At 45.7% G+C, this 144,179-nt stretch overlaps 3 non-coding genes and 1 gene segment (V, D, J or C); 2 read left to right on the top strand and 2 right to left on the bottom strand.

Moving 5' to 3' along the window:
* Positions 1 to 90,727: 90,727 nt before the first annotated feature.
* LOC144480732 (Ig heavy chain C region-like) lies at positions 90,728 to 93,726 on the bottom strand. The segment is given in 4 exon segments: positions 90,728 to 90,855; positions 92,171 to 92,452; positions 93,087 to 93,398; positions 93,609 to 93,726. Coding segments are annotated over 4 exon segments (840 nt in total).
* A 24,541-nt stretch (positions 93,727 to 118,267) lies between these two features.
* trnan-auu (transfer RNA asparagine (anticodon AUU)) lies at positions 118,268 to 118,341 on the top strand. Its single transcript has one exon. It is a non-coding gene; the product is annotated as a tRNA-Asn (tRNA).
* Positions 118,342 to 119,696: 1,355 nt separating this feature from the next.
* On the top strand, positions 119,697 to 119,768 carry trnae-uuc (transfer RNA glutamic acid (anticodon UUC)). The gene has a single exon. It is a non-coding gene; the product is annotated as a tRNA-Glu (tRNA).
* A 6,073-nt stretch (positions 119,769 to 125,841) lies between these two features.
* trnaq-cug (transfer RNA glutamine (anticodon CUG)) lies at positions 125,842 to 125,913 on the bottom strand. The gene has a single exon. It is a non-coding gene; the product is annotated as a tRNA-Gln (tRNA).
* Positions 125,914 to 144,179: the final 18,266 nt, after the last annotated feature.

Here is a 144,179-nt window from a genome sequence, read left to right as displayed (position 1 = left end):
CTCAGAAACTGGTCCACTGGGTGCGTAATATCAAAGGGAAAAAATCTATACACACAGCAAGATAACTGGAGAAGAGTGGGGGGAAGCAACTACAACCATAGCCACGCACCGTTGTAGAAGGATCGTTTGAGGACAGCATAATGGCACAGCAGTTAGTATTGCTGCCCCACAGCTCCAGGCACCCAGGTTTTGATTCCTGGCGTGAGTCACTGTCTGTGTGGAGTCAGCATGTTCTCCCGGTATCTGAGTCGGTTTCCTCCGGGTGCTCCGGTTTCCTCCCACAGTCAGAAGGACGTGCTGGTTAGCTGCATTGGCCATGCTGAATTAACCCTCGCGAGAATCATAGAATCCCTGCAGTGCAGAAGGAGGACATTCGGCTCACGGAGCCTGCATCGACAACAATCCCACCCAGGCCCTATTCCTATAACCCCACATATTTACCTTGTCAATCCCGTGACTCTAGAGGCAATTTAGCACGGCCAATCCCCCCGAACCTGAACATCTTTGGACTGTGGGAGGAAACAGGAGAACCCGGTGGAAGCCCACGCAGACACGGGGAGAACGTGCAGACTCCACAGAGACAGTGACCCAAGGCTGGAATTGAACCCGTGTCCCCGGCGCTGTGAAGCTGTCGTGCTAACCACTGTGCCAGCGTGTAAATTAACTGGCGCTGGAGTGTGGTGACTAGGGGATTTTCACAGTAACTTCATTGCAGTGTGGATATAAGCCTACTTGTGATACTAATAAATAAACTTTAAACTTTAAATCTTTATTTTCCCGTCCCGCCCATGTGCTGATATTTCCCTGTGGATGGTGAAGAACTGAGAGATTGAAGTCAGCTCACAGATATATCCAAATGGATAGAGAGATGGGAAAAATCTATTTGCAGCAAACACATATCTCTGGTGGATGCAGAGGTACTGATAGACTGCAGTCGGAACACAGGACCTGAGGAAGGAAAGATACTGAGCCGGTACAGTCAGTGCACAAATATCTCGCTGTAAATGGAGGAATCAATTGAGAGATTTCAAAAAGTTAGCAACAATCCCTTTGTAAATGGATTTGATTTGATTTATTATTGTCACATGTGTTGGGATACAGGGAAAAGTATTGTTTCTTGTGCACTATACAGAGAAAGCATACTGTTCATAGAGATGGAAAGGAGACAGTGCAGAATGTAGTGTTACAGTCAAAGCTAGAGTACAGAGGAAGATCAACTTAATATATAGCAGGCCCATTCAAAATTCTGACAGCAGAAGGGAAGAAGCTGTTCTTGAGTCGGTTGGTGCGTGACGTCAGACTTTTGTATCTTTTTCCCGACGAAATAAGGTTGAAGCGAGAATCTCCGGGATGCGTGGGGTCCTTGATTATGAAGCTGGAAGAGAGTATGCCTGGAGTGCCTGGTGTCCTTGATTATGCTGGCTGCTTTTACTGAGATAGGATCAATGGATGGGATGCTGGTTTGCCTGATGGACTGGCTTTTGTGCACGAAGGTTTGTAGTTTCTTGCAGTCTTGGGCAGAGTAGGAGTCATACCAAGCTGTGATACAACCAGAAAGAATTATTCCTATGGTGCAACTGTAAAAGTTGGTGAGAGTTGTAGCGGACATGCCAAATTTCCTTCGACTCCTGGGGAAGGAGTCCTGTGGAGGAGTATGATGGATTCCAGTCAATGGACATGTACATCCCTGAGAGACATTGGCTTAAAAATACTGCAACCTGAGTACTGATATCTCTCTGCAGCAATGATCAATATATCTTCCCTTATTATGTGTCTTTGATGTGAAATGTAATTGAAACATGAAGTGTTCAAGGTTTGCAAATTGATTTTCTGGTGAATTTAATTCTCTATTTTGATATTGCATCATTAAATCCTCAGTGCAAACACTGTACTGCGCACTAAGGGACTAAATTGGTTGGGATTATATTCACTGAGTTGAACATAGGGATTGAGATGCTTGGCTGCAATTGTATAAGGCACTGATGAGGCCACACCTGGAGTATTGTGTCCAGTTTTGGTGTCCTTATCTGAGGAAGGATGTTCTTGCTATAGAGTGAGTACAGTGAAAGTTTACCACGCTGAATCCTGGGATGGCAGGTCTGTCACATGAGGAGAGACTAAATCGCTTAGGATTATATTAACTGGAGTTCAGAATAGTGAGAGGGGATCTCATAGAAAATTATAAAATTCAAACAGGTTTGGACAGGGTAGATTCAGAAAGAATGTTCCCGATGGTGGGAGAGTCCTGAACTGGGGGTCATAGTTTGAGGATAAGAGGTAAACCTTTTAGAACTGAGGTGAGGAGTAATTTCTTCACCCAGAGAGTGGTGACATTCACTACCACAGGAAGTAGCTGAGGTCAAAACATTGTCTGATTTTAACCAAGAAATTACATATCGCTTTTGGGGCTGAAGGGATCAAGGGACATGGGGAGAAGGCATATCGGGATATGGAATTTGATGATCAGCCACAATCAAAATGAATTGCAGAGCAGGGTCGAAGGGCTGAATGGCCTACTTCTGCTTCTAGATGCCATGTTTCTAATATGTTTTATGGAACCAATGATCTGGGTGTACAGGTACACAGGTCACTGAAAGAGGCAATATAGATGGAGAAGGTAGTCAAGAAGGCAAACGGCATGCTTACCTTCATCGGCCTGGCATTGAATTTCAAAATTGGCAAGTCATGTTGCAGCTTTGTAGAACCTTAGCGAGGCTGCACTTGGAATATAGTGTTCAATCCTGGTCGCCACACTACCAGAAGGATTTGGAGGCTTTGGAGAGGGTACAGAAAAGATTTACCAGGATGTTGCCTGCTATGGAGGGCATTGGCTACGAGGAGAGGTTGGGGAATCTTGGTTTGCTCTCACTAGAACGACCGTGGTTGAGGGGAGACCTGATAGATGTCTCCAAGATTATGAGGGGCATGGACAGAGTGGATAGTCAGAAGCTTTTTCCCAGGGTGGAAGAGTCAATTACTTGGAGGCACAGGTTTAAGGTGCGAGTGGCAAGGTTTAAAGAAGATGTATGAGGCAAGTTTTTTGCACAGATGGTTGTGGGTGCCTGGAACTCATTGAATCATAGAATCATAGAAACCCGACAGTGCAGAAGGAGGCCATTCGGCCCATCGAGTCTGCACCGACCACAATCCCACCCAGGCCCGACCTCCACATATTTACCCACTAATCCCTCTAACCTACGCATCTTAGGATTCTAAGGGGCAATTTTTAACCTGGCCAATCAACCTAACCCGCACATCTTTGGACTGTGGGAGGAAACCGGAGCACCCGGAGGAAACCCACGCAGACACGAGGAGAATGTGCAAACTCCACACAGACAGTGACCGGAGCCGGGAATCGAACCCGGGACCCTGGAGCTGTGAAGCAGCAGTGCTAACCACTGCGCTACCGTGCCGCCCACATTGCCAGGGGAGGTAGTGGAAGCAGATACGATAGTAACTTTTAAGGGACATCTTGACAAATATGTGAATAGGATGAGAACAAAGGGATATGGTCCCCGGAAGGGTAGGGGTTTTTTGTTCAGACGGGCAGCATGGTCGGTGCAGGCTTGGAGGGCCGAAGGGCCTGTTCCTGTGCTGTAATTTTCTGTGTTCTTTATTCAAAGTTATTGTTGACGAGACAATGCCCCTTGATGAAATTCATTATCTTTCATTACATTACTGCCTAGTGCCGCTCTGTTCAGAATGTACATTCTTGCTGGGTTCAAGTGAAAATGTTTAATTGCTCTAAATATTTGATTTGATTTGATTTATTATTGTCACATGTATTAATACACAGTGGAAAGTATTGCATCTTGCACGCTATGCAGACAAAGCATATTGTTCATAGAGAAGGAAAGGAGAGAGTGCAGAATGTAATCTTACAGTCATAGCGAGGGTGTCGAGGAAGATCAACTTAATGCAAGGTAGGTCCATTCAAAAGTCTGAGTGCAGTGCCAGGGAGATGGCATCTGCTATGGACCTGTTGGGGCGTTAGGCAAACTGTAGTGGATCCAGATAGTCCATGAGGCTGGAATTGATTCGTGCCATGACTAGCCTTTCGAAGCCCTTGATAATGATGGATGTCAAAACCACTGGAACATAGTCATTGAGGCGCGCTGCTTGGTTTCTCTCAGGTACCGGGAAGATTGTCCTGAGCTTCTGCTCCTGAGCTGCTGCATTGACTCGTTAATTTATGCCGGGACCCAAAGTAAATTCAGGAGGAATTGAAGAATGGGGTGACATATCCAGTGACACTATTGCTAAAATTGTTGAAGAATCAACCTCGTGAAATTCATCATGAATTTGTATCTTGTGAATCCAGGATTCTATCTGCCTGTTTTCTCAAATGCCTGGCTGCCTTTTCAACTGCATAGTGTCTCACTGTGGGTTCATCCTGCATTGTGTGGTGCGGTAAAAGGACTGATGTGATTGCTTAATAAGCAAAGGCTGGGGAAGGTACCTGCCCTGTTTGTGGTAATTTAGAGTCCATGGACCATGTCTAAGTTCACTGTATCCAGCTGCACTCCGTTTTTAGTTATCTCACAAGCGTTTTATTAAAGTTTTATTTGTGCTTCAGCCCATGCTCCTGATTTATGGGCACCCGGTGTGGAAGGGGGTGGGGAAGGTGGAGGACCTCCCCGTGAACCTGCTCCTGGGCCTGGCCAAACGAGCACGTCCAGGCAGCAGGAGACCGAGGGGGCCGCCCAGCCCGACTGTCTGCCCCTCCACCGCGGCTGCATTCATTGCTGGGTGTCCCTGGAGAGGGAGCATGCAGTGTCCGAGGGCACCAGCGAGGCATTCCGTGCTCGTTGGGCACCGCAGAGACTGGCGTGGATTATTGATCCCTTTAACCACATGTTTATTTAATGTTTTAAGTTTCCCTTCTGCTTTGTCTTTTGTTTCGCGGGGTTCCCGTCTTTTTCCGGGGGTGCCTTTCTTGCTTTGTCCCTCAGCTTATTTATTTGATTTGCCAAAATGATTGGCTGGGGATGGCCACTTACTTGATCATTTTGGCGCTCGCTGTCACACTGAATAAGTTATGCAGATAGAGCAACAGCCGGATCGTAAACTGATGCCTCTCCGACTCGGTGAAGGTCTCAGTACCACACCCAGGGAGATTAACTGAGAGATCTTAGAATTATACTGCAAATGACAGAACCCATAGGAACATTAACATAGAAAGGGAACTGAGCGCACAGGTCCACAGATCCCTAAACGAGGCAACACAGGTGGGGTATGGATGTTGGGAAGGTGGGTTAGGGATGGGGCTGATGGGTAGGGGTGTCTTTCGGCAATGGTGCTGATGAATGGGAAGGGCGTTGGGAGTGTCCATTTAAGGGTGGGGGTGGGTTCAGGTCCACGCAGTGTTGTAAGGGACAGTTTGAGAGGAGGGGTTTGTATGTCAGGGTTGGTTTATGTTGGGCTCTAGGGGGTTGGGAGAACTCTCTCTATCTGTGGCAGTTGGGGAGGGGTTGGATTCCCACTGTGAGGCTGTTTGCTCAGTGAGTAGTGGGATATTTCCTTTGTTTTGCTTAGATTCTTTCCTTCCCTTCTTCTGTCAACATTCTTGTCTTTGTCTTGTTGGCTTTGGAACGTTGAGAGTGGGATGGATCTGTCCCCAGTCAAGGGTTTATTAGGGGAGGAGATGTGTCCCGCTTTCCTCTTGCTCCACCATCTTTTCCATTTGGAACTCATCCAGTTCCCTCTATCCTTTATGGTCCATTGCCCTCAGTGTCCTGGCCGCCATGCTCTCCTACTGGGCTCATGTCTTTCCCTCTGTTTCTTTATTGTCGTGTCTTACTTGGGGTGAATGGTGAAGATTGTGTTCCGGTCTCCAGGGGTGTGGGAGAGGGGGAAGGGAGGGTGTGGTTTGGGTTTTTTTTATTATTTTGTTGATGGATTTTTATTTTTTTCCTTCGGGGACGGATGTTTGAGCTGAAACTGTTTGAGGAGCTTGAGCTGGGATGGTTGGGTTGGGGAATGGGATGTGTGCGCTAGTTGTTGTCCATCAGACTCTATGTTTCTCAGTATTTTTGTGCCTTTTTGTTGGCTTTGCACTGTCGAGTCCAGGGGTGGCACAGACATTGGATGATTACTATTTGACAAGTGCTCACTAACACCTAGGTCACAAATTATATCAGGTTCACTGCTCAGTATTAGATGCGGTAATGCTTGATCCCTTGTTGCATCCAAGACATGCTGCCATAGGAGGCGATCCCGCACCCACTGCAGAAAATCATTACCTTCCCGGCAGGTACTTGTCTGTCTTTCCCAGTCTATGTTAGGATTAAAATCATCCATTCGTACTCACTCTGCTTTGATTACACAGTTGTCTAATTTCAGCATTTACACCATCTAACACATCTGGCCTACTGCCGCATGGTCTACATGTGACACCTATTGTGGTTTTGGTTCCATTAAGATTCAGGAAGACATTCGGCCCACCTTGTTCATGCTGGCCCAAGGAGACCCAAGTACACTTTCTAATCCCACATGCCTGAACCCAGCCCAGAGAAACATAGAAACGAGAAGCAAGAAGAGGCCATTTGGCCCTTCCAGTCTGCTCCCCCATTCATTCTGATCATGGCTGATCATCCAACTCAATATCCTGATCCTGCCTTCCCATCATAATCTTTGATACTCTCCGCTCCGAGTTCCATATCTAACTGCTTCTTGAAAACATTCAACATTTTGGCCCCAACCACTTTACGTGGTAGAGAATTCCACAGGCTGCCCACTCTCTGGGTGAAAAAATTTCTCCTCATCTCTCTTCCAAACTGTCTACCCCCTATCCTCAGCCTAGTTCTGGACTCCCCCACCATTCTTTCTGAATGTACCTTGCCTGACCCTGTTAGAATTTTATAGGTTTCTATGAGATTCCCCCCTCATTCTTCTGAACTCCAGCAAATACAATCTTAACAGTCTCAATCACACCTCATACATCAGTCCAGCCAGACCAGGAACCAGTCTGGTAAACCTTCTCTGCACTCCCTCGAGAGCAAGGACATCCTTCCTCAGATAAAAAGAACAAAACTGCACACAATACACCAGGTGTGGCCTCACCAATGCCCTGTATAATTGCAGGAAGACATCCGTGTTCCTGTACTCGAAACCTTTCGCTATGAAGGTCAACGTAACATTTGCCTTATTTACTGCCTGCTGCACCTGCAAACTTACCTTTAGTGACTGGTGTACGAGGACACCCAGATCTCATTGCACATTCCCCTCTCCTCGTTTAAAGCCATTCAGATAATAATCTGTCGATCCAAACAAACACTTTTAAAGTAGTTTAGGGTCTCTGCCTCGACCAGCAAATAAGGGAGTGAATTTGGACAACAACGACAACCTTTGCATAAATACGTCATGTCCCCTATGTCCCTTGGTTCTGGACTTCCCCAGCGAGGGAAAGGTTTTTATCCTGTCCATTCTATATCTTACGCTCATAATTTCGTACATCTCTATCAAGTCACTGCCCAGCCTTCTTTGTTCCAAGTCAAATAATCCCAACCTGTCCAATCTCTCCTCATAACTACACTTTTCTGCACCCCTCACAGAGTCATAGAATCCCGACAGTGCAGAAGGAGGCCATTCAGCCCATCGTGCCTGCACCGACCACAATCCCACCCAGACCCTTTGCCGGTAACTCCACATATTTACCCTGCTAACCCCCTTACAGAAGAGTCAATTTAGCATGGCCAATTCACCAAACGAGCACATCTTTGGAGTGTTGGAGGAAACTGGAACACCTGGAGGAGACACACGCAGACATGGGCAGAACGTGCAAACTCCAGACAGATAGTGACCCGAGGCTGGAACTGAACCTGGGTCCCTGGCGCTGTGAGGCAGCAGTGGTAACTATTGTGCCGCCGTGCCGCCCTCAATCTCCCTCAGACGTCTGTAATCATCCCCCATCCGGCCAAGTCAAACTAATCTCCCCTATATGTCAGAGGACTTCAAAGGGGTCTGCTCACACCTGCAGCTTCGGGTCTGCCTGGGCTAGCAAGGGCAGCGCAGCCTTGGCACCCCATCCCTGAGAGAGTGGCAAGATTAACCCCTTACTATCAGCCCATTAACCCCTTGCTATCTACCCAATTCCCACAACCCATGAGGGGCCTTTCCCATGCAGTCTGGCAGCAGCTAAGAGGCAAATGGCCTCCAGACCAACCTCCTCAACTCCACCTGCAGGAGCAACACGTGAAACACAGGTGTCAGTATAAGTGGACAGTGCCATGGACTCTGCCAAGGCTCATGGCCTGAAGGGGTGCTGAGCAACGAGGGGTCTGAAGGGGAGAGGGCTGACAGGAGTGTCTGAGGTGGGAGTGGAAATGAGTGGGCTGTCTAAGTGGTGAGGGGGTTGAGTGGGGTTCTGAGGGTGAGGGCGGGTGTGTGAGGAGTCTGAGGAGGAGATGGCTGAGTGGGGATCTGAGAGGGACAGGGACGGGTTGAGTTTTGAGGATGGGGGCGGGTGAGTGGGCAGTCTGAGGAGGAGGGGGCTGGGTGGGGTTCTGAGGGTGGGCAGGGCTGATTGAGGTGTCTGAGGGTGAAAGAGGGTGAGTGAGTGTCTGAGGGGGAAGGGGACTTCGAGAGGATTATGGGATGGGACCTGGCTGGGACTTTTGTCGGTGCAGGCTCGTTGGGGCGAATAACTTCCTCCTGCACGGTTGGAATTCTATTATTCTATGATATAAGCACGGATTGCTCTTGATTAACACGGGATGCAATTGTCCTATCCCGCCCATTACGAATCCCATGGCAGGCAAGACACAGATCATGCCAAGATCCGTTGACCTCAGGCGGGATTTTCTGGCATTGGAACGAACACGGCCGGAAAATTATAGAGTCATCGAGGTTTACAGCATGGAAACAGGCCCTTCGGCCTACTTGTCTATGCTGCCCTTTTTAGAGACCGCTAAGCTTCTCCCAATTGCCGGCATTTGGCCCATTTTCCACTACCTTACCCATGTAACTGTCTTAATGCTTTTTCAAAGACAAAATTGTACCCACCTGTACTACCTCTGGCAGCTTGTTCCAGACACTCACCACCCTCTGTGTGAAACAATTGCCCCTGTGGACCCTTTTGTATCTCTCCCCTCTCACCTTAAACCTATGCCCTCTAGTTTTAGACTCCCCTACCTGTGGGAAAAGATATTGACTATCTACCTTGTCTATGCCCCTCATTATTTTTTTGACCTCTATAAGGTCACCCCTCAGCCTCACTATGAACACATGGATGGGACATTTTGAAAGGGACATTTCCCTTTGGGAAAACATGTTGACTAACTCACTGATCTATACCCCTCATTATTTTGTAGACCTCTATAAGATCACCCCTAGGCCTCCTTCCTATAACAGGGTGGCCAGAACTGTGCACAATATTCCAACTGTAGCCTTACCAATGTCTTGTACAACTTCAACAATATGTCCCGATTCCTTTATTCACTGTTCTGACCGATGAAACCAAGTATGCCGAATGCCTTCTTCACCACTCTGTACAGCTGTGACGCCACTTTCAAGGAGCTAAGTACCTGTACCCCCCAGATTTCGTTGTTCTCTAACTGTCCCCAATACCTAAGCATTAACTGAGGAAGTGCTGCCCTGATTCGATCTATCAAATACATCACCTCACATTTATCTAAATTAAACTTCATCTGCCATTCATCAGCCCACTGGCCCAATTGATAAAAATCCTGTTACAATCCGAGATAACCTTTTTCACTGTCCACTTTGGTACCAATCTTGGTGTCATCTGCAAACTTACTAACCATGCCTCCTAAATTCTCATCCAAATCATTAATATCAATGACAAATCACAGTGGACCCACCCATGGTGTTAGAAGTCATAAGTTATTTTGTCCAAGATTATGGGTTCCGACTTCCCCCAATTATTTCACTGATACGATGCTGACAGCTCAACAATTTCAGGTTTACAATGTTGTCCCTTTACGGACAGGTTGGGGGAACGTTTGCACAATCTTTTCCTTTTTTTTGTCATAATGCCATCTCCCAGCAGGATTGAAAGATGCTGATCAGCCCTTCCGATATTCCCCAAATTCCTTCCATCAGGAACGCTCACACAGACCCAGACGTTTCTGTGATGCATTTACAGGAATTATTTTGGATGGAAAATATTAACCTGTTTGTTCAGTGACTGTAATTAATGTCGGAATTAATTCCCCCGGCACTCATCGTGTCTTTGGAGCATTTCCATCCGTGCTTCATAAACGACACTGTGTCAGTGGGAGCATCGCAGTGATAAGCGGCTCCAGAGTGAGGGAGTCGAGGGATCAACATTGGGAGAAAGATATTGCAAGCTTTCTGCAACGGACCTGAATCCAGGAAAGGTACATCTGGATGTTCCTACAATGGATCAGCATCTGAGGGGCACAGATCTGAATGTTACAACAATTGAGAGGAGTTTATACTGGATACTTTTACTATCTTTCTCAAGATTGGATATCTTCAGCTGTGCGTGCCAAATATGTAGTGCTCCTGGTTCAACACTTTTACTATCCAATCCTGGCTGTTGTTGGTGTCCCTGGTAAGTCTCTCCACTGATTATTAATGACGTAGCCCATGTTTAACTCTGCCACACTTGCCATCTGCTCTACCCTGTTTGAAACTGTTGCTTCTGGTGTGCGTCCTTGTCGAGTTATCACATCTACAAATCTGCTGATCACTATGTCAATGCTGTCTGTGTTGTGCAGTTGAGTTTGTAAATGTGTAAAAGATACTTAGAAATATATGAAAGAATGGTAAAAATGTTTAGAGTGAAAAAAGTGTGTGGTCCCTTTAAAAAGCTGTTTTTGTTCGACGCTAAGATGTTTAAATTGCAGAGTACACAGAGACTCTAAGTTGCAACATTTGTTTCAAAGGCCAAACGCATCGGAGTTGTTTTGGTCACCGGCTCTGCAGGTTTTGCATTATGGTCAGCACAGTAAGAAGTCTCACAACACCAGGTTAAAATCCAACAGGTTTATTTGGTCGCACGAGCATTCGGAATGTTGTTCCTTCTTGAGGCGAGTGAGGAGCTGTGTTCACAAACAGGGCATATAAAGACACAAACTCAATTTACAAAATAATGATTGGAATGCGAGTCTTTACAGGAAATCAAGTCTTAAAGGTACAGACAATGTGAGTGGAGGGAGGGTTAAGCACAGTTTAAAGAGGTGTATATTCTCTCCAGCCAGGACAGTTAGTGAGATTTCGCAAGCCCAGACAAGTCGTGGGGGTTACAGATAGTGTGATATAAACCCAAGATCCCGGTTGAGGCCGTCCGCATGTGTGCGGAACTTGGCTATCAGTTTCTGCCCAGCGACTCTGCATTGTCACGTGTCGTGAAGGCCGCCTTGGAGAACGGTTACCTGAAGATCAGAGGCTGAATGCCCGTGACTGCTGAAGTGTTCCCCAACAGGAAGAGAACACTCCTGGTGATCGACAATCCTGGGATTGCAAAATCTCACTAACTGTCCTGCCTGGAGACAATAAACACTTCTTCAACCTGTGCTTAACCCTCTCTCCACTCACATTGTCTGTACCTTTAAGACTTGATTACCTCTGAACATTCGCAATCCAACCATTATCTTGTAAACTGCGTTTGTGTGTTTATATGTCCTGTTTGTGAACAGAACTCCCATTCACCTGATGAAGGGGAAGCGCTCCGAAAGCTGGTGCTGCCAAATAAACATGTTAGACTTTAACCTGGTGTTGTGAGACTTCTTACTGTGCTTACCCCAGTCCAACGCTGGCATCTCTACATCATTGTTTTGCATTGTGCCAGCCTATGAATTTAAATAAAACACTCAGCTAAAGGGAAACTATCAGATTTGAAGTTACTGTTGTTGCCAACCTCAAGCCAATCTGAGTACAGGGTTGTTGAAAGGTTATTAGGGGTATACAAAATGAACACAACTGCTTTCAGGGCAGATCTACCAGTGCTTGAGCCAGGAGTACATCAGAAGCAGGGCCCGATCACCCGAAGCAGTTAGATTTAAAACAGACATGGGGAGAAATTACTTCTCTCAATGGGTGGTGAATCTCTGCAATTCATTGCCTCGGAGTGTGGTGGATGCTGCGAATTGGTAAATTTGAGGAGACAGAGTTTTAATTAGTAATGGATTGGAGCATGGGCTGAGGGGGGGGGGGGGAGGGCGGTTCGTGGGAGGGGGTTGCTTGGTAATGGGAAGGGGGCTGGGTAATATCGTACTTCTTGCACCCCTGATAGTTAAGGGATTACCCAGCAATTGTCCAGAAGACGTATTCCAGTGAAGAATTGTGCTGTGCCTGCTACCATCTGACAAACTGATTTCAATCACTGACATCAGATCGTAGTTACACTGAAAACATTAGGAGGGGGAAAATCTCTTGTAACTTTGGATTTTATTTTAAAGGTGCAGACGGTGCCCCGTATGGGACAGCCCCACACGCCCAACCCCACCCCCACCCCAAATAAACACCCCACCCTCCTCGGTATTCCATGTTCATCCAGCAGAAGGGACTCTTCAGTTCTGGGCAATAAAATGAAACACAACTGACTCCAACTTGTAAAGCAAACAAAAAGCTTGAATAATGAAACTTCATTACTCCAATACTCGAGGCCTCATCCTGGGCCATTCCAAGCTCCCACAAACCCCAGCAGCTTCTTACTTATACTGAGTCAGCTCGTCAGCTGACCACCAGGTCATTTTCTTATTGGTTACATAGTTTACTGGGTCAGCTGACACTTACGGCTTGTTCCCATTGGTCACTACAACAGATCCAATGTTGTTCTGTTGGTTGTTACATTGGTTCCATTCTAACATTCCACTCACACCCGCCTCTCCCACGACCTGATCCCCACCAACCCAACCAGCCCGAACCCATCACTTCCCGGCCACTCCATGACCTCAGCAACACTCAGAGAATCATAGAATCACACGGTGCAGAAGAGGCCCTTCAGCCGACACATTAGAAACACCAGACCTGCCCACGCAATCCCACTTGCCAGCACTTGGCCCATAGCCCTGAATGTTATAGCGTGCCAAATGCTCATTCAGATACTTTTTAAAGGATGTGAGGCAACCCGCCGCTACAATCCTCCCAGGCAGCACATTCCAGACCATCACCACCCTCTGGGTAAATTCTTCACATCATAGAATCACAGAATACTACAGTGCAGAAGAGGCCCTTTAGCCCATTGAGTCTGCACTGACGCATGAAATGCCCTGACCTGCGCACCTAATCCCATTTACCAGCACCTGGTCCATAGCCCTGAATGTTATGATGGGCCAAGTGCTTATCCAGTTACTTTTTAAAGGATGTGAGGTAACTCGCCTCGACCACCCTCCCAGGCAGCGCATTCCAGACCATCACCACCCTCTGGGTGAAAGGGATTTTCCTCACATCCCCCCCAAACCTCCTGCCCCTCACCTTGAACCCAAATCCCCTCGTGACTGGCCCTTCAACTAAGGGGAACAGCTGCTCCTTATCCTCTCTGTCCATGTCCCTCATAATCTTGTACACCTCGATCAGGTCGCTCCTCAGTCTTCCCTGTTCCAACGTAAACTGCCCAAGCCTATCCAACCTCTCTTCATAAAACCATAAGATATAGGAATACAATTGGGCCATTCGGCCCACCGAGTCTGCTCCGCCATTCAATCACAGCTGATATGATTCTCATCCCATTCTCCTGCCTTCTCCTCGGAACGCTTGATCCCCTTATTGATCAAGAACCTATCTCTGTCTTAAAGATACTCAATGGCCTGGCCTCCAAAGCCCTCTATGGCAACTAGTTCCACATATTCACCACCCTCTGGCTGAAGAAATTCCTCCTCATCTCAGATTTAAAGGACTGTCCATTTACTCTGAGGTTGTGTCCTCTGACTCATAGCTTAAATGCTGCGTCCCAGGCAGCATCCTGGTGAATCTTTGACTTGGCCGCCACATCCTTGAACCGCACACCCCACCCGCCATGTCATCCGACTCCCCAGTGTGTCCGAAACACCACCCGTCCATCCCATCCCTCAAATGTACCTTCGAAACTTACCTTTTCCCATTCAATGGGACATTCAAAACTCACCTGCTTCCCAGCAGTAAGTTCTGTAAGCAAATATTCCTGTCTATCTTCACGCCTAGAACTGGGGAAAAGCTTTGCTTTTTGAGTTTTGAGTTTTCAGAGCTTCAAGCTTCTCGGTGTCCAGATCATCAACAACCTGTCCTGGTCCCCCATCCAATAATATAGTTAAGGAAATTTGGCATGTCAGCTACGACTCTTCCGAACTCTTACAGATAAGACCATGAGACCATTAGACATAGGAGCTGAATTAGGCCACTCGGCCCATCGAATCTGCTCCGCCATTCAATCATGGCTGGTGGGTTTTTATTCTCATCCGCATTCTCCTGCCTTTTCCCCGCAACCCTTGATCCCCTTATTAATCAAGAACCTATCTATCTCTGTCTTAAAGACACTCAATAACCCGGCCTCCATAGCCTTCTGCGGCAAAGAGTTCCACAGATTTACCACTCTCTGGCTGAAGAAGTTCCTCCTCAACTCTGTTTTAAAGGATCGTCCCTTCAGCCTGAGGTGGTGCCCTCTGGTTCTAGTTTTTCCTACGAGTGGAAACATCCTCTCCACATCCACTCTATCCAGGCCTCGCTGTATCCTGTAAGTTTCAATAACTTCCCCCCTCATCCTTCGAAACTCCAACGAGTACACACCCAGAGTCCTCAACTGTGCCTCTTACGACAAAATCTTTATTCCAGGGATCATTCCTGTGAATCTCCTCTGGACCCTTTAAAGGCCAGCACATCCTTCCTTAGATACTGGGCCCAGAACTGCTCACAATATTCCAAATGCGGCCTTAGACAGCCTCAGAAGTCCATCCCTGCTCTTGTATTCCAGCCCTCTCGACATGAATGCTAACATTGCATTTGTCTTCCTAACTGCCAACTGAAATTGCACATTAACCTTAAGAGAATATTGAACACGGGCTCCCTACTCCCTTTGTGTTTCTGATTTCCTAAGCATTACCCTATTTAGAAAATAGTCTATGCCTCCATTTCTCCTTCCAATGTTCATAATCCCACACTTTTCCACATTGTATTCCATTTGCCACTTCTTTGCCCACTCTTCTAACCAGTCCAAGTCCTGCTGCAGCCCCCCTGCTTCCTCAATGCTATCTCTCCCTCTACATATTATTGTAACATCTGCAAACATAGCAAAAGTGCCTTCAGTTCCTTCTTCCAAATCGTAAATGCATACAGTGAAAAGATCTGGTCCCAGGACTGCCCCCTGACGCACACCACTAGTCACCGGCTGCCAACCTGAAAAAGACCCGTTTATCCCCACTCTCTGCCTTCTGCCAGTCAGCCAATCCTCTATACATGCAAGGGTCTTACCCTTAACACCACGGGCACTTACCTAATTTAACAGTCTCCTATGTGGCACCTTGTCAAAGGCCTTTTGGAAATCTAAATAAATCAAATCCACTGGTTCTCCTTTATCTACCTTCCTTGTTACCTCCTCAAAGAACTCTAACAGATTTGTCAGACATGAGCTCCGCTTGACAAAGCCGTGCTGACTCAGTCCTACTTTATCATGCACTTCCAAGTACTCTGCGATCTCATCTTTAATAATGGGCTCTAAAATCTTTCCAATGACCGAAGTCAGGCTAACCAGCCATAATGTCCCGTCTGATGCCTCCCTCCCTTCTTAAAAGCGATGTTACATGAGCTAATTTCCAGTCATCTGGTACCCTCCCTGCCTCCAATGATTCTTTTGCTTTTATGCTATCCTTGACTTCCTTCGTCAGCCATGGATGCTTCGTCCTCCCTTGAGCATGTTTCCTCCTCCTTGGGATGAATTTCTGTTGTGCCTCCCGAATAACACCCCCCCCCCCAAAAAAAAACTCCATTGTTGTTCCACTGTCTTCCCTGCGAGGCTCCTTTTCCAATTAACTCTGGCCAGCTCCTCCCTCATGTCTTTTTAGTTACCTTTATTTAATTTAATATCGTTGCATCTGATTCCAGTTTCTCCCTCTCAAACTGCAGGGTTGTGGTCACTGCTCCCTCAGGGTTCCTTCACCTTAAATTCCCTAATCAAGTCTGCCTCATTACTGGTATAGACTGGAAATCGCTGAGGGCAGGGACTCTGGATGGGGAGGAATTTGTAAAATGTGTACAGGAGGGTTCGGTGGAACAATATGTAGACAGCCCGACTAGAGAGGGGGCTATACTGGACCTGGTACTGGGGAATGAGCCCGGTCAGGTCTTCAAAGTTTTGGTAGGGGAACATGTGGCAAATAGTGACCACAATTCTGTTAGCTTTAGGATAGTGATGGAAAAGGATGAGTGGTGTCCCAAGGGTAAGGTGTTGGATTGGGGGAAGGCTAACTTTATTGGGATCAGGCAGAAATTGGCAGCTCTTGATTGGGAGAGGCTGTTTGAGGGTAAATCCACATCTGGTATGTGGCAGTCTTTTAAGGAACGGTTGTTAGGGCTACAGGACAAGCATGTGCCTATAAAAAAGAAGGATAGGAAGGGTAGGATTAGAGAACCGTGGATAACCAGGGAAATTGAGGGACTGGTCAAAAAGAAGAGAGAGGCGTATGTTAGGTCCAAGTAGCTAAAAACGGAGGGAGCTCTGGAGGAGTACAAAGAAAGTAGGAAGGTACTCAAACGGGGAATTAGAAGAGCAAAAAGGGGTCACGAAATATTCTTGGCAGACAGGATTAAGGAGAATCCCAAGGCATTTTATTCATACGTTAGGAACAAAAGGGTTGTTAGGGAAAAAATCGGACCTCTCAGGGACAAAAGTGTGGAACTATGCTTGGAGCCCAAAGAAGTAGGGGAGATCCTAAATGAATACTTTGCGTCGGTATTCACAAAGGAGAGAGATGTGTTGACTGGGAGTGTCTCTGAGGGGAGTGTTGAACCGTTGGAGAAAATCTCCATTACAAAGGAGGAAGTGTTAGGTTTGTTAGAGAATATAAAGACTGACAAATCCCCAGGGCCAGATGGAATCTATCCAAGGCTGCTCAGGGAGACGAGAGGTGAAATCGTTGGGCCTCTGACGCAAATCATTGTCTCGTCACTGGACGCAGGTGAGGTCCCAGAGGATTGGAGGATAGCCAATGTGGTCCCGTTATTTAAGAAGTGTAGGAAGGATAACCCGGGTAATTATAGGCCGGTGAGCTTGACGTCCGTGGTGGGGAAGTTGTTGGAGAAGATTCTTAGAGATAGGATGTATGCGCATTTAGAAAGGAATAAACTCATTAACGATAGTCAGCATGGTTTTGTGAGAGGGAGGTCATGCCTCACTAACCTGGCGGTGTTTTTTGAAGAAGTGACCAAAATGGTTGACGAAGGAAGGGCCGTGGATGTTGTCTATATGGACTTTAGTAAAGCGTTTGACAAAGTCCCTCATGGTAGGCTAGTGAAAAAGGTTGGATCTCATGGGATAAAGGGGGAGGTGGCTAGATGGGTGGAGAACTGGCTTGGTCATAGAAGACAGAGGGTGGTAGTGGAAGGGTATTTTTCCGGCTGAAGGCCTGTGACTAGTGGTGTACCGCAGGGCTCTGTATTGGGACCTCTGCTGTTTGTGATTTATATAAATGATCTGGAAGAAGGAGTAACTGGGGTGATCAGTAAGTTTGCGGACGACACAAAACTGGCAGGACTTGCAGATAGTGAGGAACATTGTCAGAGGCTACAGAAGGATATAGATAGGCTGGGAATTTGGTGAAGGAAATGGCAGATGGAGTTCAATCCTGATAAATGCGAAGTGATGCATTTTGGTAGAAATAATGTCGGGAGGAGCTACACGATAAATGGAAGAACCATGAAGGGTGTAGAGACGCAGAGGGACCTGGGTGTGCAAGTCCACAGATCTTTGAAGGTGACGTCACAGGTGGAGAAGGTGGTGAAGAAGGCATATGGCATGCTTGCCTTTGTAGGACGGGGCATAGAGTATAAAAGTTGGGGTCTGATGTTGCAGATGTGTAGAACGTTGGTTCGGCCGCATTTGGAATACTGCATCCAGTTCTGGTCGCCACACTACCAGAAGGACGTGGAGGCTTTGGAGAGAGTACAGAAGAGGTTTACCAAGATGTTGCCTGGTATGGAGGGGCTTGGTTATGAGGAGAGATTGGGGAAACTGGGGTTGTTCTCCTTGGAAAGACGGAGGATGAGGGGAGACTTAATAGAGGTGTATAAAATTATGAAAGGCATAGATAGGGTGAACGGTGGGAAGCTTTTCCCCGGGTCGGTGGTGACGTTCACGAGGGGTCATAGGTTCAAGGTGAAGGGGGGGAGGTTTAACACAGATATCAGAAGGACATATTTTACACAGAGGGTCGTGGGGGCCTGGAATGTGTTGCCGGGCAAGGTGGTGGAGGCGGACACACTGGGAACGTTTAAGACTTATCTAGACAGCTATATGAACGGAGTGGGAATGGAGGGATACAAAAGAGTGGTCTAGTTTGGACCAGGGAGCGGCGCGGGCTAATTGTTCTTTGTTTCTCGTTTCAAGGCTTCATTCTAAGATCATCTTGCTGGTGCCAGTCCAGAGCGAGACTGCGGATAGTTGGGAACCTGTCTCGGGGGCAGGGAATTCAGATGGTGTTCGGAAAGCATAAGTGGAAATGAATCGGGTTGGGAAGCATTTTCTGATCAGGGCCAGTGTGATCTCCTGGACTCGTTTCGATCGCCTCAGGGGGTCGGAGAGGAATTTCCCAGATTTTTTTCCCCCATATTGGCCCTGGGGTTTTCACTCTGGGTTTTCGCCTCTCCCTGGAGATCACACGGTCTGGAATGGGGGGGTGGGGGTGAGTTAATAGGTTGTGATGAACAAAGCATCGTAGCTGTGAGGGACAGCTCGGTGGATAGGATATTAGGATGTAGATTGGCTGGAAAATTGGGCGGGGATCCTGGATTCAGGATTCAATCCTGGACCGGGGAGCGGCGCGGGCTTGGAGGGCCGAAGGGCCTGTTCCTGTGCTGTATTGTTCTTTGTATTACACTTCACCAGCTCCGGAATTCCCGGTTCCCCAGTAGGCTCTGTCACAAGCTGCTCAAAAAAGCATCTCTTCGACATTCCACAAATTCCTTTTCTTGGGATCCACGACCTACCTAATTTTCCCAGTCACCTGCAGATTGAAGTCCCCCATGATTATTGTACTATTGCCTTTTTATGTGCCTTTTCTACCTCCAGATTTATTTTCTGCCCCTCATCCTGATTACTGCTTGGAGGCCTGTACATAACTCCAATCAGGGTCTTTTTACCACTGTTTTTCCCCAACTCTACCCACACAGATTCTATGCCTTCTGATCCTATATCGCTTCTTGCTATTGATTTAACGCCATTCATTGCTAACAATGCAACCCACCCCCTTTGCCCATCTGCCTGTCCTTTCGATAGGACACATATCCTTGGATATTTAGATGCCAGCCCTGATCCCCTTGCAGGCACGTCTCTGTGATGCCCACAACATCGTTCCGGCCAATTTCAATGTGCACAACAAGCTCATTTTCGTTGTTCCGTATACTGCACGCATTTAGGTACAACACACTCAGTCCTGCATTGACCACCTTCCTACTCATTCTTGTCACTTTTTGTGCTCTGCCTGAGTTTAGATTCCTGCCACCTTCTACTCTCTGTTCAATTATGTGGGAGGCCAGGGAGGCCTGGTATCAACAGCTCCTCCACTCATGGAGGAGGTAGGGAACTCGATATTAGTTACTGACGACGGGCGGGACGACGATCAAACGTTGGTGGGTTCATCGAGGCCTCACTCACCAGAAAGGATCTTAAAACTGGCTCCAGTCCCCAGGGCATCAACCCCCAAGGGATTGTCGCTCCCCCGATCAGGTCTATGTAAGATGGACATAAGGATCAGGAATGAACTATGGGCTGTATTATATTGTAAATATGCTGTGGATTCTGCACCAAGCCTGTATGAAGTGAATAGAGAAAAATGTACAATTGTTCATAAATGTTTTCAAATGCTGTTGCTGTACCGGGGGTGTGGGGTTGGGTGGGAGGTGTTATTTACAGGGGAGAGAGTTACATATGTTGGGGCATTCCTTTAAGAGAACGGACCATGTGCTCTCAGGTGTGGGGTGAGCTGTTGGGATCCTGCCAGATTGGGCAGTCAATATTTGGAGTGTTGTGTGAACAGACGGAATAAAGAGTTTTGTCCCTGACACCTGACTGTGGAGTCGATATTGAAGAGAATCCTCAGCACCACAGGACATAAACAAAGGGTCTCGATCCCAGTGCTGCAAAACTCTACCAGTAGCTTCAATCCTCTGTGCCCCCTCTCACAGGCTCCTCAAGGTGCTGACTGTCTGTCCCGGTGTCCGAGTGTCCTCTCCCACACTCTCCTCAAGGTGCTGCTTGTCTGTCCCGGTGTCCAGTGTCCCCCTCTCACACTCTCCTCAAGGTGCTGACTGTCTGCCCCTGTGTCCTCCTCGCGCACTCTCCTCAAGGTGCTGACTGTCTCTCCCGGTGTCCCCCTCTCACACTCTCTTCAAATTGCTGACTGTCTGTCCCGATGTCCCAGTATCCTCCTCTCACACTCTCCTCAAGGTGCTGACTGTCTGTCCCGATGTCCCAGTGTCCCTCTCACACTCTCCTCAAGGTGCTGACTGCCTGTCCCGGTGTCCCAGTGTCCCCCTCTCACACTCTCCTCGAGGTGCTACTTGTCTGCCCAGTGTCCCAGTGACTCCCCCTCTCACACTCTCCTCAAGGTGCTGACTGTCTGTCCTGGTTTCCCAGTATCCCCCTCTCGCATTCTCCTCAAGGTACTGACTGTCTGTCCCGGTGTCCCACTGTCCCCCTCTCACACTCTCCTCAAGGTGCTGCTGACTCTGTTGAGGGGTCCCAGTGTCCCACTGTCCTACTCTCATGCACTCCTCAAGGTGCTCCTAGCTCTGTTTAGGTGTCCTGGTGTCGTCCTCCCACACACTCCTCGACTCACCCTTGCTTCCTTACAACCTCACAATAGAAAATGCTTAGAAAGTTTCATGTGAAGCCTCTTGATCAGGTTCTTCTGTACATAACACTGAGATATAGTTCGATCTGATAACTCTTGTTCAGATTGTACTGGACATCGCACTGAGAGATAGATTGATGTGATGCCTCCAGCGACGATTGTACTGTACGTAACGGTGAGATATTGATCTTTGTGAAGTCCCTTACTAAAGTTGTTCTGTACAGAAGCTGAACATAAGATCGACGACAGCCTGGATTTAGCAGAATATATCAACCCTGATTAACGTTAACCTCATCAAAAAGAACCATAATAACCATAAGACAATAAGATATAGGAGCAGAATTCGGCCATTAGACCCATCGAGCCTACTCCACCATTCAGCTCTGGCTGATAAGTTTCTTAAACCTATTCTCCTGCTCTTTCCCCTTGATCCCTTTCCCAGTCAAGAACCAATCTGTCTCCTTCTGAAATACACTCAATGATCTGGCCTCCACAGCCTTGTGTGGCAATGAATTCCACAGATTCACCACCCTCTGGCTGAAGAAATTCCTCCTCATCTCTGTTCTAAAGTAAGAAGTCTCACAACAGCGGGTTAAAGTCCAGCAGGTTTACTTGGAATCATGAGCTTTCGAAAAGTTGCTCCTTCATCAGATGAGTGGACAACTGGTGTTGTGAGACTTCTCACTGTGCCCACGCCAGTCCAACAATGGCATCTCCACATCACAGTTCTAAAGGGCGGTCCCTTTTTCTGAGGCTGTGCCCTTGGGTCCGAGTTTCTCCTACTATTGGATGCATCTTCCCCATATCCACTCTATCCAGGCCTTTCATTATTCCGTAAGTTTCAATGATATCCCCCGCCTCATCTTTCCCAACTCCATGGAATACAGACCCAAAGTCCTCAGACGCTCCTCATGCATCACGTATTTTATTACCGGATCATTCTTGTGAAACTCCTCTGGACCCTCTCCAAGGCCAGCTCATACTTCCTTGGATGAGGGGCCCAAAATTGCTGACAATATTCTGAATGTGGTCTGACCAGAGTCTTACAAAACCTCAGCAGTACACCCCTGCTTTTGTATTATCGCCCTCTGGAAATGAACGCTAGCAGAGGGACCTCTGTTATGTCGAATGAATATTGAAAGATTTACAGTCTGACCCTCCATTACTATCAACTTTCCTTACCTCCCGGACCCTCAACACCCCATTTAGGCTGTAACTGTTCTACTTTGGGTATAGAAAGTGCTGGATTGGAGGGGGTTAAGTGAAGCTGTTTGTTTAGTGACTGTAATTGATGTGAGTCTCCATGGATCCGATTAGTGTGCCTGGACGGATTCCCTCTTCTATTAATAAGGGATTCCGTTCAATGTGTTGTCCCATTGAGTGAGCGGGAGCGACAACTCCGACACTAACAGAGATCAGCGGCTGTGGAGAGAGAGGGAGGGAGAGGAGAGATCAGAATCTGAGTACAATGGATTGGAATCTTCCTGTTAAGGACAGGAGTTTATTCGATTCGATTTATTGGTTTACTACAGATGGTTGGTGGATAACATCAGCTGTTCGGTTTGAATATCTACTGAAAGTGATTCAACACTTTTACTATCCCCTCCTGGCGATTGTTGGTGTTCCGGGTAAGTCCCTGGCTGGAATTGTACCGGCCCGACCGCCACGGGGATCGGAGCAGGCGAGGGGCGGAGCATAGGAAGGTTTGTTGAACACGAGTGCGATTTTGCAGCTTGGGGAATAGTGAATCAGTAAAGTCCCGTCCCCTGTGTCCAGTTCCTAATTCTAGAAAGGCTTTTTAATCTTATTGATTTTCTTGTCATTTACTGTACTCGATTTGGTGCTCTTGTTGTTTCTGTTGAATCTCTGTATCCAGTTATTAATTCTTTCAGCCACTGATATTGTCTCAGGGCCTATGGGCTAAGATGTCTTCTGTGTGCTGTGACTTTCCATAGACATTTGACCTCAAACGCTATTCCTTCGTGAGTAAAAGATTGAGACAGAACCCTTTTTACCCTCTAAATATAACACCAGTTCACTGTTAATCACACACCCCGTCACCAGAATGCAGAATCCATTTTATTGGTCATATGTGCACAGCAAGATCTCACAGAGAGAGAACAGTTTTGTAAAGTTTGAAGTTTATTCATTCGTGTCACAAGTATGGGAACATTAACATTGCAATGAAGTTACTGTAAAAATCCCCTGGGGAGTGGGAATCAAAATGTGGTGACTGGGAGAGAAGAGGTTAGAGTAAAAATAAGGGGGACTGGTCGGCAGTGTGAGAGGGAGGATAGGCAGGTGAAGGGGAAGGGGAGCTCTCAGACCGAAGGGTTGAGGTGTGTTTATTTTAACACAAGGAGTATAGCGAACAAAATGGATGAGTTTGAAGCGTGGAGCGCTGCTTGGAAGTGTGATGTGGTGGCCATTACAGAGACTTGGTTATCTCAGGGTCAGGACTGGGTACTTCAAGTGGCGGGTTTCAGATGTTTCAGGAGGGACAGGGAAGGAGGCAAAAGAGGTGGGGAAGTGGCACTGTTGATCAGGGATAGTGTCAGTGCTGTAGAAAAGATGGATGCCACGGAAGGATTGTCTGCGGAATCTCTGTGGGTGGAAGTTAGGAACAGGAAGGGGTTGGTAATTTTACTGGGTGGTTTCTATAGGCCGCCCAATAGTATCAGAGATGTGGAGGAGCGGATTGGGAAGCAGAGTTTGGAGAGATGTGATAATAACAGAGTGGCCTTGATGAGAGATTTTAATTTCCCAAATATCGATTGGACTATCCCTAGGGTAAGGGGTTTAGATGGAGAGGAGTTTGTTCGGTGTGTTCAGGAGAGCTTCCTGACACAGCATGTGGATAAGCCTACAAGAGGAGAGGCCGTGCTTGATTTGATATTAGGGAATGAACCTGGGCAGGTGTCAGGTCTATCAGTGGGAGAGCATGTTGGGGATAGTGATCATAACTCTATCTCCGGTACACTTGCATTGGAGAGAGGTAGGATCAACGAGCGAGGAAAGTGTTTATCGAGAGTAAGGGCAACTATGATGCTATTAGGCAGGAAATTAGAGGCATAAATTGGAAGGAGGTTTTTTTTCTGTGAAATGTCCGGAAGAAATGTGGCAAATTTTCAAGGAAAATTTGTCTGGAGCTCTGCACGGCAATGTTCCGGTGCGACAGGGGAGTTATGGTAGGTTACAGGAACCATAGTGCACGAAAGTTGTAACGGATTTAGTCAGGAAGAAAAGAAAAGCCGACAAAAGGTTCAGGGAGCTAGGTAATATTAGAAATCTGGAAGAGTATACGACTAGTAGGAAGGAACTAAAGAGGGAAATTAGAAGAACTAGGAGGGGACATGAGAAGGCGTTGGCAGACAGGATAAAGGAAAACCCCAAGGCATTCTACAAGTATGTGAAGAGCAAGAGGATAAGATGTGAAGGAGTGGGACCTATCAGATGTGACGGTGGGAAAGTCTGTATTGAACCGGTTGAAATAGCAGAGGTACTCAATGAATACTTTGCTTCAGTATTCACAGTGGAAAAGGATCTTGGTAGTTGCAGTTCAGACTTGCAGTGGACTGAGAAGATTGAGCATGTGGGCATTAGGAAAGAGGATGTGTTGGAGCTGTTGAAAAGCATCAAGTTAGATAAATCACCGGGACCGGATGGGATGTACCCCAGGTTACTGTGGGAGGCGAGGGAAGAGATTGCTGATCCTCTGGCGATGATCTTTGCATCGTCAATGGAGACGGGAGAGGTTCCGGAGGATTGGAGAATGGCGGATGTGGTTCCGTTATTCAAGAAAGGGAGAAGAGATAGACCAGGAAATTATAGACCGGTGAGTCTAACCTCAGTGGTAGGTAAGTTGATGGAGAAGATCCTGAGAGGCAGGATTTATGAACATTTGGAAAGGAATAGTATGATCAGAAGGAGCCAGCACGGCTTTGTCCGAGGCAGATCATGCCTTCCGAATCGGATTGAATTTTTTGAAGATGTGACTAGACACTTAGTCGGGGGAAGAGCGGTAGATGTGGTTTATATGGATTTCAGTAAGGCGTTCGATAAGGTGTCCCATGCAAGGCTTTTAGAGAAAGTGAAGGGGCATGGGATACAAGGGGACGTTGCTTTGTGGATTCAGAACTGGCTTGCCCAGAGAAGGCAAAGAGTGGCTGCAGATGGGCCTTTTTCAGAGTGGAGGTCTGTCACCAGTGGGGTGCCCCAGGGATCTGTTCTGGGACCCTTGCTCTTTGTGATTTTTATAAATGACCTGGATGAAGAAGTGGAAGGATAGGTTGGCAAGTTTGCTGATGACACAAAGGTTGGAGGTGTTGTGGATAGTGTAGAGGGATGTCAGCAATTGCAACGAGACACAGATAAGATGCAAGACTGGGCAGAGAAGTGGCAGATGGACTTCAACCCAGATACGTGTGTGGTGGTTCATTTTGGCAGGTCGAATTGGATAGAAGAATATAATATGAAGTGTAAGATGCTTGGCAGTGTGGAAGAACAGAGGGATCTTGGGGTCCAGGTGCATAGGATGCTCAAAGAAGCGTCGCAGGTAGAGGCTGTGGTTAAGAAAGCGTATGGAATACTGGCCTTCATCAAGAGGGGAATTGAGTTTAAAAATCGGGAGATAATCCTGCAGCTGTGTAGGACCCAGGTCAGACCCCACCTGCAATACTGAGCCCAGTTCTGGTCGCCTCATTACTGAAAGGATGTAGAAGCCATCGAACGGGTGCAGAGGAGATTTACGAGGATGTTGCCGGGAATAAGTGGTATGCCTTATGAAGATAGGTTGAGAGAGCTTGGTCTATTCTCCTTGGAGAGGCGAATGATGAGAGGTGACCTGATAGAGGTGTATAAGATGTTGAGAGGTATTGATAGAGTGGATTCTCAGAGGCTTTTACCCAAGAAGTCACAGGTTTAGGGTGCTGGGGAGTAGGTACAGAGGAGATGTTAAGGGTACGTTTTTCACTCAGAGGGTGGTGGGTGTGTCGAATGGGCTGCCGGTGGTGGTGGTGGAAGCGGATTTGATTGAGTCTTTTAAGAGACTTTTGGATAGGTTCATGGAGGTTAGTAAGATAGAGGGTTATAGATGAGCCTGGAAGGTAAGGAAATTGTTCAGCGCAACTTGTGGGCCGAAGGACCTGTTTGTGCTGTCGCTTTTCTATGTTCTATGTTCTGGACAATACTCCAGTGCTTGTTCGGATAAACTGAGGGACAATTTAGCTGGGCCAATGCACCGAAACAGCACAACTTTCAGATAGTGGGAGGAAACCGGAGCACCTGGAGGAAACCCACGCAGACACAGGGACTTTGCACAGACTGTAGCCAAGCCTGGAATTGATCCAGGGCCCCGAGTGCTATGACGCAAAAACGCGATCCTGGAGTCACAGGAACACAAACATACAGACACACCCGAACGCACATATATTAATACACACATTTACTGATAAAAGCAATGAGATTTAGACACTTACTCCCACTCACACACAAATTCAAGAACCAAAATTGGTGTAACACTCCAGAATAACCCACACTTAGGAACACTCGACAGGTGCTCTGTTGCTCACACACAAATCACGCACACACACACATGCATACTGCTACAGGCAATATGGACACACGCAACACACACACGGCAGGGGGGCAGGATAACAACTACTCCCTGCCCATTGATGGCGGGGTGATCAAGTAAAACCGCATGACAGCTTAGAACTCAGGTCCACGCCCCATTTCTCGCCTCTTGCAACCTTCACCGGCAACGGATATGTGGCGGATTGAGTCTCCTGCCTATCTCTGGCAAGACGCTGAATAAATTATTTAAATTGATTTTGACACAAATTTAAATAACATTAGCGAGCCTGGGATGGAATTGTGCGCCACACTTGCCTTTCAGCTTCACCGGGAGAGGTTGGGTCTGGTGAGGAAAACAGCTGGCCACATGTATGAGGACGAGTCGTGATGGCCTCGTCGATAGAACCGAAGGCCATTGAGGGCACTGGGCAAGGTCGAGGGCAAAGATAGGTGCCCCTTGGGCAATGCCCACCGGGCAGTACCAGGGAGTGGGGCATGAGGTGGCGGGGTCTACAGGAGCGGAGCCTGAAGGTAGCCGGGCCTACTCTGAACGTAGTTGCTGGGTGGGAGAGGGTCCCGTTACCACTCTGCACGCTGTCTGTGAGGTGGGGTGGTCCCCGCTGCCACTCTGCACGTGATTGGTGTTGGAAGGGTGGGGGGCATCACTGCCTCTCTGCATGCATAGTGGGGTAGGGAGGGGGCATCACTGCCTCTCTGCATGGACCGTGGGGGAGGCAGGGGGTCTCACTGCCTCTCTGCATGCACAGTGAGGTAGGGAGGGGGGTCTCGCTGCCTCTGTGCTTGCAAAGTGGTGTAGGGAGGGGGGTCTCGCTGCCTCTCTGCATGGACAGTGGGGTAGGGAGGGGGTCTTTATGCCGCTCTGCATGCACAGTGGGGTAGGGAGGGGATCACGCTGCCTCCCTGCATGCACATTGGGGTAGGGAGGGGGGTCTCGCTGCCTCTCTGCATACACAGTGGGGCAGGGAGGGGGGTCTTGCTGCCTGTCTGCATGCACAGTGGGTTAGGGTGAGGTACCCTGCTGACAATCGTCTTGCAATTGGTTTGGGGGAAGGAGGGGGGGGTGTGATTGGTCCAATTGGTGGGGAGGGGGCTGGGTCTATATTGAGTCGGGGGCTGCACAGAAAGAGCTGCGGATCCCCGGACTATCTGGGGGCAGCGGCTGTGTAGAAACGAGCTGCAGCAGCAGAGAGCTGACAGGTGTCTCTCTCAGACCAGGCAGCTCACTGCTGGCTGCAATTGCGCATTTGCAGCCCCATAGGTTTGGGAGGTGGTCGGTGTCCCAGCCAGCGCTGTGAGAGCTGCAAGTGATGGGGCCACTGCTGAGGGTGGTCCAGCAGCCATCGAGTTTTAACCGCACAAAATGAGGCCCTTCGGCCCATTATGTGTGAACTGGTCATCAAACACCGATCCAATCGAATCCCATTTTCCAGCACTCGATCCACAGCCTTGTCATAGAGTTTACAGCATGGAAACAGGCCCTTCGGCCCTTCTTGTCCATGGCGCCCTTTCTTTTTAAACCCCTAATCTAATCCCAATTGCCCACATTTGGCCCATATCCCTCTCTGCCCATCGTCCCCATGCAACTATCTAAACGCTTTAAAAAAAATTGTACCCGCCTCTACTACTGTCCCTGGCAGCTTGTTCCAGACACTCACCACCCTCTGTGTAACAAAATTGCCCCTCTGGACCCTTTTGTAACTCTCCCCTCTCACCTTAAAACTTTGGCCTCGAATTTTAGACTCCCCTACCTTTGGGAAAATATATTGACTGTCTAACTTGTCTATACCCCTCATTATTTTATCAAGCTCTCTAAGGTAACCCCTCAGCCTCCTACGCTCCAGAGAAAAAAGTCCCAGTCTATTCAGCCTCAGCATCCTCGTAAATCTTTTCTGCACTCTTTCTAGTTTAATAATTTTGTGCTCTGGCGTTTGAGTTGCTGATCTAAATGCCTCTTGTGGTTATTCCCGCTTCTACCATCCTTTCAGGCCGTGAGCTGCAGATGCCAGCACCCTGTGGATGGAAACATTTTTCCTTCAATCCAAACAAAAATCTGCCCTTTGCCTTAAATCCACGCCCCTCTGGTTATTGACAGCTCGACTAAAGGGAAAAAGTTTCTTCCTATCACTGTGCCATATAACTTTGTACGCATCACTCAGTCCCCCCCCCCCCCCCGCCAACCTGAAAGCGTTCCCCACCACCACCCACTACACCCGCTCCAACTCCAGCCGTCTCTGCTCTAAGGTAAAAAACCCAGCCTAACCAGCCTCTCCTCATAGCTCGAACTCTCCCGCCCAGGCAGCATCCTGGTGAATCTCCTCTCCACCCTCTCCAGTGCAATTACATCCTTCCTGTAGTGTGATGACCAGAGCTGCACAGAGTACTCTTGCTCTGGTCTAACCAGCATTTTATACACTTCCATCATAACCTCCCAGCTCTTATATCCTATGCTGCGGCTGCTAAAGGCAAGTATCCTACATGTCGTCTTAACCACGTCATCTGCCTGTCTTGCTGCTTTTCGGGATCCGCATATTTGCACCCCAAATTCATTCTGGTCCTCTGCAATTACTCACACTCGACCGGACATGGTACATTTCCTTGCCTGGATAGTCGTCCCAAATGCATCGCCTCACATTTTTCAGGTGTAAATTACATTTGCCCATTTGACCAGCCTTTCAGTTTCCTCAGCACCGTGGCATAGTGGCTAACACTGCTGCCCTCTTTTTCGGTCAAACCAAACCAAGTAAACAAACTCAGATTAAATCAGGACAAAGTAAAAGGGGCAGCTCCCCAAAAAGGAGGGGGAACAGCCCGAACAGAAATCAAAGTACAAAGGAAACTTAAAAACATCAAATTAAAATGTGATTATTGGGGTCAATGATGCACCCCAACCCCTGCGGTGCCCAGCGGGCACGGAAAGCGTCAACCTCGCCCGTGGACACCGCATGCTCCCTCTCCAGGGACACCTGGCCGCGAACGTAGCCGCGGTAGAGGGGAAGACAGTCAGGATGGACGGCCCCCTCGATCGCCCGCAGCCTGGACCGGTAAATGGCGCGTTTCGCCAGGCCCAGGAGCAGGTTCACGAGGAGGTCGCCATCCCGACCCTCCCCTCTCCGCACCGGGTGTCCGTAGATCAGGAGCGTGGGACTGAAGTGCAGACAAAACATCAACAAAAGGTTCTTCAGGAAAACATAAAGGGAGTGCAGCCTAAGACACACAACAAAGACGTGGTCCACGGACTCCACAAGGCCGCAGAAAGGGCAGTCTTCGGAGCCCGTGAACCAGTGAACCCTACGGTTGTGCGGAACTGCTGCATGCATCACCCTCCACCCCAGGTCCCCGACGTAATTGGGGGAGATCCCTCCGTAGAGGGACCTCCAGCGGGGACCTCCGCCGCCCGGCGGCAACAAGGCCCGCCAAGGTGTATCCGGGCGACAGGCGAGGAGGCAGTGATGGAAGGTGTGCAGCAGCAGCCCGCACAGGAAACGCCTCCGCGCGGTAGAAAAAGGCACGGAGGGCATTACCGCGAGGCGGCTCAGGCTGTGGGGTACCTCACCCAGGGGAGGGGGCTGAGGCTTTGGGCCAATGTGGAATTCCGCCCGAACAGGGGAACGCTCGGAGCTAACACTGCTGCCCCACAGCGCCAGGGGCGTGTGTTCGATTCCTGGCTTGTACCACATTTTTGTGGAGTTTGCACATTCTCCCCATGTCTGCATGGGTTTCCTCTGGGTGCTCCAGTTTCCTCCCACAGTCGGAAGACTTGTGGGTTAGATGGATTGGCCAGGATATACTGGACTTAGTGTCAGGGAGAATTGCTTGGGTAAATGCATGGGATTATGGGGATATCGCTGTGTGGGATTGTGCTCAGTGCAGACTAAGTGGGCCGATTGGCCTCCTTCTGCACTGTAGGATTCTATGATTCCTGTAATCTAGGGCTTTCCTCCTCAATATTTACCACACCAGCAATTTTTGTATCATCTACGAACTTACTGATCACACCTCACACATTCATGCCTAAACCATCAATGTACACTACAAACAGCAAGGGACCCAGCATCGCTCCCTGTGGAACCCCAATGAACATAAGAACATAAGAAATAGGAGGAGGAGTAGGCTAATGAACACAGGTTTGCATTCACAAAAGCAGCCTTCGACCAACACCCTCTGCCCCCTGCCACTCAGCCAATTTTGAATATAATTTACCTAATTTACCTTGGTTCCAATCGGAATCACTTCCTTGTTCAGTCTCCCATATTTGTGAAAAGCTGTTCTGAAGAACACGTCGACTACATCGACTGCACTTCTCTCATGTACTCATCCAGTCACCTCCTCAATATGTTCCAGCGAATTGTTCGACATGATCTTCCCCTGACAAAGCCATGCTGACTATTGTTCATAAATCCTTACCTCTCGAATTGGAGATTAATTCTGTCCCACAAATTGTTTTCCAATCTTTTCCCTACCACGGATATGGTGATGATGGTGTATAGGGCACCTTGCAGGATGGCAGGATGGCACAGTGGTTAGCACTGCTCTCTCACAGCATCTGGGATCCCATTTCAATTCCTGGGATTCCATCAGCACTAATGAAGCTTTTTTTAAACTTTGTTCCATTCTCACATCTCGCCTGTTGGGATTTGTCCTATTACAAGAACGTGTGGTTTCCTCTGGAATGGATCCACTGTGAGCAAGTCCAGTTTCTCGCAGCTCCCCACCGTCCACATTCAGCCTTGTAAATTCAGTCTCGATCACAGCCGTCCCGTGTACATCATGAACCTACGTAAGTTCATTGGGAAGGCCAGGGCACATCATGCTGATGCTTCAGGTTGAGATGCGAAATACTTATTTGATTTGATTTGAATTGATTTGGTTTATTGTTTTCACATATAATAAATATGTGATCCAAGCCAGGAATCGAACTCAGGTCCCTGTGAGACAGCAGTGCTAACCATTGTGCCATCATGCTGCCGGCTGAAGAACAGCTTCTTCTCTGCTGCCATCTGACGTTTTAATGGACCCACATCGCATTACGATTATCTTTTTCTACACCCAAGCTATGATTGCAACATTACATTCTTCCCTGTCTCCTTCTCTATGTTCAGGGTTACAGTTTTACAGAGTTCGGTGTTGGGCCAGGGAGATGGTGTCCGTGGACTAGTTGGGGAGGTAGGTGAACTGTAGTGTATCCAGGCAAGCTGTGAGGCCGGAATTGATTCATGCCATGACGAACGTTTTGATGCATTTCAATAACATTGGATATACAGTGAAAAGTGTTGGTTCTTGAGTGCCATATAGACAAAGCATACTGTAGACCATCAATGTGCACTACACTACTTCCAGCACTTGCAAAACCACGTGTAGAGACGGAGGTGACCAGAGCTCGCTTTTGCAGATGATCGGTACATTCATAGAAGGAGAGAGTGCAGAATGTAATGTTGCAGTCATCGCTAGGATGAAGTAAAAGATCATCTTAATGCAATGTGGGTCCATTCAAACGTCAGATGGCAGCAGAGGAACTGTTCTTGAGCCGGAAGCATGGTGGCACAATGGTTAGCGCTGCTGTCTCACAGGAACCTGAGTTCGATTCCTGGCTTGGATCACTGTCTGTGTGGAATTTGCAAATTCCACCCATATGTGCATGGGCTTGCTCCGGATGCTCCGGTTTTCACCCACAATCCAAAATGTGCAGGTTAGGTTGATTGGCCATGTGAACTGCCCATTAGCGTCCTGGGATATGTATGTTTCGGGGCTTAGCAGGCCACTTATGTGGGATTTTGGGGATAGGGCCTGGGTGGAATTGTTTTCGGTGTAGACTCGATGGGTCAAATGGCCACCTTCTGCACTGCAGTCTTTCTATGATTTTATGGGTCGGTTGGTACATGTCCTCACACATTTTTTATCTTTTTATCTGATGGAACAAGTGGGAAGAGTTGATGTCCGTGGTGCGCTATTCCTTAATTAGGCTGGTTGCTTTTGTGAGGCAACGGGAAGTTTAGACAGAGTCAATGAGTGGGAGGTTGGCTTGAGTGATGGACTGGTCTGCATTCACCAAGCTTTGAAGTTTCTTGCAGTCTTGGACAGAGCAAGAGCCATACCAAGTTAGAATGTTATTTATGGCGCATCTGTAAAAGTTGGTGAGTCACAGCTGACATGCCAAATGTCCGTAAACCTCTGAGAAAATGGAGGCGTATGTAGGCATTTTTAATTATAGAGTTGCCATGGAGGAACCAGGAAAGATTGTTCGTCATCTGGACCCTAAAACGTGAAGCTCTCGACCATTTCAACTTCATCCCATTGATGTAGATAGGGGTATGCACTCCACTATGCTTCCAAAAGTCGATTTGCTTTGTTGACTTTGAGGAAGAGATTAGTGTTGTCGCCCCTGTTCGCCAGATTCTCTGTCTCTTCCTCCGACCTCCTGCAGGTGTCATCAGCAAACTTGGAAATCGAGTTGGAGGGGAATTTGGCCACACAGTCACCAGTGTATAAGGAGTATAGTAAGGGGCTGAGGACGCAGCCTTACGGGGCAACATTGTTGAGGATGATTGTGAAGGAGATGTTGTTGATTGTCCTTAATTTTTCTGTCTATGGATTAGGAAGTTCAGGATCCAATTGCAGAGGCAGGAGCCAAGCCCAGGGCCACGGACTTTGGATATGAGATTCGTAGGACTAATGGTGTTGCAGGCTGAGCTGTAGTCGATAAACACGAGTCTGTGTTCCAGGGTTCACTGTCGGGCCAGGGAGATGGCATTGTGGACCTGTTGTGTATGTCGGTGAACTGTAGTGGATCCAGGCAATCTCGGAAGCCGGAACTGATTCATGCCATGACTAACCTTTTGATGCATTTCATAACATTGGATATCAGAGTCACCGGACGATAGGCATTAAGACTGCCTGCTTGGCTTTTCCTCTGGTACTGGCCTTTGTTTGAGTTTTACCTGGGGCATAGATAAGCAACCTTCCTGCCGAGAGAGGACTCATGTAGCTGCACTGGTCCAATAGACCAAAGTGGGACAGCACCAATCGCACTGAGTATTATGGACGATAGCTATTCCCTGAACCCTGAAGCTTTCTCCCACTCTTGAAAGTAAACACTGGAAGCTGCGTTCCGTGCCAATCGTCTGTGAGATGACTATTTCTTCCTGTGTTGTGCTACCAGTGGCCACAATGCTGTGATCTCCTCTCCAGGGTACAGTTCTGTGTAAATATAAGAGAGATTCTGTGCTGTCAAGGCATCAGGATCTCCCTCTGCCAACTGTTAGTATTGTCCGGAGGCAAGGGTCAAACCAGCCCTCTTTGGTACCAGCTCTTTTGCAGGGGTTGTCAGTAAGCTGTCTGAGAGACGACAGATTACCATCTATAGGACTACAGTCAGGATTTTCTGTCAGGGTTTACTCCCTCATCCTTCTTACCCTCCAAATCCCCCAGAAGGTAGAGGGGCTAGTTACTTGTAGCTGAGTGAGGGTCAATGTTGTGGACTCCCCGGAAAGCTCTCTCCCAAATATATACCACTGTGTTGCTACCATGGAGCAGGACCGTAACACTGTGGTTAGCACTGCTGACTCACAGCATCAGGGACCTGGGTTCAATTCCAGGCTTGGGTCACTGTCTGTGTGGAGTTTGGACCTTTTCCCCGTGTCTGCATGGGTTTCCTCCGGATGTTCCACTTTCCTCTCACACTGCAAAAGACGTGCTGGATTTTGAAGAAAAGATTTAAGTGATTTTACGTGTGTACAATCTTTTTTATTTCAACCCATCCTCAGTCTAAATGGTAACTTCCTTCCCCGAATCGTGTCTAATTTTACTCTTCATTTCCCTTCCTGACAGTGAACATTATCACAATTGTGACACTGACGAGCAGAAACTGTGGTCTGTCCAAGTGTGTCACTCGTTACCTGGTGGCCATGTCAGTGGGGGATCTGCTGGTCGTTATCCTCGACCTGATATTCAGACACATTCCCATTGTTTATCCGGAACAGTTTGATTTCCTATACTCGGTCCCCGTGTGTAACATCCACGCTGTCCTGCTTTATGCAGCCACTGACTGTTCTGTCTGGTTCACCGTCGCTTTCACCTTTGATCGATTTGTGGCCATTTGCTGCCCCAAGCTGAAAAGTAAATATTGCAGTGAGAAATCGGCGGCTGTGGTTCTGGGAACAGTGACGGCGCTGAGCTGTTTAATGAACATTTTCTGGTATTTTATGTTACTAAATGAATACCAGCTGATGAACATCCCCTGGTTTTGTTTGGTCACAAGGGATGTTATGTTCTCTCCGGTCTGGGTAACAATCGAGTTCCTCCACCACATTCTAACGCCGACTGTCCCATTCGTCCTGATTCTGCTGCTCAATGCTTTCACCGTCAGACACATTTTAGTGAGCAGCAGAGCTCGCAGGAGACTCCGGGTTCACAGCAGTGGAGAGAATCCCATAGACCCAGAGATGGAGAGTCGCAGGAAATCCATCATTTTACTGTTTGTTATCTCAGCGAATTTCATCCTCTTGTGGTCGACATTAATGTTTTATTCTATATGGACTCGGCTGTATGGTTTGGGCTATCAATCGGTATGGTTAGATTTTTTCGTTCAGGAATTGGGTTTCATGCTGCAACTCACAAGTTGCTGCACAAACACTGCCATTTATGCTGTGACACAGACTCACTTCAGGCAGCAGCTGACAAATCTGCTGAAATATCCCCTTACTTCAATTCTTCAACTCATTAAAGCCTGAGAGGAAACTACAACCTCAAGACCCCTGACTCATCCAAAAGGACATTCAAACTATAAATAACAATGAGCCTCACAGAGTCAGAAAGAGTGACAGGTAGAGAGAGGGCAGTGAGAGCAACAGTGAGAGTGATAGAGAGACGGAGATTGACAGAGAGAGGGAAGGGCATAAATACATGGAGCGTGACAGATTTTGAAAGAGTTTCTAACAGATACAGTGAAAGAAACAGAGAGAGAGAGAGAGAGACAGAGAGAGAGACAGAGATAAAGGACAGAGACAGATGGGGACTCTCACAGAGCGACAAAAACAGGGATAGAGATTGGGGGAAATGCGGACGGAGATGGACAGGGAATGAGAAAAGGAAACAGAGGGAGACAGATGGGAGGATGTAATGAGAGAGGGAGACTAAGACGGAAAGGGAGACAGAAAGGGAGGCAGAGAGAAACAGATGCAGAGACAGAGGGCGGCAGCGAATTTGAAACAGTCAGATTGAATGAGTACAATGGACACAGCAAGAGCAAAAGACTGAGTGAGGTAGAGAGAGAGAAAGACAGAGAAATAAGAAAAGGGGGACAGAGAAGGAGAGGGAGAAGGAGAGTGAGACTGAGAGGAGGGAGGAGCCACAGAGGAAGAGTGTAGAGAGAAGGTGAGTGAAGGAGATGCAGAGAGACAGTAAGAGACACAGAGAAACAGGCAGAGAGAGAGACACAGAGAGAGAGAGAGAGAGAGAGAGATACAGAGAGAGGGATGCACAGAAAGACAGAAAGAGACAGAGAAACATACTTAATGACTTTAACGATAACCAGCAGGTGGACATAGTGGAATATGAGCTCCCTGATTGAGGCAGTTAATGCTGTCCAAATCCGGGAGCCCTGCAGATGTATATAATATGGTGTGCCTAGGTTACCAGACCTCAGGGTGTGTACACTCAGGTAACATCGGCCCATATCTAGCTGTGGGCTTTATTACTGCCTGCCTGCCATTATCGATTGGAACATCCTCCAATGTGGATGTAATGGACTGGTGTTTTTATCATTCGACTATTAATACAGAAACTCAGCTAAAGTTCTGTGCACCCGGGTTCGAATCCCGTCACAGCAGATCGTGGAATTTGAATAAATATATCTGGAACTCAGAATCTGTTCAGAGTTCCATTGTCGATTTTCGGAAAAACCCGTCTGGTTCACCAATTTCCCAGGGAAGGAAATCTGTCATCATTACGTGGTCAGGACGAAATGTGACTCCAGTGCCACAGCAATGTGGTTGACACTGAATTGCCCTTTGAACATGGGCAACTAGGGATGGGCAATAAATGCTGGCCGGCCAGCGACACCCAAGTCCCAAGAGTGAATAAAAATACATTGTCCTGGGAAATTTTAAACAAACGGTAAACTGTTTCTCGCAACTGGATAAATACCCAATCCCTCTGATCGAGCACCTAAACTGAAAGCTGGCAGGAGGATTCTTGTTTTCGATTATGAAATTATTCACGTGCACTTACACAAACAGTTAGATAGGATTCCCAGCGATGTTCAACAATTCATACTCAGAGGAAGTTTAACATTTATAAAGTGTCAAATGTAGGCTTACATTAAAACTGCAATGAAGTTACTGTGAAAATCGCTTAGTCCTCGCACTCTGGTGCCTGTTCGGGTAAAACTGAGGGACAGTTTAACATGGCCAATGCACCCTGGCCAGCATGTCTTTGAGACTGTGGGAGGAAACCGGAGAAACCAGAGGAAACCCACGCAGATACGGAGAGAATGTGCAGACTCCGCACAGTGACCCAAGCCAGGAACTGAACCCAGGTCTCTGGCGTTATGAAGCAGCAGTGCTAACCTCTGTGACACCTCGTCTCCGGTGATAGTTTGGGCAAAGAATTTCCAGAAACACCTGCATGGCAGTGCAGCGCATAACATCGGCCCATATCTAGCTGTGGGCTTTATTACTGCCTGCCTGCCATTATCGATTGGAACATCCTCCAGGAGGCCGAGTCACTAACGCAGATGCATTGAGTTGGCTACGATTAACAGACACTTGTCGTTCTTACAATGGAAGAGATGGTAATCATGAACTTTTTCAAAACTCTCCCAGTGGCTGCCAATAATATTCGGCTGTGGAGGCAAAATTACCCTGTCCCGAATGAATTGAAGCAGCTCGTGCTGACGGGGGACTCGAAAAGGCCGTTACAGCCTGAAATGCACCGATATTGGAGTGGCAGACAGCAGCTGACTGTGGATGATGGCACAAGCCTATGGGGTTCAAGAATGTCATCCTGGGCAAGTTTCACCATCACATGGTGAACTTTACCATTGCCACCAAGGAATGGCAAACTGAAGATCCTCCAAGTTGCCCTGTTGGTGGCCAGGTATTGATACGGATATTTGCTCGTGGGTCAGTGTTGGCAATATCAACAAGGGCAGAACTATCACCAGTCACTACTCTTCACACTTGGGAATGGCCAGGATGGCCATAGACGTGGCTGCAAGCGGACAGTGCCGGACCGTTCATGGGGTCAATGTTCCTGACAATGATAGATGCTGATAGAAAATGGATGGCCGTACACAGAGTGCATTAACCAAACACAAGGACAAGAGTGAAGAAATTTCACACCTATTTCTTGACACCTGGGATCCCAGAAATGTTAGTTTCTGAAAATGGACCACCCTTCATCAGTCAGGAATTTGTGCGTTCGATGAAGTTTAACATAATTTGACACGTTAGGACAGTGTCATATTACCCACCATCCAACCGCCTGGCAGAAACAACGGCCCAAACAGTAAAAGCAGGTTCAAAAAACCAGCCCACAACCTCCTTGGACACCAGACCATCGAGATTCATCTTCAATTACAGGACAACACCCCTCAACCCCCCCTCAACACCCATTCAACGACCGGAATAGCCCCAGCAGAGATGCTCATGGGAAGATCACTACGCCCAATGTTAAGTCTGATCTTCCGAGGACGGGAGTTGACATCCAGTGCCAACCGGGAGAGGCACTTAAAGGCATTTGATAGGTTATTAGTAAAGAATCATCGGCAATGGACCCGCGTGGTTATGAGGCACGTTCGAGTCTGGAACAGGGCCAGTTTCACATCAAGTCCGCTTGGGAGATACCATCCTATGGGAATGCTTCAATCACCTAGACGCCATGAAGTCCCAAGCCATGCAGGAAAAATCAATTCCCATCACACCGGGAACTTTGGAAAGAATTCCAGGCACTCCGGCTCCTGTTCTCCATCCCCACCAGTGGGAACCTCGGAGTCTGAAATGGACACAGTGGGCTTTACCCTCTCGACCACATTGTCACCCAATAAAGGGAACACGGGCCACAAGGCACATGGTGGAAGAGGCAAGCTCTGATCTGATGAACCCCACTCTCTTCCGAGGCTGAGCAGGAGGAACCGGACCCAGCATTGAAACTCCAAATAAGCCTTCCAAGGCGGTCAGCCCTCGGCGGTTATTCAGACCTAGAGGGGGAGGGTGCAATGACTTCAATCAGATTCATGAGTTAGACATGGGCAAATATAAACTACCGAACTGAGGCCTGTGAAATCTGCCCACTCAGGGAGCTCCACAGAGTGCAAGCTGCAGGGAGTGAAGCACTGAGAGGTGGGGTAAGTGTGGGAGTTTAGGGAAGTGGGTGGAGAGGTATTGCTGTGTCTTGTGTCCCTTACTACCCGGTCCCTTACGACCAGGTCCAGTGCGGGTAGGTGTCGACCTGACATTACAGTTCAGAAAGTGACGTGAGACCAATGGAAGCAGCTGATTTGTGAGTAAGGTGTTGGAAGGAGCACGGAGGGAATTTTCTGAGTTGCTCCTACTGATGTCATAGCTTCAGGAAGGCCTCCCGATGTTTGTTTTTATGTTCTGGGGACCCTGAGTTCGAATCCCGTTACGAAAGCTGCTGGAATTTGAATTCAATAAAACATAACTGGAATCAAAAATCTACTGTTGACCAGAATACCATTCTCCATTGTCGGAAGAACTCATCTGGTTCACTAATGTCGTTTAGGGAAGGAAACCTGCCGTCCTTACCTGGTCTGGCCTCCAAGTGGCTCCAGAGCCACAGCAAAGTGTTTAAATCTCAACTGCTCTCCAAGGTCAACGAGGGACAGGCAGTAAATGCTGGTCAGCCAGGGACGCCCATGTCCTTCGAATGATTAAACAAACAGGTTTGTGACACTTGCTCCCTGTGCGGACTTGGGTGAGGGTGCAAGGAGACTGAGCAACTGACCAATAGCACGGGGGTTCAGGGAGCCATTCAAGAGGGAGGAGAAAAGGGAAATGTGGTTGTAAATGGGGATAGTTCGTCAGGGGAATAGACACTTTTATCTGTGGCCAGGATTGAGAGTCTCGAATTGAGAGTCAGGCTGTGTTGCCTGACTGGTGCTCCGGTTCGGGACATCTCATCTGGGCTGCTGAGAAACATGGAGCTGGAGGGGATAGATTCAGTTGCTGTGGTCCACGTTTTTTACTGAAGATTAAATCTGAAATTGGAGTCACAATTATAGGACCTGAATGGATTCAGTGTATTTCCAGAGTTAAAGAGAGTAAGTATATCCGAGAAGAGAGTGGAACAGCCCGGAGAGGCACTCTAACATTTGGAATTGAATCATTGAAAGGTCACAGACAGGTGAAAGATAACGCTGAGGCAACATGGGATCTTGAGAGTTGTGTTTTAGATGACAATACCTTTGGTGGGTAACATAGCCTCTAATGTTACAAATTAACTAATATGATCAGCATTGTCCGTTCTTTGAATGGCAGCAATTCAATCTCAGAAATAAATATATTCCACAACCTCAATCAATGTCGGCACGTGTTTGTTAATTTGAAGAAACTCGAAGATGAGTGATTTTGCAATGTCAGTATCCCAGAGGGGATACCACAGGGTACATATGAATGTCTTTGGGAATGTATCATCACGGATTTAACACAGAGATTACCTGCAGAGCGAAGGGACACATTACATCACGCTGAAAATGTATGAGGAATTTTAAATGGTGAAGGAATTATCCCACCTGATCCATGGAGTTATTGGCGTTCCTGGCAAGTGACAATTACCCTTGTAGTTGTCTAAATCTCTGTGTGAGCTGCTCTATGCTGTTACTCTGTGAGTGATCTACATCTCAGCATTTCACAGACACACGATCAGTGATAAGATATACTGATCCCAGTGAACCCATCATCAGCACAGGGGAAGTTGGAGCTGGAGGATTTATCAATGATTTCGTAACTCAGCACTTGGAAGGCAGTGGGAAAATCAGACAAAGTCAGCATGGATTGACAGAGGGGAAATATTGTTTGAAGAATCTATTGGAATTTTTTGAGGATGCAACCAGTAGAGTTCTCTGAGGAGAACCAGTGGGTGTGGTTTATTGAGACTTTCAGAAGGCTTTCGACAAGGTCTCACATAACAGACTGCCATGTAAAGTGAAAGCACATGGGATTGCTGGCAATATTTTGAGATGGATAGAAAGCTGTTTCGCAGATAGAAAGCAAAGGTTTGGCAATAAATGGGTCTTTTTCTGATTAGCAGTCAGTGTCTAGTAGGGTACTGCAGGAATCTGTGCACGGACTCCAACTGTTCACATTATATATTAATTATTCTGAAAATGGAACGAAATGTGTCATCTCCAAATTTGCAGATGATACAAGGTGGGTGAGGGTGAACTATGAGAAGCATGCAGACATGCTTCAGTGTGATTTGAACAGACTCAATGTGTGAGCATGTGCAAAGCAGTTGCAGTAAAATGTGGGTAAATGCGAGGTTCTCCACTTTGGCAGCAATAACAGGAAGACAGATTATTATTTGATTGGGTGTAAACTGAGACAGGTGGATACTCAGCGAGACCTTGGTGTCCGCATGCAGCAGTAAGTGAAAGTAAGCGTGCATGTTCAACAGGCAGTAAAGAAGACAACTGTAATGCTGGCCTTCATAGGGAGAAGATTTGAGTAGAAGAATAGAGATGTGTCACTGCAGTTCTACAAGGCATTGCTGAGGCCACACCTCGAGTATTGTGTGCAGTTTTGGTGTCCTTACCTCAGGAAGAATATCCTTGCTATAGAGGGAGTGTAGAGAATGTTTACCAGGCTGATTCCTGGGATGGCAATTTTGTGATACTAAGTCGGTTAGGGCTTTATTCATTGGAGTTTATTAGGGTGAAATATATAATATTGGAACAGGTTGAGACAGGGTAGATTCAGAAAGAATGTTCCCGATGCTCAGGAAGTTGAGGACTTGGGTTCATAGTTTGAGGATAAGGGTCAATCTTTTAGAACAGAGGTGAGGAGAAATTTCTCCACCCAGACAATCTTTGGACCTCACTGTCACAGAAAGTAGCTGAGGCCAAAACCTTTAGTGATTTGGGTTTCCTCCGGGTGCTCCGGTTTCCTGCCACAGTCCAAAGATGTGCGGGTTAGGTTGATTGGCCATGCGAAAATTGCCCCTTAGTGTCCTGAGATGCGTAGGTTAGAGGGATTAGTGGGCAAAATATGTAGGGATATGGGGGTAGGGCCTGGGTGGGATTGTGGTCGGTGCAGACTCGATGGGCCGAATGGCCTCTTTCTGTTCTGTAGGGCTTCTATGATTTCTATGATTTCTATGATTTCAGGAAGAAATTATATATAGCCCTTTGGGCGAAAGTGATCACGGGTTATGGGAGGAAGGGATGATCAGGATATTGAAGTTGATGATCATCCATGATCAAACTGAATGGCGGAGCTTGCTCGAAGGGCCGAATGGCCTGTTCCTGCTGTTCCTATATTTCAATGTTTCTATGATTGTGAACCTGGTGTGAGACTGAACCGCGTTTCAGTCTGAACCTGGTGTGGGTCTGAACCTGGTGCGGGTCTGAACCTGATGCGGGCCTGAACCTGATGTGAGTCTGAACCTGGCGTGGGCCCGAACCTGGTGTGGGTCTGAACCTGATGTGAGTCAGAACCTGCTGCGGATCCGAACCTAGTGTAAGTCTGAACCTGGTGTGGGTCTGAACCCGGCGCGTGTCTGAACGTGTTGATTGTTTGGACATGTTGATTGAGCGATTTTGGTGCGGATATGAAACTGGAGATGTTCTGAACCAGATGAGGTTTCACACCTGATGATACTTTGAAGACAGGTGTATGTAAACCCAGGGAGGACTTGAAACCGGGGAGATCACTCCCCCCCACCTCCCTCGCACAAGCAGTCTAACCCCCATTCCTCACCACCCAAACATGTCACAAAAACTCCAAAAACCACCCCAAATCCCTGCACTCGGAACATATTCCTAATACTCCTTACGTCCACCTGTATCCTTCATTCCCCGTACCATAAGATGTAAGCAGAATTAGGCCACTCAGCCCATCGAGTCTGATCTGCCATTCAAGTATGGCTGATATTTTTCTCATTCCCATTCTCCTGCCTTTTCCCCATAAACCCTGATCCCCTTAGTAATCAAGAACGTATCTATCTCTGTCTGAAAGACAATCAATGACCTGGCCTCCACAGCCTTCTGCGGGCAAGGGGTTCCACGGATTCACGACTTTCTGGCTGAAGAAATTCCTCCTCATCTGTTTTAAAGGATCGTCCGTTTAGTCTGAGGTTGTGCCCTCTGGTTCTAGTTTTTCCTACTAGTGATCATCCTCTCCACGTCCACTCTATCCAGGCCTCGCAATATCCTATAAGTTTCAATAAGATCCCCACGTCATCTTTCTAAACTCCAACGAATACAGACCCAGAGTCCTCAACCGTTCCTCATACGACAAGCTCTTCATTCCAGGGATTATAGAACATAGAACATTACAGCGCAATACAGACCCTTCAGCCCTCGATGTTGCGCCGACCTGTGAAACCAATCTAAAGCCCATCTAGCCTACACTATTCCAATATCATCCATATGTTTATCCAATGACCATTTAAATGCCCTTAATTTTGGCGAGTCCACTAATGTTGCAGCAGGACATTCCACGTCCTTACTACTCTCTGAGTAAAGAACATACCTCTGACATCTGTCCTATATCTATCACTATCATTCTTGTGAACCTCCTCTGGGCCCTTTCCAAGGCTAGCACGTCCTTCCTTAGATACGGGGCTCAAAACTGCTCACAATACTGCAAATGAGGTCTGACCAGAGCCTTATGCAGCCTCAGAGGTACATCCCTGCTGTTGTATTATAGCCTTCTCGACATGAATACGAGCATTCAATTTGCCTTCCTACCTGCCGACTGAATCTTCAGGTTAACTTTTGAGAATCTTGAACAGGGACTCCCAAATTCCCTTGTACTTCTGGTTTCCTAAGCATTTTCCCATTTCGTAACTAGTTTATGCAACTATTCCTCCTTCCAAAGTGCATAAACTCACACTTTTCCGCATTATAATACATTTGCCCCCTCTTTGCCCAGTCTCCCAACAAGTCCAAGCCCTTCTGCAGCCAATCTGCTTCCTCAATACTACCTGTCCCTCTACATATCTTTGTATCATCTGCAAACTTAGTAACAGTGCCTTCAGTTCCTTCTTCCAAAACGTTAATGTATATTGTGAAATGTTGTGATCCCAGAACTGACCCCTGAGGAACACCACTAGGCACTAGATGCCATCCTGAAAAAGACCCCTTCGTCCCCACTCTCTTCCTACTGCTAGTCAGCCAATCCTCTATCCATGTCATGATCTTACCCTCATCATTATTGGCACTTAACAGTCTCCTATGTGGCAGCTTGTCAAAGGACTTTTGGAAATCTAAATAAATCAGGTCCACCGGTTCTTCTTTATCTAACTTCCTTGTTACGTCCTCAAAGAACTCCAGCATAATTGTCAGACATAACCTTCCCTTGACAAAGCCATGCTGACTCAGTCCTACTGTATCATGCACTTCCAAGTACTGTGATCTCTTCTTCAATAATGGACTCTAAAGTCTTGCCAATTATCGAAGTCAGGCGAACATAAGAACGAGGAGCAGGAGTAGGACATCTGGCCCCTTGAGCCTGCACCGCCATTCAATAAGATCATGGCTGATCTATTCCTGGACTCAGTTCCACTTACCCACCCGCTCCCAAAACCCTTAATTCCGTTACTGTTCAAAAATGTATCTATCCTTGCCTTAAAAACATTCAATGAGGTCGCCTCAACTGCTTCACTGGGCAGGGAATTCTACACTACACAGCCCTTTGTGTGAAGAAGTTCCTCCTCAATTCAGTCCTAAATCTGCTCCCACTTTTTTTGAGGCCATGCCCCCTAGTTCTAGTTTCACCCACCAGTGGAAACAACTTCCCTGTTTCTATCGTATCTATTCCTTCATAATCTAATATGTTTCCGTAAGATCTCCCCTCATTCTTCTGAATTCTGAGTATAGCCCAAGTCTACTTAGTCTCTCCTCATAAGCCAAACCTCTCAACTCCAGAATCAACCCAGTGAATCTCCTCTGCACCCCCTCCAGTACCGGCATATCCTTTCTCAAGTGAGGAGACCAAAACTGTACACAGTCCTAGAGGTGTGGCCTCGCCAGCACCTTATAGAGCTGCATCATAACCTCGCTGTTTTTTAACCTAAGTCCCTCTCGCAATGAAGGACAAAATTCCATTTGCCTTCTTAATGACTTGCTCCACCTGCAAACCAACTCCCTGCACAAGCACACGCAGGTCCCTCTGCACAACATCCTGCAATTTTTTACCATTTATGTAGTCCGTTTTGCTGTTATTCCCACCAAAATGAATGACCTCACATTTAGTAACATTATACTCCATCTGCCAAACCCCCGCCCACTTACTTAGACTATCTATATCCCTTTGCAGACTTTCAGCGTCCTCTGCACACTTTGCTGTGCCAGTCATCTTCGTCTCATCTGCGAATTTTGACACACTACACTTGGTCCCCAACTCCAAATCATCGATGTAAATTGGAAACAATCGCGGTCCCAATACCCTGAGGTACACCACGAGTCACTGGCCAATACCCTGAGGTACACCACGAGTCACTGGCCAATACCCTGAGGTACACCACGAGTCACTGATCGCCAACCTGAAAAACACTCACCTACCCCTACTCTTTGCTTTCTGTTAGTTATTCAATCCTCTATCCATACTAATACATTACCCGTAACACCGTGCAACTTTGTCTTATGTAGCAGCTTTTGGTGCGGCACCTTGTCAAATGCCTTCTGGAAATCCAGATACACCACATCCACAGGTTTCCCATTGTCCAGTGCACATGAAATGTTCTCAAAGAATTCCACCAAATTAGTCAAACATGACCTGCCCTTCATGAAACCATGCTGCGCCTTGCCAATGGGTCAATGTATATCCAGATGTCTCGCTATTTCTTCCTTGATGATAGATTCAAGCATTTCCCTACGACAGAAGTTGAACTAACCGGTCAATAGTTTCCTGCTTTTTGTCTGCCTCCGTTTTTAAACAGTGGCGTCACATTTACTGTTTTCTAATCTGCGAGAAACACACCAAATTCCACAGATTCACCACCCCCTAGATGAAGAAATTCCTCCTCGTCTCAGTTCTAAAGTAAGACTTGTAATTTAAAAAATAATACTTTTAATTCAGTTTAAAGTACTTTTTCGGGGGTGTTTTTTCAAAAAAATACTTTGAACTCTAACCCGGAAGTAGTGCGCTGGGTGTTGTGGGAAGTGTCTAAGATTTTCTTCAGCACGCGCGAGGTATATAAGTAGGCCGCACTATTAAGCGGGCAGCGTCGTAGCGGGCAGCGGAGTGAGCAGGGAGCAGAGTGAGAGCTGACGAGCTTTGGCTCATCAGGCTGAGTGAGCAGGGAGCACAGTGAGAGCTGAAGGGCTTTGGCTCATCAGGCTTCAGCATAAACGGGCAGAGGTGGGGTAGGTTTAGATAGTTTTTCCTGTGTCATTGGAAGAAAGGGGGAATGATGAGTGTGAGGCCAGTTTGTTGTTCTCAGTGTCGGATGTGGGAGGTCCGGAGTCAGCTAGCCTTCCAGACATCCATATCTACGCCGGGTGCGTCGAGCTGCAGCTCCTAAGGGACCACATTAGGGAACTGGAGCTGCAGCTCAATGACCTTCGTCTGGTTAGGGAGAATGAGGAGGTGATAGATAGGAGTTACAGGCAGGTGGTCACACTCGGGCCTTGGGCGACAGACAAGTGGGTCACAGTTAGGAAGGGGAAGGGGAAAGGTCAGGTACTAGACAGTACCCCAGTGGCTGTGCCCCTTAAAAATAAGTTCTCCTGTTTGAGTGCTGTCGGGGGGAACAGCCTGCTTGGGGGAAGCAATAGTGGCCGTGCGTCCGGCGCAGAGTCCGGCCCGGCAGCTCAGGAGGGTAGGGAAAGGGAGGATGAGCAAACTGACCACCGCACCAAGGGACAGGGATCCGTCCAAGTGGGGGGAGAAACAAGAAATGTAGTAGACATTGGGGATAGTACTCTTTTGGATGCTGTTGGCGGGGAAGACTTTGCAGGGGTAAGCCATAGTGTACAGGTCACTGGCTCAGAGTCTGTCATTGTGGCTCAGAAGGGAAGGGGGGAGAGGAGTAGAGCATTAGTCATTGGGGACTCCATAGTTAAAAGGACGGAAAGGAGATACTGCGAGAACAAGAGAGACTCGCGGTTGGTGTGTTGCCTCCCAGGAGTCAAAGTCCACGATGTCTCGGATCGTGTTTTCGAAATCCTTAAGGGGGAGGGGAACCAGCCCCAAGTTGTGGTTCACATAGGCACTCAAGACATAGTTAGGAAAAGGGGTGGGCATGTAAGGCAGAATTTCAGGGAGTTAGGGTGAAAGCTTAGGGCTAGAACAAACAAAGTTGTTATCTCTGGTTTGTTACCCGTGCCACGGGATAGTGAGGAGAGGAATAGGGAAAGAGAGCAGTTGAACACGTGATTACAGGGATGGTGCAGGAGGGAGGGTGACAGATACCTGGACAATTGGGGCTCTTTCTGGGGTAGGTGGGACCTCTACAAACAGGATGGTCTGCACCTGAACCAGAGGGGTACCAATATCTTGGGGGGGGGGGGGGCGCGGGCGGGATTTGCTAATGCTCTTCGGAAGGGTTTAAACTAATTCAGCAGGGTGGTGGGTACCTGGATTGTAGCTCCGGTGTGCAGGAGGTTGAGAGTAGTGAGGTCATGGATGAGGTTTCAAGGTCGCTGGAGTGTACTAGCAGGCAGGAAGGTGGTTTGAAGTGTGTATACGTCAACGCCAGGAGCATCCGGATTAAGGTGGGTGAACTTGCAGCATGGGTTGGTACCTGGGATTTCGATGTTGTGGCCATCTCAGAGACATGAATAGAGCAGGGACAGGAATTGTTTTTGCAGGTCCCGGGGTTCAGATGTTTCCGTAAGTGCAGGGAAGGTGGTAAAAGAAGGGGAGGTGTGGCATCATTAGTCAAGGACAGTATTACAGTGGCAGAAAGGACGTGTGATGAGGACTCATCCACTGAGGGAGTTTGGGCTGAGGTTAGAAACAGGAAAGGAGAGGTAACCCTGTTGGGAGTTTTTGTTTATAGACATCCAAAAAGTTCCAGAGATGTAGAGGAAAAGATTGCAAAGATGATTCTAGATAGGAGCGAAAGTAACAGGGTAGTTGTACTGGGGGACTTTAACTTTACAAATATTGACTGGAAAGGCTATAGTTCGAGTACTTTAGAGGGGTCGGTTTTTGTCCAATGTGTGCAGGAAGGCTTCCTGACACAGTATGTAGATAGAACAACAAGAGGCGAGGCCACATTGGATTTGGTACTGGGTAATGAACCAGGCCAGGTGTTAGATTTGGAGGTAGGTGAGCACTTTGGTGACAGTGACCAGAATTCGATTACGTTTACCTTAGCTATGGAAAAGGATAGGTATATACCAAAGGGCAAGAGTTATAGCTGGGGGAAAGGAAATTATGATGCGATTAGGCGAGATTTAGCTGGCATAGGTTGGGGAAGGAAACTGCAGGGGATGGGCACAATTGTAATGTGGAACTTGTTCAAGGAACAGCTGCGATGCGTCCTTGATAAATATATACCTGTCAGGCAGGGAGGAAGCAGACGTGTGAGGGAACCGTGGTTTACTAAGGAGGTTGAATCTCTTGTGAAGAGGAAGAAGGAGACTTATGTTATGATGAGACGTGAAGACTCAGTTAGGGCACTTGAGAGTTACAAGTTAGCCAGGAAGGACCTAAACAAAGAGTTAAGAAGAGCCAGGAGGGGACATGAGAAGTCTTTCGAAGGTAGGATCAAGGAAAAACCTAACGCTTTCTATAGGTATGTCAGGAGTAAAAGAATGACGAGGGTAAGATTAGGGTCAGTCAAGGACAGGAGTGGGAAGTTGTGCGTGGAGTCTGAAGAGATAGGAGAGGCACTAAATGAATAGTTTTCGTCGGTATTCACACTGGAGAGGGACAGTGTTGTCCAAGGGAGTACTGAGATGCAGGCTGTTGGACTGGATGGGATTCAGGTTCATAAGGAGGAGGTGTTAGCAATTCTGGAAAGGATAAAAATAGATAAGTCCCCTGGGCCTGATGGGATTTATCCTCGGATTCTCTGGGAGGCTAGAGAGGAGATTGCAGAGCCTTTGGCTTTGATCTTTGGGTCGTCATTGTCTACAGGAACAGTGCCAGAAGACTGGAGGAGAGCAAATGTTGTCCCCTTGTTCAAGAAGGGGAGTAGGGACAACCCTGGTAATTATAGACCAGTGAGCCTTACTTCTGTTTTGGGCAACGGATTGGAAAGGATTATAAGAGATCGGATTAATAATCACCTGGAAAGGAATAATTTGATTAGGGATAGTCAGCACGGTTTTGTGAACGGTAAGTCGTGCCTCACAATCCTTATTGAGTTCTTTGAGAAGGTGACCAAAGAGGTGGATTAGGGGAAAACGGATGATGTGGTGTATATGGATTTCAGCAAAGCGTTTGATAAGGTTCCCCATGGTAAGCCTTTGCAGAAAATACGGACACATGGGATTGAGGGTGATTGTGTGGTTTGGATCAGGAATTGGCCAGCTGTAAAAAAATAGAGGGTGGTGGTTGCTGGGAAATATTCATCCTGGAGTTCAATGACTCGTGGTATACCGCAAGGATCTGTTTTGGGGCCACTGCTGTTTGTCCTTTTTATTCATGACCTGGATGAGAGCATAGAAGGATGGATTAGTAAATTTGCTGATGACACTAAAGTCGGTGGAGTTGTAGATAGTGCGGAGGGAAGTGGCAGGTTACAGAGGGACATAGATAAGCTGCAGAGCTGGGCTGAGAGGTGGCAAATGGAGTTTAATGCGGAAAAGTGTGAAGTGATTCACTTTGGAAGGAGTAACAGGAATACAGAGTACTGGACTAATGGTACGATACTTGGTAATGTGGATGAACAGAGGGATCTGGGTGTCCATGTGCATAGATCCCTGAAAGTTGGCACCCAGGTTGATAGGGTTGTTAAGAAGGCGTACAGTGTGTTAGCTTTTATTGGTAGAGGGATTGAGTTTCGGAGTCAGGAGGTCATGCTGCAACTCTACAAAACTCTGGTGCGGCCGCACTTGGAGGATTGCATACAGTTCTGGTCGCCACATTATAGGAAAGATGTGGAAGTGTTGCAAAGGGTGCAGAGGAGATTTACCAGGATGTTGCCTGGTATGTGGGAGAATCGTATGAGCAAAGGCTGAATGGCTTGAGGTTGTTTTCGCTCGAGAGAAGAAGGTTAAGAGGTGACTTAATAGAGGCATACAAGATGATCAGAGGATTAGAGAGGGTGGATAGTGAGAGCCTTTTTCCTCGGATGGTGATGGCTAACACGAGGGGACATAGCTTTAAATTGAGGGGTAAGAGATGTAGGACAGATGTTAGAGGTAGGTTCTTTACTCAGAGAGTAGTAAGGGCGTGGAATGCCCTGCCTGCAGTAGTAGTGGACTCGTCAACATTAAGAGCATTTAAATGGTCATTGGATAAACATATGGATAATACAAAACAAAGAACAAAGAACAATACAGCACAGGAACAGGCCCTTCGGCCCTCCAAGCCCGCGCCGCTCCCTGGTCCAAACTACACCATTCTTTTGTATCCCTCCATTCCCACTCCGTTCATATGGCTGTCTAGATAAGTCGTAAATGTTCCCAGCGTGTCTGCCTCCACCACCTTGCCTGGCAGCGCATTCCAGGCCCCCACCACCCTCTGTGTAAAATATGTCCGTCTGATATCTGTGTTAAACCTCTCCCCCCTTCACCTTGAACCTATGACCCCTCGTGAACGTCACCACCGACCTGGGGAAAAGCTTCCCACCGGTCACCCTATCTATGCCTTTCATAATTTTATACACCTAATACACATAATATTGGAATAGTATAGATTAGAGGGGCTTTAGATTGGTTTCACTGGTCGGCGCAACATTGAGGGCCGAAGGGGCTGTACTGCGCTGTAATGTTCGATGTTCTATGTTCTAAGTCTCACAACAGCAGTTTAAAGACCCACAGGTTTATTTCGAATCACGAGCTTTCGGAACGCTGCGCCTTCATCGGGTGACTGGGCAACTGGTGTTGTGAGACTTCCTACTGCGTACATCCCAGTCCAACGCCGACATCTCCACATCACATTTCTTAAGGGCCGTCCCTTTCCTCTGAGTCTGTGCCCTCGGGTCCAAGTCTCCCCAACTAATGGAAACATCTTCCCCAAGTGCACTCTATCCAGGCCTTTCATTATTCAGTAAGTTTCAATGTTATCTCCTTCCTCATACTTCCAAACTGCATCGAGTATGGACCCCCAGTCCTCAGGCGCTCCTCATGCGTCAAGTCTTTCATTCCTCGGATCATTCTTGTGACCCTGCTCTGGACCCTCTCCAAGGCCAACACATCCTTCCTCAGATACGGGGACCAAAATTGCTGACAATATTCTGAATGCGGTCAGACCAGTGTCTTATAAACCCTCAGCATTACACCCCTTCTTTTGTATTCTCATCATCTCGAAATTAACACCAGCAGAGTGATCTCTGCTATATCGAATTAATATTGACCCTACATTATTTCCAACTTTCCAGACCTCCATGACCCTCAACACCCCATCTCGGCTGGAAATTTTCTACTTTGGGTGTAAAAGGTGTTGGATTGAAGGGCGTTAATGAAGCTGTTTGTTTTGTGACTGTTGTTGATGTGATCCGATCAGTGTGTCTGGAGGGATTTCCCTCTTCTATTAATAAGGGAAAGGGATTCCGTTCAATGTGTTGTCCCATTGAGTCAGCGGGAGCGACAACTCCAACACTAACAGAGATCAGCGTATGTGGAGAGAGAGGGAGGGAGAGAAGAGATCAGAATCTGGGAGCAATGGATTGGAATCTTCCAACAATGGATCAGAATCTGGGAACAATGGATTGGAATCTTCCAACATTGGATCAGAACAGAGTCAGAGAGGTTAACAGCATGGAAACAGGTCATTCGGCCCAATTTGCCCATGCCATCCTTCTTTTAAAACTCGTAAACTAACCCCAATTGCCCGCATTTGGGCCATATCCTTCTATATCCATGTAACTATCTAAATGCTTTTTAAAAGACAAAATTGGACCCGCCTCTACTGCTACCTCTGGCAGCTTGTTCCAGACACTAACCACCCTCTGTGTGAAAAAATTGCCCCTCTGGACACTTTTGTATCGCTCCCGTCTCACCTTAAACCTATGCCCTCCAGAATCTGAGAACAATGAAGCGAAATGTTCCAACAATGGATCAGAATCAGGGAACAATGGATTGGAACCTTCCGAAAATGGATCAGAATCTTGGAACAATGAATCGGAATGTTTCAACAATGGACCAGAGTCTGGGAACAATGAACGGGAATGTTCCAACCAAGGACAGGAGTTTATTCCATTGGGTTTCTCGGTTTACAGCAGATGGTCTTTGGATAACATCAGTTGATCGGATTCAATATCTACTGAAGGCGATGTAATGCTTTTACTATCTCCTCCTGGCGATTGTTGGTGATCCGGGTAAGTCCCTGGCTGGAATTGTACCGGCCGACCGCCACGGGAATAGGAGCAGGCGAGGGGCGGAGCATGGGAAGGTCGGTTGGACACGGGTGGGATGTTGCAGCTTGGGGAAGAGTGAGGCTGTAAAGTCCCGTCCCCTGTGTCCAGTTCCTAATTCTAGAAAGGCTGTTTCACTGTATTGATTTCCTTGCCATTGACTGTACTGGGTTTGCTGCTCTTGATGTTTCTGTTGAATCTCTGTATCCGGTTATTAATTGTTTCAGCCACTGACAACTGTCTCAGGGTCGATGGGCTAAGATTTCTTCTGTGTGCTGTGATTTTCCATCGACATAGAACATAGAACAGTACAGCACGGCACAGGCCCTTCGGCCCACGATGTTGTGCCGAGCTTTAGCTGAAACCAAGATCAAGCTATCCCACTCCCTATCATTCTGGTGTGCTCCATGTGCCTATCCAATAACCGCTTAAATGTTCCTAAAGCGTCTGACTCCACTATCACTGCAGGCAGTCCATTTCACACCCCAACCACTCTCTGAGTAAAGAACCTACCTCGGACATCCTTCCTACATCTCCGACCATGAACCCTGTAGTTATCCCCCTTGTAATAGCTCCATCCATCCGAGGAAGTAGCCTTTGAACGTTCACTCTATCTATCCCCTTCATCATTTTATAAACTTCTCTTGAGTCTCCCCTCAACCTCCTCCGCTCCAAAGAGAACAGCCCTAGCTCCCTCAACCTTTCCTCCTAAGACCTGCCCTCCTAACCAGCCACAGACTGGTAAACCTCCTTTGCACGCTTTCCAGCGCTTCCACATCCTTCTTATAGTGAGGTAACCAGAACTGCACACAATATGCCAAATGTGGTCTCACCAAGGTTCTGTACAGTTGCAGCATAACCCCACGGCTCTTAAAATCCAACCCCCTATTAATAAAAGATAACACCCTATCGGCCTTCTTCACAGCTCTATCCACTTGAGTGGTAACCTTCAGAGATCTGTGGATATGGACCCCAAGATCTCTCTGTTCCTCCACAGTCTTCAGAACTCTTCCTTTGACCCTGTAATCCACATTTAAATATGTCCCACCAAAATGAATCACCTCACATTTATCAGGGATAAACTCCGTCTGCCATTTTTCAGCCCAGCTTTGCATCCTGTCTATGTCTCTTTGCAGTCTACAACAGCCCTCCACCAATCTTGGTGTCATCAGCAAACTTACTGATCCACCCTTCAGCCCCCTCCTCTAAATCGTTAATAAAAATCACAAATCACATGTGACCTCAAACGATATTCCACCGTGCATAAAAGATTGACGCAGAATCCTTTTTATCCTCCACACGTAACACCAGTTCACCACCCATTCACGAGGCCGCAGATTCAATTTTATTGGTCATATGTACACAGCAGGATCTTACAGAGTACATATTTCATTAAATTTGAAATTTATTCATCAGTGTCACAAGTATGCGAACATTAAGATTGCAATGAAGTTACAATAAAAATCCCCGAGTCGCCACACTCCAGCGCCTGTTCAGGTACACTGAGGGAGAATTTAGCAGGGCCAGTGCACCAAACCAGCACAACTTTCAGAGTGTGGGAGGAAACGGGAGCACCTGGAGGAAACCCAGCAGACACAGGGGGAACTTGCAGAATCTGCACAGACAGTGGCCAAGCCTGCAATTGAACCAGGACCTCTGGTGCTGGGAGGCAACAATGCTATCCCCTGTGCCACCACAAGCTCTCCGAGAGCAACAGGAACACAAACACACAGACACACCCAAACACACATACATTAATACACACATTTACTGATAGAAGCAATCATATTGAGACACTTACTCACACACACACACAGATTCAAGAACCAAAATTGGTGGAACACTCCAGAATAACGCACACTTAGGAACACTCGTCAGGTGCTCTCTTGCTCACACACAAACACGCACACACACACATGCATACTAATACAGGCAATATGGACACACGCAACACACACACGGTAGGGGGGCTGAATAACAACTACTCCCTGCCCATTGATGGCGGGGTGATCAAGTAAAACTGCGTGACAGGCTAGAACCCAGGTCCATGCCCCATTTCTCGCCTCTTGCAACCTTCACCGGCAACGGATATGCGGCGGATAGAGTCTCCTGCCCATTTCTGGAAAGAGGCCGAATAAATTATTTAAATTTATTTTGAAACAAATTGAAATAACATTCGCGAGCCTGGGATGGAATTGTGTGCCACACTTGCCTTTGCAGCCTCACCGGGAGAGGTTGGGTCTGGTGAGGAAAACAGCTGGCCACATGTATGAGGACGAGTCGTGATGGCCTCGCCGGGAGAACTGAAGGCCATTGAGGGCACTGGGCAAGGTCGAGGGCAAAGTTAGGTGCCCCTTGGGCAATGCTCACCGGGCAGTACCAGGGAGTGGGGCATGAGCTGGCGGCGTCTACAGGAGCGGACACTGAAGGTAGCGGGGCCTACTCTGAACGTAGTTGCTGGGTGGGAGAGGGTCCTGTTACCAATCTGCACGCTGTCTGTGGGGTGGTCCCCGCTGCCACTCTGCACGTGATTGGTGTTGTTAAGGAGGGGCGTTTCGCTGCCTCTCTGCATGCACAGTGGGGTAGGGAGGGGGTCTCGCTGCCTCTCTGCATGCACAGTGAGGTAGGGAGGGGTGACTCGCTGCCTCTCTGCCCAGCTGACATTCTGCATGCAATTGGTGTGGGGGAAGGGAGGGTGATTGGTCCAGGTGGTGGGGAGGGGGATGGGTCCATATCTGGTCGGAGGGTGCTTACAAAAGGTTGGGGGCCCCCGGACTATCTGGGGGCAGCTGCTGTGCTCAAGTGAGCTGCAGCAGCAGAGAGTTGACAAATGTCTCTCAGACCAGGCAGCTCACTGCTGGCTGCAATTGCACATTTGCAACCACATAGGTTTGGTCCGTGGTCGATATCCCAGCCAGCCCTGTGAGAGCTGCAAGCGATAGGGCCACTGCTGAGGGTGGTCGAACAGCCATCGAGTTTTAACCGCACAAAATGAGGTACTTCGGCGCATTATGTCTGAACTGGTCATCAAACACCTATCAAGTCGAATCCCATCTTCCAGCACTCGATCCAAAGCCTTGTCATAGAGTTTACAGCATGGAAACAGGCCCTTCGGCCCATCTTGTCCATGGCGCCTTTTTTTTAAAATCCCTGATCTAATCCCAATTACCTACATTTGGCCCATATCCCTCTGTACCCATCGTACCCATGTAACTATCTAAACGCTTTTTAAATAATAAAATTGTACCAATCTCGATTGCTACCTCTGGCAGCTTGTTCAAGACACTAACCACCCCCTGTGTGAAACAAATGCCCCTCTGGACAGTTTTGTATCTCTCCCCTCTCAACGTAAACCTATGGCCTCTAGTTTTAGACTCCCCTACCTTTGGGAAAAGATATTGACTATCTAGAACATAGAAGATAGAACAGTACAGCACAGAACAGGCCCTTCGGCCCACGATGTTGTGCCGAGCTTTATCTGAAACCAAGGTCAAGCTATCCCACTCCCTATCATCCTGTTGTGCTCCATGTGCCTCTCCAATAACCGCTTAAATGTTCCTAAAGTGTCTGACTCCACTATCACTGCAGGCAGTCCATTCCACACCCCAACCACTCTCTGCGTAAAGAACCTACCTCTGATATCCTTCCTATATCTCCCACCACGTACCCTATAATTATGCCCCCTTATCCACCCGAGGAAATAGTCTTTGAACGTTCACTCTATCTATCCCCTTCATCATTTTATAAACCTCTATTAAGTCTCCCCTCAGCCTCCTCTGCTCCAGAGAGAACAGCCCTAGCTCCCTCAACCTTTCCTCATAAGACCTACCCTCCAAACCAGGCAGCATCCTGATAAATCGCCTCTGCACTCTTTCCAGCGCTTCCACATCCTTCTTATAGTGAGGTGACCAGAACTGCACACAATATTCCAAATGTGGTCTCACCAAGGTCCTGTACAGTTGCAGCATAACCCCACGGCTCTCAAACTCCAACCCCCTGTTAATAAAAGCTAACACACTATAGGCCTTCTCCCCAGCTCTATCCACTTGATTGGCAACCTTTAGAGACCTTTGGATATGGACCCCAAGATCTCTCTGTTCCTCCACAGTTTTCAGAACCCTACCTTTGACCCTGTAATCCACATTTAAATTAGACCTACCAAAATGAATCACCTCACATTTATCAGGGTTAAACTCCATTTGCCATTTTTCGGCACAGCTTTGCATCCTATCTATGTCTCTTTGCAGCCTACAACAGCCCTCCACCTCATCCACTACTTCACCAATCTTGGTGTCATCAGCAAATTTACTGATCCACCCTTCAGCCCCCTCCTCTAAGTCATTAATAAAAATCACAAAGAGCAGAGGACCAAGCACTGATCCCTGTGGCACTCCGCTAGCAACCTGCCTCCAATCCGAAAATTTTCCATCCACCACCACCCTCTGTCTTCGATCAGACAGCCAGTTACCTATCCAATCGGCCAACTTTCCCTCTATCCCACAACTCCCCACTTTCATCATAAGCCGACCATGGGGGACCTTATCAAACGCCTTACTAAAATCCATGTATATGACATCAACTGCCCTACCTTCATCAACACACTTAGTTACCTCCTCAAAAAATTCTATCAAATTTGTGAGGCGCGACTTGCCCTTCACGAATCCATGCTGACTATCCCGGATTAATCCGCATCTTTCTAAATGGTCGTAAATCCCATCCCGAAGGACCTTTTCCATCAATTTACCAACAACCGAAGTAAGACTAACCGGTCTATAATTACCTTTCTATTCCCTTTCTTAAACAGAGGAACAACATTCGCCATTCTCCAGTCCTCTGGCACTATCCCCGTGGACAGCGAGGACCCAAAAATCAAAGCCAAAGGCTCTGCAATCTCAACCCTTGCCTCCCAAGGAATCTTAGGATATATTTCATCTGGCCCAGGGGACTTGTCGACCTTCAGTTTATTCAAAACTGCTAGTACATCCTCCCTCCGAACATCTACTTCCTCCAGCCTATTAGCCTGTTCTCCCAGCCCGCTGCGCTGCTCTAGCTGCACACCGGGCGAGGAGACATCAGTGGAGGCCGTTTACTGAGTTTCCCGCTGGGCGCGACGGCCTGTGCGCATCTCGGAATCCATCTGAAAATCTGTTGGTGACGTACGATTATTGGAAACATTTGTCAGACTTTGAAGTTTAGAGCAGGAGTTCAGTTGGTGTGTTTGCCCTTTAATCAGCGGAGACAGTGCAGGAACTCTGTTTCTGTTTCCCATGGAGATATTGGGCAGAATTGTTCGGTCACACAAGCTGAAAGCCGGAAATTCCCGCTTTGCCGTCAATGGGGGTTTCACATTGTCCGCAACCTGCACGATAAAATTCCAGTGGCGGGTGGGATGGGCAGATTGTGGACAGAATTATTTCAAACTGAAAATTATGCATTTGGTGCAGTTATCAGACACAAATCCAATTCTGAATGGGAGTGGCTGACATTTGCTGATTTTTAATCCTACACAATGTGTGTTTCCAAAGTCTTTGTATGTTTCCCAGAGAATTCCTTCAAGGGACGTGATGACCGAGTTGCTGAACTGTTAATCCAGAAACTCAGCGAATATTCTGCGGACCCGGTTTCGAACCCTGCCACGGCAGATGGAGGAATTTAAATTCAAGAAAAAATATATCTGGAATTAAGAATCTGATGACCATGAAGCCACAGTCGATTGTCGAAACAAAGACTATCTGGTTCTTTCATGTCATTCAGGGAAGCAAATCTGCCGTCCTGACCTGGTCCAGACTACATGTGACTCCAGAGCCAAAGCAATGCCCTTGACACTCAACTGCGCTCAGGCGTCGAGGCGTGGGCAATAAATGCTGGCCAGCCAGCGACGCCCATGTCCCACGAATGAATTGAAAGTATACGTCCTGGTTATTTGAGATTTGAAAACACAAACATTATGTGCGAAAGATTTCATTTCTTTGCATCTTCACAGCCTTTAGTAATATTGTGCCTGTGCTCGAATAGAAAATCAGTGTTACATAGAACATAGAACAGTACTGCACAGTACAGGCCCTTCGGCCATCGATGTTGTGCCGAGGTTTGTCCGAAACCAAGATCAAGCTGTCCCACTCCCTATCATTGTGGTGTGCTCCATGTGCCTATCCAATAACCGCTTGAAAGTTCCTAAAGTGTCCGACTCAACTATCACAGCAGACAGTCCATTCCACACCCCAACCACTCTCTGAATAAAGAACCTACCTTGGACATCCCTCCTATATCTCTCACCATGAACCTTATAGTTACGCCCCCTAGTAACAGCTACATCCACGCGAGGAAATAGTCTCTAAACGTCCACTCTATCTATCCCCTTGATCATCTTATAAACCTCTATTAAGTCGCCTCTCATCCTCCTCCGCTCTAAAGCGGAAAGCCCTAGCTCCCTCAACCTTTCCTCATAAGACCTCATAAGACCTACTTTCCTCATAAGACCTCATAAGACCTACTTCCAATTTGTGCCAACTACCAATTTTCCAGATAAAATTGAACATGTTACGGTGGAAGGGTGAAAGCTGAGTTGGAAGTCTAATCTTGTCCCTCCACTCTTGACCCTCGTCATGCAAGTGGGGATGTTTTTCATCCAAACAGCAGCAAATCAAGAGGAAATACTTGTTCTTTATCAACACTTTTCATTTCAATTACAGAATTACTTGAATCGATTGAACAAATGTAAATTAATGATTGAATTGATGAACAGTCACTGACTCCCGGGATATCCAAAATTCAGTCTTCAGTCTATTCCGAGATTCTTTCCTCCCTACAAGACACACGGCTTCTTTCAGGAAAAACAATCCCAGAATCTACTTGGGTAACCCTGATGGAAAGTGACTGAGGCATCGAGAGGCTGCTTCCTCTCTATCTCTCAGCTATTAGGCTGATCACCTCGATTAACCGTTGCATCAATCTGGCATGTGTAAATATACACTATATATTAATTGTCAAAACGGTGTAAATAACTCAGAATTAACTGGAGACACAATAATCTACACACACCACTTGCCAGGCTAGGATCTGTTGTTATTTATATCGCGTATGAAGCAGAAGATTTGAGGAGACTCCAGTCCCAGGAACCAACCATTTTGATCTTCCAGCGGTGCAGGCAGAGAGGGGAGCGATTTTGGAGAGGAGAGCTGGAAGGTAAGCTGAGTTTTTGATTTTAACTTGCTTTTTCGGAGCTTTTGTTTTCAGAGCAGCAGAAAACCGGAAGTCGACCGTGGGGAGACCTGGGTAATTTTGTTTTACCCAATAAGTTTGAACGGTGAGGAAACCCGACACATTTCACGTCCAATGCCTCCCACCCTCCCTCCTCTTCTAACCTAAAAGAAAGACTCGGTGTGAGAACAGGTAATCTTTTCTTTTTTTCTAACTCTTCTTATCTTGTTGGGAGTTTGGGTGGAGGGGATGGCAGTTAGGGCAGTTCATTGCTCCTCTTGCAGGAAATGGAAGGTAACGGACACCATTCGTGACCCTGCTGACTTCACCTGTGGGAGGTGCACCCAGCTCCTCACAGACCACCTTCGGTAATTGGAGCTTGAACTGGATGAATTTCGGATCATTTGGGAGGCAGAGGGGGTGATAGATAGTAGTTCTCGGGAAGTGGTAACATCTAAAAATGAAGCGAGCTGGGTGACAGTCAGGAGAGGGGAGGGGAGGAAGCAGTCAATGCAGGGATCCCCTGTGGTTGTTCCCCTCCAAAATAAGTATACCGTTTTGGATACTGTGGGGGTGGGGGGGTGGCGGGTGGCGGGTGCGGGGTGGGGATGACCTTCCAGGGGTAAGCCATGGTGACCAGGTCTCAGGCATGGAGTTCGGGCTCTGTGGCTCAGAAGGAAAAGAGGGAGAATAGGAGATCAATAGTCGGGGGGACTCAATAGTTAGAGGCACAGACAGGCGGTTCTGTGGGCGCAAACGAGACTCCAGGACGGTAGACTGCCTCCCTGGTGCTAGGGTCCTGGATGTCTCTGAGCGGGTAGAAAGCATCCTAAAAGGGGAGGGTAAATCAGACAGACGTCATTGTCCACATTAGTAGAAATGACGCAGGCAGAAAGGGCAAGGAGGTCCTGCAAGAGCAATTTAGGGAGTTAGGGAGAAGGCTAAAACACAGGACCTCGAGGGTAGCAATCTCTGGATTACTCCCCGTACCACGTGCTAGTGAGGCAAGGAAAAAGGAGACTGTGCAGCTGAACACGTGGCTAAAGAATTGGTGCAGGAGGGAGGGTTTCAGATTCATGGATCACTGGGAAGTCTTCCAGGGAGGATGGGACCTGTACAAGAAGGACGGGTTACACCTGAACTGGAGGGGCACCAATATCCTGGCTGGGAGGTTTGCTAGTGTGGTTCGGGTGGGTTTAAACTAATGTGGCAGGGGGGTGGGAATCAGAACAATAGGTCAGCAAGCATAGAGACTCGGGACGAACATGGGGCCAAGACAAGGCTACCTGAGAGGAAGAGCAATCTGGGGGAGGATGAACTCAGTGGGCCTGGAGGTCTGGAGTGCATCTGCTTCAATGCAAAGAGCATAACAGGCAAGACAGATGAACTTAGTGCCGTAATGCATGCGCGGAACTTGAATATGGTTGCAGTGACAGAGACTTGGTTAATAGAAGGACAGGACTGGCAGCTGAATATTCCGGGGTATAAGCGTTTTAGGCGAGACAGAGGAGGGGCTAGAATTGGTGGGGGAGTAGCAATACTGGTTACAGAGCATATTACAGCGGGACAGAGGGTGGGCAATTTGGAAGGATCATGTAACGAGACACTGTGGGTAGAGCTCAGAAACAGGAGGGGCGCAGTCACTATACTAGGGGTATACTACAGGTCTCGCAACAGCCCACGGGAAGTTGAAGAACGGATATGCAAGGAGATTCTGGACAGGTGTAGAAAAAATAGCGTTGTTGCAGTGGGAGACTTTAATTTCCCCCATATCGACTGGAAATCCCTTCGGGCTGGGGGGACGGACGGGGAGGAATTTGTAAAATGTGTCCAGGAAGGTTCTTTGCAACAAAATGTTGATAGTCCAACTAGAGAGGGGGCTATACTGGACCTGATACTGGGGAATGAGCCCGGTCAGGTCATCAAAGTTTCAGTGGGGGAACATGTGGTGAACAGCGACCACAATTCTGTAAACTTTCTGATAGTCATGGAAAAGGATGAGTGTTGTCCTTTGGGTAAGATGCTGAATTGGGGGAAGGCTAACTACAGCCGGATTGGGCAGGATTTGGTGGCTGTTGATTGGGAGAGGCTGTTTGAGGGTAAATCCACATCTGGCATGTGGGAGTCTTTTAAGGAGCAGTTGATAGGAGTGCAGGACAGACATGTGCCTGTACAATAGAAGGACAGGAAAGGTAGGATTCGAGAGCCGTGGATAACCAGAGAAATTGTGGGTCTAATCAAAAAGAACAAAGAGGCATACATAAGGTCCAGGCAGCTAAAAACTGATGAAGCACTGGAGGAATGCAGAGAAAGTAGAAAAGAACTCAAACAGGGAGTTAGAAGGGCAAAATGGGGTCACGAAATGTCCTTGGCAGGCAGGATTAAGGAGAATCCCAAGGCATTTTATACATACGTTAGGAACAAGAGGGTTGTCAGAGAAAGAGTGGGACCTCTCAAGAACAAAGGGGGGGGGGAATTATGCTTAGAACCCTAGGAAGTAGGTGAGATCCTAAATGAATACTTTGCATCAGTATTCACAAAGGAGAGGGACACGTTGATTGGTAGTGTCTCAGAGGGATGTGTAGACCCGTTAGAACAAATTACAATTACAAGGGAGGAAGTGTTGGGTGTTTCAGGAAGCATTAAGGTAGACAAACTCCCAGGGCCAGATGGCATTTGTCCTAGATTACTGAGAGAGACAAGAGATGAAATTGCTGGGCCTCTCAGAGAAATCTTTGCTTCTTCATTGGAGACAAGTGAGGCCCCAGAGGATTGGAGGTTAGCAAATGTGGTCCCGTTATTTAACAAGGGTAGCAAGGATAACCCGGGTAATTATAGGCCAGTGAGCATGACGTCCGTGGTAGGGAAATTGTTGAAGAAAATTTTAGAGATAGGATCTATACGCGTTTCGAACTGAATAGTCTCATTAGCGATAGACAACATGGTTTTGTACGAGGGAGGTCATGCCTCACAAATTTGCTTGAGGTTTTTCAGGAGGTGACAAAAATGATTGACGAGGGAAGGGCCGTGCATGTCGTCTACATGGATTTTAGTGAAGCATTTGACAAGGTCCCTCGTGGCAGGCTGGTGCAAAAGGTTAAATCTCGCGGGATCAAAGGTGAACTTGCTAGATGGGTACAGAACTGGCTTGGCCACAGAAGACAGAGGTTGCAGTGGAGGGATATTTTTCTGATTGGAGGTCTGTGACTAGTGGTGTTCACAGTAAGAAGTTTTACAACACCAGGTTAAAGTCCAACAGGTTTATTTGGTAGAAAAAGCCACAAGCTTTCGGAGCGCTGCTCCTTCGTCAGGTGAGTGAGAATTCTGTTCACAAACAGGGCATATAAAGACACAAACTCAATTTACAGAATAATTGTTGGAATGCGAATACTTACAGCTAATCAAGTCTTAAAGGTACAAACAATGTGAGTGGAGAGAGCACCAAGACAGGTCAAAGGACAGCCAGTGAAATTCTGCAAGTCCAGGCAAGCTGTGGGGATTACAGATAGCGGGACATGAACCCAATATCCCGATTGAGGCCGTCCTCATGTGTGCGGAACTTGGCTATCAGTTTCTGCTCAGCGACTCTGCGCCGTCGTGTGTCCTGAAAGCCGCCTTGGAGAACACTTACCCGAATATCAGAGGCCGAATGCCCGTGACCGCTGAAGTGCTCCCCAACAGGAAGAGAACAGTCTTGCCGGGTGATTGTCGAGCGGTGTTCATTCATCCGTTGTCACAGCGTCTGCATGCTATCAGGTAGACAACAACATTGGCTACCTGATACGCTGCAGGAACGGATGTCCCGAGGCATGGTACATTGGGGAAACCATGCAGATGCTGCACCTGACGAAGGAGCAGCGCTCCGAAAGCTTGTGCCTTTTGCTACCAAATAAACCTGTTGGACTTTAACCTGGTGTTGTTAAATTTCTTACTGTGTTTACCCCAGTCCAACGCCGGCATCTCCACATCATGACTAGTGGTGTTCCGCAGGGCTCTGTACTGGGACCTCTGCTGTTTGTGATATATACAAATGATTTGGAAGAAGATGTAGCTGGTCTGATTAGTAAATATGCGGACGACACAAAGATTGCTGGAGTTGCGGACAGTGATGAACATTGTCAGAGAATACAGCAGAATATAGATAGGCTGGAAAATTGGGCAGAGAAATGGCAGATGGAATTTAATCCTGAAAAATGCGAAGTGATGCATTTTGGTAGATCTAATGCAGGGGGGAGCTATACAATAAATGGCAGAACCATCAGGAGTATAGACACACAGAGGGATCTGAGTGTGCAAGTCCACAGATCATTAAAGGTGGCAGCACAGGGGGAAAATGTGGTGAAGAAGGCATATGGAATGCTTGCCTTTATTGGACGGGGCATAGAGTATAAAAGTTGGCATATGATGTTGCAGTTATATAGAACGTTGGTTCGGCCACATTTGGAATGTTGCGTCCAGTTCTGGTCGCCACACTACCAGAAGGACGTGGAGGCTTTGGAGAGAGTGCAGAAAAGGTTTACCAGGATGTTGCCTGGTATGGAGTGTATATGTAGGGTATTAGCTATGAGGAGAGATTGCGTAAACTAGGGTTCTTCTCCCTGGAAAGACGGAGGTTGAGGGGCGACCTAATAGAAGTTTATAAAATTATGAAGGGCATAGATAGGGTGAACAGTTGAAAGCTTCTTCCCAGGTCAGAAATGACAAACACAAGGGGGGCAAGGTTCAATACAGATATGCAGGGGACGTATTTTACACAGAGGGTGGTGGGGGCCTGGAATACACTACCAAGCAAGGTGTTTGAGGCAGACTCGCTAGGATCATTTAAGACTTATCTCGATAGCCACATGAACAGACTGAGAATAGAGGGATACAAACGTATGGTTTAGTTAGGAACACATGATCGGTGCAGGCTTGGAGGGCCGAATGGCCTGTTCCTGTGCTGTATTGTTCTTTGTTCTTTGTCCAACGATGTTTGCAATCGACTTAACCTCAATTAGACAATACTGATTACAACTGCCACTTCTGTCACGTATGGGTGTAAGTTTATCTTACATACTCCTGAGGGTGAGGTCATTTTGCAATGCTGAATGCTTATTTACGCTGTCTGCTCTGTAAATGGAGAGCTGAGTGGTTGAAGACACCCGTCCTAATCACTGATCGTTTATATTGTGGGATTTGCTTCGTAACCCAGAATGCTTTGCAACTCTGAAGAATCAACATCCATTGCATCTGCAGAGGAATGATCACATCTGCTGTGGTGACGATGCGATTCTTCAGCAGTAAATAGAGCCCATATAGTGAGTGAGCTACATTTCCTTCAGAAGGGGAGGTATAGCAATTCAGGTAGTGGCATCGCAGATTGCATGGGTTACTGCTGACTATTCTTACATTGTGCAATATTAACTACCACATAAATGTGGATAATCTCCTGGGATTTATATACCAAAGGAACACTTGGATCTTTTTGGAACATCGAAAATCCTCAATAAATCAGAGCAAGAGCTGATTGCTCATTCAGGAAAAGATTTGTTCTTCTTTTCAAAGCGGCCATTGAAGAAGTGTCAGGGATAGCTATAGATAGAGCTCCATGGAGAAAGCCTAAATGACATGAGCAGAACAGACTGATAGATAGAAGTAAAAGGCAGACAGAGAAACATCTATATATCTGTGGGAGAGAGGTGGAATGAGGGGCATAGAAATGACACAAAGACAGGTAGTGAAATCGACTCATATGTAGTGTGAATGAAATACATCTAACAACAGGGAGACAAACAGATTCAGAAATGGAAGGAAAATGACAAGTTAGTGGGGGAATCGGGGGAGATGCAATGGGAGAAGCAAGTAGACGGCGGGAGATTCAATGAGTCAGATGGAACCAGGATTCAAGGAAGGTATAAAATCAACAATAGAAGCTGTAAGGTGCAATCTGATATGGGATGGGTTTTCCTGAAATATGCCTTAATTTGAACTGTGATCTTGAGTCGAAAGGGCACTGGTTCAAGTAACTTTAAAGTTGGGTGACAGATCAGGACACAGCTGGTTATGGCCTTCACTTACAAGGTAACAGTGTCACAAACCAATTAGTGGTCTCCTAACAACCAGAGAAAATTGGGATGCTTGCGGATTTCCGAGTTCGTGACTTAAGATGAAATAAATGACTGTCCTTAATCCCCAGTGCCATGCGATTTATTGATTGATTTGCTGCAGTGGTCACGAATACATGATGAATTAAGAAGGCGTATGGAATACTGGCCTTCATCAATAGAGGAATTGAGTTTAGAAATCAGGAGGTAATGCTGCAGCTGTATAGGACCCTGGTCAGACCCCACCTGGAGTACTGTGCCCAGTTCTGGTCGCCTCATTCCAGAAAGGATGTGGAAGCCATAGAACGGGTGCAGAAGAGATTTACGAGGATGTTGCCAGGATTAAGTGGTATGTCTTATGAGGATAGGTTGAGAGAGCTAGGTCTATTCTCCTTGGGGAGGCGAAGGATGAGAGGTGACCTGATAGAGGTGTATAAGATGTTGAGAGGTATTGATAGAGTGGATTCTCAGAGGCTTTTACCCAGGGCTGAAATGGTTGTCACGAGAGGCCACAGGTTTAAGGCATTGGGGAGTAGGTATAGAGGAGATGTTAGGGGTAAGTTTTTCACTCAGAGGGTGGTGGGTGTGTGGAATCGGCTGCCGCTAGTGGTGGTGGAAGCGGATTCGATTGAGTCTTTTAAGCGACTTTTGGATAGGGTCATGGAAGTTAGTAAGATAGAGGGTTATAGATGAGCCTAGAAGGTAAGGAAATATTTCGCACCAACTTGTGGGCCGAAGGGCCTGTTTGTGCTGTCGCTTTTCTATGTTCTATGAATGCACTCCCTCTGTTGGCGATGTGTGGTAAATGGTTTTCTTCCTGGAGATGCACTGCATTCGTTGTATTCTCGAAATATGTTTATGCCAAATGCTTCCTGATTTGTATTATGGTTACTGTGATGTAATTCGCAGTTTGTAGGATTTGTGTTCATTTGAATGTGAGTTGTTTTCTGCATAAAGGAGCATTGAAATTTGCTGGTGAATGCAATGACGTTGAGTTCAATGCCTGCAATGTTTTGGGAACCATCCCTAATTAACAAACAAGGCTTTTATTCCCAACCCCGTCTTGAACAGTGGAAATATTTCCATTCTGAGGACATTGACTGAGGACGGCGGTTAGCAGTGCTGCCTCACAGAGCCAGGGAAACGGATTCAATTCCAACTTTGGGTGACTGCCTGTACGGTGTTTGCACATTCTCCCCGTGTCTGTATGGGCTTCCTCCGGGTGCTCCCGTTTCCTCACACAGTCCAAAATGTGTCGCTTAGGTTGATTGGCCATGCTAAATTGCGTGTCAGCAGCGATTAGTAGAGTAAATATACAGGGTTATGGGGATAGTGCCTGGGTGCGATAGTTGTCAGTGCACGTTAGATGGTCCGAATGGCCTCCTCTGCACTGCAGGAGTTCTTTGATTCTATGACTCTATCGCAGCTCGAGGTATTTCCATTCATTCGCTTCCGGACATTCTACTGGTCGAACAATACAACGAGAATGGCATGATTATTGCCTTAGAGCAGAATGAGTAAAGTAGTCCTTTGCTGGATCTATTTGCCAAATTGGATTCTGCACTTTGTTTTCTCCGCTGTTGGAAACAGGCGGTCACCAGTTTGATCTGAGGTTAACTTTGTTTCCTCTGTGTATCTGTGTGCATGTGCGTGTGTGAGTGAGAGAGAGAGACAGAGAGCGGCTGACAGCTCGCTTAAAATCTGGCTTTGAGCCTTCGGAATCCCGAACCGACATGAGTTCATACCTACAGTTTAAACACAGTTTTTGTGCACGAGGGTGGTTCTTCTTTCTATCTCTGTGCGTCTTAACGCGAAGTAATAAACGGCAGCATCAGTCAAGCTCAGGTCCAGTATATTTAAGCTGATAAATTTGTTGGAGGCCTGGAGATCCACATAGAATCGACTTTTGAAAACATCTGCTTTATCTTCATAACCATCAGGATGATTCTTCACTTCGGGATGTTGGCGGTACGAGTGCATCCTACAGTCGCTCGCTGTAGTATGATCGATACAAGTTAGAGTCACGATCTCACCTCTCTCAACATCAGATGAGAGCGGTTGAGTGACATAATCTCCATGACTCATCTGAAAAGATAACATATTGAAGCAGGAAGTGTTCAGATGGGCGGCTGAAAGAAGTGTGGTCTGGAACTATGCTTGTGAAAAGTGAGAAACGGTGAAATTTCTTTTGCACATGTTCACCGGTCGGGAATGTTTTCCACATCAACCACACACCGAGCAGCTGCATTGTCGCTGTCCGTACTGTAAAGGGGGAGCTGAATGGTTGAAGACACCCGTCCTAATCCCCGCCCTTGATAATCAGCTCTCTGTCTCCGGAGGTTCTCACCTCCCTCCCTTCTGTGCCGAGAGATGCTGGGTGACCCCAGATGATAAGGTAACAGACAGTAAATAGAAGCACAATGGGCTGGATTGAAATCACTGTCCTTAAAGAGAGAGTTTCCAGATTTATTATAATAAATGAAACGCCTCCGAGATCGACGTTAGTGAGATAATTCCACATCAAAAATATCAAGAGCTTTAATGCTGTGTTCAAATTTTAGAACCGACACTTAGGGAGCCATGGTCATCATTGATACTAATGGTCCTGTTCCACAGGGAAGCTAAGTTTTGAAATTTTCGAATTATCTTTGAGGAACAAATAGCGAAGATTCAGCGTGCCTGTCTCGACCAGAACTCACTGTTTTGGAGGTACGGAGCGTAACACTGGAACGCAGTTACTTGACAACCTTGGCTCATTCGATTTTCCGACTTACAATATTCCTTGGAAGTTCTAAGATGTTCACTGAGCAGGCAGACTCTGCAGCTTTGAACTGTGGAAATTGAGACTTTTCATTTCAATCTCGCCGGGGTGGGACAATTTGGACAATGAGCAATGATACAGAATGAGGGCCACACTGCTGTAGTGACAAGAGCACCCGGATAAAACCCATCATGGGATTTGCAGAGAGTGTCCACCAGACATATCGCAGAGATATCACAGAGATATCATACCGCTCAGTAACATTTATATTGCTGCGGGGGCGATGGCCTCGTGGTATTATCGCGAGACTATCAATCCAGAAACTCAGCTCATGTCTTGGGGACCTGAGTTCCAATTCCTCCACCTCAGATGGTGTAATCTGAGTACAATTTTAAAAATCTGGAATTAAGAATCGACTGAAGAAACCATTGTTAATTGTCGGAAAGACTCATTTGGTTCACTAATGTTTTTTAGGGAAGAAAATTTACCGTCCTTACCCGGTCTGGCCTACGTGTGACTCCAGAGCCACAATTATGTGGCTGACTCTCAACTGCCCTCTGTCAACTCTGGATGGGCAATAAATGCTAGCCAGCCAGCGACGCCCATATCTCACGCATGAATATATAAAAAAAAAATATCCAGCCTCCATAGTGAGAGGAAGTGAGCGCAAAGTACAGCAATGAGTCAGAAATGGAGGCGAGCACTTGTGGATTTAGATTGTTTGATTTTGACCTCTATTCAGAAACTTCATAAATACACTTGTGACATTGCAAATGACTCTTTGTCCTTTGATGTCCTTACTTCGAATGCCTGCCATGTAATGCAATGTAATCTCATCTCCCCACACCGTTTTGTTTAGTCTGTCACTGCGGACAGTTGACAGTGTATATTTGATCAGAGATTGTTCTTGTATCAGGCACTGTGCATACAGAATCAACATATCTCACAAGTTAGAGATTGTGGTCATCAAAACGGACTCTAGAATGGATTACCCTCAAAGTCCAATGTTTTTCAGGATGTCTACCAAATACTGGAATATTTTAAATTTACAATCGTTTTGTTTTATTCGTGGTAATAAAGAGGTCAGACTTTCATTCCCACACTTTAGCCGAACATCATCACTGCCGCTCCCCTGTAATTATATTGTAACTCAATTTGCAATGTTTAAATTAATGAAATCCGTCGGTTACCAACAGTTCTCACACAACAGCAGATCATTGAGTTTGGCGATGAGAGCGGCCCTCTTCAAACACGGTACTGTGTTGCGTCTCGGCCTGATTGGAATCGATAGTTTTGCTTTCTCTCTCACTCCTGGAAACTGTTGACTGGCAGTTTGATCCGAGGTTAATTTGGTTTCCTGTAGTCGTTTGTTTGAGGGGCTGACATCACAAAGCACATTGTGACTGAATCTAACAGAGATTCTCCACATCCTCCAGCGGACCAGAGCTACCCAACTGCAGCAGTTGTCGAAATTTTTGTACAGGGTTGAGCCTGCTTTCTATCACTGTGAGTTCCAGAAAGCGCAATAATACACGGCAGCGTCTGTCAACTGAAGACCCGAGATGATTAAATTGATGGATTTCTTCGAGGTCTGGAGATCTGCAGAGAAACGATTTTCTGCAAAATCTGCTTTAAATTCATCGCCATCGCTGTCCTTTCTCAGTGTATACGATAGCTGTGTATCTGAGCTTTGCCTATACCAGAATGAACTATAACTGTTCCTCGTAGTTTCATAGCTACAGGGTAATGACACCGCTTCTCCTTCTGTCTTTGTGACCGAGGAGAATATCTGATTGACAGAATTGGCATGACATAGATCTGGAAAGAAAACATATTCAAACATGAAAATATATGAACTGTGGTTATTTGATATTTAATTTACCCATGTTTGGGAAATGATAAAGATATGAAATGCATTACATTCAAAATTACCTGCGAGAAATGCACCCCACAAAACCCAGATGCAGATCATTGTCGCTGTCTGCTCTGTAAAATGAGAGTGGGGTATGTTTAAACTCCGGTTCCAAACCCCACCCTCAACAATCTACTGTCGTGTCTCAGGGTGCTCTTACCTCACTTCCTCTATCTCCATGGTGCAGTGCGATCGGTAGGTGGTACATTTCTCTCAGTGAATGGAAACATACCGAGTTCTGTTACAGTTACTATTTTCACAGTAAAGATAGGACCGGACTGTTCAATTAGTGCTGTGGATTAAACATTTCCTTGGTGTTTGGGACTCGGAAGGGCAGACATGTAATATTTTTTCCGCCCTCCATTTTTTCTCCAGAAATCGATTAGTTTATTATCTGGGCAGTTTTTCCAGTGAGATTCCATTTAGGACTGACTACGCATTAATTTTATTTAATAACGCAAGCTGTTTCATAGCAGGTGGAAAGGTCGGACATTGTTGACCATTCGTAACTATTATTGAAATGGTGGCGTAATTATAATTGAAATGGTGACAGTTCACCTTCATGAACTATCACGTACCATGTGAGTTGCAGCTGTAGATCTTTTGGGAAAAATATCCAGGAATTCCGCTAAATATGTCGGCGACATATTTCCAAGTCAGGATGCGGTGTGACTTGCAGGGGAACTTGCAGCTGATACTTTTCTCATGCATCTGCTGCTCTTGTCCTTTTTGGAAGTGGAGTTTGTGGCTTTGGAAGGTGCTGCCGACGGAGCCATGGCGATTTGCTGCAATATATCCAATAGATAATGGATCAAGTGTGTATCCAACACACACTGCTGCCACTTTGTATCGGTGGTGGAGGGAATGAATGTTTAAGGTTGTGGGTTCTTTTTCATGGAAATGGCTGCTTGCCCTGGAAGATCCAAACACATAGAGTGGTTGGTAGATAAGGTCTATGGCGTGCTTGCCTTTATTGGTCGGGACATTGTGTACAAGACTCAGGACGAAATGTTGCAGCTTGATTACATTTTTGTTAGGCGACACTTAGAATATTCCATTCCATTCTGGTCGCCACATTACAGAAAGTATGTCGAGGCTTTGGAGAGCGTGCTGCCTGGAATAGAGTATATGAGCTATCAGGAAAGGCTGCACAGACCGGGGTTCTTTTCTTTGGAGCGGTGGGGGCTGTGAGGATACCTGATATAAGTCTCGATAATTATGGGAGGCATAGATAGGGTTGAGCGTCAGAATGTTGAAATGTTTAACACGAGGGGACACACTCATAAGGTGAAAGGGGAAGAATTCAAAGCAGGTGTGAGGGGCAATTTTTTTAAACATAGATTGGTAGGAATCTGGAACGCGCTGCCAAGCGTGGTTGTGGTGGAGGCAGATACGATAGGGATGTTTAAGGCTCTTTTAGATAAGCACGTGAATATGCAAGGAATAGAGAGATATGGGTCAAGGGCAGGCAGAAAAGATTAGTTTAATTTGGCATCATGTTTGGCACAACATCGTGGGCCGAAGGGCCTGTTCTGTGCTGTACTGTTCTCTGTTCTCTTTTCTATGTTCTATGTTCTAAATCTCTTTAGTGCTGTTGGAATTGCACTGAACCGGACACGTTGAAAATATTAAATCGCAAACCTGGTTTGTAACTCTTAGATAGTGGAGAGACTTTGGGGAGTCAGAAGGTGAGATAGTCACCGCAAGATTCTTCGTATTTTATTTGCTTTTGTAACAAATTACTTCGTTGTGAGGTCCAGTACTTTCTCTTCATTGCTAACCCAGACGCTTTATGGCGGGTGACTCGTTGTCAATGGGAGATTGTCATATTCGCTCTTGTTGGAAATATTCATTTAATGGGGCGTTTGTACACGAACGTTGCCCAAATCTAAATGTCTCCAAAGACTAATTCTAACTGAGCTTGGAAAGCTTCACTATCTGTACAGTCTGAGGTGAGATTTACGGCAGTAAGGGGTACAAATAAATTCCAACAGATGGTTACAGATGAAGGCGAACTGAGTTTGTGATGTAAAAAAAATCAAGTAAAGGTGTTTATTATAATGTGACATAAAGCAAAAAGTTTGATAATTCACCAATTAGCTTGGCCACCGATGCGGTACCGTGCAGTCTGATAGGTGGATCGAGACAGTTCTGTGGAGGCACATGGACAATGGGAAGGTTGATTGAACAGAGATTAAACAATGTCGGGATTTCCACAGGGGACGTGAGAAGAGAGATAAACATTGACTGAAGGCGTGTGACACAGATACAGAAATCAGATTGTAGGACGGCACAAATTAAATTGCAAAGTGTGAACTGAATGGGAGAGATGAAGCAAACAAAATGAATCGTTTGGGTAAAATCAAGTAGAACAGCTGCTTAAAAGCAAATGGTAACAGACCGTGGTTTAAAATAAATGGATTTGTTCTCTTTAAAAAAATGTAAAATATTGAAAATACCGGAAATCTGAACAAAATCCATGTGCAGGCAAGTGCGCGTTCGTCCTTGGAGTAGTTCAGGCACTCTGTCTTCAATTATCACCATACAGCAGCTCTTAGAATCAGATTTCGGTGGCAAGGGTGGCTCACGCAGGCCCGGCAAGCAATAAGGAGGCATAGAGCCATAGTCATAGAAGTTTACAGCATGGAAACAGGCCCTTCGGCCCGACTTGTCCATGCCGCTCATTTATTTTAAGCCCCTAAGGTCATCCCAATGCCCGCTTTTGGCGCATATCCCTCTCAACCCAAATTACCCATGAAACCATCTAAATGTTTTTTAAAACACAAAATTGTACCCGCCTCTACTACTACCTCTGGCAGCTTGTTCCAGACACCCACCACTTTCTATGTAAAGAAATTGCCCCTCTGGACACGTTTGTATATCTCCCCTCTCACTTTGAAACTATGCCCACTAGTTTCAGGCTCCCCTACCTTTGGGAAAAGATATTGACTATCTAGCTAATCTGTGCCTCTCATTATTTTGTAGATCTCTGTAAGATCATCTCTCCGCCTTCTATGCTCCAGGGAAAAAAGTCCCAGTCTATCCAGCCTCTCCTTATAACTCAAACCGTCAGTCCCGAAAGCATCCTAGTAAATGTTTTCGGCACTCTTTCAAGTTTAATGACATCCTTTCTATAATAGGGTGAAAAGAACTGCGCACAGTATTCCATTGCGGCCTTTCCAATGTCTTGTACAAGTTTAACAAGACATTCCAACTCCTGTATTCAATGTTCTGACAGATGAAACCAAGCATGACGAATGCCTTCTTCACCACTCAGTCCACCTGTGACTCCACTTTCAAGGAGCTATGAATCTGTACCCCTAGATCTCTTTGTTCTGTAACTCTGCCCAACGCCCTGCCATTAACTGAGTAAGTCCTGCCCTGATTCAGTCGACCAAAATGCATCACCTCGCATTTGTCTAAATTAAACTCCATCTGCCATTAGTCAGCCCACTGGCCCAATTGATCAAGATCCCGTTGCAATTGGAGATACCGTTCTTCACTGTGCACTATGCCACCAATCTTGGTGTCATCTGCAAACTCACAAACCATATCTCCGATATTCTCATTCAAATCGTTAATATAAATGACAAATAACAGTGGGTCCAGCACTGATCCCTGAGGCACACCGGTGGTCACAAACCTCCAGTTTGAAAAACAACCCTCCACAACCACCCTCTGACTTCTGTCAAGAAGCCAATTTTGTATCCATTTACATACCTCACCCTGCATCCCGTGAGATTTAACCTCATGCAACAACCTACCATCCGGTATCTTGTCAAAGGCCTTGCTAAAGTCCATGCAGACAACATCAACTGCACTGTAGATAACATCAACTGCACTGGCAAATCAGGAGAATTCAGAGCAAGTAATAATAGTCCGGCCATTCATTGTCTCTGAATTTCACAGGTGTTTCATTAACGCGGTGTGGCATTAACGCTATTTACCTGCTCTGTGTGGGAAATGATTCACTCACTCATCTCGTCTGCGGGGACACCAGCGAGTTCACACTCAGAAGGGACCTTACATCTGCTCCAAAGGTGGAAGGGATCGAGTCAATCACCCATCCTGCTGAGACACCAGCGAATTCACACAACTGACAGACCATTTAAATGCCCAGACTGCGGGAAACGCGATCAAAGTTCCTGCAATCTGTTGTCACATCAACATATGCCCACTGATGGGAAACCGTTCAGGTTCTCTCACTGTGGAATGGTGAACTATGATGAGGAAAATTACCGTTCTCCTGCCCGAGTGCAATGTGATCCAGTGATCTACATGCAACAGTAAACATGCCAAGCGTGAGTTGTTCCCTCGCTTGCGATGCATTGCAAATGGTCTTCAGTCTGAGAATCCACTGAATTCTCAAAAGGCTAACGGATGCTGGTGGAATGTTCTTACATTTTCTGGTTATTTTTATTATTGCAACTGACGAAATCCACAGTCTGCGGGCCACCGGGAAATTGAGTGCAAATTCTCATCTACACAGATGGCCTTCAGTATGTTTGGTTGAGTGCGATGATTGGTTTTAAATCTGTTTTATCAGCGACAGTGCCAATTTAAAAGAGGATGCTTACATTCCCACTCCCGCTCTCCAACAGTGGATGTATTTCCATGGTCAGGACATTGCTCTCTAACACAGCCTATTTCCATTCACTGATATCCAACTCACGATCGATCAGTCTGACAAGACAGGATATTATTGAAGGTAGGGGTGAGGGGTGTCATTGTGGCACTGCGCTGTGTCTTTGTTCCATTGGGTTCTGCAGTTTGATTACTTAGCCCCTGCTGCTTACCGTTAGATTACAGTTTGATCCCAGGTTAATTTAGGTTCATTTCGTTGTGTATTCTGGTACATGGAATCGCCGCTGAACATTGTGATTGCAGCCATCTCCGGTTCTATGTGACCTGCAGTACATAGCGACTCCCGCCGACATTTCTTGTACGGTGATCAGATTGAATGCTAAAACTGTGAGACTGATAGCACAGAATGCAAGGCAGAGTCAGTCACCTCCAGCCCGGAGCTTGTTAATCTGGTAAATTTATTCTCAGTCTGGAGCTCAGCAGAGAAACGGATTTTGGCAAAATATGCTTTGACCGCAGAATCCCAGGAGTTTTTCAAGAATACAAACTCGGGCTGTGTATCTGGGTACTGTCGGTACCAGCATGATATATAGTTCTTCACTGTAGTATTATACGTACTGGTCAAAATCACTGCATCTCATTCTTTCTTTATATCTAATGAGGGCAGCTGGGTGACAGAATCTCCTTCACAAGGACCTGAAAAGATCATCACGTCCAGGGAAGGGCAGCAGAGCGACGGAACTGATTGGCTGTTGCAGGTAAGATTTGCATCAGTGCTGTCACTGCGACCAGAAGGTGGACGTCCGGAAGGCACCCTCCATCTTTGTGTGAAGCAAGTTTCCAGGTGAGGGCAGCAGAGCGGCGGAGCTGATTGGCTGTTGCAGGTGAGATTTGCATTGTCGCAGTCACTGCGACCAGAAGGTGGACGTCCGGAAGGGACGCTCCATATTCGTGTGAAGGCAAGTGTCCAGGTGAGGGCAACAGAGTGGCGGGGCTGATTGGCTGTTGCAGGTAAGATTTGCATTGTCGCAGTCACTGCGACCAGAAGGTAGTCTGTGGAGGAGCTGTTGTAAAGGGACAGCTAAACGCCAAACGCTACTTCAGTGTTCCATGCCTACATTTTCCTCGAACGTGGGTTGAGGTGAAAGGTGGGTTGAGGGAAAGGTGGGTTGAGATTATTTTATCCTTTTACCTGTTTGAAGGCAGTATGACAGTTGGGGCAGTGGTATGCTCCTCCTGCCAGATGTGGGAAATTAGGTGGTGAATGTAGGCCAATCCATCAGGCAAACCAGTCTCCCATCCAATGACTTTCTTTACATTTGCCGATGCCTCGGCAACGCAGCCAGCATAATTAAGGAGCCCACGCACCTCGGACGTTCTCTCTTCCACCTTCTTTCTTTGGGAGAAAGATACAAAAGTCTGAGGTCACGTACCAACAGACTCAAGAACAGCTTCTTCCCTGCTGCTGTCACACTTCTGAAAGGACTTACCTTGCATGGAGTTGATCTTTCTCTGCACCCCAGCAATGACTGTAACACTACATTCTGCACTCTCTCGTTTCCTTCTCTATGAATGGTATGTTTTGTCTGTATAGCACGCAAGAAACAATACTTTTCACTATATGTTAATACATCTGACAATAATAAATAAAATAAAATAAAATCAAAAATTAGGGACCAATCTAATCTCTCTGATAACTATGTGTGCAGGAAGTATGTCCAGTTGCAGATCCTCAAAGATCACATTGTTCGGTTGGAGCAGCAGGTGGATGCACTGCGAAGCATACGGGGGGCAGAGAGTGTGATGGGCACAGGTTACAAGGAGGTTGTCACATCACAGCTTCAGTCATGTAGATGGGTGACCGCCAGGAGAGGCAGACAGGTGGTGCAGGAGTCTCCAGCGGCTATTCCCCTTTCAAACAGGTATGTCGTTTTGAAGGGGATAGCCTTTAAGGGGAAGATACCAGCAGCAGCCTGCCCTGATGCACCAAACCTGGTTTTTCTGTAGCGCAGGGTCGGGCAAAGAGCACGCGACCTGCAGTAATAGGGGACTTGCTAGGTGGAGGCACAGACAGGCGTTTCTGTGGCCGCGATCGAGACTTCAGGATGGTGTGTTGCCTCCCGGGTGCCAGGGTCAAGGATGTCTCTGAGCAGTTGCAAGACATTCTTACGGAGAAGGGTGACCAGCCAAAGGTCGTTGTACATATTGGTATCCACGACATAGGTAGGAAAAGGGATGAGGTCCTGAAGTGTGAATATAGAGAGTTAGGCAGAAGGCTAAAGTGCAGGACCTCGAAGTTTGTAATTTCTGGACTACTATTGGTGCCACATGTTGGTGAGAATAGGAAGATTAGGCAGCCGAATGCGTGGCTTAAGAGCTGGTGCAGGGGCAGGGATCTCTTCTGGGGAAAGGGTGACCTGTTCAAGAGGGATGGGTTACACCTAAACTGGAAGGGGACTAATACCCTAGTGGGGGGAGATTTGCATGAGCCGCTCGGGAGGGTTTAAACTCGTGCCAGAGCGGTGGGACCCAAAGCAGTAGGGAGACAGAAGAGAACGTTGAGGACAGAACAGCTGTTAAAGAGAGCACATTAAGTTGGAAAGGCATTGTCAGTCATCCTCGCACCAGACACATCAGGCAAAAGCAGAGCAGAGAGCGAGGGAAGTATAGATTAAACTGCATTTATTTCAATGCAAGAGTTCTGACGGGCAAGGCAGAAGAACTGAAGGCACGGATGGGTCCGGGGACTGGGATATTATAGCAATTACTGAAACATGGCTAAGGGAGGGACAGGACTGGCAGCTCAATATTCAAGGGTACAGATGCTAGAGGAAAGATAGAACAGGAGGTGAGAGAGGAGGGGGTGTGGCACTTTTGATTAGGGAGAACATCACAGCAGTACTGAGAGGGGATATATCCGAGGGTTCGGCCACTGAGTGTATATGGGTAGAATTGTCATAGGGTTATACTTTAGGCCCCCAAATAGACAGCGCAAAATTGAGGAGCATATACGTAAGGAGATTACAGATAGCTCCAAGAAAAATAGGACGGCAATATTAATGGATTTTAACTTTCTCAACGTTGACCGGGACAGCCTTAGCATTAGCGGGTTGAATGGAGAGAAATTTGTTGAGTGTAGTCACGAGGAATTTCTCATTCAGTATGTAGATGACCCGACTAGAGAGGGGGCAAAACTTGTTGCCCTCTTGGAAAATAAAGAAGGGCAGGTGACAGAAGTGTTAGTGAGGGATCATTTGGGGACCAGTGATCATCATTCTATTAGTTTTAAGATAGCGATGGAGAATGATAGGTCTGGCCCAAAAGTTACAATTCTAAATTGCGGTAAGGCCAATTTTGATGGTAACAGGCAGCTACATTCAAACGTTAAGTGGGGGAATATGTGGGAAAGCAAAGAGACAGCTGGTAAGTGGGAGGCTTTCAAAAGTGTGTTAACCTGGGTTCAGACTAAGCACATTCCTCTGAAGAGTGACGGGCAAGACTGGTAGAAGTAGGGAACCGTGGATGACTCGGGATATTGAGGGCCTGGTCAAGAAGAAGAAAGAGGCACATGACATGCATAGGCAGCTGGGATCAAGTGAATCTCTTGAATAGTCTATTGGATGTAGGAGTAGAGTTAAGAGAGAAATCAGGAGGGCAAAAAGGGGACAAGGGATTGATTTGGCAGACAAGGCAAAGGACAATCCAAAGAACTTCTGCAAACTCATAAAGGCCACAAGAGTAACTAGTGAGAGAGTACGGCCTCTTAAAGATCAACAAGGTCATCTATGTGCGGATTCACAAGAGATGGTTGAGATCCTAAATGAATATTTCTCATCAGTATTTACTGTTGAGAAAAGCATGGATGTTAGAGGACTAGAGGACATAAATGGTGATGACTTGAGGCGCGCACATATTACAGAGAAGGAGGTGCTGGAAGTCATAAAGTCCATCAAGGTAGGTAAATCCCCGGGACCTGATGAAGTGTATCCCAGGACATTGTGGAAGGCAGGGGAGGAAATTGCAGGTCCCCTAGCAGAGATATTTGAATCATCGATAGTCACAGGTGAGGTGCCTGAAGATTGGAGGGTAGCAAATGTTGTACCTTGGTTCAAAATGGGCTGCAGGGAACAGCCTGGGAACTACTGGCCGTTGAGCCTCACACCTGTGGTGGATGAGTTGTTGGAAGTTATTTTGAGAGACAGGATCTACAGGCATTTAGAGACGCAACAACTGATTCGGGACAGTCAGCATGGCTTTGTGAGTGGAAAGTCATGTCTCACAAATTTGATTGTGTTTTTAGAAATGGTAACCAAGAAGGTAGATGAGGACCGTGCAGCTGGTGTTGTCTACATGGACTTTAGCAAGGCCTTTGGCAAGGTACCGCATGGTAGATTGTTGCATAAGGTTAAAATTTCACGGTATCCAGGGTGGGGTACCTGAATGGATACAAAATTGGCTTGATGACAGAAGCCAGACGGTGGTTGTAGAGGGTTGTTTTTCAAACTGGAGGCCTGTGACCTGAGGTGTGGCTCAGGGATCGGTGCTGTGTCCTCTGATATTGATATTAATGATTTGAATGAAAATATAGGAGGCAAGGTTAGTAAGTTTCCAGATGTCACCAAGGTCGGTGGCATATTGGACAGTGGGGAAGGTTATCTCGGATTGCAAGGGGATCTTGATCAATTGGGCCAGTGGGCTGACGAATGGCAGATGGAGTTTAATTTGGATAAATGCCAGGCGATGCATTTTTGCAGATTGAACAAGGGCAGGACTTACTCAGTTAATCGTAGGGCGTTGGAGGGAGTTACAGAACAAAGAGAACGAGGAGTACAGGTTCATAGCTGCTTGAAAGTGCAGTCACATGTGGACAGAGTGATGAGGAAGGCATTCGGCATACTTGGTTTCATTGGTCAGAACATTGAATACAGGAGTTGTGACGTCTTGTTGAAGTTGTACAAGACATTGGTCAGGCCACACTTGGAATACTGTACAAGTTCTGGTCACCCTATTATAGAAAGGATATTATTAAAATAGAAAGAGTGCTGAAGAGATTCACTAGGATGCTACCAGGACTTGATGGTTTGAGTTATATGGAGAGACTGGATAGACTGGGACCTTTTTCTCTGGACCTTAGAAAAGTGATGCGTGATCTTATGGAGGTCTATAAAGTAATGAGGGACATTGATCAGCTTGATAGTCAATATCATTTCCCAAATATGGGGGAGTCTAAAACTAGAGGGCATAGGTTTAAGGTGAAAGGAGAGACATGCAAAAGGGTCCAGAGGGGCAATTGTTTCACACAGAACATAGAACATCGAACATAGAACTTTACAGCGCAGTACAGGCCGTTCGGCCCTCGATGTTGCACCGACTAGTGAAACCTATCTAAAGCCCATCTAACCTACAATATTCCAATATCATCCATATGTTTATCCAATAACCATTTGAATGCTCTTAATGTTGACGAGTCCACTACTGCTGCAGGCAGGGCATTCCACGCCCTTACTACTCTCTGAGTAAAGAACCTACCTCGAACATCTGTCCTATATCTCTCACCCCTCAATTTAAAGCTATGTCCCCTCGTGTTAGCCATCACCATCCAAGGAAAAAGGCTCTCACTATCCACCCTATCTAATCCTCTGATCATCATGTAAGCCTCTATTAAGTCACCTGTTAACCTCCTTCTCTCTAACGAAAACAACCTCAAGCCCCTCAGCCTTTCCTCATACGATTTTCCCACCATACCAGGCAACATCCTGGTAAATCTCCTCTGCACCCTTTCCAACACTTCCACATCCTTCCTATAATGCGGCGACCAGAACTGTACGCAATACTCCAAGTGCGGCCGCACCAGAGTTTTGTACAGTTGCAACATGACCTCCTGCCTGCGAAACTCAATCCCTCTCCCAATAAAAGGTAACACACCAAACGCCTTCTTAACAACCCTATCAACCTGGGTGCCAACTTTCAGGGATCTATGCACATGGACACCCAGATCCCTCTGTTCATCCTTACTACCAAGTATCTTACCATTAGCCCAGTACTCTGTATTCTTGTTACTCCTTCCAAACTGAATCACTTCGCAGGTTTCCGCATTAAACTCCATTTGCCACCTCTCAGCCCAGCTCTGCAGCTTATCTATGTCCCTCTGTAACCTGCCACTTCCCTCCGCACTGTCTACAACTCCACTTAGTGTCATCCGCAAATTTACTAACTCGTCCTTCTATGCCCTCATCCAGGTCATTAATAATAATGACAACAGCAGTGGCCCTAAAACAGATCCTTGCCGTACACCACTCGTAACGTAACTCCAGGATGAATATTTCCCATCAACCACCACCCTCTGTTTTCTTACAGCTAGCCAATTCCTGATCTAAACCACTAAATCACCCTCAATCCCATGTGTCCGTATTTTCTGCAACAGCTTACCATGGGGAATCTTATCAAACTCTTTGCTGAAATCCATATACACCACATCAACCGCTTTCCCCTCATCCACCTCTTTGGTCACCTTCTCAAAGAACTCAATAAGGTTTGTGAGGCACGACTTACCCTTCACAAAACCGTGCTGACTATCCCTAATCAAATTATTCCTTTCCAGGTGATTATGAATCCTATCTCTTATAATCGTTTCCAATACTTTGCCCACAACAGAAGTAAGGCTCACCGGTCTATAATTACCAGGGTTGTCTCTACTCCCCTTCTTGAACAAGGGGACAACATTTGCTATCCTCCAGTCTTCTGGCACTGTTCCAGTAGACAATGACGACCCAAAGATCAAAGCCAAAGGCTCTGCAATCTCCTCTCTAGGCCTCCCAGAGAATCCTAGGATAAATCCCATCCGGCCCAGGGGACTTGTCTATTTTTACCCTTTCCAGAATTGCTAACACCTCCTCCCTATGAACCTCAATCCCATCCAGTCCAACAGCCTGCATCTCAGTACTCCCCTCGACACTGTCCCTCTCCAGTGTGAATACCGACGAAAAATATTCATTTGGTGTCTCTTCTATCTCTTCAGACTCCACGCACAACTTCCCACTCCTGTCCTTGACTGGCCCTAAGCTTACTCTAAGATTGTGCAAACTCCGCACAAATAGTCACCTAAGACAGGAATCGAACCCGGGTCCCTGGCGCCTAGGGGTAGCAGTGGTAACCATTGTGCTACCATGCCGCCCCAATGACAATATGGCTGTAACATCGAGATTCGGATAATCGCGCACACTACCTCTCGCTATGAAGGCCAACATGCCAAGTGGGTAAGAAACACAGCACAGTGGCACAGTGTTTAGCACTGTGGCCGCACAGTGCCAGGGGCCCGGGGTTCGATTCCCCGCTTGAGTGACTGTGTGTGTGCAGTTTGTACATTATCCCTGTGTCTGCGTTGGTTTCTTCTGGGTTCTCTGGTTTCCTCCCACAGTCCGAAGTTATGAAGTTAGGTGGATTGGCCATGCTACATTGCCCCTTAGTGTCAAGGGGAATAGCTCGGGTAAATGCGTGGTTTTACGGGGATAGGGCCTGGATGGTATTGTGGTCGGTACAAAATCGATGGGCCGAATGGGCTCCTTCTGCACTGTAGGATTATATTATTCCATGAAACGAAATTAAATCATTAGCAAGAGGGGATATTGGGTCGGACGGCATAGAATCTGTGTGGTGGAGTTGAGGAATTGCAATTGGGAAAATGATCCGGATGGGAGTTATGAACAGGACCCCCAGCTGTCGTCAGTATGTCGGACAGAAAATAAGTCAGGAGATAAAAAAGGCATGGAAGAAAGGCAATATTACAGTGAGCATGGGGGATTTCAATATGCAGGTGGACTGGGAAAGTGAAGTTGGTAGCGGATCCGAAGATAAAAAAAATTGTGGAATGTTGATGCGATGTTTTTTTTTGGAGCAGGTTGTGCCAGAACAGGCACTTCTGTGTCTGGTAATGTGTAATGAGGCAATCTTGATCAGGGAACTTAAGTTGAAGGAACGCCTAAGGGGCATTGACAGCAATATGATTGAATTCACCTTTCAGTTTAAGGGGGAAACTTTGAAATCGGATAAAACGGTGCTACAATTGAGTAAAGGCAACTACAAGGCCGTAAGGGAGGAGCTGGCCAGATTTGCTTGGACAGGATGCCTAGCAGGAAAGACTGTGGAACAATCGTGGCAGAGATTTGGGGGGACAATTCAGAAGGCACATCATAAATGTATTGCAAGAAAGAGGAAGCATGTTAAGGGGACGACGAGGCCAGCATGGCTGACAAGGGAAGACAGCAATAGCATAAAAGCAAAGGAAAGAGAATACCGTGAGGCGAGAAATAGTGGGAAGCCAGAGGATTGGGAATCCTTTAAAGGCAAGCAGAGGACTACTAGAAAAAAAACCAAAAAGGGTGAAAAGATGAAATATGATGATAAGCTCGCTAGTAATATCAAAGAAAATTGCATGAGTTTTTTCTTAGATATATAAAAGGTAAGAGAGAGTCAGGGATAGACTTTGGACAGCTGGAGAAGTAGTAATCGGGGACAAAAAATGACAAAGGAACAGAATGGATACTTTGTTTCAGTCTTCACGTTGGAAGACACCAGTAACATGCCGAAACTTCAAGAAGGTCAGGGGGCAGAAGTAAATGTAATGGCCATCACTAAAGAGAAGGGAAAGCAAGGGAAGCTGAAAGGTCTGAAGGTGTATGAATCACCAGGATTGAATTGACTACACCCCAGGATCTGAAGTGGATAGCTGAGGAGATTGTGGAGGCATTGGTGATGATCATTCAGGGATAACTGGAGCCAGGGAAAGTCCAAGAGGACTGGGATAATTCTAATGTAACACCCCTTTTTGAGAAGGAAGAGAGGCAGAAGATGGGAAATTATAGGCCGGTTAGCCTAATCTCGGTGGTGGGTAAGATCTTGGAGTCCATTATTAAGGAGGAAATTGCGGACTACTTGGAAATGCATGGTAAAATAGGGCTGATTCAGCTTGGCTTCGTGAAGTGGAGGTCATGTCTGACAAATGTTTTTGAGTATTTTGAGGCGGGAATGAAGAAATTAGACAAAGGAGAGCCATTGGACGTGATTTATTTGGAGTTCCAGAAAGCCTTTGACAAGGTACCTTACATGAGGCTGCTAAATGAGCAAAAGCCAAATTTTATTGGAGGTAATGTACTGACATGGATAGAAGAGTGGCTGACAGTCATAAGGCAGAGAGTGGGGATAATGGGGTCCTAGGGTGACTGGTGGTGTTCCACAGAGGTCAGTGCTGTGACTCCAACTTTTCACGATATATATTAATGATCTGGAAGATGGAACTGAGGGCATGGTTGCTAAATTTGTGGATCACACAAAGATATGTAGAGGGACAGGGAGTGTTCAGGACATGGGGAGGCTGCAGAATGACTTGGATAGGATAGGAGAATGGGCAAAGAAGTAGAAGATGGAATACAACGTTGGAAAGTGTGAGATTAATCACATTAGCAGGAAGAAGAGAAGCATAGAAAATCTTCTCAATTGGGAAAGGCTTCCGAAATCTGTGCACAAGTGGACTTAGGAGTCCGAGCTCAGGACTCTCTGATTGTTAACATGCAGGTTCAGTTGGCAGTTGAGAAGGCAAATTCAACATTTGCATTCATTTCTACAGGGCTAGAATATAAGATGAGGGATGTGCTATTGAGGGTATATAGGGCTCTGGTCAGACTCTATTTGAAATCGTGTGAGCAGTTTTTGGCCCTATACCTTAGGAAGGATGCGCTGGCCTTGGAGGGGCACCAGGAGGTTCACAAGAATGATCGCAGGAATGAAGGGTTTTTCATATGAGGAGCGGTTGAAGAGTCTGCGCCTATACTCGATGGAGTTTAGAAGGATCTGGGGGGATCTCGTTGAAACTTACAGAATACTGAGAGGCCTGGTTAGAGTGAACGTGGAGAGAATGTTTCCAGTTGTGAGAGCGACGAGAACTCGAGGGCACAAAGTCAGAGTGAAGAGACGCTCCTTTAAAACTGAGAGAAGAAGGAATTTCCTCAGCTTGAGAGTGGTGAATCTGTGGAACTCATTGTCATAGAGGGCTGTGGCGGTCAGGTCACTGAGCGTCTTTAGGACAGAGATAGATAGGTTCTTGATGGATAAGGGGATCAAGAGTTCTGGGGAGAAGGCAGGAGAGTGTGGATGAGAATCATAGTTGCCACGATTGAATGCAGGAGCAGTCTCCTTGGGCCGAATGGTCTAATTCTGCTCCTAAATCTAATGGTCTAATGGTCTGACATGCAGTCTGTCTTCTCACTGCTTGCAGTACCTGCATGCCTATTTTCAGCGACTGATGCACGAGGAAACCAAGTTCTCGCTGATTATCCGTCTCTCTCAATTGAGGTCATTTCAATTAATAATCTGCCTTCCTATTAATGCTACCATCGACTGAAGACCCACAGACAATGGAACACATTGAATTATTTCCTCCTTGTAATTTGTGATATTAAACGTCAAATAACAACATGCCTGCACCTCAAGTCTGCAGAGGATCAATTGCCTCACAGTAGAATGAAAACATTGGAAGATACTGGGATCCCAACAGAGTTTTATTTTTGCTGAAATTCCTGTAACAGGAAGTCTTCGAAGGAATCGCTGAAAAATTGTTGAAGGAACTGCTCTGCAACTCTGAGGTGTTGCTCAGTGAGTTTAGTGAGATGGCATCAGAGACAATGGAGCAGGGAGAGAGGATCCCTGGAGTGATCCTCATGAGTTCTGGGCGTTAGCATCAAAGGAAGTGGAGCGAAAGAGGGAGAAATGCATCATGGATACAGAAGGCAGTGATTACAACCATAATGGTGGAAGCAGACAGCCATTGTACTTTCTTGACAGTGGACCCTTTCACTATCTAATTGAACTGTGGGAGAACAATGTATCTGCCTGTATATTTTAAACAAAATGCGAAGCTGAAATCTCTGTATCAGTAAGGCCCAGCCTGGGAACAATTCCCACGGTTTGCACTGAACTGTGTCAGATACACCCCAGGTTTCAAGAATTTCATCAATATTTTACTCTGGTAAATCTCATCAGCCCTTTTATTTGGAAGTTTGCATTCGATGATATGTTAGTGTGAAATACACCTCAGTCACTTGGGCCACTTTATGTTTTGCACCCCTGTTCTGTTTGTGTTATATTCTAGTCTGCGGTACGCATTTCTTGTGAGCATTTCATCGGGGAATATAGAGATTCACTCAGTCAAGCCACGATGCTGCGACACCGGCCGTGCTTGGTGGGACATTGTAAAGGAAACTATTTTCTCCCACAATGTCCTGCATCGGTCTATGATGAAGCAGAGTTCGTGCTGTTCATAATTACCTGGCATGTGACAGTGACAGACCAGTTAGAAGCGAAATCATCGAGGTTCTCGCTGTTCAATCATTGGACTTTATCATAAAAAGGCGAGGTAAAGATGTATTTACAGCATAGGTCGCTGCGTGGCGCAGCAATTCTTTCATTGAATTAGGGCGAGATTTTACACCCTCGCTCGAAGATTATTTTGTTCATATTTCATTCAAGATTTAATAAAAATTTCAAAGAACATTTTACAGAAAAGTCTATTTTAAAGCTCACAAAAGGGAAAATGAAGATTGAACTTTGCACTGAGAATAGAACACTTGCGCTCTGAGCTGTCCAATATATGTACAATTGTACCAAGAACCAGAAAAAGAACACAGGACTTCAAGATAAAGGAAAATGAACAATTGTGAATATGTTTCATGAAAATGTACTTATTTATACATTAAATTCAGGGGAAACTCCAAGATACAATCATCTTACAACTATAATTATGCCGTAAATTTTAAGTTGAAAAACAGAAATACCGACAACACTTGTCTCAGTTACAAGTGCGGAACATAAACTGACGGAATGTTACTCCTCGAATCACCAAGACCAGGTATTGTATTTGTGCCATATAGACATCTTAATAATCAGCAGAGGGAAAACTACAGAATCCAAAATTCAGCCCATCATTTGAGCTGGAAAAGAGAGATAAAATAATGAAGCAGATGATTTAAAAAGTTTTTAATCAAGGAAACATTTAGGGGCTTTTCAAATCCCTTCTGATTGCGATGCTGTAGAAAATGCTTAGGAAGATTAGGACGATGAACGCGGAAGCGGTTGTCCATCTGTTGCCATTATGATCCTCATTGTCTTCAACCCAGATGCGGTCTGTGGAGTCTAGGGGACGTAGACAAGGAAATATAATTAATTTACTTAATTGATCCAGGAAATTTTATTGTTATTTCTATATTACATTTTCACTTTCTTACGCTGTTAATTTATTCTCAAATTTAATTTTTAAACTATATCTACTGTTAAGTTCGGGAGACTCAGTAACCGATCTCCGTAACTATCTTCACAACTGTTCATTATTTGCATTCCTTAGACAGAATCTGTCAGATAGTCCTTAAGAATTTTTCTTCAGGATCAGTCCATTTTCGAACAGTTTGGCACTATCCCTTATTGAAGTATGTTATAGTTGATATCGCGGAACGTTCACTGATCAATGATGATTATTTTAGCAGATTGCTACTGATCTGCAAACTATGAATTTTGTTGTTTAGGAATTCAGATGTGAGTTCCCATCCTCTATGTTTAGTTATGTTCGAAATGTTTAGTATATCATTAACTAGTTTCTCAGTGAGGGCACCCCTTCTGTGTATTTGTCCGTTCATTGTATAATACGGACAGTTTTCAGAGGATGTGCCAATTAATATAGTCAAGTTTGAATTTTATTTCAATCAGTTGCTTGCCGTTTGTATTTAAAATTTTATATTTGTGCTGTGCGTATGAGCATCTCGTGTTCTGCATTAATCTTTGATTCCGAGTTAATATGTATGAGTGTTAATGTCCGTATTCATTTCCCTATGAATGTTCATTTGGGTATTTGTGCGTCTTCAACAGTGTGTATATTTTATTCTTCTGCAATTCTGTGTGTATGACTGCATTATTGTGTGAAATCTATGCTTATTTCTTAATGCCACCCGTAATACATGCGCATGTGTTCGTGCCTGTTGCTCGGTAATGATCCCCCTTTTTGTATTCCACATTTCTATCAGACTATTAATGTTTACTTCCATTTCTCTGAGTCTGTGCGCGTGTCTCTTAATGCGTTACTGTATGTATTTACATCTTGATAGTTCTTTATAACTATGTTCTAGATCTCATAGAGGTCTATAAAATAATAAGGGACATAGATCAGCTAGATAATCAATATATTTTCCCAAAGGTAGGGGAGTCTAAAACTGGAAGGCATAGGTTTAAGGTGAGAGGGGAGAGATACAAAAGTGTTCAGAGGAGAAATTTGTTCACACAGAGTGTGGTGAGTGTCTGGAACAAGCTGCCAGAAGTAACAGAAGCGGGTACAATTTTGTCTTTTAAAAAGCATTTAGATAGTTACATGGGTATGATGGGTATAGAGGGATATGGGCCAAATGCGGGCAATTGGGATGAGCTTCGGGGTTTAAAAAAAAGGGCGGCATGGATAAGTTGGGCCGAAGGGCCTGTTTCCATGCTGTAATCCTCTATGACTCGATGACCCTATGTGTTGATATGTGTTTGTGTCTCCATGTGCACTAATGCGTGTAGTGGTGTTCTGCTCTGTATGAGCATGTTAATGCTTACGTCTGCATATTTTCATGTGAATGTTTTGCTCTCTGTTCATCTATGTGCCTGTGTATAATCTGCTAATGTGCTTATATGTGATTATAATGTGCTATGTGTGTTAATGTGTGTGGTATTGTTTGTCTTTATATCTGTATTCCTCTCAGCATTAACGTGTGCTAATATATATGTATTTGTTTCAGTGTATGTGTGTTCGCAGATTTATGTGGCTCTGCACGTGTGTATGTGTCTGTCCTTATTTGTGTATATGTATGTATGTTTTATGTGTGTGGGTCTGTGTAAATATTCGTGTATGTGCATGTATGCGTGCACTTGCATGTTTGTATGTGTATGTGTGTGCGGGTTTGTGTGTGATTATTTAATTTGATTGCTTGTGTGTATGTATTTGTTTTTGTGCCTGTTTGAGCATTTGTGTATTTGTGTGTGCCCATGTGTGTATTTGTGCATCTGCATAATTTCGTATGTGTTTATTTGTGGGTATGTCAATCTGTGTTTTTAAATCTGCGTGTATGGGTGTGTTGGTGTGACTGCCATTGCTCCTCTGTATGTGTGTTCAGTGGTGCCTGTGTTGTGCGTGTTTTTGTGGGCGAATGCGTTTGTGCATATTTATGTATGCATTTTGTGTATGTGTGCGTGCGTTGTGCAAACATGTGCTTCTGTGTCTATATTTGTTTGTCTGTATTTGTATGTGTTATCCATAAATGTGCATATGGATATACGTGATTGTGTGGTGTATGCATGTGTGTCTATGCGTACACATTTGCGTGTCTGTGCATTTGTGAGCATAAATGTGAGTATGTGTATTTGTGTTTGTATTTGTGCATTTGTGTTGATGTGTGTGGATGTGTATGTCTATATGTGTACTTGTAATTGTGTCAGTTTTCTGCAGTATTGTCACTATGTGTATTTTTTAACTGGTATTCCAAGTTTCACCGGCAATCATTAACCTGACAATACGAATTATGCAGCATATTTTCAATGTTTGGTGTATAATTTTCTTGCATGTGAGTGACAAGGTGACATCAGCTGACCGAATGAAATAATTCATTTTTGCATCTCAGAAAACTCCAGGACAGAACAGTGAAAACCAGGGAGGATTCAATCATTGGTTTAAATTTGGAATATGATGTATCAAAGGCAGCAAATGATTAATAGGAACAAGAGAGTTAAAACACATTAAAAGTATGTTGCATAAATGCATATTCAGTAAAAAGATTAGCATGATGAGATTTCAAAATCTGCGGCAAGTAAACCAGAAGTCAATATCTTCAGTTGGCAACTGAATCCTTACATTAGGCAGCTCTTCCTTTCTAAAACTCCCTGCTTGGGGAGAGGAAGGATAGTGAAGTCATCGCTTCCCGTTCTCAGTGATGGAGCAATTTTTACTTTTGGCTCCATCTGTTGAGGTGCAGTTGGCTGAATAATAACGTTCTCATCTTTTCATTGAGAAAGTGGGAGTATAGTTGGATAAATAATGCCCCAACGCCCTCTCTGTATTTGTTTTATGGTGGTACATGGGGCTAACTAATGTCGCTCCCATCTCTTTTTTGTGAGAGTGGGGGGACAGTGAGTAAACTAATGCCCCTCCCCTCTCTTTGTTGGGTGAGTAGGAGTCCAGTGTGTTAATCATTTCACTCCCTGCCATTCTCTCTGATGGGGGCTTGTTCTTCCATGTTTCTTTGTGACCCTCGCTTCAGTTCCCAGTGGGTGTGGTGCAACAGCTTCAAGCTGACGTCAAGGTTAAAGAGATGGACAAAGAAAGAAACAGGAACACAGAGATCTAAATGTGCTGTGTTTGTTCATCAGAAATGGGAAATCGTCAGATTTCTGCTCAGCGGGAGGAAGGTTGGTGAAGTTATATCTCAGTATCCTGTGATGAATGATCTCCAGTCTATCTGTAAGTCAGGATGTATCTGAGGTGGGAGCTTTGGTTCCACAAGACGGATCCGACACTCTCTGAATATCAGATGTAAGTCAAAGAGATCAAACGGAAGTAAGAATGGAAAACAATCAGGTCAGTGATTGGGTATTTTCATTCGTCATTTATTATTTTATTGAAGTTTTGAATGCAACTGTTTGATTCTCATTGACATGAGTTGACGGTGTCCATCAGTGCAAGGAAAATGTTCACAAAACTGGGTATATCGCTGGATTTATCAACCGTTCTGTTGATGATCTTCAAGGGGATGGCTTCATGTCCCACCACACAGGAGTAAGAAGCGCCGCTAGCCCACTCCTCCGTTGCAATGGATAACAGACTGTAAATGAAGAAGGAGCTATTGCCGATCTTCGCCATCACCTCGGTGTTCCTCTAGTTCCCAGGATTCAGTGGCTTGTCGTTGACGGTCTACTTGACGAAGATCTCTCGGGGAGAGAAACGTCTCACTGAGTAGCTGAGGGAGACGAATCTCTGAGCGGAGACTTCTTCTGCAGAGGGCAGGAGGACAGAGACGGACGGTTCCCACAGATGTGGATCTGCCGAAAATGTAGAATAAATGTCAATAAACTGGAGAATTCCGGACACAATGAAACGGCGAGCCAGATGTTAGAGAAATAGTACCGGTGGCACTCCGCTGGTTAAAGTTTACCAGCCTGAAATGTTACCCTGATCCAGACTCTCTGTCTTCTGTTAGTTAGCCAATTGTCTATCCATGCTGATATACTACCACCAGCACTAAGGGTTTTTTTTCTTATTAAATTGCCTTCAGTGCAGTTCCTTATTGAAGGCTTTGGGAAATCCAAGTACATTACATTTATTTGTTTCCCTTGAACCTCTGGGAGAAGATGAGAAGAGTCTGGTACGGAGGTTAAAAATAGAGCAGTAGGGTCAAATGACCTGTTTCTGTGCTGTAAATTACTGAAACTTCCTAATCCAACCCATTAATTTCCCAGAGAAAAGTGTATCCATCTCCGCTCCGAGCTGGGAAACTGGACAGATCAAAAAGATGAAAATGGAGACCTATCAGCATCTACCGTGTCAAGACTCCCGAGAGTCCTACATGTCTCAGTAAGGTCCAATAAGCACAGGACAAACGTATCTCTCCTCTCATCATAAGAAAATCCTTCCTTACCCGTGATGAACTTAGTGGACTTTCTTTTGACTGTTTCCAATGCCAGTATATCTTTCCTTCGATCAGAGGAACAACCCTCTTACTGTTTTTTTGCCTCTTGTGGCAGAGTCCAGGAGCTGAGTGTATAATCTCAGAGAAAGGGTCGCCCATTGTTGAGAGAGATGAGGACGAATTTCCTCTCTCAGATGGTAGCGAATCTAAGGAAGTATTTATCGCAGAGGGCTGCAGAGGCTGGGTCGTTAAGTATTTTCAAGGCTGATATGGACATGTTTGTAATCAGTCAGGGAATCAAGGGTTATGGGGATAAGGCGGGAAAGTAGAATGGAGTATTACAATGTCAGATCAACCAGGATTTTCCTGCATGCCAGAATGGGCTTGTCTAGGACCAAGTGGCTTACTTCTGCTCTTACGTTGTCTGGTGCATGGTCTTACTCCACCTAAACCCAAAATTGAACAAAAATCTTCCAGAGAGAGTAAACTTGCAGGAAGTTTGGGGAAAAAATGTTGAAAGTCATTTTTTACAAGGAAGTTTTTATGTAAAAAAAACCCCTTCAGTTCATTTTCTTTCATCTACTTCTCAATTTCCTCAATACAAATTCTACAGTCCCAGAGTGATTAGTTAGTGGAATTACCAATTCTGGTAGACCTGAAATGCACCGAATATTAAATATTCACCTTGACACTTACACTGGAAGTAGGCACAATGACTCTCCACTCACCTTCTTTCTTGTGGATGGAATTTCTGAAAGGAGTCGGCAGATCCTGATGGCTCACCACGCAATCAAACACAGCCCCACTCAGCCAGGCTTGTGTCGAGATGTTTAAATTGCTGAGCACGCTGTCAGGATCCTCTCCAGGCTTTTCGGCAATCTCTGCTTTCAAAGTCTTCTTTTCTGGGATCCAGGACACGCTGACTCCATAAGGAGAATCAGAAATGACGCAGGTTGATGTTACAGTCGCCTCCAGTAACACCTGTTCCATTCGCGGTGGCAGTATTGTCACTGTGGACTGAGTACAGTGGGAACAATCTGTGAATAGATACTGAAATTCAACCCCAGTTCCCTCTTCAGAATCATAACAGAATTATTCAGCCTTCATTCTCTAAATGGGAATAAATCAACTTCCAGATATCAAACTCTAATTGTCGCCTTTTATCTTCTATAGACAATGGAATATCAGCTTGGCCTGTGAAAACTATTCTCATCGTTAAACTCGTTCATTCTAATGAATAAACATTGCACCATTCCCAATACAAATATACAATTCCTGATCTCAGGAAAACACACTGAATAGACGGGATACACTTTTCAACTCTTTATCCTGAATCTGTTACCTGAAAAATGATGTCAGGCACACTCTCTCTTTCTCTCTAAATATTCTGAGATGCCTCAGGCCAAAGCTGACGTCAAGTCCACCTTACACACTATATGATATCAAAGTAGAGGGAAACATTATTTCCTGTTCAGATAAAATCCTAAATGTTGAACAATCCGAATGCAGTTCTTAAATCAGAATGAAATACATGGCAGTAAATTAGAAGTTGTCCTGTGCTTTGGATTAACTTCAATGAATTCCTGATGTTCATTAACATCGGACTGCACAATGATTTATTGGTTGATGGTCGGTGCCTCTTACCCAAAGAGCTGGTGATGTTCCGAATTTGGGTGAGTTCTTGATGAGTGACCTGGCAGGTGTAAACCGCTTTGCTGAACCATTGAGCGGAGACTGTCAGCCGCATGCTCGCCGAGGAGTTCCCGTTCACTTTGCAGGTGGGAGAGGTGATAATTCCTGAATCCATGGGTTGTCCATTCTTCAGCCATTTCACCGCCACTGACTTTGGATAGAAACCGACGATTGAACAGTCGATGGTTGCAACTTTGCTGCTTGTGATTTCTTCACTGGAGCTCACGGTGAGCATAACGGTTGGAGGGATGTCATCTGTCGGACCTTCAAGAAACACATGTTAGTCATTTCTTGTAGAATGTTTTGATAACAAATAAAATTACTTATATTTTGACAATTTATTTGCCGTCAGGCGACACCAGAGTAGTTTTTTTCATGGAGTAGGACTAGAGATTTCTATATATGTGTTATAACCAAGGCTCTATACAGTTTAATAACAGTGTTTCTGTTCTTCCCAGGATCCTCAATACTTACATTGCATTTCAATGCTATGGTCTGATCCGCTGTGTCGAACCTCACAGTTAATTTTGCTGCATGCTCCCCCTGACTCAGTGATGGTTAACTTGCTGCTCAGGGAGGAGGTTCCCATCATGGTTTCTGACTGATGGGTAAGTCTTAAATCCAGTGGTGATCGGCTGCCCTTCTTTCTTCCAGGTCAGGCTGGTGATTTCTGGAGAGTAGCCCATCGCCAAACAGCCATAGGTGATGGAGCCGTCGGACTTGCGTTGCTGACAGGAGACCAGGCTGTAGAGAGTAGGCGGAGATGGCGGTGCGAGCAAAGAATGACCGATTGAACAAATTACACTCTGTTATTCTGTTCAATAAGAAATCAAGGAATTAATAATTCGACTACAATTATGATCCTATCTTCACAGCTTCGTTTTCAAATTTCAATTTGATATTCTACTATTTCTATCGTTTAGGTTTCTGCACTGATTGTCCCCTATAGAAACTCACATATCTTTCTCCGTTTCTATCCCGGCATAATAAGAATACATTCTGCTGTTATCTGAATGACATATATTCATTGGATTAAAAGAGAACGTGATGTGGAGATGCCGGCGTTGGACTGGGGTAAACACAGTAAGAAGTTTAACAACACCAGGTTAAAGTCCAACAGGTTTATTTGGTAGCAAAAGCCACACAAGCTTTCGGAGCTCTAAGCCCCTTCTTCAGGTGAGTGGGAATTCTGTTCACAAACAGAGCATATAAAGACACAAACTCAATTTACATGAATAATGGTTGGAATGCGAATACTTACAACTGATCAAGTCTTTAAGAAACAAAACAATGTGAGTGGAGAGAGCATCAAGACAGGCTAAAAAGATGTGTATTGTCTCCAGACAAGACAGCCAGTGAAACTCTGCAGGTCGAGGCAACTGTGCGGGTTACAAATAGTGTGACATGAACCCAATATCCCGGTTGAGGCCGTCCTGGTGTGTGCGGAACGTGGCTATCAGTTTCTTCTCAGCGATGCCTCTCTGCCTTTGGCTGAGCGAACATAATCTCCGAGTGGACACCTGTACAAATATATCAAAAAACACGAGGATTAACCCTGGTGAAATGATTGCTGACTCTGCAACATTCCATAGATAAAATAACAATGAGACAGTAACAGTGAGAGGCTTGGACAATAAATCTGCTCACCGGATAAGAAAGTCAGCAACAAACTGAGAGATATCGTCGACCTCATCCTTCTGGTCATTAGGGGGAAATGGTTGTGTCAGGAACTCAGTGAACAAACCAGCTCCCGGACTGTTGTATTCCGGTCCCAGTGAGCGGCATTTAAATACCCGGCTGAAGGGCGCGACTTTCCAGCCTTTTGATTCCCTGGTGGAGGCGGCGATTGGATCCACGTCCCATCTTCCATGCGCCCAACAGAATGGACTCTGACATTTACAATGCATTGTTATTAAAATTGACCTTTTATTGGTATAGGGAAATTGGTTTGACTGAATAGATTCACTGTAATGTCCCATTTCTAATGGTGATATTGCAGTTCATCGTCTCTGCTTTAAAAACGCTGATTCTATTGTAAATGTAATTATTTAATTTCCGCACCCTTTAGCAAGCAGATAAAACTAAACTGAATTACGTTTTCAGAGAATAAAGAGACCATCCGTCTATTTTGCAACAATGCAGGGTCAATTCAATTCACGCTCATCTGCCCCACACAGCATTTAGCAGCAATCCAGCCGGTTGCCAAACGCCCAAAGTTATTCACAGGAAACATCTGGTGGTGTTTATACTTGCAAATCAAAGATTTGTTTCCTCAGTACTGACCGCTTGTCTGTAAAGTCTAAGGGAGATGTGTGGGGGAAGTTTTTCAGGCAGAGAATGTTGGGTGCAAACGTCAAATTCTTAACAGTGTCAATGAGGAATATTCATAAACAAATCTACCTAGCAACAAGACTGGAGGCAATTTAGAATCATAGAATCCCTACAGTACAGCAAGAGGCCATTCGGCCCATCGAGTCTGCACCGACCACAATCCCACCCAGGCCCTACCTCATATCCCTACATATTTTACCCACTAATCCCTCTAACCTACGCATCTCAGGACACTAAGGGGCAATTTTAGCGTGGCCAATCAACCTAACCCGCACATCTTTGGACTATGGGAGGAAACCGGAGCACCCGGAGGAAACCCACGCAGACACGAGGAGAATGTGCAAACTCCACACAGACAGTGACCCAAGCCGGGAATCGAACCCAGGTCCCTGGAGCTGTGAAGCAGCAGTGCTAACCACTATGCTAACCACTGTGTTACTTTTATCAAGTTGTAAACTTTTTTAAACTGTTCCCATTTCTCAGGACAGGAAAGTTAACCAGGTTCTCTGGCACATTGTTAGCAACAATGATGATCTCACCAACACATCAGGACATTGCGATGGTTGGTTGAAAAGAAATACAGGTAGACTGTGAGAGATGACTCAAAGAGAGGACTGATGTTAAAGAAAAAGAACAAAGAATAAAGAAAATTGCAGTACAGGAGCAGGCCTTTTGGCCCTCCAAGCCTGTGCCGATTATAATGTCCCAAAAAAACAAAAGAAGAAACTTTCTGCTCTTACTTGGTCTGTACCCCTCTATTTCCTCCATATTCATGTACCCACGCAGTTACCTCTTAAATGATGCGAATGTGCCTGCTTCCACCACCTGCTCTGGTAGCGGGTTCCAGGCACCCAGCACTTTCTGCCTGAAAAACTTTCCGTGCATTCCTCCCATAAATTTTCACCCTTACACCTTGAGCCTGTGCCCCCTTGTAATTGACACTACCATCCTTTGAAACAGCCTCTGACTATCCATCATGTCTATGTCTCTCAAAGGTTTGTACACCACTATCAGGTCTCCCCTCAGCCTCCGTCTTTCCAGTGAAAACAAAGAACAAAGAACAATGAAAATTGCAGCACAGGAACAGGCCCTTCGGCCCTCCAAGCCTGCACCGACCATACTGCCAGACTGAACTGAAACACCCCCTTCCGGGGATCGTATCTTTCTATTCCCATCCTATTCATGCATTTGTCAAGGCGCCCCTGTCGTATCTGCTTCCACGACCTCCCCTATCAGCGAGTTCCAGGCACCCAACACCCTCTGTGTAAAACAGTTGCCCGGTCCATCGCCTTTAAACCTTGCCCCTCGCACATCAAACCTATGACCTCCAGTGACTGACTCTTCCACCCTGCGAAAAAGCTTCTGACTATCCACTCTGTCCACGCCCCTCGTAATCTGGTAGACATCTATGAGATCGCCCTTCAACCTCCGTCGTTCCAGTGAGAACAAACCAAGTTTCTCCAACCTGTCAGCATCGCTAATGCCCTCCATACCATGCAACATCTTGTTAAATCTATTCTGTACACTGTCCAAAGCCTCCACATCCTTCTGGTAGTGTGGTGACCAGCATTGAACACTATATTCCAAATCCAGCCTAACTCAGGTTCTATAAAGCTGCAACATGCCTGGTCTCGATGGTGTTGGCTATGAGCACAGGTTATTATAAACTTGGATTTTTTTATACATGACTAGCCAATTTTTAAACTCAATGGCCCGACCGATGAAGGTAAGCATGCTGTATGCCTTCTTGATGCATTATCTCATATTTGTCCGGAGTAAACTCTAGCTTGCATCTCTCCGCCTAAGTCTCCAACAGATTCATGTCCTGCTGTATCCTCTCAACGTCCTAATCACGACCTGCAAATCCACCAACCTTTGTGTTATCAGCAAACTTACTGATCAAACCAGTTGCATTTTCCTCGGAAACAATCCCAGTTTATTCAACCTCCGCTCATAGGCAACACCCTCGAGACCAGGCAACATCGTGATGAAATTTCGTTGCACTCTCTTCAAAGCTTCCACGTCCTTCTAGTAGTGTGGTGACCAGAACTCCAGGCAGTACTCCAAGTACGGCCTACACAAGGTTTTCTATAGCTGTTGTAATGCGTAAACATGCATATTTGGGTTTTTTTTCTCCCTTTGTTTTCAGGGGCTGTGGGATCACTGTCAAGACCAATATTCCTTTCCCGCCCCTAACTGTTCATGAATTGAGCGCTTTGCTACGGCATCTCATAAGACATTGAAGGGTCAGCCATATTGTGGTCCGTCTGGAGTCACACCTTGGTGAGAGCAGGTAGGGATGGCGGATTTTCTACATTGGGGAATGAGAGAGGATTCCCTGGTCACCATCGGTATATCTTCCAGATTGTTTCATTTCAATCTCACCAGCTGCCACTGTCGGATTTAAACCCCTATCCCCACATCATTGATCTGAGCCTCTGGATTACGTCCAATGGCATTAATATTACGCCACCATCAACCCAAAAAAATAAACGGATGATTGCGTTGATGCAGGAATGAATGATAGTTGGGTGCCTGAAAACCTGAATTGAGAAATCAGTGAATTAATTGATGGATGCGTCGGTAGATGTCCCTGAAAGATGGTGTTCTACATTCCCATATTTGTACTTGACTACCTCATAAGTTGAAGCAGCTCCTTTATTCTATTTGTGTCTGTTTAATACCTTCCACTCATCCAGTTTTTTCTGGGTGAAATCCATCCCTAGGTTATCGGGAGCTAGCATTCATTAAGAGATGGAGGAGATTTTTCGGCGGGACTGATGGTTCTTTACTGATAATGAAAATATTCATTTCCAAGATAAAAATAAGGGAAAATGATTAGGTTAAGGAGGGCATATATTTGGAACTTGTGGTCCTTTCATGTGCAACAAATCATTGAGCATACCCTCAGTGGCAATAGAAACATTCCCAAATAGTTTAACAATTAGTCGGGATTTTAAGAATCAACAACCTAGTCTAATGTACAGGTTTTTTTTTCCACTCATCCTGTCACTTTCAAAATGATCACACGCTCCAGTTATATATCAGGAGTTTCTGTCTGATGGCGAGGGTATTACTTGCCAATAAAGCGCAGAGGCTGCCGAGTAGCTGGTCATTGTCCTCGGTCTGAATTAATTCCATTTCTCACCGAGTTCTGGGACAGAATTAATTCCTTGGTGACAGAAATGCCAAAGTGATCTCAATGCATTTCAATCTCAAAAAATTGCATTAAATAAACCACTGCATTTCGTATATAATAAAATTCTGAAAATAATTGGTGAAATAATTATTTATCTTTGTGAATTGATGGTAATTGGTGAAATAATTATTCATGTTTGTGAACTGATGATAATTAGTGAAAACAATTATTTATTTTTGTAAATTATGGTAATTATAGCATGTAGTATGCTATAGTAATCTAAAGTACAGTAATCTATTGAATTTATCGGCATTGGTCAATATAACTTTCTCTCTTTCTGAATTGATGATTATTAATACCGTTTTGCGCCACACAAGTGACATGCAACGACATCTCCAACAAGAAAAGTTCTTATAATTGTCCCTTGACATTCAATGGCTTTACCAACGCTGAATCGCCCATTTTAAACACGTTGGCGAATACCACTGAGCAGTCGCTGGATGCTGGATTGCCAAATTATTGTTCCGCTAGATTATCAAAACACCTGATAAGCATCCTGTGGCGAATAACTCACTTCCTGACTCCCCAAAACCTGTCCAACATCCACAAGTTACAAGTCAGGAGTGTAATGGGATTCTCTCCAATTGGCTGGATGAGTCCTGCTGGAACGATAGGATAAATGTCCATACGATCAGAAAGCGCTCATCTCGTTCAGTTTGTGATGCCTTCACCTACCTAGTCCTTAAACTCTATTATTCCCTCACTACATCTCTTTATCTCACTTTCCTCATTTAACCCAATCCATAAAACTGTCCCTTTATTGACCATCCTTTTATTCATCCAATGTCTGGTTGCGCAAAAACATGATACTGCAGATGCATGGGATCTGAAAAAAAAAAACATGCCAGAAACACTCAGCAATCTTTGAGTATTATTGGAGCGGTATTACTGTACCAAGTCTTTCTCTGTCACCACGGCAACTGATCCTCTCAGGTTTCGTAACATCAGATCGTATACTGTTTTTACTGAATTACGCTATGATTCCGTGGAACCTACAACTGAACTTTTTTTACGTTTTTATTTATTTATTAGAGTCTCAAGTAGGCTTACATTAACACTGCAATTGAGTTATTGTGAAAATCCCCCAGTCGCCACTATCTGGCACTTGTTCGGGTACACTGCGGGAGAGGTTAGCATGGAAAATGCACAGAACCAGCACATCTTTTGGACTGTGGGAGGAAACCGGAGCACCCGGAGGCAAATCCATATAGACAGAGGGAGAACCTAAGCCAGGAAACGAAACCAGGTCGCTGGTGCTGTGAGGCAGCCGTGCTAAGCACTGTACCACTATGCCGCCCCACACTTGCTATAGTGCGGCCATGTGTGCGTTTATATTTCACTGCACATTGAGTTTAGTTTGATTACACTCAATTACTGAGTTTGAATACTTCAATTATTACTGCATTTAACCATGCAATCGTTTTATTGCATATGAATTGTTTCAGTTATGACTGGACTAGACATGATTCATTTTATCTTTCTTCCAACACTGTACGTATGTTCATAACGCGATCTGAAGTTTAGTTTATTAATGCACAGTGCCTTGCTTCTATCTGTGCCCCAATTAATCCTTTCTCGGTTATTGCTACGTTAGACACTGATTACTTTAGGTGGAGTCGCATCCAGTCATGCACTAGGCCATGCCTCTTTATATACTACATTTGACTCCTTCTGAGAGATTATTGTCACAGACATTGTATCTATTCACATTACATTCTATGCAGTTTCACTTATTAATACACGTGGAAATGCCGCGAGATAAACTACGAGTTTTCATTTCTCCAGTGTTGTTTATCTGCATAAAGTGTCCATTATGTTCCATTAGGCTCCTTCTCGGTTATTATGGTGTTCGGCTCTATTTAATTCACTATTAAACTGACGTGTGACTCGATTTGTATTACATTGGGTTCTAATAATAAAACGGAGACTGTCTCAGTTATTACTTCTCTACAAAATGCATTTGATAGTGAGAGAGAGAGAGAGAGAAAGAGAGAGAGAGAGAGAAAGGGAGAGAAAGATAACTAGTTGACGAGATGGATATTAACTTTTTAAAAATATTATATATGCGTATGGGTGAAAGCTGTCAATCGCCTTTGGTTGGAAAAATACGTTTCGTCTTCTTAATAACTATTAGCTGTTGTGCACGATATCTAATCACTCTCGTATTGTGTGTAATATTTGTTTGGAAGCTTGGGGTGAATCGTGTAACATGATGTGATTCAAAAGAGACTTAGGAACTGAATAAACGTCTCAATGTTGCAATGCAAATAGACACTAAAGGTTAATTTAGCATGACCAATCCACCGAAGATGCACATCTTTGGGCTGTGGGAGGAAACGAAGCACCGAGAAAGAAACCCAAGTGGCAGAACGTGCAACCTCACACAGACAGACCCCCAAGGCCAACATTGAACCTGGGTTAGTCGTAAGAGAGCAGTGTTAGCCATTTTGTAACCATACCACCCCTGTGAGTGCACTTGTATGTGTTAGTGTGGATGTGGCTGCATCTGAAACATATATTTTTTCATTGTTTACAAAAGTGAGCTGCAATTAACTGTAATTGTCTTTAAGCATGTTATGATAATTTATTGAGTATTCACTTATAGATCCTATGCCTCAGTCAATACCTAAAGGTAATGAATTGCCCTGGACGCTCCTAAAAGAGATGTTTATTTTATTTTTATTATTCACAAGTAAGGCTTGCATTAGCACTGCAATGAAGTTACTGTGAAATTGCCGTACTCGCCAAACTCCGGCGCCTGCTCGGACCAATGTGCCTAACCAGCACGTCTTTCAGATTCTGGGAGGAAACCGGAGTACCCGGAGGAAACCCATGCAGACACGCGGAGAACGTGCGAACTCCACACAGACAGTGACCCAAGACAGGAATCAAACCCGGGTCCCTGGCACTTTGAGGCAGCAGTGCTAACCACTGTGCCTTCCGCTGATAAGGCAATGCATCTTTCAAATGACTGACTGTGCTTGTATTCTCCTTTCTCTGTCTCAGACTGTACCTAAATCAGATAACCTCTCTTCTCCCTCTCTCTCAATCCATCAACTGACAAAAACAGGTACCTGCCGGACCTGTCAGCTAGTAGTAAACAATGCTTAAGTTTTTGCTTCAGGTACCTTCTAACTGAAAAGATGAATCACAAAATTCTCATCAGAGGAAATTCAGTGAGAGAAACAGACTATTTCACTCGCATTACCTGTCCCCTCACTTACCCCCACACAACACCTAACACATCTACATTTTTCTGTTCTAGAATAACTCTGTGAGCAAAATTATTACTTGAATTTTCCTTTTTTTTCTCCAAGTCCCCTTCAGTTAATGTGTTAAAACCCAAATATTGTCATTGGTTTTATTCTTTAAAATTGGAATGGGTGTAAATGTAATGCTGAGAGCGGCAGTAATCTCTCTGTTTTTTCTTGGTGCTCTCAGAGTGAGTTCACCTTCACAGGCAGGAAGAATGTTCATGGAGATAACATCAAACTGACTCCGGCTGTTTTGAACAACTTGGTGTTTCTCTGCTGCCGGTTCCAAACCGCACATCTCACTTCTGAGCAGAAAATAAATCCAGGGGCCACAATCTGATGAGAAGATCTGTCAAGACAGCCGATATCTGTCCACTGCGTTAGGGCAGAGTCACAGTAGTCACCTTGCTGTGACAATTACAAATGAGGCTGTTATGATCTATTTAGCGCTTCCATTGCAGGAGATAAGTGAATGGTCAGTGGATCAGTCACTGAGCTCCCTCTGTTCTCTGAAGCCGGGAAATGATAGCATAAGTTACCTTCCATTATTTTAACATCCTTTCTCTATCCATCTCCGTCCTTTACTGAGACTTAATAGAAGAGAATATTTATATAGCTGTCGTCTTGTGCCAATCCTGTCTTTTAACAGAACTTGAGTGTGTTGATAATTGCCAGGAACAATTCCGATATTCATTACACTTTACAAATCATCGCTTTCAACAGAATAACACACGATATAAGTTGTTTAGAAAAAGCACAATTACCCTTCATATTTGATGCACAGTTTTTCCTCCGATGAGGTTTTGAAATTTCAAATTTTAGTCATCGCATGTGCTAAGCTGAAGATTTAAACCTTGTTTTCTGCAAGATGCCGGATCGGACATTTGTCTGTCTGTGTAAGTGGGGAACTATTGGTAAGAATGAGAAGGAACAGGTGATTTTCTGTTCCTCTGACAGATGCAGCATTGTCGCCTCAGATATCAAAAATCTCTGGGGTACGCCTTGGGAATATTAACCCTCAGTCAGATTGGAGTTAGTCACTCCTGCGTTTGGCGTGACATTTCTCTCCGTATTTACCACACAAATCGCTATGTCACTCACAATGACACAGAAACCTGCGTTAAGGCCATAAGAATCACTGTTTCCTTATATCAGCGTCAAGTCTGTCCACAGGCCCGACAGTCTCTGTTATTGATAGACTTGAGCCGGTTATTCAAATTCTAGCACTCTAACTTTCTACGATTACTTCTGCAAACAGTTTCACAATCAATTCAGAATAAGGACCTATCTCTGGTTTGGTACATTTGACTCCTCCTAGTTATTATTAGACAAAGTACTTTTCTTTACTGATCACACAAATAACTTTTCTGTTTATTCTAAAGTTATAGCAGGTCCAGTCTCTCTTATTCCATGCAGCCCAAATATTGGTTTATATTACTCCCATGAAGAGTTTATGTTACCATTGCACTGGCATATCTGTCTTTATTCATAATTTATAGCATGTGGACGTCGCTGGTTAGGTCAGAATTGGTTGCCTGCTCTTATTGACCCATATAAAGTGGTGATGAGCTGCCGCCTTGAATCTCTGCAGCCCATATACACCAGCCCCTACTACTTTGTACATTACACAAGGTCTGGTCTCTCTTTATGCTACATGTAATCCTCATTCATTTTTTAAATCAATTTTTCTAGATTGTACAATCTGCAGGGAGTTCAATCAGTCTAAAATATTTCGGGCGATTACTGTGTGATTTGGAAAGGTAACGTTCAAATTTGTAGAAACAGAAATATTGCACATTCTCTGGCGAGAAGCAAAGGTTTCCATCCTTTGCATCAATAGCAATAAGATGTCTGAGAATTCCGAGAGTCTTTATCTCCTGTCAAGTACAGCCCAGGAACGTTTTTGCCATCATTTGCGCGTTCGAATTTTGTGTGAGGCCTTTCTGTGAGAGGTTGAGTTAATCATTTGTCAGTAATCCGCTCCTCATTCACGACGTGATTTAATCAATTTTCCAACTGAGCTCGAAAGACATGAGAGTCGATGCTGGGAACGAAATAGACTATCTGAAATCACTCCAAAAGCAACAACGCACAACAGAACGGTTATCAATAAATAATTACATTTTTAAATAATCTTCAATTCAAATGCATGGAGTGATTGGAGTTTTTGTACACTCACAGAAGGCAGAAATGGATTGAAGGCTATCACTGGGACAACTGAATGGAAATTGCTACAACAAAGGTCATTTTCTCCATTGAGGGTTATTGAAAAGTAAGTAAGCGCTCAAATATCTGACGCGGGAAATGATGAAATATTTCATGGACATAGAACCATATAACTCTACAGTGCAGAAAGGGACCATCTGACCCAATGCTTCTGCATTCCACCTAGGCCCTCGTCTTTGTCATATCCCTTAAACCACGCGCATTTAATATAGCGAATCCATATAACCTACACATCTTTCGACAGTAAGGGGCAATTTAGCATGGCTAATACACCTAACATGATCATAGAAATCATAGAAATCATAGAAACCCTACAGTACAGAAAGAGGCCATTCGCCCCATCGAGTCTGCACCGACAACAATCCCACCCCCATATCCCTACATATTTTACCCGCTAGTCCACGCATCCCAGGACACTAAGGGACAATTTTAGCATGGCCAATCAACCTAACCCGCACATCTTTGGACTGTGGGAGGAAACCAGAGCACCCGGAGGAAACCCACGCAGTTTTAATAATACAATTTAATAATTTAATAATACAATTTAATAATACAAAGAAAAGGCCTAGTACACCAATTATTGACACATCACCTGCACTGATATGAAGGAAGACTGGGTCCAGTTCAGTAGATACTGAAAGAGGGTCAAGCGTATTAAGAGTGTGTGTTTTTTTTGGAATATAAACAGAGAGGTTCTGTACGAATTGTAACAAAGACAAGATCGATTCTAATGTACACAGAGACAATGGCCTCCATAATATAAACTGGTGGGCAGTTCCGAAATAGGATCATAAAAGGCACAGGATTTTGCAGCACGGAAAGAGGCCTTTCAGCCAATCGGCCATTGTATCCGTTGCAGCCATCAGTCCACAGGACTCGAAATATTAACTCTTTTTCTCTCTCCACAGATGCTGTCAGTACGACTGGTACAGCCCAGCATTTTCAGTCTTTATTTCAGACTTCCAGTTTCCGCAGTGGATTTTTAAGATTTTTTAAAAGACATTTCAGACCGTGGTCAGAACAAATATGATCTGACTGTAACATCGGAATTCGGATGATATTCAACACCTTAAGAAAGCTTTGACTCGATCAAATGCTTCAATAGCTCCCGTTGTTTAATTGGTTTGAGATAATTTAATCCTGGAACGGAATCTTACGGCGGATAAATATTTGTCGTCGAAACAGGACAGTGAAACAAAGCTTTAGGAAGAATGCAGCAAGAAGATTAACTGGAATTGTTGGATGGTGCAGTTGAAGGGATTCAAGGCCTCATGGATAAAAGATCTATAAGATAGCGAGAGGGACGAGGCGGGGTGGGAGTGGGGGGGGGAGGGGGGGGGTGGTTGGGGCGGTGGGGGGCGGGGGGAGAGGGCGAGCAGGTTTCGGGTGGGGTGCACTGTTTGAAATGTTGATCAAGGCGATTTAAAGGGACAGTTGATTCTTTCACTAGTTCAATGGATTGTTCAGTAACTGTTATTAACATTCCAACATGAGTTCAGTGTTGGTTCACTGGTTGCTAACATCTTAGGGGAATCTCAATGGAGTCTCTGTAACCAATGTCTTTATGGTAACAGTGATTGCGGGTGTTCCCTTCCAATGAACGACATAAACGGATTACTGGTTAAAAAACAGATATTTATCATTATATTCCAGCAATTATAACTGAATTGTGAAAATTACAATTAAATTAAAGCTGATTAAAACGATAATAACATTAAGACGGCACTTCACTCTCCATTTCCAGACAATTTATATTGTAATTTTGCACAGATATCTGTTCAGGTTGCTTCCATTGTGAGTCCCAGACCAGTCATCATACCAGTACGGAGCTTCACCGTAATAGGAAACGGTGTCTTCAACTCTCACATTTCGAAATTCCAGCCACGATATCTGTTTTGCTTTACTCTGCAACGAGTTAGATTGATGGGCAGGGGATTGGTTCAGGGGTGCCAATTAAGCATAAATATTAACCCAAGGCTCTGGGATAAATTCCTGACATTCTTCTTTGGCAAAATGACCCTGAGGTCACTGGAATTTCATTCAGATTGCAGGCGCATTGCATGGGTTATGTATCAGACCAACAAACAAGAAACCGCCAACAATGCAGCACTGCTTCAGTTCTGTTGACAGAGAACTCTTAGCCGGCATTATAGTCCTTAGGTTTTCGAAGTGGGTCCCAAACATTGACTTTTTTATTCAGCTGACGGACATAAAGTGGCATGTACTGAGACATTAGGATGGAAGGCAGACAATGGTGGCAGGTAATGTGTAATGAGGCTTTAACTGAGAAAAGCAAACGTTTCTATAGTCTTTCACCGTTTCAGAAAACCTTTGAGGGTGGCGAACGGAGACATCAACAGGTTCTTGATCTCTTCCCTGAATCTGGTCTGAATCACTGCGTAAATGAAGATGTTAGTGCAGGAGCTAAGTAGTTGCAGCATGTTGGTCGTCTCCTGAAGGATGTACTGCGGGTCATTGAAATCCAGGCCGGTGAAGTATGGCTCACCCGAAATCTGTACGTAGAGGAAATGACCGACATATATGACCCACAGGAGGAGGAAGCTGAGGGAGATGGCGAAAAGCAGGACAATAGACCGCTTGCGGTTTTCCATCTCCATGTCTCCCCGACTCTCGGAACCCCGGAGTCTCCTGCGGGCCCTGCTGGCTGCTAAGATGTGCCTCACAGTCAGAGCGTTGAGCAGCAGGATCAGGAAGAATGGAAACAATGGTGTTAATATGCGGTCTAGCCAGAGATAGGCCTGCCAGATGGTTAACGTGTAGAAGGTGGACTTGATATCACAGAACCAAGGCACCCCGTCTAGGATATACAAGGGCTGATAGGTGAAGAAGAAAGGGATGTTTTTGACACAGCTCAGTGCACAGACTATTCCGATAACCAGCAATGCTGTTTTCTCGGTGCAGTATCTGGTCTTCAGGCTCTGGCAGCAGATGGCCACAAAACGGTCGATGGTGAAGGCTACAGTCAGCCAGACGGACCCATCACGGGTGGTATATACCAGGACGCTGCTGACCGTGCACCCGGGGGTGGTGGAGAGGACACTATATCGAAAGTAAATGCCACCAATCCGGTTGAGGATGACAGCAGAAATCATAACCAGGAAATCAGTCACCGCGATTGCCACCAGGTAGTAGGTGATGCACTGGGACAGTCCACACCGTCCTCTGGATAGGATCACGATAGCCATCAAATTGGCTGTAAGGGAGGGTTAAAAATGTTGAAAATCTGATTCCAAACATTAGGCCTTTCTTTTCGGATCCTGGTCAGGGCATTATCGTTTGAATTGAAGCCCACAAACCTCATATTTAACAGAAGATCTACACCAGAAGGTTTCACGTTTTAAGAACAAATAACAAAGAACAAAGAAAATTACAGGACAAGAGCAGGCACTGCGGCCCTAAAAGCCTGCACCGGCCATGCTGCCCGACTGAACTGAAAAAAATACCCGACCAATCTGGGAACATTATCCCTCTATTCCCATCCTATTCATGTACTTGTCAAGACGCCACTTAAAAGTCACGGTTGCACCTGTTTCCACTACCTCACCTGGCAGCGAGTTCCAGGCACCCACCACTCTCTGTGTAGAGAATTTGCCTCGTAAATGTCCTTTAATATTTGCCCTTCACACCGTAAACCTATGCCTCCTAGTAATTGACTCTTGTGCCCTGGGAAGAACCTTCTGATTATCTACTCTGTCCATGACCCTCATAATCCTTTAGACGACTATCAGGTCGCCCCTCAGCCTCCGTCGTTGCAGTGAGAACAAACCAAGTTTCTCCAACCTCTCCTCATAGCTAATGCCCTTCCTTCCAGGCAACATTTTCGAAAGTCTTTTCTGTACCCTCTCCAATGACTCCACATCCTTCTGGTAGTGTGGCGAACAGAATTGAACATTATTTCCCAAGTGCGGCCTAACTAAGATTCAATAAGACTGCAATATGACTTGCCAATTTTTCAACTGAATGCCCTGGCTGATGAAAGCAAGCATGCCATATGCCATCTTGACTACCTTCTCCACCTGCGTTGCCACTTTCAGTGACCTGCGTAGCTGTATACCCAGATTACTCTGCCTATCAATACTCTTAAGGGATCAGCCATTTACTGTATATTTCCCAACTTTATCAGACCTTCCAAAATGCATTACCTCACATTTCTCCGGATTGAACTTTCTGCATTACCTCACATTTCTCCGGAGTTTAACCCTGATAAATGTGAGGTGATTCATTTTGGTAGGACTAATTTAAATGTGGATTACAGGGTCAAAGGTAGGGTTCCGAAGAGTGTGGAGGAACAGAGAGATCTTGGAGTTCATATCCCCAGATCTCTAAAGGTTGCCACTCAAGTGGATAGAGCTGTGAAGAAGGCCTATAGTGTGTTAGCTTTTATTAACAGGGGGTTGGAGTTTAAGAGCCATGGGGTTATGCTGCAACTGTACAGGACCTTGGTGAGACCACATTTGGAATATTTTGGGCAGTTCTGGTCACCTCACTATAAGAAGGATGTGGAAGCGCTGGAAAGAGTGCAGAGGAGATTTACCAGAATGCTGCCTGGTTTGGAGGGTAGGTCTTATGAGGAAAGGTTGAGGGAGCTCGGGCTGTTCTCTCTGGAGCGGAGGGGGCTGAGGGGAGACTTAATAGAGGTTTATAAAATGATGAAGGGGATAGATAGAGTGAACGTTCAAAGTCTATTTCCTCGGGTGGATGGAGCTATTACAAGGGGGCATAACTATAGGGTTCGTGGTGGGAGATACAGGAAGGATATCAGAGGTAGGTTCTTTACGCGGAGAGTGGTTGGGGTGTGGAATGGACTGCCTGCAGTGATAGTGGAGTCAGACACTTTAGGAACATTTAAGCGGTTATTGGATAGGCACATGGAGCACACCAGGATGATAGGGAGTGGGATAGCTTGATCTTGGGCCGAAGGGCCTGTTCTGTGCTGTACTGTTCTATGTTCTATGAACTCCATCTACCATCTCTCTGCCCAGGTCTCCAACAAATCTATATCCTGATGCATCCTCTGACAGTCATCATCCCTATCCACAATTCCACCAATCTTTGTGTCGCCTGCAAACTTACGAATCAAACCAGTTAAATTTTCCTCCAAATCATTTCGATATTTCTAACAAGAACAAGTTTTATTGAACATGAGAAGTTACATGAATGATTAATATTCACTCCATTCTATTCTGTCGAGACATCACAATGCAACCAATATAATCATCGCGAACAAAAACAAAGTTCTTTTTGGAATTAAAAAATTACCTGGAATGCCAACTGCAGCGAGAACGGGATAGTAAACGGCATAGAAAGGGCCATTCGCTGGTCCATGCATCGTTTTTCACAAAGGGAGAAAACTCTCCAACCCGTTCACCTTAGCTATGCCACACGCTCCAAGGGCATCTCATTTATCCTGTGTGATTGTCTCCAGAGGATCAATTACATTATAACAATGCACATTACTCACACTTCGGTTAACAAACAAATTAACTCCTGGTTTCTTGCCGGTGGGTGGCAAGGTGGGTGATTCTATTATTTTTATGAGCAAAAGTGCTGGCTGCAAATTCCATTGTCCCCCTCCCTCAAAACCATGCGTTGGTAAAATAGTTAATAGTCACACAAGTTTAAAATTCACAAAGGAAGAAAAACAAAAGTCTTCTTATAACAGCTTCATAGAGAGGCACCAAGGCCATCAGACTGGCAAAGCACATGAATTAGACATCTACTACTGGAAAATGGGAGTGATTCACAGATACAAAAGCGAGTTGTACTCTTAAGTTTTCTTGATGATTGGATGTTATAATGAAGTAAGCATAAAGTGATTGTGATTGGTTTATGCTAATTACTTGTCATCGATTTTGAAAACTTTAGTTGCCTTTGTATCATGAAATATCTCTGGCTAACTTTCTAACCAGGGATATGAACTGTAGTTTCCCAGGGTCGTTGCTAAAGCTTATATTAAAATCTTTTAAAGAAAACTCTGTTACTTTTCTGGCTGACTCAAAGGGTAAAGTTGTGATCAATTAAAAGACTGATATCAAAGCCCGCAACAATTGGCATCAACATTAATTAGACGCACTAATGGTAAATGCTAAATTCAAGCCTGAACTCGAACACAAAACCAGCTCCTCCTGTCTCTGTCATGTTAGAAACTCTTTTGTCCTTTTGCGTTTCAGTTATTTCCTTTATTTAATTGATTTAGTACAAAAAACATTGAACAAGGAAAAGTACAGCACAAAAACAGGCCCTTCGGTCCGCCAGGTCCATGTCCATCATAATGCCCTAACTAAAAAAACCTCCTATGCTTATTCGATCTAGATCCCTCCCTTTTCATGCACCCATCCAGATGCCTCTTAAAAGTTGTTTATGTCTCTTCTTCCACAACCTTCTCTGGCAGAGCGTTGCAGGCACCCTCCACTCTCTGTGTGAAATACTTCTCCTATACATTTCCCTTAAAATTTTCCCCTCTCACCTTGAACCACTGCCCCCCTTGTAAATGACACTTGCGCCCTGGGAAAAAGCCTTTGACTATCCATCCTGTCTATGCCTCTCGTAATTTTGCAGACCTCTGGTCTTCTCAGTTCCCTCAGCCTCCGTCCTTCTGGTGAAAATAATCCTAGATTATTCAAACTCTCCTCACAGCCAACACCCTCGAGACCAGGCAACGTCCTGGTGAACTTTCTTTGCACTCTCGCCAAAGATTCCACGTCATTCTGGTACTGTGGCAACGGAAACTGCACACAATACTCTAAATGCGTCAGAACAAACGTTTTATATAGTTGCAACATGACTTTCCAACTATTTTACTCAATGTCCCGGCCGATGAATGTAAGGATGCCATATTCCTTCTTAATCACCTTGGTCACCTGTGTTGCCTCTTTTTGGTGGATGTGTACCCACATGCCCAGATCTCTCTGTATGTTCATGTGCCGAAGGGTTCTGCCATTTACAGTGTAACTCACACCTAAATCTGATCCTCCAAAATGCATTACCTCGCATTTGTCCCGATTTACCTCCACCTGGCATTTCTGTGCCCAAGTTTCCAGTCTAACTGGATCCTGCTGTATCCTCTGACAATCCCCAGCACTACCAGTAACTCCACCAACCTTCGTTTCATCTGCAAACTTACTAATCAGACCACCCACATTTTCCTTCAGATCATTTATATACACTGCAAACAACAGAAGACATCCCAGTGACAAGCCTCAATAGCACGTGGCACTGGCAGCAATCCTGAGATTACTATCCTCGTGGTCCTGCTTTGTAGGTTCCTACCTAACTCCCAGAAACGTCTTTGCAGGACTCCTCCCTCTTCATGTTTATGTCGTTAGCGCCAATGTGGGCAATGATATCTGTCTGTTTACCCTCCCGTTTCATATGCCCTGTACCTGCTCAGAGACAGCCATGGATCCTTGTACACTGCATCCGGGAGTGTCGTTCGCTGCCTCAGAAACGTCATTCTGTGTCCCTGACTATCGAGAATCCTTCTACTATCACTCGCTAAGACCTAGCCCGACCTTGCTCTCCAGCAGAACCCGTTGTGTTGCCACAGGCTTGGTTGTTGCTGGTATTTCCTCCTGAGAGTCTATCTGCCCCCAACCTCCAACAAAATCTATAAAGGTATATATGTATGGGAGGGGAATAGCTACAGGAGACTCTTGCATTTCCTGCCTGCCTCTCCTGGAGGTCATCCATCGACCTATCTGGATCAGTGTTGTGACTACTTCTTTGAAGCCAGTGTCCATCATGCTTTATACTCCCTGGATGCTCCGTAGTGTGTCCAGCTGCTGCTCCAACCGAACCATGCTGTGTGTGAGGAGCTGTAGCTAGTCAAACTTACCGCAGACATAGCCGTCAGGGCCACTAGAATGCTCCCTGAACCCCCACATCTGGCAGGAAGAGCAATGAATGAAGTATTTCACATGTATACTGTGTTCTATTTTGAAATCGATGATGAACGTTTAAGCTAACATGAACGTTAACAAGATGTTTTATTTATTTTTGTCCTGAACGACACACCACATTTTGTCTGACCCCATCTGCTGCTCGACGCATCCCAGACTGCATAAATTGGTCAGTAACGCCTCATTTTACTGAATAACTGTTGCCATTTCTTTTTAACTGGACCGCATTGTTCCTTTCAAAACACCCTTGGCGCCCTCGTCCTTCATATACTTTATGTTAGCTTTGGGTAGCTCTAATAGTGAATGAGCAGCCTTTATGTTGGGAGCCTTCAGCACGAGCACCAGCAAAATGTCAACCAAATCCCTTGGGTCTATTAGGGATGAACGACACATAATAGCATCGGCCGCGATTGTGAAATCCTTTGAAAGTGTGAAGAAAAACAAAACCCCTGAGTGGGAGTCGCCGTTACCTGCAAATGAGACAATGGGAATTCGAAAGTACGAATGGAATAAAACCAAAAGATCGATATCCGGGGTCAGTATAACCAGACAGTGACACTCGCTCTGCTCGTGAATTCTGGAACCAAAATCTGAGAATGAGTCACCCAGCTCGGGGTGATTCCATTTGCGAATCACCAGCTCACCATCCACTGGGTTCACAGCGTCCCCAGCGATACAAGAAGTGAGGTGAAGACACTTTGAGGCAACAACAGATTATTGGGAGTGGGATGTAGAACAGATACCGTCAAATACCCAACTCACTTTTACACAGAGGAAAGCGACAATGCGGCTGCTCAGCATCTGGGTTGTGTGCGGATCATTCCGAGCAGGTGCTTGGAGATTAAATACATTTAATCTTTTCTCGCATTTATCAAGCACGGTTCAAATCTTAGCACCCTATAGCCTGAACTGTTCAGATGTGATTATATTTCTTCTCTTTCCAGATCTAACTAAGATTCTGTGACTCAGCGACGCTCCTCAGATGTTAAGGCACAAGGAGAAGCGGTGACAATGACCTGCACCTTTGATGCCACAGCCAGCAACTATTATTGCTGGCACTGGCGGCAGGGTAGCACAGTGCTTCACAGGACCAGGGACGCGGGTTTGATTCCTGGCTTGGGTCACTGTCTGTGTGGAGTTTGCACGTTCTCCCCGTGTCTGCGTGGGTTTCATCTGCGTGCTGTGGTTTCCTCCCACATTCTGAAAGACGTCCTGGTTAGGTGCATTGACCCGAACAGCCGCCGGAGTGTGGCGACCGAGGGGATTCCACAGTAACTTCATTTCAGTGTTAATGCAAACATTACTTCTGACAAATAAATAAATCTAAACTTTAGTTAGATTGGTATCGACAGCTCCCAGATCTACAAACGGAATTTATCGTGAGTAAAAGCTCCTGGGATACTGAGGATAAAGCAGATTTTGCAGCAACTCCAGAGTGGGAAAAAAGTGACTAGTTTAAATACATTGGGTCTGTAGTGGACTGACTCTGCTGCGTATTACTGCGCTTTCAGTCTCACAGTGATAGAAAACATTCCCACAGCCGTAGGAAAACTCTAGATAGGTGCTCCTGTCTGCTGCGGGTTGTTTAGAATCGCGGGCAGGTAGTCACAATGAACAACGGCGCTGTCAGCTGTTCAAATAGAGCGAGAGGAAACCAGAATAACATCGGATCAAACATTCACCCAACAGATACCAGAACCATCGGGGATCCGACAGTTCAGTTCAAGCGATTCCCTTTCCCGAGACAGCATCTGCTCAGGATGGGAGCTTTGATCGTCACACTGAACGGCTGTGAACAAAAGAACAGTCAATTAACTAACACGCATTATTAATAAATTGGTAAAACATGGCATTTGGTTAGAAAAAAATATAATCACACAATATCAGAGCTTCAGCTGCAAACAGGCTTTTGTTCGTAATAATGAAGATGGATCAATCAGGGTTTTATTTGCAGACGGGAATTTGCTGCAGAGGCCAGGACTGTCAATGATGGGGAAGGGGAATAGAGAGGGGAGCTTCACTTTCTCCTCATTCTGAGCGAGACTGGTGATTGACATTCTGACTAATCAGACTATTATGGGATGTTGCCAGTTACCGTCATTCAGAGTCCCATTCAGTGACACGCTGTGTTAAAACAAAGAACTTCTCAACATTCACTATGTTTCTGTGGGTGCTTGATTTGATTTGATTTGATTTGATTTATTATTGTCACATGTATTGGCATACAGTGGAAAATTAGTATTTGTTATGCGCTATATAGACAAGGAATACTGTTCATAGAGAAAGAAATGAGAGTACAGAATGCAGTGTTACAATCATAGCTAGGGTGTAGAGAAGGATCAACTTAGTGCGAGATTGGTCCATTGAAAAGTCTGATAGCAGCAGGGAAGAAGCTGTTCTTGAATCGTTTGGTACGTGTCCTCAGACATTTGAATATTTTTCCCGACTGAAGAAGGGGCAAGAGATCATTTCTGGGGTGCATGGGGTCATTAATTATGCTGACTGCTTTGCCGAGGTAGCGGGAAGTGTCAACAGTGTCAATGGGTGGGAGGCTGGTTAGCGTGATGGAGTGGGCTTTGTAGTTTCTTGCGGTCTTAGACAAAGCAGGAACCATAGCAAACTATGGTACAATCAGAAATAATGTTTTTTATGGTGCATCTGTAAAAATGGGTGAGAGTCGTAGCGGACATGCCAAATTTCCTTCGATTTCTGAGAATTTACAGGCGTTTGTGGGCTTTTTTAACCAGATGTCGGTATTGGGAGTGGAGGGCAGGGGGCGGGGGGGGGGGAGGGGGGGCGGCGGGACTGGGTGGAGGGTACGCGAGGACAGGTTTTTGGTGATCTGGACACCAAAAAACTTGAAGCTCTCGACCATTTCTACTTCATCGCCAATTGAAGTAGACAACGGTATGTTCTCCACGATGCTTCCTGAAGTCGATGACAATCTCTTTTGTTTTGTTGACATTGAGGGAGAGATTATTGTCGCCGCAAACGTTCGCCAGATTCTCTATCTCTTGCCTGTGCTCCGCCTCGCCATTGTTTGTGTTCCGACCCACTACGGTGATGCTTCAAAACTTCAAAATCGAGTTGGAGGGGAATTTAGCCACACAGGTGCACAAGGAGTAGGGTAAGGTGCTGAGGACAGAGCACTCAGATTTGTGAGGCACCGATGTTGAGGACGATCGTGGAGGAGGTGTTGTTGCCAATATTTACTGATTGTGGTCTGCGGGTTAGGAAGTTCAGGATTCAGTTGCAAAGGGAGGGGTCGGGCCCCAGGCCACGGAGTTTGGAGATGAAGTTCGTAGGAATAATGATGCTGAATGCTGAGCTGTAGTCAATAAATAGGAGTCTGAAATAAGTGTCTTTGTCATATAGCTTTCCAGGGTTGAGTGTAGGGCCAGGGAGATGGCGCCTGCTGTGGACCTGTCGCGGCGGTAGCGAAATGCAGTGGATCCAGGCAGTCCTGGACACTGCAATTGATTCGTGCCACGTGTGGAAAGACGGAGGATGAGGGGAGACCTAATAGAGGTGCATAAAATTATGAAAGGCATAGATAGGGTGAACGGTGGGAAGCTTTTTCCCAGGTCGGTGGTGACGTTCACGAGGGGTGATAGGTTCATGGTGAGGGGTGGGGGGGGGGGGGGTGCGGGGGAGGTTTAACACGGATATCAGAAGGACATATTTTACACAGAGGGTGGTGGGCGCCTGGAATGTGCTGCCGGGCAAGGTGGTGGAGGCGGACACACTGGGAACGTTTAAGACTTATCCAGATAGCCACATGAACAGAGTGGGAATGGAGGGATACAAAAGAATGGTCTAGTTTGGACCAGGGAGCGGCGCGGGCTTGGAGGGCCGAAGGGCCGTTCCTGTGCTGTATTGTTCTTTGTTCTTTTAGTAGCCTTTCAAAGCACTGGATGTCAGGGCCACCGGACGGTATTCATTGAGGTACGCTGCTTGGCTTTTCTTTGGTACTGGGATGACTGTCGATAGGGACCCCAAATTGTTGTAAAGGGAGATTGAAGATGTCTGTGAATCCCCTCACCTCCTGATCCGCGCTGAATCTGAGTGCTCGTCCGTGTACCCCATCCGGGCCTGTTGCTTTCCGTGGGTTGACCTTTCAGAAAGTTGTTCTGACATCTGCAATGGTGACCTCTGGTACAGATTCATTCAAAGCTTCCAGGGTGGAGGGGCCGCATTGTTTCCGTAGTGTAGTGATTGCCACATTCACCTCACAAAATATTCCCGGTTTGACAACGGGCAGAAACATTTATACATACTTTCAACCTCAAAGTGAGGAAAATAACAATAATCCGCGTTTGTTGTTGAATATTAACTGAATACTGTATCTGACACTGTGTTACATTTACCCTTCCCCTTGACAGTTCGGTACACAGTCACACCCGACAGAACATTTTTCATTGACTCTCGTTTCCAGCTCTGATGGTTCAGAAAGCTTCCCGCAAACCTGCAGATTCCGGCTGAATGCCATTGATTTGTGTCAGATTATTAAAGGCTCCGACAGCGCGTGTTCCGTTAATAACAGTCACTCGAAGCCACATTGCAGACGGGGAAACAAACCCAACAATGATTCTCTCTTCTCCGGCTCCACAGTGAGTGAGACAGGGAAAAGCAACAGGATTTCTTGCCGCAGTCTCCAATCACCCGCTGACAGTAGAAAGTCGCGACTGCAAATGCATCTCTACGTTGTTTTAAACTCAGAGTGAAAATCTATAATGTATTGTTGAAAATTAACTGAAAACAGTATTTTACACTTCCCCATCTCTCTGCGCACACTCAAACCCAATATTTTTCACTTACTCCCGTTTCCATCTCTGACGGTTTAGAAAGCTTCTCTCAAACCTGCACGTTCTGGCTTTATCGTTCGTTCGTAGAACATAAGCGTCGCTGACCCGCATTTATTGGCCATCCCTAGTTGAGGGGCAACAACTCTGCTGTGGCTCTGGAGTCACGTGTAGGCCAGATCAGCGAAGAACATTCCCTGAAGGACATGAGTGAATCATGGGTCAATGGACAGTGGCTTCATGGTCATTAGTGGATTCTTAATTCCAATCTTCTTTATTGTATTCAAATTCCAAAAGCTGCCACGGTGGTTTCCAGACTGTTACCAGATCGAGCGAGAATACTAGCACCCCATCGCCTCACCTAACACATCTGTTCCAAGTGAGCCTCAAACTCACAACCTCGGCATAGCCTGCTGGCAACACTTTTGCATAAGTACCACGTGCTAACCGATTGCGCCATTGGAGTACTACTCCATGTTACTTTGCATCAGATTACTAATAGCTCCTGCGGAGTTACCTCCGTTAACAGTCACGCAAAGCAACATTTCAGTCGGGGAAGTAACTCCATCAATGATTCTCTCTTCCGCGTGAGTGAGACAGGGAAACGCAGCAGGATTTTAGCCCACATTCTCCAATCACCCACTGCCGCTGCCGGCAAAAAGCGGCGGCTGCAGCTTCAATCAGCGGGTTCTTGCACATTCCTGACACAAAATTCAACCCGGTTCAAACAACCTCCCAGTACACCGAACACAAGCTCAGCAAAACTTACATAGATTATATCCCGCTCATTGAACCTTCGAGTAGCATTTACACAATACCAGAGTGAGTCACAATCAATATTCACACCAAGTTTCCAAAGCTTTTCAGTGATCAATTCCTTCATCTGAGTGAAAAGCTGAGTGCTGTGAATCTGAAAATGAACATTTGTTTTACCCAGAGACCTGTTTCCCACGGTTAGCCCTCAGGTTTGCAATTCAATTTCTGTTGGGTATTGAAGCGAATCTCAGTTCAAAATGAGGGGAAAAGAAGGAAAATATTAAATCTTTGGACAGATCCTGAGGGAAATGGATCGCAATATTTGGAAGGGGGTGCAGCTGGGAATGGTGTTATTGATGACTGAATGGAAAATATTGGATCCTCGGTCTTCTGGTGGTCAGTTCCGTTCCCTCCCATTGAATTCCTCCCTGTGCTAAGGCACATGGATTCATTTTACCTGCACATTCATAGGAGAAAGGGAATAACCAACACACTACTGCAGTGCTCCGGGATCAACGTAACCAAAGAAACCAGTATAAAATTGTACACGGTGCGGTCATGCTGCAGTTCTGGAACAAATTGTGCAGAAATAGAATTGTGGCCATTGACACTCCAGTTTAGAATATCTGTCGCATTTGTTATCTCAGTCTCTGTGGCGCAATTGGTTAGCGCGTTCAGCTATTAACTGAAAGCTTGGTGGTTCAAGACCACCCAGGGACGGCGGTTTCACTATTTTCTCGCCATCAGCATTCATAGGTAAACAGTTGTGGGTTGGCAGTGGGTCCGTGGGCGTCAATAAAAAATAGCTCTCAATTGTTACCTGCTGTACTGTTATCTGGTATTACCAACATTATTTAATGCCGATTGACTTCAAACATATTACATATAACATCATCTACATCTTTCCATTATACCATTAAACTTAAAAGATTACAATCGAAACATAAACTCGTGGATGAGCATTTGCTCCAATTCCATATCCCTGCTTCCATTCATTCCTGGATAGATCATAAACCTGTCAAACCCCAGGCTGAAATCTGTTCAATGATGGAGCATCTACAATCCTCTGGCGTAGAGAATTCCGAAGATTCACTGCCCTTTGAGTGAATCAATTTCTTCTCACCTCAGTCCAAAATCATCAGCGCCTTATCCTGAGATTGTTTTATATTCCCGGATCAGGGAAAATAATGTCTCAGCCTCAACGCTATCAAACCCATAGAATCATAGAATCCCTGCAGTTTTTCAATGCTATCTATCCTTTCTCGTTAAACCTGTGAGATTTTCCAGCATTTTCTGTTTTTGATTCAGATTCCAGCATCCTCATTATTTTGCTTTTATTCTGTCTAAAATGTGGAGATCCAAACTGCACACACTATTCCAAATGTAGTCTCAACAAAACCCTGAATAACTGCAGCAAGCCTTCAAACACTTCAGAACTTAACTCCATGCTCAAGGCTGGAAGGAGAGCGTGACAGTGGATAATTGGCACTCTGTACATTCCTGTAATCAATAACTGGATCAGGAAGATGAGATCTCTTTGTCTCTTTGTACTGTTATCTCTAAACTCCATCTCTTCTCAATGCTGTGTGTCATACATTCGCTTTCCCTGCTTTCCTGGTTCCCTGCTTTCGGGTTCACCAACTCTCTGTGTCTGTATCAAGCAGCGAATTGACACTGGGAGATGGACAACCAGAGGGAGCTGGATGACAGTCAGCGACAGAAACAGGAAGAGAAGCGATAGGATAATGTTTCGTAAATGAGTTGTGCCAGTTGCCATCCGTGATGAATGCCTGCCGTGTGTTACTTTGTAAATTTCACAAAAGCCACAGTGATGGGTTTGGTGGGTTTTGGAAATTGAAAGTGTCACATGAGCAGCTTGCGGGACTATTTCACCTCACTGTCGATTTCATGTTCCAGCGAACAGGAATCGCTGTTTTCATTGGCTGATGCAGTCACTTGCGTTCGATCTAAACATGACAATTTAAAATAGAAACTTGTTTTTGGTGAATAAAACGTCTGAAATAAAAATTAAAGGCTCATGCATAAATCATTTTTTTAAAGAGCTTGCCTCAACTTCCCTGATGGTTTAGTGGCTTGGATTCGGCGCTTTCGCCGCCGCTGCCCGGGTTCGATTCCCGGTCAGGGAATTTTTCTTTATTGCTGTGTAAAAACACCGAGTTACTTCATGATTACCACTCGTTATGTCGGAATCAGTATCAGGGAGATTTCCTCTTTGGCGTCGGAATTGGAAATGTCACGTGAAAAGATTTAAAAAAGAGAGCGATCGGCTGGAAAGCGCTGACGATAGAAATGGTGATGCGGGGTAAAATCTAGCTGTTAATGGGGTAAGTTTTATTGTTTCTACTGACACAAATATCTCGCAGGTCTAGGTCCAAATCTCAGGCTCAATGACAAGAAAACCTTTCATTGAATTACACAGTAAACTCTCCGACCTCCAGGGATACAAACGATTGGTCCAGTTGGACCAAGGAGCGGCACAGGCTTGGAGGGCCGAAGGGCCTGTTTCCTGTGCTGTACTGTTCTTTGTTCTTTGTTCTTTGAAGTGGAGGCAGTTTTCACTCAGAAAGCAGTAACTGTGAGATTCACAGCGCGGAATGGAGAAAGACTCAGTTTGAGCGGTGACGCTGCCGGAGGAATAGAGAGCTGGTGTTCACCCAGAAAAGCAGCAGAGTTTAAAAACAATGGCACCCAACTTGGGGCTGGAACCCACCGTCCATTGACGGTGATAAGTTAATGTTGTTCAGCAGAATTACCACAAGATGGTTTATCACAGCTTGATACCAACACTGCTCTTTGAATGCAGTGAGCTGCAGCAACATTGAATGCAGTAGAATGGGTGGCACGGTGGCACAGTGGTTAGCACTGATGCCTCACAGCGCCAGGGATACAAGGTTAAATTTCTCGCGTCACTGTCTGTGCGGAGTTTTCATGCTCTCCCCGTGTCTGCGCGGGTTTCCTCCGGGTGCTCCGGTTTCCTTTCCAAAGATGTGTGTGGATTGGGTTGATTGGCCATGCTAAATTGACCCTAATGTCAGCGGGTTTAGCAGGGTAAATATGTGGGTTTACGGGAATGGGGCGTGGGGGGAATGTGGTCGGTGCGGACTCGATAGGCCGAACGGCCTCCTTCTGTACTGTAGGGATTCTATGAGAATATATCATTATTCATTTTAACTGGATGAACCAAGAGGCAATGCAAATTTTAATTGCTGTGGGTAATTGACGGGATTATGGGAAGGTATGGGTTTTTCTCTCCGTTGTTGAAACTGGCACCAATATCACTCAGGTTTTGGATCAGGAAGTAATTCCAACTCCACTTAAACCATGTGCTGCAAGAAAACAATAAACTTCCACTCCCTGCCCGGGAATCGAACCTCTAGCGATGAAAGTATCGAATCCTAACTAGTAGGCCACCAGGGAAACTGCCGGTAAGGATTTTAAACTAACATGTCCATGCTAACTTGGCGCTTTGTTTCTATTTCACATTAATTTTTCGTAAACCAGGGACAAGTCAGTCTGACAAATGCCTCTTGATAGAAACAAATTTACTGCGGATGCTGGAATCTGAAACAAAAACAGAAAATGCTGGAAAATCTCAATAGGTCTGAAAGCACCTGTGAATAGGAAATAGAGCGAACGTTCAAAGTCTGGATGACCCTTCGTCAGAGCTGAAGACAAAGAAATTTGTACGAGATTGATACTGTAATGGTGAGGGATATGGGTGTGGGATGGGTGACAAAGGTGTCACATATAAATAAAAAAGAGAATTTAAATGGTAGTGATCATCGCAAAGAACGGTGCTGCTGGCTGCCCATTAAGAGATCAGAATGTGTAAATGGCAGGACGAAGAAAATGTAAGAGACGGCCCGAGTAGGGTGGAGGGAGAAGGGGCAACAAGATGGAAAGTGAGATTTTAAATACACAATGCAAAACATGGAAATTAAAACATAAATATATATATATATAAAATAAGACATAAAATAACAAAAATAAATAAGATAAAATGAAATAAAACAAAATAAATGGAAATGGGGTGAAGATCGAGGAGAGGAGATGCTCTGAAGTTGTTGAACTCAATGTTAAGTCATGAACGCAGTAAATGCCGAATCGGGGTTTCGGGCGATGTTCCTCCAGTTTGCATTGGAATGCCTCCCGATACCATTGGTTATTGCCCTTCCGTCACGTTACTGTTGATCAAGAGTAGAATGGTGGTAATTGGCGGCGTTGGATTTGACCTGAATTTTGTAAACCGGACAATCTTGGAAAAATTGTATCATTGGCGGTGAGATGCCAGTGCTGTGCCTGCGGAACAGCTTAGGTAAGGTTGTGGCAAGTTCTGAAGCGCAATTCTTCAGCACCATTGTCAGAATATTTTTCAGGGCTGTAGCATTTGCTCTTACCAATGCATTCAATATTTTCTTCTTGAAATCATATGGAATAGTAGAGTGTATCTCTTCCATTCAGGATCTACTCCACTCTGGCTCTATCTTTTTTTCTCTCTGTAGATCTGCCTCAGTCCTTCCCTGTCTCAGTCTAACTATCCATTCCTTTCTTTTGTTTTTGTTCCTTTTATCCTCTCTCTGTCTGGGTGGAACCAAGTTTCATTGAATTGTTGAGCTGGGGATCCGCCCTGGTTTTAAATGGCGGAGGAGACTCAATGGGACATGTGATTTAATTCAACTCCATTGATTCTGTTCACTGCCAATACCAGCTTTGATAGCAGTTACTTCTGTTGGTGTCCTTGCAGGGAAGTCTAACACACAAATTTAATATAGTCATATTTATGGAGGAGTGAGATCAAATCCCCCCACTGTCAGATTTTCACTTAAATTGCTATAAACGTTATGAACACCTTCAGTCAAACATGTGATTCCTAAAAGTGAATGCAGTAGGTTGTATCATCATTCATTTTGATTAGAGGAACCAGCAGACGGAATGTAAAGTGAGCAACTGACAGGCTTGTCGGACGAGGTTAGTTGTTCCCCCAGTGAACCAGAACTGCTTCAAGCGCACGTGATGTTTCTGTAGTGTAGTAGTTATCATATTTACCTCACGCGCGAGAGTTCCCCGGTTTGAGACCGGGCAGAAAAGTTTCCAAATGTGTTTTTTTTCAAAATCATTCACATTTCAAAATGATTCCTGTTTCTCACGAAACATTAATTGAGCTGTTGAGTCATTGCAGCGTTAAAGACGGGTAACACTCAGTAAAGAGATTAAATGGAAGATCTGTGATAGACAGCACAACAGGATGGATTGACTGACACATGGAATGATGGACCAGTGTACCATTGGTTGCTTCTCATTATTTTTAGACTTTGCTGCTTTCCTGGGTGAAATCCAGCTCTCCATTCCTCCGGCAGTGTCACCAATCAAACTGACTCTTTCTCCATCCCGCTTTGTTAATCTCACAATTACTGCTTTCTCAATGAAAACTGTTTGCAATCAGTCGAAATCAAATAGCTTAGTGGTAAATTCAGTGAGAGGAGTCTTGTCGTGTACCCCGAGATTTTTATCCCGAAATGAGTGATATTTCTGTCAATGCAAACGGTTAAATCTGACCCATTACTACTCAGATTATACCTTGTATCACCATCTCTATCGGCAGCGCTCTGCAACCTGTCACTGTCCTTTACTATCTGTGTTTGTTCTTAACCTGTTGCACAAGTGACATTTCCAACTCGGAAGCAAAACTACAAATCTCAACTCCACTGATTCTGGCAGAGCTGTTTTGGACCAGGAAGTATTACATGTTTGTTGATCAAAAACATGAAATCTTAATATATTTAAGACAGTCTGCGACCCTGAAAGCGCCGAATCCGAACCACTGGACCACCAGGATCTCGTTTGCCTGATTCTCCCAGATACTGAGTACGGCAATGTGCACAGCGCCAATTATCAACAGTCACGCACTCCTTCCGGTCTGTTAAGATTTGAAATTGTTCGTATTTTCACATTGGCTTCCAGTGTGACGAAAGCAGAGCTGTGATAATCTGATGTTGTTCAGCATTTTTACCACAATCAGGATTATACAGGACGATGCTAACATTGCACTTTGAATGTGGTGAGCGACAGTGAAATTTAATGCTGTTGAAGGTAGCTTACACATTTTGACGGGAGGAACCAGCAAGGGCAATGTAAATATGAATTGCTGTGAGTAATTCATGGGATTGTAGATTGAGACGAATTTTGTACCTTGCTGATCAAAAACGAAATCACCAGATACGATAGTGAGTTTTAAGTGGCGACTTGACAACTACTTGAATAGGATAGAAATGGAGGGATATGGTCACCGGAAGGGTCGGGGGTTTTCGGTCAGTCGGGTAGCATTGTCGGTGCAGGCTTGGAGGCCGAAGGGCCTGTTTCTGAACTGTAATTTTCTTTGTTCTTTGTTCTTAAATTGGGACAATATTTGAGCAACCATTCGTAACTTGGCAGCGGGTGCTGGGTTCCGTGGCGTAATGGTGAGCTCTGAAGGCTTCGAATCCAGCGGTCTGAGTTCAAATTTCGGCGGAACCTTTTTTTTTGCCAATGCAGACGATGGATTTGCTGAAGGATATATCGTTTAATTTTCTCACAAAGTACGAATCAGGAGGACAATTTGTCAGCCAGTTCAACTGCTATTACAATGCACATTGCTGATCCTCTGGCGCCAGATGCCTGCCACGTCAGTGTTTTTCATCTTTTTCGCTATTCTTTAACTCTGCTGAAAGTAAGGAGCAGTTGGTGTCACAAAAACAACAACGATTTGTCTAGAGTCTGGCAATTATTGAGCAAGTGTGTGTGTGTGTGTGTTTTGTGCGTGTGTGTGTGTGTATTTATGTGGGCGTGTTTGCGTGCGTGTGTCTGATTTGGGAGAAAGCCCTAGTGTCTCAGGTCAGATTGTTGTCGGCTCCATGATATAACGGTTAGCTCTCTGGACTCTCGCCTCCAAACTCTTCTTTAACTTGGAACAGGTGAATGACACCTGTAAGGAGACCCCTTGCTAAGTATGGATTCTCTGTCTCTCAGCGCTTTGTATTCTTGAGCAACCGTCCTCTGGACTGATGCAGTGACGCAGCGTCTGCAACGTGATTGCGGTGGAATTTGCTGAAATTTCCTCAGTGTTTAGATTTCCACTTTCTGCGAATTTTTAATAAAATGCCCATTCGCAAACCAGTCATTGGTTTAAGCAAAGAAAAGCACGGCTCTGCCGTGATTTGAACTCGGATCGCTGAACTCAGAGTCAAGAGTGCTCACTGTTGCACGACAGATCCCACAACACGCCCACCATCGACAAATGGCCACTCGAAGAATTTGACCTATAACGTTCACTTTGGCAGCAACAACAAGTACGACAACAACGCGTCGTTATGCACCATCGTTGATAGGAGAAAATCTCAGAAAACACAGTTCCCCAAATCTAGAGCAAATCATTTCATGGCAAGCCGCATCGGGAGAAATCAGCAGAAATAGTTATGTTTGACAGTACATTTGCAGCAGGCTGCGTTGTTCCGGGTTCCGTGGTGTAATGGTGAGCAACTTTGGACTATAAATACAGGAACTGGAGTGCAAATCTCAGTGGAAGATGTTCTTTTCCAATGCTGATGATTGATTTGCTGAAGGATAGTTCGTTTAATTTTTTCACAGAGTACGAATCGAGAGACAATTCACCTGCTATTACAATGCCCATTGCTGAGCCTCTGGCGCCAGATGCCTGCAACGTACGTGTTTTTCATCTTTTCGCTACTCTTTAACTCATGTGTTGAAAGAAAGGAGCAGTTGGTGGCACAGCAACCATTCGACTGAAGACTGGTAATTATGAATCAAGTGTGTGAGTATATGTGTGCTGTGTGTAGGTGCGTTTTGGGAGAAAGGCCGAATGTCTTAGGTCAGAGTGCTGTCGGTTCCATGGTGAAACGTTTCGCACTCTGGACCCTCGCCGTCCGAACTCTTAAAGAATTGGAACAGATGAGTGAATGAATGGCACCTTTATGTGGCCCCCTGCCCGCTGTGGCTTCTTTGCCTCTCAGCGCTTTGGATTCTTGAGCAATCGTGCTCTGGGGGTGAAACAATGACGCCAGGAGAGTCATTCGCTGCATCGCCTGCAATGTGATTGCGCTGGAATTTGCTGCAATTTCCTCAGTGCTTGGAATTCCACTTTCTGGGAATTTTAATTAAAAGTCCCTTCAGCAAACCAGTCACCAGCTTTCGCGAAGAAAAGCAAGGTTCCACCGAGATTTGGACTCGGATCGCTGGATTCAGAGTCCAGAGTGCTCACCATTACACCATAGAACCAGAAACGCACCCGCCACCTTTAAATGAGGACACTCAAAAAGTTTGACCTTTTTCATTCCATTATCCGCTTTCTTCACCTGTCCTGCTACATTCAGGGACCCCAGTACATGCACACCAATGTCCCTCGGCGATTCCCAGGGTCCAGCCTTCATCATGCATTCGCTTGCCTTGTTCGTTCTGCCCAACCGCATCACCTCACATCCGGATCGAATTCCATTTGCCATTGATCAGCCCAGCTGACCACCCTGTCAATATCCATCTGTGAAAGAAGGCTATCCTTGTCCCTATTCACCACCTCTCCAATGTTTCTATCATCCGCAAAATTACTGCTCAAGCCTCCAACATTCAAATAGAAATCAATCATGCAAACCAGGGATGCAAGAACACCAACGCTGATCACTTCGGGACCTCAGTGGACATAGGCTTCCAGTCTGAACAACTGCCCTCGAAATTCACCGTCTGCTCCGTGCCACTCAGACAATTCTGCATCCAATTTGCCAAATTTCCTTTGATCCCATCAATAGTGGCGTATGACAACTCACTGTTTTCGCACTGCTGTTGCTGCCACGTTGAATGAAAAAGGTCAAATGCTTTGAGTGACCATTTGCCGCTTGTTCATGTGTTCTGGGGTCTGTGGTGTAATAGTCAATTCACTAATAATGAATCCAGCGATCCGAGTTCAAATCTCGGCAGAACCTCATTTTTTCTTTGCTGACGGACATTCATTTAAATTGCTTACAAAGTACGGACGGAGAGGACAATTTGTCAGCCAGTTCAACTGTTATTACAATGCACATTGCTGAGTCTCTGGCGCCAGATGCCTGCACATCAGTGTGTTTTTTTCATCCTTTCGCTGCTCTTTAATTCCTCTGATGAAAGAAAGAAGCAGTTGGTGTCACAAAAGAACAATCATTCGACTGGAGTCTGGCAATCTTTGAGCAAGTGTGAGTGTGTGTGCGTGTGCGTTTGCACGTGCGTGTGTGTGTGTGTTTGTGTACGTGTGTGCACGTTTTCGGAGAAAGGCCTCGTGCCTTAGCTATGGCTCGGTCCGCTTCACTTTCATGGTGTAACGGTTAGTACTCTGCACTTTGAATCCAGCAATCCTACCTCGAATCTGAGAGGAACCACTATTCCTCTCCCACCTCTTGTATAAATTGGGAATGAGTGAATGACACCGATAGGTGGTTTCTCCGCCTCTCAGCGATTTGTGTTCTTTAGCAATCGTACTCTGGGGTTGATGCGGTGACGCCAGGCGAGTCAATCGCTGCAGTGTCAGTGCGGTGGAACATGCTGAAAGTTTCTCAATGTTTAAAGGAACACTTTCTGTGAAATTTAAGCAAAATTTCCTGCAGCAAATCAGTCATTTGCTGTGGCAAAGAAAATCAAAGACCTGCCGAGATTTGAACTCCGATCGCTGGATGCAGAGTCCACCCTGCTCATCATTACAACGCCGAACGTGGCCGTCCGCTGCAAATGGTCACTCATTGCATTTGACATATTTCATTCAATGCGGCAGCAACATGAAGTGCGACAACAATGTGTCATTATGCGGCTACCATTGATATGTGAAAAACTCACATGACAATGTCCCTAAATCTACATCAAATTAGTGCATCTCAAGCCGTATTGGGAGATATCAGCAGAAATAGTCATGTTTCACAGGAGCAAGTACCCAGTCATAGAGGGCTACAGCACAGAAACGGCCCTTTGCCCCAACGCGTCTGCATCGCTCAAGCAACCACCTCCTTATTATAGTCCCATTTTGTTCAGCTCTGGGCCCATAGCCTTGCATGCCTTGACATCACAGATACACATCTAAATACTTCCTCAAAGTTAAGTGGGTCTCTGCCTCCACCACCCATTCAGCAGTGAGTTCCAGTTTCCCACCACCTCCGGGGTGTAACGAGTTTTGCTCACACCCCCACTAAGCCTCGTTACCTGAAATCTTTAATCCGAGCTATTGATCCTTCTGCCAACGGGAAACGCTTTAATTTGATGTTTTCAAGTTTCCTTTGTACTTTGATTTTTGTTCGGGCTGTTCCTCCCCCCCCCCCCCCCCCCCCCCCGCCCCCTCCCCCCACACACTTTTGGGGAGCTGCCCCTTTTACTTTGTCCTGACTTAAATTGAGTTTGTTTATTCGGTTTGACCTTAAAAGAGGCCAACGGGAAACGTTCATTCCTGTCTTCTCTCGCTATGACCCTTATGGTTATGAGGGGCATGGACACAGTGGGTAAGGTGCAACTGTTCTCCTTATTTGAAGGGACAATCGACAAGGTACATAGGTTCAAGATGAGGGGCAGGAGGTTTAAGGGATTGTGAGGAAAACCTTTTTCACCCAGACGGTGTTGACGGTCTGGAATGTGCTGCCTCTGAGGGTGGTAGATGCGGGTTGCCTCATATCCTTTAAAAACAATCTGGATGAGCACTTGGCACGTCATGACTTTCAGGGCTATGGGCCAAGTGCTGGTAAATGGGATTGGGTGGGATTTCGGGTGTTACTAATGTGTTGGTGCGGACTCGATGGGCCGAAATTCCTCTTTTTCGCTGTATGATTCTATGATTTCATGAAATCCCGTGTACTGCATCACATCCGGCCGAGGTGTGAATCCATTCTCCACCATGATGCATTTAATTGTCGCTCTCCAGTGTGACACGGCTATTGTATCAATAAGTGTGATGACCGAGTGAATCACTTTTCATTGTAGGCTAATGATGATCTTATTATCATTCTGATTTTACCCATCGGGATTCAGCTTAGAGGGAGATCTCAATTTTCTTTGCAAATAATTTCCCCATTCTGAGAACACACCAGTTAACCAAAGACATCATGCTGCAAATGCTTGATGCCTGTAATAAGAACATCTGGAAATTCTGGAACATTCATTCAATCTGACTGCATCTGTGAAGAGCGAAGCATTGATTACATTTAGAATCATAAAATCCCTACAGCACAGTAGGAGGCCATTCGACCCATCGAGCCTGCACTGATAACAATCCCACCCTATTCCCGTAACCCCACATTTTTACCCTGCTGATCGCCCGAAATAAGAACCAATTTATCATGGCCAATCAACCTAACTTGCACATCCTTGGACTGTGGGAGAAAACCAGAACAACTGGAGGAAACCCACGCAGACACGGGGAGAATGTGTAAATTCAGTGGAAGGTAAGAAAGTTTAAATGGCAAAGGGGAAGATGGACAAGGAAAGACGAGGCAGTGGGATAAAATATGAAGCAATTAATAATTGTGAAGACGATTAACCCATGAGAAAACAGATTCGTCACCACAAGTTTCCAATTTAAAAATGCAAAGAGAAAACATTTAAAAACTGTTGCAGAGTTTAGGATCGGTCATTGTTCAAAACAATCTTGATTCCCGGAGGTGAAAATACTTGGACGCTGTAACTTACTTCTAATGTCGGCGCCACCAGAGGGCAGTGAGAGATTGTTTGGGTTCAATGTTGGAAAGAGCTCCAGACTCACAAAAGTGTTCAGTAACTTTATTAAATAAAAAATAATAAATGAGTAACTATGGAAACAAATTATTATTAGCACAAATAGGATGTTTATATTTTACGCAATATATTCCTACGCCTTGCTAATGTTGCTATTGCTGTTTGTAGGTTGTAAATATTCGACATTACATTTCCGAATTCTTCCCTTTCGGAAAGCACGGGGAAATTATAAAATGAGACGTTATAAATAAAATCAGGATATTCCTCTTGTCAGTGTGAGGATGATGAGCATAGAAAAGAAAATAACCAGAACGGTACAGGACATCAACGAAATCGTTGATGCTTCAATTGAGACCCCAATGTAGAGTTTCCGAGGATAACGGAGCCAGACCTGAGCAGCGTGAGGAGCTGCTTGTATTTAAAACGATCACTTGAACTGCAACTTGGGTGGAATTCGCATGAATAATTACCTCAATTTGAAATCAATGCCTTCATTGTTGAACAGTTAGGCTTTAAACACTTTTATCAACTAAAATAACTGCAGTAAAACAGGGTCCTGGTTTATAAACAATTGACTTGTTCACACGTGACCCGGAAGAGAAGCAGCAGTATATCAACAAACACATCCTTACATCGGAAGAACAGAGTCTGATTCCAGCCAATCAGATTGCAGAAAACCCCAGTGTCTGAAGGTTTCTCTGGTACATCTTACATTAGGGGAATATTGAAGTTGTTGATTCGCTTCGTGCCTTTCTGCTGTGAGATGTGCTCCATTTTCCGATTGACATTTTTATTGTATTCCACGGTGCAAATGAGTCTGTTCCATTTTATTATGGTTCTACTAATTTGTAAGTGCAAGAAAGTTACTCTATAACGTGTCGAGACTGCTATTTAAATGCATTTTCTCCAGTGCCGAATTGACTAAATGTTTTTTTTATAGACCGGTGTCGTTCGGACCAAGTTTCACAAACTCCCATAGCCAGAACAGCCCAGAGCGGGGATTCGGTGCGGCTAAACTGCAGCTATGATATGTCCAGCATTTACAGAATGTATCGGTACAGACAAAAGCCCGGTCAAGGTCTGCAGTGGATGATACGCAGATTCTCGGATGGCAAAGAGAGAAAGGACCGATTCGAATTGCAACTTTCCACTGCGGACAAATCGAGCCAGTTGATGATTGAAAACATGGAGAGCACGGATACCGGTTTATATTACTGTGCGATAGAGCCCAAACTGAGAGGAAAGACGGCAGTCACTGTACAAAAACCTCACCCCTGTTTACAGTTGCTGTAGCGATCAAATAAACAGCACACTGCAGGCAAGACATGTCAGAACGAGAACAGGAAATGGAGTATGTGAGCGCCGTTGCCAGGGCTTTGCAATTCCTGACAGCGGCTTTGCTCAGACATATTGACAGTCAGGGCATAACTTATCCGATTGAAGAAGCAGCCACTCAGTGAGAGTGGGTTTTGTGATGAGAAAATCATCCGCATTCTTTAATTTAAGGATGATACTGCATTGTCTTACAGTCTGAGGAATCGGGGTAGACCATTTAGGACGGAGGTGAGGAGACATTTCTTCACCCAAAGAGTGGCGAGCCTGTGAAATTCATTACCACAGTAAGTAGTTGATGGCAAAACATTGAATGCATTCAAGAGGCGGCTAGAAATAGCACTTTGGGCAAATGAGATCAAAAGTTGTGGGGGTAAAGCAGGATTAGGCTATTGAGTTGGACGATCAGCCATGATCGTAATGAAAGGCGGAGCAGGCTGAAAGGTCCGAATGGCCTCCTCCTGCTCCTTTTTCTATGTTTCTATGTCTCGAATCAGACATTTGGTCTATGCCCAAATACCGCAAGACCTAAACAATATTCAGGTTTGATCTGATAAACAAGCAACATTCACGTCGCACAAGTTCCAGACCATGATCATCTCTTAAAAGAGAGGATCTAACCAACGTTCCTTGATGTTCAATGGCATTGCCATCGCTGAATCCTCCCCCCTGCTCCCGCCTCCCCACCTCCCCCACCTCCACCCCCCCCCCCCACCCCCCGCCCCCACACACACCCCCTTCCCCACCCCCACCCTCATCTACATCCTGGGAGTTGACCGAAAATTGAACTGGACCCAGGAATATTAATACAGTGGCTACCAGAGCAGATCTAATGAATCCTGCGGCGAGTAACACGCCTCGTGACTCCCCAAAGCCTGTCCAGCATCTATAAGGTACAAGTCAGGAGTGTGATGGAATACTCTCTGCTTGCTTGGATGAATGTAGCTCCAACGAAACTCAATAAGGTCGACAAGATACATGACAAAGCAGCCCGCTTGATTGCTACCCATTCCATAAACATCCATTCCTGCCACCACAGACGAACAGTGGCAGCCGTGTGCACCATCTACAGGATACACTGCAGCAACTCACCAAGGTTTTTTTTAGATCGCAAAATCCAAACACACGAAGGACAAGGGCAGCAGACAAATGGGAACACGACAACCTCGAGGTTCCCTTCCAAGTTATTCCACATCCTTACTTGGAAATATATCGCTATTCCTTCACGCTCACTGGGTCAACACCCTGGAACTCCCTCACTAACAGCACGTGGGTGTACCTGCATCTCGGGCAGCGCTTCAAGAAGGCAGCTCACCACCACACAATACACCAATGTCAGCTGTGAGAATCGACTATCTTCGTGCTGATGGGTAGGCATCTGTGTCCCGGATTTATAATAATAGTCGTGTTGTTTGGTGAGTCTATGTGGCAGTTATTCTACATCTCATTTGTTAAGCACTTAAGATTTTTATCCAATTAGTATTTAGCATACTCCAAGTGTACCGGAGATTCGGTGTCTGGGGGGGGGGGGGGGGGGGGGGGTCGTGGTATTTGAGCTAGCAATTCTGAAAGAACAGCCTGTAATTTCCTGCCATATTTTCACCTGAGTTCACCCTGCTGATGATATTCCTGGTTCGTGCTTACTATGTAAATCGCAGCATGGGGATTTCCCAAACTGCTTCTTTGCCGATCTCAATCAGGACAAAATGCCCGATAAATAGATCTGACTGCCTTCGTGAACCCGGGGACAAACCATTCTCGCAGAAGCAAACTTAATGGACCTGTAGAAAATGGCTGAGGTCTTTGTACGGGGTTTTAACTGTAATCTAACGTTGTGCCTAATTGCACAGTAATTGACAGCCCCGTCCCCCACACTGAAGGTGGCTGATATTAAGGTAACCGTTCTGATTAGACTTGTTAGCTATCGCCAGATATCGTCCTGAAACTTTATCTTCCTTCATTGTTAATATTTTGGAAATAATCCATGTCGGTGGCTGTGCCGGTTTCTGCTGATACCATTGCATGCTGTGCATATCCTTTTCTCTCTAATTACAATGTAACTGCGCCAAAGCCCCTTTCCGATGCGGTTATTGTCACCGGTGACTGAGTTACTGGATCTACGCACAGCCCGTCTGGAAAGGCAGAAGAATGAAATATCAAGTGTTAACGTAAATGTGTTTGTATCTGCGATAGTTTGTGGAACCTCCATTCTGCGCATCGCATGGATATTTTAGATTGTTAATCAAGTTGCCATCAATATATTTATCCGGTTTGATGAACATCATCCAGTGCTTACTGTGCGAGAGCGCCGCCAGTATGACCAAAAGCATCGCAGCCCATCTCTCTCGGTGAATGCGAACGGAATGAGTCAGTGATTGAGGAGAGAGGGAACCCGGGCTCTGTCCGGCTGATTCCAGTGAGTGAGTGCGTGTATGTGTGTGCGTCTGGGTGGAGTGGGGAGGGGTGGTTGGTCAGTCTATTGTGACATCACAAGCCATCCATACATGCTAACATTTGTGACGCTGGGACTTGAATTTGGCGCCGTCTGTCAGCAAATGCTTTTTATTGCAGCTCGGATTTTCCTGTTGAGTTGATTGGGGGGGGGGGCGGGGGAGGGGCGGGGGGGCGGGGGAGGGGCGGGGGGGCGGGGGCGTGGGGGCGGGTGGGGGGCCAGCTAGGGTAAATGCATAGGGTGATGGGGATAGGGTCTTGGGTGGGATTGTGGTCGGTGCAGACGCGATGGGTCGAATGGTCTCTTTCAGCACTGTCGGGATTCTATGTTTCTCTGCTGAGTGCTTTCAACAATTTTGGCTTTTAAAGAGATTTATAAGCTGCTTTGGATGCAAACAAATGAGTGAGACTTTGGTGAAAGGACTGCAAGTGTAGAGTCATTGGTCGAGCGGAACGATTCTTGCTCTTGGTCTTTGAAATCAAAGTATGCGAGAAGTCTAGACTTCACATGCCGGCCGAGCTGTTTGATGTTTATTGACTAATCCGCAGGTTTTGTGCATTTCATTCAGGTGCAGACAGCGGGATTGGTTAATATGTGGTCTGGTTTGAAATCCTGAGCACAAACTGCAGGGAATCCATCAGCACAACACGCTCACGAGAAAAAACATTTTCAAAAGGATTGACTTGGCAGCGGACATTCAGTTTGTCACCCTTCATCTGTTCAAGGGATCCCATGATTGCCCGTTCTTTTTCTTTTATTCATTAACGAGATGTGGGTGTCACTGGCTGGGCCTGCATTTATTACCCATCACTAATTACTTTTGAGAAGGTGGTGGCGAGCTGCCTTCTTGAGCAGTGCAGTGTATTGGTGCAGGTACATCCATAATGCTGTTCGTGAAGGGGTACGGGTTGTTTTTCCTGGTCATTATATTTCCAAGTCAAGGTCATTGATTGCCTTGAGGGGAACCTACAGGTGGTTGCGGTTTTGGATTTGAAAACAGCTGTCTCGAGTGTATTTGGTGAGTTCCTGCATCATCCAGATAAGTGGGGAGTATCCACTGACACCCGACTTATGCCTTGTAGATGGTGGACAGGTTTTGGGGAGTCAGGTGAGTTACTCGCTGCAGGATTCCCAGCCTCTGACCTGCTCACGAAGACACTGCACGAACTGATAATATGTTTGCTGAGTCAAAATAAGAGCAGTTCTTTTCCTGCTCAGTGTGCAGAGAATTTACAACACTTCTATTTCTTTGTTCTGGATACATGTTGAGGCATATGTAAGAGCTAATGGCACATGTGTGTAAAATATTATGTTCAAGTAATATTCGATCGTTGATTCACTGAGGGGAACGGTGAGTAGTTGGATAGCCTTATTGTATTTAGACAGCAGTTTGAATTCCAACACGGCAGGTTAACTCAGCAATTCAATTCAAGGGCAATTAGGGATGATTGTAAATGAATAAAGACACTCTGAATGATGAAACTTTTCCTCACAAGTGAACGCAGAATTTTAAAAAAATTCTGCCTGATTTCGAAACGTTGGACCAATATGTAACATCTTCCACAAGGTTGGGTGTGGGCCAGTGGCGTAATGGGTAACGGCTCTCCCTGCATATCAGAAGGCTCTAAGTTCAACTCCTGGCTGGTTCGGCGTGAAACTTTAAAATAGGTTTACCAATTCCATATTACTTTGGATAAAAAATGTCTGCATTAACTTTCGATCTCTTCAGACAGATGCTGGCGAACTTTCGTCCGCTTCTCTGGAGAAATTGATGTTAGCTAATGGCCTTTCAACAGAAACTGACTATTTTAAGTTAAATTCTACTCAAAGATTTTCATCAAGTAAGTTTAAGACATTAAGTAAATGTTAATCTCAATTACGTTTTGTTCATAATCCAGAATGTCTGAGAGAATTTACACAATTTTGTATAATGTGCGTCATCAAATTCAGCATTTCTGATTTTGGAGAAAGCATGTGAGGCCGGAGTCAGAGCAAAGATAATATGGCTGCAACATCGAGATTCAGATAATGTTTACCAACAAACTGAAATCAAACATATTCCTCTCACCCTACATGGGAAACCTAAATGAATGTTCCTTCCTGGTCAGGAACCAGGAACCGCCTGCGTATAAGGTGAATGTGATAACCAAGTGACCGCATAGCGCCGCCAATCGGCCTGACTACAATGTTCAACTCCACAGTGTTGCTGCAGGTTCTAATGGTGAGATTGAGGGCCCATGTCACTCAATACAAGAACACATCCGTTACTTTGAACCTGATATCTCAACTTATCTTGTACTTCAAAGTTAAAAAGCGATCGTCCGGCAAATGTCTAAGGGAGCAATGATTTCTGCTCAATCATTAATGCATCATTCTCATCTTCCGTCCAATAATTTCAACCGTTTATATCCAGTATTGGTTCGTTATTCAACATTTAATATCAGTACATTTATTTAACCAGATGTCCGCATTCTGAATTGAGTATCTCTGAAATATAAAATATTGAATTGCAAACATGACTGACCATCAAAATAAATCTATTCACTGGGTAATACACATCCTAGGGTACTTATTGGAGAATGACCATACTTTTTTTAAAAATCACATATCTTCCAAGGGAAGAGATTTAAGAATGATCTGTTATTTATACTTGACCCTTCTTTATTCTGTGTGTAAAACATTGTGGCATTTAAATCTCGTTCATCTGTAGGAAGTCCAGCAGGTCCGCACTGATTCGCGATTTCCTCATCTGCCTGAGTGTTTGTTTCCTATTTCTTTATCATGAAGAACAATTTTTAAAATGATGCTTCGAAGAAATGTGCGCCATTACCTCTAATTCAATTGCAGCTTCACTTCCGTTTGCCTTCATGAGGAGGCAATACTTTCAGACATGTTTCAGATGGTGATTAGATATGTTAGTCTGCATCCATAAACCCATTAAATTATGTTGTGGGCTGAACGAGGAGCGAATATGTATGCAAACCATACAAACATTTATTTGCTGTCATAGCGTCCTAAAATACAGCATTTCTGATTTTCCTCAAAGCATTTGAGTTGATGTAAGATCTGATTTTCCTAAATGCATTTGAGTTGGTGTAACCTCGAGGTTCGCTGAATGTTGAATCATGCAGAAACCAAAAGAGAAAATGCTGGAAAGTCTCAGCAGGTCTGGCAGCATCTGTAAGGAGACAAAAGAGCTGACGTTTCGAGTCCAGTTGACTCCTTGTCAAATCTTTATTAAATCATGCAGACTTCGCCCAAGCTTAACGAGAAGGATCCAAAAGTGCTTGCGCCCTGTTTCAAACCGGGGTCTTTCCGCGTGTGAGGCGAATGTAATAACCACTACACTACAGAAACTGACAGCACCCTGCTGCTCATCGGCCTGTCGGCAATGTTCAACCGCGCTGTGTTGCTGCAGGGTCCAATGGTTCGAATGTGAGCCCACGTTACTTAATTCAAGAAGAAAACCGTCTCTTTCAACCTGACTTCTCAACTTAGCTTGATCTTCAAAATGTAAAAGTGTTCGTCTGGCAAATTTCTAAGAGTGCAATGATTTCTGCTGACTCATTAATGCATCATTCTCATCTTCCTTCGAATAATCTCAACCAATTGTACTCATTACTTAGAACATAGAACACAGAACATAGAAAAGCTACAGCACAAACAGGCCCTTCGGCCACAAGTTGCGCCGAACATGTCCTTACCTACTAGGCTTCTTATAACCTTATATCTTACTAACTTCCATGGGCTTATCCAAAAGTCTCTTAAAAGACCCTATCGAATCCGCCTCCACCACCACTACCGGCAGCCGATTCCACGCACCCACCACCCTCTGAGTGAAAAACGTACCCCTAACATCTCCTCTGTACCTACTCCCCAGCACCCTAAAGCTGTGACCTCTTGTGGCAACCATTACAGACCTGGGTGAAAGCCTCTGAGAATCCACTCTATCAATACCCCTCACCATCTCATACACCTCTATCAGATCACCCCTCATCCTTCGCCTCTCCAAGGAGAAAAGACCTCGCTCTCTCAAGCTATCCTCATAAGGCACCTAATCCAGGCAACATCCTTGTAAATCTCCTCTGCACCCTTTCTATGGCTTCCACATCCTTTCTGTAATGAGGCGACCAGAACTGGGCACAGTACTCCAGGTGGGGTCTTACCAGGGTCCTATACAGCTGCAGCATTATCTCCCGATTTCTAAACTCAATTCCTCTATTGATGAAGGCCAGTATTCCATGCGCCTTCTGAACCACAGCCCCTATCTGAGACGCTGCTTTGAGCGTCCTATGAACCCGGGCCCCAAGATCCTTCTGATCTTCCACACTGCCAAGCGTCTTACCCTCAATATTACATTCGTTCATCCTATTCGACCTGCCAAAATGAACCACCACACACTTATCTGTGTTGAAGTCCATCTGCCACTTCTCCGCCGTGTCTTGCATCTTATCTATGTCTCGTTGCAACTGCTGACATCCCTCTACACTATCCACAACACCACCAACCTTTGTGTCATCAGCAAACTTGCCAACCCATCCTTCCACTTCCTCATCTCGGTCATTTATAAAAATCACAAAGAGCAAGAGTCCCAGAACAGATCCCTGGGGCACTCCACTGGTGACTGACCTCCATGCTGAAAAAGACCCATCTACAACCACTCTTTGCCTTCTGTGGGGAAGCCAGTTCTGAATCCCCAAAGCATGTCCCCTTGTATCCCATGCCCCTTCACTTTCTCAATGAGCCTTGCATGGGGCACCTTATCAAACGCCTTGCTGAAATCCATATAATCTACGTCTACCGCTCTTCCATCGTCTATGTGTCTAGTTACATCTTCAAAAAATTCAATTAGGCTCGTAAGGCATGATCTGCCTTGGATAAAGCCGTGCTGGCTATTTCTGATCATACTATTCCTCTCCAGATGTTCATAAATCCTGCCTCTCAGGATCTTCTCCATCAACTTACCAACCACTGAGGTTAGACTCACCGGTCTATAATTTCCCGCGCTATCGCTTCTCACTTTCTTCAATAACGGAACCACATCCGCAATCCTCCAATCCTCCAGAACCTCTCCCGTCTCCATTGATGACGCAAAGATCATCGCCAGAGGCTCAGCAATCTCTTCCCTCGCCTCCCATAGTAACCTGGGGTACACCCCATCCGGTCCCGGCGATTTATCTACCTTGATGCTTTTCAAACGCTCCAACACATCCTCTTTCCTAATGTCCACATGCTCAATATTCTCAGTCCACAGGAAGTCTGCACTGCAACTACCAAGATCCTTTTCCACTGTGAATACTGAAGCAAAATATTCATTGAGTACATCTGCCATTTCTATCGGTTCTAAACAGACTTTCCCACCGTCACATTTGATAGGTCCTACTCCTTCACATCTTATCCTCTTGCTCTTAACATACTTGTAGAATGCCTTGGGGTTTTCCTTTATCCTGCCCAGCAAGGCCTTCTCATGACCCCTTCTTGCTCTTCGAATTTCCCTCCTAAGTTCCTTCCTACTAGTCGTATACTCTTCTAGATTTATAACATTACCTAGCTCCCTGAACCATTTGTAGGCTTTTCTTTTCTTCTTGGCTAAATTCGTTACAGCTTTCGTGCACCATGGTTCCTGTGACCTACCATAACTCCCCTGTCTCATTCGTACGTTGCTGTGCAGAGCTCCAGACACATTTTCCTTGCCACATTTCTTCTGTACATTTCCCTGAGAAAACCTCCTTCCAATTTATGCCTCTAATTTCCTGCCTAATAGCCTCATAATTACCCTAACTCCAAATAAACACTTTCCTAGCTTGACTGATCCTATCTCTCTGCAATGCTAATGTAAAGGAGATTGAGTTATGATCACTATCCCCAAAGTGCTCTCCCACTGAGAGATCTGACACCTGCCCAGGTTCATTCCCTAATACCAAATCAGGTACAGCCTCTCCTCTTCTAGGCTTATCCACATACTCTGTCAGGAAGCCCCCCTGAACACACCTAACAAACTGCTCCCCATATAAACCCCTTACCCTAGGGATATTCCAATCGATATTTGGGAAATTAAAATCTCCCATCACGACCACTCTGTTATTATCACATGTCTCCAGGATCTGCTTCCCAATCTGCTCCTCTTGCTCAGATTGTACTGCACATAACACTGAGAGATTGATCTGTGTGAAGTCCCTTACTCAGGTTGTTCTGTACATAAGCTGTACATAAGATCGGCTACAGCCTGGATTTAGCAGACTATATCAACCCTGATTAACTTTAACCTCATCTAAAAGCCACATCCATGATACCCGTAAGACAATAAAATATAGGAACAGAATTAGGCCATTAGGCCCATTGAGCCTGTTCCACTATTCAATTCTGGCTGATAAGTTTCTCAAACGCATTCTCCCGCTTTTTCCCTGTAACCCTAGAGCCCTTTACCAGTTGAGAACCTAGATATCTCTTTCTTAAATACACTCAGTGACCTGGCCTCCACAGCCTTGTGTGACAATTAATTCCACATATTCGCCAGTCTCTGGCTGAAGAAATTCCTCCTCGTCAAAGTCCGAATGTAAGAAGTCTCACAACAGCAGGTTAAAGTCCCACGAGCTTTCGAAAGGCTGCTCCTTCATCAGGTGTGTGGACAACTGGTGCTGTGAGACTGCTTACTGTGCCCACCCCAGTCCAACGCCGGCAGGTCCACATCCCAGTTCTAAAGGGTCATCCGTTTCCTCTGAGGTTGTGCCTCTCCTACTAATGAAATATCAGCCCCAAGTATACTCTATCCAGGCCTTTCATTATTCTGTAAGTTCCAATGGTATCCCCCTCCTCATCCTTCCAAACTCCATCGAGTATAGACCCAAAGTCCTCAGATGCTCCTCATGCGTTAAGTCTTTCATTCCCGGATCATTCTTGTGAACCTCTTCTGGACCCTCTCCAAATCCAGCACATCCTTCCTTAGATACGGGGCCTAAAATTGCTGACAATATTCTGAATGTGGTCTGAACAGAGTCTTATTAAACCTCAGCAGTATACCCCTGCTTTTATATTCTAGTCATCTCAAAATGAACGCGAGCAGAGGGAGCTCTGTTACATAGAATGAATACTGAAAGATTTACGGTCCGACCCTCCATTATTTCCAACTTTCCATAACTCCCTGACCCGCGACATCCCATTTAGGCTGTAAATTTTCTACTTTGGGTATAAAAAGTGTTGGATTGAAGGGGGTTAAGTGAAGCTGTTTGTTTAGTGACTGTAATTGATGTGAGTCTCCATGGATCCGATTAGTGTGTCTGGGGGGATTTCCCTCTTCTATTAATAAGGGATTCCGTTCAATGTGTTGTCCCATTGAGGCAGCGGGAGCGACAACTCCGGCACTAACAGAGATCAGCGACTGTGGAGAGAGAGGGAGGGAGAGGAGAGATCAGAATCTGGGAACAATGGATTGGAATGTTTCAACAATGGATCAGAATCAGGGAACAATGGATTGGAATGTTCCAACCAAGGATAGGAGTTTATTCTATTGGATTTCTTGGTTTACTGCAGATTATTTGTGGATAACATCAGCTCATCGGATTGAATATCTACTGAAGGCGATTCAATGCATTTACTATCCCCTCCTGGCCATTGTCGGAGTTCCGGGTAAGTCCCTGGCTGGAATTGTAACGGCTCGGCCGCCACGGGAATCGGAGCAGGTGAGGGTCGGAGCATGGGGAGGATTGTTGAACACGGGTGGGATTTTGCAGCTTTGGGAAGAGTGAGGCTGTAAAGTCCCGTCCCCTGTGTCCAGCTCCTAATTCTAGAAAGGCTGTTTAACTGTATTGATTTCCTTGACATTTACTGTACTCGGCTTGCTGCTCTTCTTGTTTCTGTTGAATCTCTGTCTCCGGTTATTAATTCTTTCAGCCACTGACAATTGTCTGAGGGCCTATGGGCTTGGATGTCTTCTGTGTGCTGTGACTTTCCATAGACATGTGACCTCAAACGCTATTCCATCGTGAGTAAAAGATTGAGACAGAATCATTTTTACCCTCTGCATATAACACCAGTTCACCCACCAAATCACCACGCCACAGCATCAATTTTATTGGTCATATATGCACAGCAGGATCCCACAGAGAGAGAACATATTTCATAAAAGTTGAAATTTATGCATCAGTGTCACAAGTATGCGAACATTAACATTGCAATGAATTTACCTATAAAAATCCCGGAGTCGCCACACTCCAGCGCCTGCTCAGGTACACTGAGGGAGAATTTAGCATGGCCAATGCACCTAACCAGCACAACGTTCAGAGAGTGGGGGGAAATCGGAGCACCTGGAGGAAGCTCACGCAGACACAGGGAGAACGTGCAGACTGCACAGACAGCAGCCAAGACTGGAATTGATCCAGGGCCCCTAGTGCTATGAGGCAACAACGCTATCCCTTGTACCATCACAAACTCTCCCAGAGCCACAGGAACACGAACACACAGACATACTCAAACGCACATATATTAATACAGACAGTTACTGATAGAAGCAATCAGATTAGACACTTACTCGCACACACACAAATTCAAGAAGCAAAATTGCTGTAACACTCCAGAATAACGCACACTTAGGAATACGCGTCAGGTACTCTGTTGCTCACACACAAACACACATGCATACTGGTACAGACAATATAGACACACGCAACACACACACAGTAGGGGGCAGGATAACCACTACTGCCTGCCCATTGATGGCGTAACAGCCGAGAACTCAGTTCCAGGCCCCATTTCTCGCCTCTTGCAACCTTCACCCGCAACGGAAATGCGGCGGATTGAGTCTCCTGCCCATTTCTGGCAAGAGGCTGAATAAATAATTGAAATTTATTTTAAAACAAATTTAATTAAAATTAGCGAGCCTGGGATGTAATCGTCCGGGCACGCTTACCTTTGCAGCCTCACCCGGAGAAGTTGTGTCCGGTGAGGAAAAGAGCTGGCCACATGTATGAGGACGAGTTGTGATGGCCTCGCTGGTTGAAGCGAAGGCCATTGAGGACACCGGGCAAGGTCGAGGGCAAAGGAAGGTTCCCCTTGGGCAATGCCCACCGGGCAGTACCAGAGGGTGGGGCCTGAGGTGGCAGGGTCTACAGAGCGGAGCCTGAAGATAGTGGGGCCTGCGGGCCATGGCGTGCAGGAGCGGGACCTGCAGGGGTGGGAGTTGAAGGGGCAGGTCCTGCAGGCAGATGGGCCCTTGGGGGGCGGGCTGATCCATTCAGGAGAGTGGCCCAATGCCACGCTGCATGTGATTGGTGGAGTCGGGAGCGCACCCCCACTGCTGCTCTGCACGAGATTGGTGAGTGTAGCGGGTCCTCCAGCCGCTCTGCACACGATCGGTGAGGCAGGGATGGGGTCTCGCTGCCTCGCCGCATGCACAGTGGGTTAGGGAGGGTGTCCCTCAGTCTCTCTGCATGCACAGTGAGGTAGGGAGGGTGGGCGTGCTTCCTCTCTACATGCACAGCTGTGTAGGGAGGGTGTCCCTCTGCCTCTCTACATGCACAGTGGTGTAGGGAGGGGGTCTCGCTGCCTCTCTGCATGCACAGTGGGGTGGGGAGGGGGTCTCGCTGCCTCTCTGCATACACAGTGGGGCAGGGAGGGTTCCTCGCTGCCTCTCTGCATGCACAGTGGGTTAGGGAGGGGGTCTCTCTGCCTCTCTGCATGCACAGTGGGGTGGGGAGGGGGTCTCGCTGCCTCTCTGCATCCACAGTGGGGCAGGGAGGGGGTCTCGCTGCCTCTCTGCATGCACAGTGGGTTATGGAGGCGGTCTCGCTGCCTCTCTGCATGCACAGTGGGGTAGGGAGGGGGTCTCGCTGCCTCTCTTCATGCACAGTGGGGTAGGGAGAGGGCCTCGCTGCCTCTCTGTATGCACAGTGGCGTAGGGAGGGGGCCTCGCTGCCTCTCTTCATGCACAGTGGGGTAGGGAGAGGGCCTCGCTGCCTCTCTGTATGCACAGTGGCGTAGGGAGGGGGCATCGCTGCCTCTCTGCATGCAAAGTGGTGTAGGGGGAGGGTCTGCTGCCTCTCTGCATACACAGTGGGGTAGGGAGGGGGTTTCGCTGCCTCTCTGCATGCACAGTGGGGTAGGACGGGGGTTCACGCTGCCTCTGTGAATGCACAGTGGGTTAGGGAGGGGAGCCTCGCTGCTTCTCTGCTGCACAGTGGGGTAGGAAGGGGGTGTTGCTGCGTCTGCATGCACAGTAGGTTAGGGAGCGGGATCTCGCTGCCTCTCTGCATGCACAGTGGGGTAGGGAGGGGGTCTCGCTGCCTGTCTGCATGTAATTGGTGTGGGGGAAGAGTAGATGATTGGTCCGGGATATGGCGAAGCGGGGGCCCTATATCCGGTCGGGGGCTGCTCGCGAAGAGCTGCGGCCCCAGACTATCTGGATCGTCATGGAGGGACCAGGACAGGTTGTTGGTGATCTGGACCCATACAAACTTGATGCTCTCGACCATTTCAACTTCATCCCAATGTTTAGACAGGGGCATGTACTTCACTCTGCTTCCTGAAGTCGATGACTATCTCCTTTGCTTTGTTGGCATTCAGGAAGAGATTATTGTGGTCGCACCAGTTCACCAGATTCTCTAGCTCTTCCCTGTCCTCGAACTCATTGTTGTTTGAGATCAGACCCACTGGTGTCATCAGCAAACTTGGAAATCGAGTTGGAGGGGAATTTGGCCACACAGTCATCGGCGTATAAGGAGTCTAGTAAGGGGCTGAGGGCACAGCCTTGTGGGGCACCGCTGTTGAGGATGATTGTGGAGGAGGTGTTGTTGACTGTCCTTATTTATTGCTGTCTGCGTGTCAGGAAGTTCCGGATCAAATTGCAGGGGCAGGAGCCGAACCCCAGGACACGGAATTTGGACATGAGTTTCGCAGGAATAATGATGAAAAAGGCTGAGCTGAAGTCAATAAACACGAGTCTGTGTTCCAGGGTTCACTGTAGGGCCAGGGAGATGGCGTCTGTGGACCTGTTGTGGCAGTAGGTGAACTATAGTGGATCCAGGCAATCTGG

The sequence above is a fragment of the Mustelus asterias genome, chromosome 30, assembly GCF_964213995.1.
Source record: "Mustelus asterias chromosome 30, sMusAst1.hap1.1, whole genome shotgun sequence".
Classification (NCBI taxonomy): Eukaryota; Metazoa; Chordata; class Chondrichthyes; order Carcharhiniformes; family Triakidae; genus Mustelus; species Mustelus asterias.
This window is presented reverse-complemented; position numbering and strand designations above follow the sequence as displayed.